General features: G+C 47.8%; 4 protein-coding genes across 8 annotated transcripts in view; 1 reads left to right on the forward strand and 3 right to left on the reverse strand.

Moving 5' to 3' along the window:
- STAC2 (SH3 and cysteine rich domain 2) overlaps positions 1-13,229 on the reverse strand; it is a 25,685-nt gene extending 12,456 nt beyond the window's left edge. The window contains exon 1 of the mRNA XM_074940493.1: positions 12,953-13,229. Coding sequence (XP_074796594.1) covers positions 12,953-13,042 — 90 coding nt within the window. The 5' untranslated portion in view covers positions 13,043-13,229. The remainder of the gene's footprint in view (positions 1-12,952) is intronic.
- A 14,884-nt stretch (positions 13,230-28,113) lies between these two features.
- LOC141978646 (transcription factor CP2-like protein 1) lies at positions 28,114-39,007 on the forward strand. The gene is made up of 15 exons (XM_074940927.1): positions 28,114-28,521; positions 29,843-29,994; positions 30,153-30,226; positions 30,401-30,506; positions 31,610-31,716; positions 31,817-31,969; positions 32,912-33,022; positions 33,473-33,570; positions 33,694-33,748; positions 34,700-34,793; positions 35,447-35,537; positions 36,703-36,785; positions 37,403-37,548; positions 38,096-38,147; positions 38,547-39,007. The coding sequence occupies exons 1-15, from the start codon at positions 28,439-28,441 to the stop codon at positions 38,582-38,584; spliced, it is 1,443 nt and encodes a 480-aa protein (XP_074797028.1). The 5' UTR covers positions 28,114-28,438; the 3' UTR covers positions 38,585-39,007.
- Positions 39,008-45,554: 6,547 nt separating this feature from the next.
- Positions 45,555-108,454, reverse strand: FBXL20 (F-box and leucine rich repeat protein 20). 2 transcript variants are annotated; one of them, XM_074940928.1, is made up of 15 exons: positions 108,401-108,454; positions 89,889-89,950; positions 77,267-77,321; positions 71,054-71,128; positions 68,083-68,177; positions 67,447-67,515; positions 64,547-64,642; positions 63,041-63,167; positions 57,709-57,783; positions 55,945-56,075; positions 54,574-54,634; positions 53,909-53,953; positions 51,943-51,999; positions 48,749-48,961; positions 45,555-47,658 (listed from the first exon to the last, which is right to left on the reverse strand). In XM_074940928.1, the coding sequence occupies exons 1-15, from the start codon at positions 108,440-108,442 to the stop codon at positions 47,551-47,553; spliced, it is 1,311 nt and encodes a 436-aa protein (XP_074797029.1). In that variant the 5' UTR covers positions 108,443-108,454; the 3' UTR covers positions 45,555-47,550. The 2 variants fall into 2 exon arrangements, with proteins under 2 accessions (XP_074797029.1, XP_074797030.1); XM_074940929.1 differs by lacking the exon at positions 108,401-108,454 and adding an exon at positions 93,408-93,451.
- Positions 108,455-113,599: 5,145 nt separating this feature from the next.
- MED1 (mediator complex subunit 1) lies at positions 113,600-133,734 on the reverse strand. Of its 4 annotated transcripts, none has more exons than XM_074940497.1 (18): positions 133,676-133,734; positions 130,359-130,465; positions 129,040-129,118; positions 128,435-128,489; positions 128,177-128,309; positions 127,356-127,384; positions 126,817-126,888; positions 125,776-125,850; positions 125,044-125,117; positions 124,525-124,614; positions 123,078-123,189; positions 122,478-122,602; positions 122,169-122,287; positions 120,381-120,582; positions 120,048-120,143; positions 119,818-119,923; positions 117,928-118,068; positions 113,600-114,351 (listed from the first exon to the last, which is right to left on the reverse strand). In XM_074940497.1, the coding sequence occupies exons 1-18, from the start codon at positions 133,701-133,703 to the stop codon at positions 114,276-114,278; spliced, it is 1,719 nt and encodes a 572-aa protein (XP_074796598.1). In that variant the 5' UTR covers positions 133,704-133,734; the 3' UTR covers positions 113,600-114,275. The 4 variants fall into 4 exon arrangements, with proteins under 4 accessions (XP_074796598.1, XP_074796596.1, XP_074796595.1 ...); XM_074940495.1 differs by having other exon boundaries at positions 113,600-117,750; XM_074940494.1 differs by having other exon boundaries at positions 113,600-118,068.
- Between the last annotated feature and the right edge of the window lie 6,526 nt (positions 133,735-140,260).

Below are 140,260 nucleotides of genomic sequence, written 5' to 3' on the forward strand. Positions count from 1 at the left end.
CAGCTCCCTCTCTCTGCGACCCCCTCCCGGGCTGCATCCTGCCAGGATCCCCCAGGAACGGGCCCCAAGGGCATCACTGCCCAGTTGGGAAATCCAGCCTTCAAGCGTTCATGGGGGGGGGGGGTGAATGGCCTGGAGCAATTTGTGGGGGAAGGCCAGGGGGGGGATGGAAATGAGCCACGGAGCCTCTCACCATGCAGGCCTCAGCCCATCTGACAGCAGGGGGCACCCCCAGCACCACAGCTGGTGCCAGCTGCCCCCCTTGTTGCCTGGGGACCAAATGAGCCATGGAGGCCAAGCTCCCTTCTCATCCTGGGGGGGGTCCTTGCACTGAGGCACATAGGCGGGCGGCAGGGGGTGTGTGAGATGTGCCAGCCCCAGGCACCAGGCCATGGAGCCCGCCAGGGCTACGCAGAGTGTCCCCCTCCGCCCCCCCCGACCTCTTTGAGCTACTGATCCAGTAACCCCGGGGCGGGGAGACCCACCACCAGCCATGGCTCTGAATCCTGCTCTCCGGGCCGGAATCCCCCCCGCCAGCCTCCGCCGGCAAAAGCTGTAATCTGGGTTTGAAGACGGTTTTGTTTAATCTGTTAATCCCCCACCCCGCAAAGCCAGCGTGAGGGCAGGGGGAGGGGGGCTGGGGGGCAAAATAAACCCCACGTGGCGACGTTGGGGAGGCGCCAGCCCTCCCTCTGCTGCAAAGGCCTCTCCCTTCCCCCCTCCACAGAGGAATGGATTAGCAGGTCCCTTGCACCCCCTGGTTGCCCCCCTCAGTCGCTTGCACTCCCTGCTTGCACCCCACACCCCCCACACCCCATCCCTGTCCCCCTCAGCCCCTGCTTGCGAGGTACAGCCTGATCTACGTCAGAAATTAAAGGAGCTGCAGGGACTCCCCCGCCCCCCCCAGCATGTGCTCACGGGCCAGCCGGGATCTTAGCGCTCGCAGCACCCCAGAGCAGGCCAGGGACTCAGCCCCACGCATTTTCCACCCCGGATTGGGCTGGGGCTGGGGCTCTCACCTCTCTGGTAGCTGAGGCAGGTGCAGAGCCAGGATCCAGCTCTGAACCTTTAGGAGACCAGCTGTACCTGCCAGGGACAAGGCAATCCCACCGACAGCCCCACCCCCACCCATGGCTCCACCCCCACATCCCATAGCCACACCCCCATCGCTTCCACTGGCTCCTCCCTTTTTCATCTCAACCAAAGGTTAAAACCCTTTGGGACAAGGCTGGGCCCATAGCTCCACCTCCACCCCTTAGCCACACCCACTTCCCATGGCCACACCTCCACCCCTTAGCCACACCCACATTCATGGCCCCTCCCTTTTCCATATGCCTTTCTCCAGCCCTATTATGACAGCCTCACTCCCCCCACATCCCTTGGGGTGCAGGCTCTCCCCAGCCCAGTGACTGCCCTTCCCTGCTTCCCACAGGCCCCGAGTCTCCTGTCTCCCCCCAGCACATCGGCCCCGGTGCAGGGAGATGGAACATGGTGGGTTCAGCACTGCTGCACGCGGGTCCCCAACTCCCCCAGCCGCCCGGCTGGGATAATAAACCAGGAGAGACACCAAGCACAAGGCGATTAGCCATGGGCCGGACCTGACACACACACAGAGCCCGGGGCTGCCGGCAGCCGGCCGAGGCCCCAGCTCCGGAGCTAATTGCCAGGAATCCAGCTGTTCTAGTTCTGGCTGAGGCCTCGCTCCCCGAGGCCCTGTCTGAATGGGGAGCGAGGGACCGGGCGTGGAGATCACCCGCTCGCCCGCAGCGTCACGGGATCTGGGGTGCAAGCAGCCAGCGAGGGGGGAGGCGCAGGCCTGGGAGTCAGGATTCCTGGGTTCCAACCTCAGCTGTGCTGGCGCCCAAGGAACTGCCAGCGCGAAGAGCGAAGCTGTGTCTGTTCAGTGCTTTGAACCCCCAGCCGCACACCAAGGCAGGGGCCACGTGGGGCATCACGTCTCTGTCAGCACAGATCCGGGCCTTGCTGCTGGCTGTGCCAGGGGAGACCTTTCCATGAGCCGAGCCCTGCGCCACTTGAGCTAAGGGGGAATCCCCATGAGCTGCTGCCAGTACAGGGCTCGTGACACACAGCTGAGCAGTGCTGATCCTGTCGGGCGGGGGGTTACTGCAGGCACAGACACAACTGCCACAGGATAACAAGCCACAGCGGCTGACGCGAGGGTAGCATGAAATAATCACATGCTGGGGCTGAGGTTTCAGACCAGCTCCGAATGAGCCTGGCACCCAGATCCATCCCTCCACCGGCTCGGAGCGGTATCTCGCCCTTCATTTATTCAAGGTCTGGCACAGTCCCCAGCATGGGCTTGGCAGCCCTGCTGCAACAGCCCCCGTGGACGCCAGAGCCCACGTCTGCCTCGGCCGCACCCGTTCCCACCTCTGTTCCACCCAGGGACCCCGGGGCTGCTGCAGAGGAGGGGTGGGAGCTCCAAGGCTGTGTGCGTAGGTGCCGCGGGCAGGGACCTTTGGGCCAGGGGGTCCCAGCGCCCGTCACAGGCAGGCCCAGGGCTGTTCTCTGCCCGCCATGGCCAGCATGGGGCTGCGTGGCAGGGTGCTCTGCTCAGTGGGGGAATCGCACTGGGAACAAGGGGGAGGCCGGTGACCACCACTGCAAAGGAGCTGCGGGGCCAGGTTTGGGGACAGGAAAGCGCGAGGATCGCAGGATGCCCAGGGGGACGGGGAACCACCAGGCTAACTTGGCATAGCCCACGACTTCTGGCCTATTCCAGAGTCCCCTGCCCGGCTCACCCAATCTCAGCTGTGCTGGGAGCATCTGAGGGAGGGTCCCCTCTCACCTCCCACGACCACCAGAGCCACCTAAGGGGCTGTCTCACCTGGTCAAAGCAAGACAAAGGGCAGCAGGACTCCTGGGTTCACTTCCCAACTCCATGGCTTCCCCCACTCAGTGCCTCAGTTTCCCCATCCATGAGATGAGAGTGAGGAGCCTTGCAAAGCACCCTCGAGACCTGACGAGAGTTACAGCCAATGTGCCCCATACCTCATACCCCCACCCTGGCACAGCCCTCTGGGGGGCAGTGCGGGGAGGCCCAGAACCCAGCACGCAGATGGGAACAATTGACTGAGTTTGCAGGGCCACGCACTCAGCTTGATGGCGTTTCTCCGTCTGCCACACAATAGTTCTTGACGGCTGCATCTGGTCAATTGCAAAACGGCAGGCAATGCTTTAGGCTCCTGTGCCCAGACCCCTATTGGTTTGGGGGGGGAGGGGGGGCAGAAGAAAACCAAAAGGGGGACCGTGGGGGACACATGGAGCTCCTGCCGCCTGATGAGCAAAGCCGCAAGCACCTCTGCGTTTCTGTAGCTCAAAGGACTGGTTGATGATGCTGTTAAAGGCTAATAACCCACCTCAGCTCTGCTTATCCTCCCAAGAGTCTAGCAAGAGTTGACACGCCGAATGATTTACCCCTCCCCCAAATCATAATGGGGGACATGGGGGGAGGGATTGGGGGCATGCACAAGGGGCCCCTGCCATGGGGGGGGGGAAGATTGGGGGATCCTGGTATGGAAGAGGGGGGCAGACAGAGCCCCTGGCATGGGTGGGAAGGGGGAAATGGAAGGCGTGGAGGGTACATAGAGACCCCCAGCCTAGGCCTGAGCCCCCTCCGCCATCAAGCGATACAGAGACCTGGAAGCCATGCCCCCGCCCTGTCACCCAGCACTCCCAGACCCCCTCACAACTCCCTCAGCCCTGGGGTGCATCCTGGAGGGGCTCACACGCTGACAGATTACAGGATGCTGGGGGGAGGGGGGAGGACAGGGGCACCCCTCCCCCCAGGGCAATATGCTTTGGAGTCAGATCAGGAGCTCAGCAAGGGCATAAGGTAAGGGGCAGCTCTTGGCTTACATGTGGGGGGTGTCTCTCTTTCTGTTGCAGTGACCCCCCCCACTCTCCCCATCCCCCTCCCTCTCTGCTAGCTGGAGCTCTGTGCTCCATGCTACCCGCCCCCCTCCCCCTTGGGCAAAGCAGCTGCGGGGTGGGCAGGCAGCCTGTGTGCCAGCTGACTCAGAGGGCACTGCCAGCCCCCGGGAGGCGGGTGGGCAGGCCCGAAGGTCTGCTCCGTCACTGTCTGCAGACGGACCCGGTCCCAACTCGGGGGGGCGTTGGCAGCAGCGGGCAGGGTGCCCGGGAGGATGCTCTCAGGCAGAATAATGGCATGTCGCTTGGCTGGCATCCCAGTCCCTCCTCGGGGAACGAAAGGTGATTAACCAAGCACGGGGACTCGTCAAGAGATCTTAATTAGACTGGAGCGGGGGGAGATGCCAGCCTGGGAAGGGGAGGGGTGAAAGCCTCCTTCCCCCCTCAACCCTGGGCTCAACCCCTATCCCCCTGCTAGCAGAGCCTTGGGCTCCCCCCAGAGCTCAGTGACTCCCCCCTAAATCCCAACCTGCCACTCCCCCCCCACCAGCTCTGCCGCTCAGATCCCAGCCCGCAGCTCGGGCCCCACAGACAGGACACACACGGCCCCAAACTGGAACGTAGCACGGGCGGGGGGTGGGGGGTGATTTGACTAAAATGGGACCTGGATCCATCCAAGGAGATGGTGAGGCCATATTCCCCCACACACACTTTATCCCCTCTAGACTCAGGGACCCCTCGGGCACCCCCCCTTCCTGCTCCCCTTAGGGGCCTGCCCGTTTGATGGGACCATGGACTGGATCCTCAGCTGGTGTGAACAGACCCTGCTGGAGTCCGGCTCATTCCCACCCGCCCAGCAGCCGGTCACGGGCACCCAAGCAGGATTCCACCCCCTGCTCACGGCCCCTACTCCACGCCCCCCTCCCTCCATCAGAGGGCATCCATCCCAGCCTGGATCCCCACACACAGCCCAGATCCTCGATCCCCCCACCCATCGGGCCACCCTGTGCCCCCTCTTAGAGCACCCCCAGAAGCTGCAGGGCTGCGTCTCTAAGGAGCCGGCGCTGCATCAAGGCAAGGCTGAAGCAGCTTTGCTAGTCATTTCCCATCCGCCTCGCTCACACCCCGCTTTGAGAAATCTCGCGTTAAGATTAGGGTTAGCTTGTCTCTTGCTCTGCCTCCGAACCGACCTACGCGGCGGCGCACAAATCCTCTTTTCCCTTTCACACTTCCACAATCCCCCCTTCTGTGCTTCTAGCACAGCCATCCTCCTTAACCCTCCACTTTCATCAGACCTTGTATTCCTGATTCCACGTCAAGTGGATCAGCCTCAGAAGCTTTGGCTGGATGCAGTGTCAACGAGCGGGTAACGTGGCCACGAAAGGGATTTTTGTCATTATGTTTCTTACAGCAACAATAACATAGTCCTAAGCTAAACAAAAGCAATGCAAATGCCAACACCCCCAACGCTGGGGTTGTTTCAGAGCCTTCGTTACGTAACACAGCACATCAGAATGAGTGCAGATGGTGGGCACTCTACAGGGGCATGGGAAACTGCTTTTCAATTTGATATATATATTTTGAAGCTCATGAATTTGATTTCGCAATTCGGAGATTTCCTGAACCTCTGGCAGGAGGGAGAGTAGGTTTTGGAATCGGTCGGGTATTAAGATAGTCCAATTAAAGGGGGCTTGAAACCTAAGGGCCAACTCTAGGATCCTGTCTGCAAGCCAATAAATAATATAATTTCTCGCAGCAGTGGTAAGATTAAAATGTGTATCTTGCAAGGTGGTGGCCTTAACATTTACACAGCTATCATTTGCTTGGAAGAGCAGGTGTCCCATCAGGGTGGTTCCTTGCCCCATACCTTCCCAGCAGACGTTGTCATAAACAGTGACAACTTCCCCTGGCTTCAGCTTTCGTACACAATTTCCACCTAGATGGAAGGGGAACAGCAGCTCACCAGTCAGGATCTGCCCCCCCTTTCCAAAGCCACCCCCCCAACAACCCTTCCTCTGCAGGTTGGGATTTGGGGGCCATCAGCAGAGCTTGCTGGGGTAGGGCTGGGATATCGGGGGCTGCAAGTCAGGATTGAAGAGCTGCAGGGGGACAGGGTAGAGAGAGCTGGGATATGTGGGGTGGGGGGGTTAGCCAATCACTCCCCTACATGATGCTCAGGTAACTGGCCAATTTAACTCCTTCACTAGCACTAAATTGATCCTCCGTCATCGTCATCCCCCACCCCCCCGCAGCCCGGTTAAAACCCTAATCCCCAGAGTCTTTCTTTAATCGCCTAACATCTGCGTGGGCATGTGGGCGTCTACAGCTGGCTGGTTGTGAGGCTGGGACTGTCTGTGGGTCCCCCCAGCTTCTCCCCGGAGCTGCGCCTCGGGCCGGTGAAATCTCCCTGCGTCCGTTCCAATCCCAGGGGCCCCACCCTGAGCGCTGGGGTGTTGGCGCCAGGTCGCCCCCAGAGCTGGGCTGTGCTCTGGGGGTTGGGTTTAAGTCTCAGGCGATCCCTAGGGCAGCAGGCGGTGGTTTGTTACGGTGGGGGGGGTGCAGTGTGGCAGGGCGGTTTGTGATTGTAGGGGGTGCTGGGGAGAGCTGGGCACAGTTCCCTGCTTTGTTTATTGTAGGGTTGCTCCTGAGTGCTGGGCTGCTTCGTGTCGGGCTGCTCTCATGGGTGCCATGCTGGGAAGGTGGGTGTCTCAGCAGGACGGTAAATGACAGCGAGGACGCAGACCCCCCCACCCCGCCCCAGAGATGATTCCTCCCTCGCCCCTTTAATTGGGTGCTCACAAAAAGAGCTGGCCAAGCCAGAATCAAAGCTGCCAGCCGAGGATGCGAGAGACATTCACGAGGCCGTGGCGAGAGGGCCGGGAGCCATCCACAGCTCTCGCTGTTATCCCTCAGCCGCTCCCCTGAGCCTGCCCGCGCCGCAGCTGCTATAAAGCCCGATATTCTTTGACACCCGGCCCTACCCTGAGGTCTATTTTTAACCTGCCCTAGATGCCGCTGCACAGAGCGGCTGAAACGGCAGCAGGTGCCACAGCTCAGAGACGGGATGAGTCCAGAGCTCCCTCAAATGCCTTCCCAAAACCTCCCCCCCCCCCCAGAAATGTAACTGCCCCCCACACCTGGCAGGCGCCCCTTGCAGGGGCTGCCCCAAGCCCTTGGTGCACGAAGCGTCCCTGCGGGAGCTGGAGGGAGGAGCAGACACGCAAACCTGCCACTAGAGGGGGCCAATGAGCCCTGGCCCATCAGTACCGGCATGCAAGGCGCTCCGGGATGGGGTCGATGCTCCCCCAAAGGGCTGGTGGGGGTGCCAGGGGGGAACGCCCCACCTCTGAGAGACCTGGCGTCACCCAACCCATCCCATGGTTCTTTCAGAGAGCCGGGTGCCAGCGGGACTCGAACCAGCAGCCCCTTGAGCTGGAAGAGGAACCCATGGTCTGGGAGGAAGTAGGAGTTCGCTGTAGTTTCTGGGGCAGCCAGCAGAGGGGGAGAGGGAGCTGCCCCAAGCCAGCCAGTGATGCACAATGTCAAGATATTAACCGGATTCTTGGCTAGCTGGGGTTGGGGAGGAGGCAGGGGAATAGCCGTTAACCCTGAAAATCCTTAACAGCAGCCTTCAGTGGCCGATTGTCTCCAGGTGGCTTGGCTCATTTCTGGGGCATTGGATGCGCTGTGGGGAGCAAGACCCAACCCTGGGCGGGCCGCTCCGCCCTGGCCCAGACGAGGCCGGGATCAGACCCCCTGCCATGGATCCAAACTTTGGGATGTTCTAGATCCAAACTCCACTGCCGGGCGCCCAACCCCAGAATGGACTAATACCCCCGGATCCAAACGTCGGGAGACGTTCAAAACCCAGCTCCTGCTCCCAGCTTTGCGGATTGGGTCCCCTCTTGATCACTGAGACTGACGTGACTTGCTGAATCGTGGCATCCTGTCATCCACCCCCCGCAACCACGGAGCCCCAGTTCCTCCAGAGAAGCACAAACCAGGGCAGCCCTCCTTGCATGCTACCTCCGCTCAGGGGAGGGGGTGGATGCCCCTCTGTGACTCCCCATGTGCCAGGGCACCTGATTTTGCATCATGACATTTACCACCTGGATCAGAGAGGGCTAATCAGTCCCTCCCGGGGCAGATTCGCCCACTGCAGGGCAGGGGCAGCTGGCAGCGGTGGGGAGGGAGAGGGCAGCACCGGATGCCGGAAGGATCAGGCCCCTGAATTTTAAAGGGGGAGAAAGAGGGAGTGTAGCACCTCCAGCCGCTGAGCTTTGCTGCCTAGTTTGATCTGGGTCAGAACCAGCACCAGGAACGTTTCCTTTCCCAGAGAAAGCCCCAGGGGATCCTGGGGCCGAGACACCAGCCGGCCCCAAGAGGCTGATCCTGGCCCTGCCCATCCCTAGTGTCAGTGGCCTCCTCCTCCCCACCCCATCCTGCCAGGATCCCAGGACCCTAATGCCACTGCACCGCCCCATCCCATGACGGGGCTCTGGCAATATTGCCTTCCCTCTAGCCCCCGCATTGGGTGCTCGCTCCCTCTCCCATTTCCCCCCCCCCAGGCACAGAGCCTGCCCCCCACCCTGCAGAGAACTGCTCCACGGGCTGCTGGGGGAATTTGCAGGCATTACCCTCCAGGGATCCTGGAACGCGCTGTGGCGCCGGGACCCTCAGGCCACAGACCCACCACGCCAAGGGGGCTGTAACTACGAGGGGAGATGGTCACACGCATTGAGCTGCCAACCCCGCTCCCAGGAGGGGGGAACGTGGGCAGGGATTTTGCCAAGGGGCCCCCATCGTTCTGCAGCGCACGGGGCCAGTCAGAGCCGCCCGGCTGGCAGAGGGCACCAGGTTGGGGCTCAGCGTGAGCCTGCCCGGCTAAGAGCTCCTGAGTTCGGAGGGCACAAGCGAAGGTTCTGATTGAAATCCCCCATCGTCACTGGGCCTTCCTGATTTCAGGGCCCAATTCCCCACTGCCCTGAGCCTGACTCCCCACCTGGACCCGGGGGCCTGCAGTGGGATGAGCTACAGAAATCTCCCCCGCCCACCCCGCAGGGGTCAGCAGGTTCAAGGCTGGGGCAGGCTGGTTATTCGGACTCCTTGCCACACCCTGCTTTCATCTGCCCCTTCTGCAGCAGCTGCGGAAGCCCCCCACCCCCCTGTCTGGGTCCCTGGGGAGATAAAGATTTTTAAAGGGAGAGACAATCAGGGCAGAGATCCCAGGACTGATCAGCTATTGTGTGAGCTGATTAGCAGCCTGGAGGAGTCAGGGGGCTCCTGGCCTGGAGTGGGAGCGGCTGGGCCCTAGGGCTTCAGCAGACCTGGGAGAGACCCAAGAGGGTGAACCGGGGTGGATGCCCAGCTGGCAAGATCCTGGGGACAAGGGCCGGGAATTTCAGGGCCCATTGAACCCAGTTCAGAGTCCCGTGGAGGCACCCGGCCCTTTGCGGGAGCGGGAGCCCAGCAGCCCCCAAGGAACATGCCAGGGGTCTCTGCTGGGGCCAGCTTCTGGGACAGGTTCCCACCAATTTGGTGTCTCTAAGCAACCCCATCAGGCCCCCTCCCACAGACCCATCCCCTGACTGGCCTCCAGATCCCTGGATCCTCTTCCCAGTTGCCCTCCTTTGGTGAAACTCTGCTCCCAGTAACATCGGGGTCCAATGGGGGGGGGGTTACTCTGGATTTACACTGGGGACCCACTTCCTGCCAGCCCCCCATCCCAATGGGTCCCTTGGCCTTCCTCCCCTCCCCCATCTCCTTGGGGGAAAGGCCCGGGCAGAATCAATGGGACTGTGGGGTCGGCTTCCTGGAGTTCCCACCACTGCACGGAGCCAGGCTCCCCCAGATCCGGCCTTAGCATCGTGTGTCCCCCACCCCATTCCCTGCCCTATGCACAATGTAGCATGGGACATCAGCGCTGCAGCCCCTCACCCGGCAGGCCACCCCAAACCGATCCCCCAGGGCAGGTCCCCCATGCTGTTCACCATTTTATGCCAGGCTGAAGTTGGGGGGGGTGGGAATTTATTCAGCACTGATCCAGCATTTATTTGGGGGTCCCCTGCTGGGCAGTGGGGCAACCTCACCCCCACCCCACAGAGCATTGTGGCAATAACTAGATGTGCTGGGATTCTTCACCCAAGCCCCCTTCCCTGCCCCCCACCCCCATGGTTTTGGGGAGTGCCAGGCGCTGTGTGGCTCCGGGCCCCATGCTCCCTGTTCCCAGGAGGGAGTCTGAAAGGCTTTAGCTAGGGAATTAGCGCTGATTGGAGGCACGAGGGGGCTGAGACGGATCCCAGCCCCCTCCAGCACAATGCCAGCCCGCCGTGGCAAAGACACTGAGGGGGCAGAGGGTGGGGTCTGCTGTCCAACCGGTGGGATGGCAAGGAGGGGACAGGTTTCAGAGTAGCAGCCATGTTAGTCTGTATCCGCAAAAAGAAAAGGAGGACTTGTGGCACCTTAGAGACTAACCAATTTATTTGAGCATGAGCTTTCGTGAGCTGTAGGGGATAATAACTGGAGGGGGGAACCAGCTGATCCCCCACACACACCCAGAACAAGGAACGGCAGGAGGGTCCCTGCTGATGGGCAGGTGGGGGAGGCAGAGCTGGGTACTCAGGACAGGGGCAGCTGGATGCCTGGAGAGGGCAGAACGAAAGCACCTCTCCCAGTTCATTTCATCCTCCCCCGGCTTGTGCCCCACGCCACGGGAATGGTCAGCCCTCAGGGGTCTGTCCCTGCCCTGGGCTGGGAGAAATCCCCCCACCTGCCCTCCAAGGCCTAGGCATAGGGATGGTGAGCGTGGTGGCCTTGGGTCAGATACCACGGTGACGGACGTGGTATAAATGCTTAGGCCAGCGAGTTCTCAGCCTCGGACCTTCCCAGGTATTTAAATGGGGCTGTCCCTGGCTCGAGGAAATGTGGGGGGCAGGCGGAGCAGATGGAAACACGGGCCAAGGCAGGGAGGGCAGGAACAGCGCCCTGGTGTGGGAATCGCCCCTCCAGAGCCCTCTGCGGATGCCAGCAGGTGGATTCACAGAAAGCCCCCGAAGAGCCACCTTCTCCCTCTGTTCATTACACACCAGAGGCACTTTACTGCCCCCAGACGCCCCAGTTCAGTCCCTGCTGGGATGAGAAACATGCCCAGAGCCAGCTGCAGCTGCCGCCTGCCCCCAGACAGGGGCATGCGTGGCGCGGGGAACACTCCGGCTGCCCCAGGGCCCACCCAGCCCCGGAGTGGAGAGACAGTCCCTGCCCCAAAGAGCTCCCACATACGCTTGCCAGGATCATTGCGTCAAGTCTGGCTTCCAAACACGGTTCCTCTGGGGAGTTTTAACACTCTGCTAGGGAGACCCCCAGGCTAGTGCTCCAGAATCCACCTGCCCCTTGCAAACAATGTGCCCATCTCTGTGGCATCTAATCTCTTCACTATTCTTATTTTGCTGTGTTGAGAGATGCAAATTATGCTCTAGAGTCCGTCTCTCCCCTGCCACAAAATCCACTGCCTCTGGCTTGCATGCCCAGCCCCCCTCCCAAATCCCCTGTCTCTAGGCTGTGTGCCCAGCCTCCCTTACAAGTCACAGACCCACGCGATCCATTTTACTCTGACCGGATTCCAGAGCCGAGCGTAACCTGCAGCGTGGAGCAGCTCCACGGATCGCGCGACACGCCAAAGCCGCTGACAGACCCCTTTGCAAAAGGGAAACGAGGCCGGATTCTGTTCGCATTTACACTGCTGTAAAACCAGCATCACTCCACTGGCATCAGCGACGCTATTCCTGATTTATACCAGTGCGAGAGCAAAATAAACAAATCCCACCCCAAACTTTTCCCCGTTACGATCCTCTGCTCGGGCCAGGGCGGCACTGGGGCTCCCCTAGCCAAGGGCCATTGTAAAATCTGCACCCCCCTTTTCCCCTGCAGCTCAGATGTAAGCCCGAGGGGTCAACTGACCAATACTCCACTCCAGTGTTACGCCCGGGGAACTCCACTGGACTCCAGGGAGTTTTGTCGGGTAAAACTGGGGTAGTAGAAAGGGGGTCAGCTTGGGAATCCGGAGGCCCGGTTTGTGCTCCGGGTCTTGCCCTGTGGCTGTATTTGCTTGAATTGATTTGATTTGAAGCTGTGTGAACCCCAACCCCCCACATTTCAATCCCCCAGTGAATTCATCGTCATCTCCCCCCCCCCCAACGGCTTCTGCTCCCAAGGGAAGGAAGGGGCTCCCCCCGTGCAGAGATGATGCCAACAAAGCCTGCAATTAAGCTGGTGGGAGAATAAGTGACATTGCTCCAGATACACACCCAGCTCCACGGCCTCTCCCCAGCCCTCCCCACGCAAACCCGCACCAACCCTTTGGAACCCCGCCCCCAGCCCCAAATGTGTGACGCGAGACCCCCCCCCCCCCCCATGCACCCACCCGCCCACGTAGGATGCAGGGGGAAGCAGAGAACCACAAACATCAGAGCTGGTTTCTTTTTAAATCCTATCAGCCTTTTAAATCGCTGAGGTCAGGAGGGAAGCCAGGCTCCAGCCCGGATGCACGGGCAGTTTTTACAACCCAGTTGTATTTCAAGCAAAACACCCTCCCACACACCTCTCCAGGCGAAGAGTTTAAGCCATCAAATTATGCAGTAAGAGCATGGGGGGGGGGGGGGGAATCAACCAGCCCTCCTTGGCTTTGATCTGATTTCCTTGGACCTTGGGTTGCACAACACGGGTTTAGCCCCATTCCAAGGCTGCGCTCACGTCTGGCCAGGGAAAGCCCAGAGAAGGGGGGCTCGTCCCCACAACCGGCTCGGGGCGGCTGACCCCAGCAACCCAAACCGGGCAGCCAGCGACTTGTCTGGGGCGGGGTGACACCGGGGAGGCATCAGATCCATCATTTGGAAATCGAGCTGGGGGGGGGCGCATTGAATCCCCCCCCTCCACCTTCTTCAAGACGCGTCTAGCGATGACACGTTGTGGGTGTGTGTGTGGGGGGGAGACTTTTAAGTTAATGTTTTAAAAGGAGGGGGGGGGAGATACGTGCCCCCGGGGCTATGGGTCGGGGAGTTACCTTCGTTTCGTGGAGGCTGGAGATGGTGCCCGGGGACCGCTGGGCGTCTGGGTTTTGGGGGTCATTCTCCTTTTCGCTTAGCTCCGTCATGATGCTGGTACAAATAGGTCAAGATGGGGGGGGGGAGAAAGATCCCCCCCCACCTCTCTGGTTTTCAAGAAAAGAGTGAAAGCCCGCCTGGGTGCTCCCGGGGAGGGGGAACAGCCCCGGCTCCCCCGTCCACACTTGGAAATAAAACTTCTTGCTCGCCCCTTGTATTAACTCGCCTACAATAACCTCCGCCGTCCCCCCCGCAAGACGCGTAGCAAACCCCAGCCCCTGGCTGGTCCCGGGTACCCCCCGATCCCGTCCCCCGGTGCCCCCAGGACGCGCCCCGCTCCGGGACCCGGCTGGCTGCGAAGTGCCCGGGCTGGGGCTACACGTTTGATTTCGGAGGCTGCCCGGCTCCGCCCCCTTCGCTTCCCCAGAAGTTCATTACCCGCGCTGGTGCTTTGGCTATGCTAATGAGGGGGGGCCGATTGCCGCCCGCCCATTGGCTCCCCGGCAGGGGGCGGGGCTGCCCCTCAGCCCCCCAGCCCCGCTCTGAAGTTACTTGGGCAGCGGGGCTGCTGCGGGATCTGGGGCGGAGGTGCGGGACTCTAAGGGGGGGGCTGCCCCGCTGCCGCAGCCCCCGGCTTGAAGTGGTCCCCATCCTATCCAGGGGTCACAGTTTGGGCTTCAATGGCTCTCAGCCCCCCCCCCCCGCATACAAATTGTTCCAGCGCCCCTGCCCCCGGGGGGTGCCAGTATCTTCTGTGGGATCAGGTGGTTTTTCGGGGGTTTCCCCAATTCTATCCTGCGCCCCCCCCCACCGCCATCTCCCCTCAGCCAGGATGCTCCTGGGTCCTCCTGCAGCCTCGCACGGTTGGACTCTCCCGGCCTTGCACGGCGGAATAGTGCAAAGGCGGCAAACCGGGATCCTTCATGTTGGATGGATTTGGGGGGCGGGGGGGGTATGTGGAAGCATTTTCCCTTCTTTAAGGAGGAGTTTTCCTCCCTGCCTGCTGTCAGCGAGATCTACAATCCCCCTGGGGGTGGGTGGTTTTCCTTCAGCCCCCCTGAGTATAAGACCCATTCCCCGCTGCCTTCACCTTTACCCCCCTGCGCCCCACTCCCCGGTCCCCCTTGGCACGCTGCCACGCCTCAGCCCCCCCAGCCTGCCTCCTGCTAGGCCCAGCTCCCCGACGCCTGCTCACACATGCGAACCACGAGCTCACTGCCAGGTTCTCAGCTGCCGTGTGCGACTGCGGCCGCTGGATTGATGGGGGGGCCGGCGGGGCGCAGGGCCCTGTGCGGGGCAGAGCCCAAGGCTGCTCAGCGAGAGCAGCTTTCCCTGGCTCCTTCCCCGTGTTCACTCTCCACCCACCTCCACCCTGCCCGGCCACATGCTTCTCTCGCTCAAGCTGGTGGCATCAGGCCGCTGATGATTTCACCCCAGCTATTCTTGGGCCTTCTCGGCTACCCACCATCTTTACTCATGCGTGAGCCGCAGAGCATGGCTCAGGGTATTAACCGGGCCAGATGCTGGCTGGCTGGAGACATCCCCGCTTGCTTTTTGCTGGTTTGCCTTTCAGGCCAGCATCACAGAGAGCTTCCTTCCCTGATCCTGGCGCTCGCCTCCCTCAGCATCCCCATATTACCATCGAGGGTGACTGAGGGGCGACGGGGGTGGAAGGGAGCTTTCCCAAGGACAGCAGCAAGTCCTCTCTGCCCCACCCCCCAGCACTTTGTGACTCAGCGATAGAGCCAGAACGAGAGCCCCCCGGCTCCTAGCGCCCTGCCCGAGTTGCCATCCGAGTGGGCAGAATTCACGAGGCCCCAGGCTGAAATGTTGGAACTGGGCTTTGAAGACAAGAGGGAGGTCTGGCTCATTTTGGGATCAGCACGGATGGAGAGCGGGGAAGGAGGGGATTTCCCCCAGACACTTTTTCACAGCACTGTACAATGGGCCAGGGGGAGAGCGGGGTTCACCTTCTCCTGCAGCATCGGTTAGGGCAGGAGGCAATTACCATCACTTGGGGAAGCCGGGGTCTGCTCAGTACAAACTGGGTCTGGGTTGTTCTCCACGTGAATGCAAGGAAAACGTGTGTTAAACCAATGGGCTCTTTTCTCCTTCTCTTACCGTTCCCTTCCACCGAACACAAACCCGAGCCTGCCTCTAGCTCCTCTGTGCTCTGATCAGCATGCCCGTCCCTGCACGGCTGGGCTCCCTGCGCAGGAGGTAGGAGTGCGGGGCGGCAGGCCCAGCTCCCAAGGGTGTGTCAGCACCTAACTCCCATTGACTTTCATGGGGAGGGGCGTGAGCTGGTGCAAATTTTACCTCTGCTCCTCCTCCCAGCCCTGCAGGCTTGTCTATACTCCGGGCACTACGGCGCCGAACCTGTGCCACTGTAATGCCAGAGTGTAGCCACTTCCAACAGCGCCGGAAGGCGTTTTTCCACTTCCCCGAGTGAAGCCAGACAGGTCGATGGAAGAATGCCTCGGTGCCCATCAGCTGATGCCTGAGATCTGATCACCCCCATCTCAGCCTTTACTGTCTCTAGCTGTGGCTGCCCTGGGGGGCTCAGGGGGGTGAATTTTTCCCACACGCCCCGAGCGGCAGAGCTACGTTGATCTAAACTGGAAGTGTAGACCAGGCCTCTGGAACCCTCTCAAAAGTGGAGTCACTCCCAATTCACCAATGCCCAGCTTGGCTGAGGTCTGGTATCTATTCGAACAGTTGCCCCCGTAGCATTTGGTGTTACTCGGCGGAGACAGGCACGCGGCCACATCTGGGTTCTTCCCCAACCAAAATCGCCTGCAGCTTTTGCTCTAGAGGCTCCCGCCTGTTCAGAGCCCTGTCAGCGGCGGGCTGGCACGCAGGCCTGGTGGCACCAGAAAATGCAGTCCTCCCACTGCGTCCCCCATCACACCGCTCCCTCCAGCAGCCACCTGTCTGGCAGCCTTTTGAAGCTCCACTTCCCAACAAGAGGCCAAAGGGCAAAGGGCGGGGAGCATCGATGCCACGCACTAATTGCCAGGCGGGGGCAATTCCGAGGGCTGGCATAGCTGGCTGGGGGTGAACCCCACGGCCAACTGAGATCAGGGTCTAGATGCAGGGCCGGTGGATTCAGCCAGGGCTGGTTTGATGCAGCTCCGGGATGAGGACGTGTTTTACAAGCGTCACTGCCCCCAGTGCAAAGCAAAGGGCTGATTTATGATAATGATGAGCTGTTTAGACCCATCCTTCAAAGCCCAGGGAATTAAAATGCACCAGAGCCCCTTGTCTTGATTCAATCATCACAGACACAAGAGGTTTTTAACAAGACGTTCCTGGCAAGCATTTGTGAAATTCTCAGCCTCCGGCTGCTCCCCCTCTTCTCTGGGGTGTGGGGATTCTCCATCCTGAGCTTTGACCAGCCAGTCCTGGGGTGTCACAGCGAAAGCTGCAGGATCTGGACAACCAGGGAGATGCTGGGCACTGGAAATCTGACCCCCTGGGCCCCAATCTGCTCCCCTTTACCTGTGTTGAGTAGCAACCTACTCCAGCAGCTGGACCAGGGGAATGTACAGAGAGGAGCTCCCGCTGTGTGCCTGCACGTAGATTTCAGGGATATAAACAAGTGATCTCCTTAGCCCACAATAAACCACTGAGAACATTCTTCTGGCTGAGCTAGAGCCCAGCTTTCAGAGAGCCATCCGGTCTGGCGTGAGCCACTCTGCCATGTCCTTGAGGGGGAGTTCCCCTGGCTGCCAAGAATTTGCCGCTTATCTGATGCCTGCATTTGTCAGCTGGATTCGGGGGCAGAGGGGAGCTAGCACCTCCTGCAGTGGAAATACTGGGGGCTGAACAGTGTTCCCACATGCATGTCACATGCTGCCCTTTAACCCCGAGCATCACCCCTGGCTCCAGCCACCTCTGAGCCCCGGCTGGGGAACAGGCCAGGCCAGGGCCCAGGAGCGAGAGACACCCCTCTCTGCCCCACCCTGCTGTGCCCCGTCCAGGAGCTGATACCTGGGCTCCAAAACACAGGGCCCTCTCCTAGAGGGAAACGGCCAACCAAGGGGTTAATAGCCACGGTAGTTTAGAGCCCATTTGTTCCCTCAGATAGTTTTTCTTCTCTCGCTCTCTCTGCCCCTTACTAGCTCGTTCATTCTGCCTGCGAGCGTCAGCATCAGCCCAGTGATTGTCAGAGCGCAAGCTTTGAGTACAGCTAGTCATTCTCTTCCCGCTGCCCCCGACGTCATCTCTTCCTGGTTTGCATCCCACAGCCTGGGCGTCAACGATGACATCCCCAGGGCCCTCACTTTGGAAGGCGCTTTGATGCTTCATGGCATGGATGCTCTTGCCTTTTGCACAGAGTGATGCTCCCAGAGCAAAGGCAGCAGCTGCATCTGGATTTGGATCCAAGAGTTGTTTTTTCTGTGCTCCCTTCAGCAATGGAGGAGGCCGGGAGGGAGGGGGGTGCGGGGGGGGGCGGCGCGGAATTTTGCAAACAGGACATTTCCCCATGGACACGTTATGCCATAACTGTCCACTAGGGAAAAAGAAAAGGAGGACTTGTGGCACCTTAGAGACTAACCAATTTATTTGAGCATGAGCTTTCGTGAGCTACAGCTCACTTCATCACCACTAGGGGCGGTTCTTGCACCTTCCTCTGAACCAGCTGGTGCTGGGTGCTGATACAGGAATAGGGTTGCCACCCATGCAAGTTTTCCCAGGATTGGCCCTTTTTTTAGGCAGCTGTGCTGGGAAATCTGGAAGTCTGCCCAGGCCCTTAAAAGCCCCGGGTTCTTGTCAGTCACACCCCTGCTGGCTCCCCCAGCCCCCACTGGTGGTAGCCGGTAGGGTGGCAGTGCTGTGCAGAGGGACCTCTGGCTCCAGGGTGTCTGGGAGCCATGGGGATGGGTCAGTAGCAAACAGGACAGGGGGAGCTGAGAGTGGGTAGCACTCAGTCACCACCATGCAGGTTCTAGCTGGGTGGTTGCTGCCAGGGTGGATTTAGCCGGTACTGTGTCCTGCTTGGCGAGGTCGGTGCCAGGGGCAGCTCTGGCAGCAGGAGCTTTCAGGGCTGGTGCCCTCTCCTGGAGGTGGGATGGGGAGACAGGGCCCTGGGTGGGGGATAAGTGGTACCCAGGGATGTATGTGTTGGAGGGCAGGCAGACGTCTGAGTCTTTTGAGCCTTAGAGGTGGCAACCGTGTGACAGGACTAGCTGGGTCTCTGGGCTGATCCCAGCTGGCAGGCACGCTGTTCCCGTTCACACTGGCTGTGCTCACACGTTAATGCACTCGTGTCCCACGAGGATTTGTGTGTCAACAGCAGGCATTCCCTGCTTTAAAATTTGTGCCAAAACTCAAAGATCAATTCAATCAGGCAGGTCATGCACGCTCAGCCAGTCAGGGAACAGAAATGGTGCCGTGTAACACTTACAGGCCCAATTGAGGCTAAGCAATGCGCCTGGCCAATATCCACAGACAACTGACCGTTCGCGATCAGCCCGCCCCCGCAAAATAGTGTCCTATCATTGTTATGGATAAAGGACAGATTCCTGGGAGTGGCCCAGGAACCGTGCCCCTAAATGCACTCTGCTCACTCCTCCGCTGGCATCACACAAGCCAAGGCAGCGACCCTCATTCGCACCAGCTCAGGGGCCGGCCCATCAGCTGCTCGTGATCCCAAGACAGGGCCTTTGCTCGGACCTGCCTCCTGGAGGCCCAGATATTATTCGCGGGCATGAGTACTTGTGTAAAAAGAAAAGGAGTGGATTTTCCACTGAATGCATCCGATGAAGTGAGCTGTAGCTCACGAAGGCTTATGCTCAGATAAATTGGTTAGTCTCTAAGGTGCCACAAGTCCTCCTTTTCTTTTTGCGGACACAGACTAACACGGCTGCTGCTCTGACGACTTGTGTAGTGTAATGTTACTTGTGTGTTACCCTCCAGTTCCACATCCAGCCAGCAGGGGGCTCTGTGATCCCCCTGGAACCGGCAAGGGAGGAGCCTCCCCAGGCTGTGGGGGGCAGCCGCAGGCTGGGTGCTGGCCAGGCAGGGGGTGTCAGCAGGTGCAGGAGGAGGAGGAGGGGGCAGACGGGGTCACCGTAACAATACCCACATAGCGCTTTTCATCGGTAGGGCTCCATGAACGTCACAAGGGAGGTCAGGCTCCTTAGCCCCATGGTACAGATGGAGAAACTGAGGCACTGAGTGGGGCCGTGACTTGCCCAAGGTCCCCTAATGGCAGAGCTGGGAATCGAACCTACTTGTCCCAAGTCCCAGTCCAGGCTCGTCCGGCCAGTGGCCCGCGCTGCCTCCCAGCGAGCCTGCTCCCTTTACAGCCCTGCCCCTAGGGGCTGTGGCAGGAACGGCTGGGTTTACCCGTAGCATGAAAGCAAACGTGTGGGATTGGGAATGGCAGGCCACCGAGGGCAAGGGCCTGGGAAGTTCAGTGCTTGGAGCAGGTACCGGACTGGCCGCTGCGTGCCCAGTACACCCATCACGCTGCCCACCCCCTCGGGGAGAGGTGCACCCCAGCACTCAGTCACCCCCCCACCCCCACGTGTTTGGGGGACAATAGCAGGAGCCTTCCCGCAACGGATCATCAGTGCGGCTCGAACCCACGTCCCAAAAAAACCAGCAGGCGCTGCCCCGTGAGTGACTCCCTTAGCTGGTGGCAGTAGTAGACTTTTGCCCCCGCTGGGGGACACTGGGCCAGTGTGTTGCGTATCTCAAGCCAGCCCCTGCCCTGCAGTCTCTATTCCTGTGGCAAGAGGAGACAAAACGAACCGGCGGCTCAGTGCCAGCTTTCAGCCCTGGCCCGCTCACATAAGGCTGTGATGGCACGGGCGGCTGGCTGGCCGGGGCAGCACCCGTGGGAGGAGGGCTTTGGCCGAGGCAGGCGCTGAGGTAGCGAGAGGGATGGGTACCCAGCGATCACTCTGCTAGGGGCACCCCGAAAAGCTAGCCACCTCCAAGGGCACTAGAGGTGGCATTAAAGGGGGCAGGTGGGTTTCTATCTGGGTCGAGGGCAAACAGCAACTGGACGCCATGAGGCCTGGAAGGGGAGGTTTTAGGAGCATGAGCCCCCCCTTGACACCCCACATGCCTCACTGTTCTGCTGCTGCCCCCTGCTGGCCGTGCGCAGAACCGCACGGCCTGGCAGCCAGTGGAGGAAAAGTTTCCATCCAAATGTTTTTCGGCAAAAGATGCAGCTTTGGTGACCAGGAAAGGCTCAGCGGAGGCATGATGCACTCAAGGAAGGGTGCTGGTGTTTTACCCAGGCGCTGGCTGCTGGGCCCACCTGGCATGGTGCCCACCCTTTTGCGGGGGGCCAGGCCGGGTGGGGATTCCGGCCCTGCCTTGTCACTCATAATAATCGGAGATGGGACCAGCCTGGCCGGATGCTGGTTCAGCCCCACCGTGGGAGGAATCAGAGCCAGGCTGGAGGCAGAGGCTGTGAGCCAGCCACGTGGCGAGCGCCCACCAGGGCACAGGGATCTGGCACAGGACAGGGCCTATGGGTTACGGATTGGGGCAATGAAGGGGCCGTGGGAGGGCCCCTGCCCCAACTCCGGTCCAGGTGCTCCCTCCGGGTGCCCTGGAGTCCCATGTGCTGTCAGGACAGAGCACTGGGCAACGAGGCCAGTGACAGGCCAGGGTGGGGGGCTCCAGAGGCCCCTTTCTTCCCCTGCAGGGACTGAAGCAATGTGAGTCACGAGAGCCATGGGCCAGGGCAGGGAGTGTGGGTGTGTGTGTTTGTGGGGGGCGGAATCAGACCTCGGGAGCCCAGGACAAGTTACAGTGAAATGGGATGGGGGTGGAAGGGAAGATGGGGAGCACCTCCCAGGTCACAGTGCCCCCCAAACTCAGCCAGCCAGACAATAGCACTGGGGGCATTTCCCCCTCCCCTCTGTGACAACTGGGCCGGTAGGAGCCATGCTGGGCCAGTCCCAGCAAGGAGCCCCCTCCCCCGAATGGGCCGGTTAGGTAGGAGCCATATGGGCCGTTACCAGCTGGATCTCGTGAGGGCTAATTTGGTTTCTCCCAAACGGTGCCCATTTTCACCCAGCCCTACTACGGTGCCATAAATTCCTCGGGGGGGGGAGGATCACAGCCCCCCCTCCCCACAGTGGGCATCATCTCCCAGCTCCAGCAGGAGCCTCTGAAACAGAGCCCACCTCCCAGCCCTGCCCTGCCCTTCACCTCCTCTGGGCAGGGAGCGTGGGGGTTATTTTCTCCCCCTGGAACAACCCCGGCGAGGCTGGAAGTGGGTCACAAGCTCTGCGTTTGCTGCCTCAGCACCCCGGTTGCCGTCACAGGCCCCGGAAGTCGGCCCCCCTCCACCCGCACTCCCCAGGCCAGGCAGGTGTGTGTCAGTCGAAAACGGTTCCAGCGCCAGCTATATTTAGCCACTGTTTGTCATGCACGGATTTATAACCCACTGCTTGGAAACTGCAATGCAGCCTCCCGGAGACAGCGGCCGAGCAGGGAGGGGAGGGGAACCACCGGGGGCGGGGGGTGTGTGTGTCACCTCAACCATTCCACCGGTGCAGAGGGAATCGTCACAAAAAGTCGAGGTTTGGGGGTTCTGTATGCTGGGATCCTGCTGTGGGTATCTCCAGCTCCTTCCAGCCATGGCTCCCCAGGCCCGAGACAAAGGGCAAGGAGTCAGGGCTCACCGCATCTCCTGTAGGATAACAGCTGGGGTGCCCAGCCCCAGCACCCCAGAGAGACCCTACAATCACAAACCAGACCACCCAGCCCCAGCACTCCAGAGAGACCCTACAATCACAAACCAGCCCACCCAGCTCCAGCACCCCTGGGACACCCTACAATCACAAACCAGACCACCCAGCTCCAGCACCCCTGGGACACCCTACAATCACAAACCAGACCACCCAGCTCCAGCACCCCTGAGAGGCCCTACAATCACAAACCAGACCACCCAGCTCCAGCACCCCTGGGAGACCCTACAATCACAAACCAGACCACCCAGCCCCAGCACTCCCGAGAGACCCTACAATCACAAACCAGACCACCCAGCCCCAGCACCCCAGAGAGACCCTACAATCACAGACCAGCCCACCCAGTTCCAGCACTCCCGAGAGACCCTACAATCACAAATCAGACCACCCAGCTCCAGCACTCCTGAGAGACCCTACAATCACAAACCAGCCCACCCAGCTCCAGCACCCCGAGAGACCCTACAATCACAAACCAGACCACGCAGCTTCAGCACCCCAGAGAGACCCTACAATCACAAACCAGACCACCCAGCCCCAGCACCCCTGGGAGACCCTACAATCACAAACCAGACCACCCAGCTCCAGCACCCCTGGGAGACCCTACAATCACAAACCAGACCACCCAGCCCCAGCACTCCCAGCCTGCTCCAGCTCTGCCACAGGGAACGAGCTGGGGTGGGCCGTTCCAGTCACCCCCCAGGTCTGCCTGCACTGGAAACCCTTGGAAAAGGTGACCTGGGCTGGGAGTCGGGGGTGGGCCGTTCCTGCGGCCAGCACGACTCTCCTCCAGGTCAGGAGTTTGAATTCTGCTCAGGCTGGCAGCGGCCAAGCCAAACTCTTGAGATCAGGGCCGGGATGTGTGGGGCACCGCTTAGCGCGAGTGCCTAGGCGCGATTGGGTAAGAGCTGCAAAATGAGCTGCCCTCTATCTGCCCAATTGGCCCCCACCCATCACCAGGTGTCCCTAGTGCCCCAACAATCCCCGCTCCGGTTTCTCTCTGCCCATAGCTAGTCCTAGCACTGTAAGCACCTCCCCGTCTCTCTGCCCTAAGCCCCCGCCCAGCTTAGCGGTTTTCCATCTTCAGAGCCCACCCCAGACGGCAGCTCCGGGCTCAGCAGCAGAGGAGCCCAAGGCTGGATTGGCCACGGAGACTGACTCCCAGCCCGAGGAGGGCCCCCGGAGTCACGGGTGGTGCCCATGGGTGGGGGAGCTTACCCAGCGTGGTGGGAAATAGAGACCTCGGGGGTGTCGCTCTGGTACTTGCCACTAGGGGGCGCCAGTGTGTTCTGGGGCCTGGCCCCCATCCGTCGAACTGGGGGTCAAACAGGCTGGCACAATACGCCCACCGAGACCTGCGCCCTTGTCCGGCGGGGCTCGGCCAGCCTCAGCCACTGCCCCTCTCTGCTGTACTGCCCCCAGCAAAGCCCCGCTCCCAGCCCTGGACGTGCCCTTTAGGGGAGGCCTCGGGCTCCCCGCCCCGTGGCGGGGCCGAGGCGCCTAGAGCCAGGCACGCTTGTGCCTCCCGGCTGCCGATGAAGCTCAGAGGTCAGCCCCACTCGGCCACTCCTGACCGCGCAGCTGGGGCCAGCCCGGCCTGAGGACAAAGCCAAGGCGAGCCAGGGCCCGGGGACAGCCCAGAGCTGCGCCCCGGGGTGGGGGTGGGGGTGGGCACGGCTCCCGCCGAGGAGCCCGGGGGTGGGCGGCAGAGGGAAAAAGACGAGCAACATCCCAGCGGGGCCCAATCATCCCTTCTAGCCCAGTCGCCGCAGCCAGTCCAGGAGGGGTCCCATGGCGCATTCTCCAGCTTGGGGGGTGCACGGCTCAGGGCGCCTCCCTTCTGATCGCCCTGTGATGGATGACGGAGGATGCAAGAAGTTTGGCCCAAGGATTTTCCTGTTTGTTTCCCCCCCCCACGCCAGCCCCCGAGATCAGGACGATCAAGTCTCTGTCCCTGGCTGTTGCGTCCTGGGGTGGCAAGACGCTTTCCTATGGGAGGGTGGGGAGGGTGTGAGCGAGCAAACAGCGCTGCCCCCTGCTGGAGGGAATTGGCTGTGTGTGTGTGTGTGTGTGTGTGTGTGTGTAGGGTGCACTGCCCCCTGCTGGCAGGAATCAGGGCCCTGTGTGTGTGTGTGTGTGTGTGTGTGTGTGTAGTGCTGCCCCCTGCTGGTGGGAATCGGGACCCTGCGTGTGTTTGTGTAAAATGGTTGGCCGCAAAACCCAGAGAGTCTCCACCGGTCTCAGGGAAACCCCGTCCCCGCCACCCAGGCTGCGTTGTTTGTGCTCCAGTTCCACCTACCAGCCCCAGGCGAGAGCGAGGGGGGCGCCTGAGGCGATTCCCTGCCCCCCAGGGGCTGTGGTCTAAACATGCAGGAGAGCGATGAGCAGACTTGCCCTGGGTCAGAGGTTGGGCTGGGAACAGAGCCCAGTGCCCTGCCCACTGGGCCATGCTGCCTAGTACCCTACCGCTGCCAGCTCCCCGGTCACGCACGGAGTCCTCCGGGGGCCACAGGCCCAGCGTTTCTCATGTAGACACCAAGCCCCCCATCTCTTGGGATGGTCAGACAGGGCTCCTTGGAGCTGGTCCTCCTCTCCCCACCTCCCCATGCTTAATTATTCCCACGTCCTCGAGGGAACTGCAGGCAGCAGGAGGCACTGAGAAGCGAAGGGAAGTCCGCCACGGTTTCAGGTTAATTATTTTTCCCATTAAAAACAGCAGCTCCCCCCCCGCCCCCCCAGGGGCTCAGCAAGAGAGAGGGAAAGCCCAGTCGTGGGGCTCTGCTCCCAGCCCCAGGCTCTGGAATCCCAGAGGGGGCTGGATGGAGCAGATCGGCCGCGGGGATCAAAATGTGGGTGAATGACTAATGGCCAGGGGCAGAGAGACCACAAGCCGGCTGGAATTGACCGCCCCCCCCCGCCCCTGCCCCGGTCTCTGTCATGCACACACCATGGGGGGGGTCAGTCAAACTGGGCTCGGTGCTGGTCACTGGGCGAGCGGCTCTGGCCTGTGTCCGGCCGGCTCAGGCTAGAATCTCGAACCCCCTCCCCGGCCCTGAACTCTGCGTCACTCAGACGTCAGCCCCCCCCCCCCCCCCCCCCGCGCAGCTCGGGGTGCCTGGGGAGGGCTGGGGTTGACCCCCGCAAAAGGCCCCCGGCCTCGGGCTGCTCCTAGGAGGGCTGCTGGAGTGGCCTTGGGGGGGGGCGAGAAGCATGGGTCAGCGAGTGGGGGGTGGGGCAGGGCCTGGCCCTGGAGAGCAATAGCTGGCAGGGAGAGTGCCCCTGGGACAGGCCCCACTCTCGTCAGGGCCCCCTCTCTCCTGCAGGGGACGCTCTACACCCAAAGAAATTGCCTGGCTCTCCTCCATAGCTACACCCAGCTGTGATCTGGGGGGGACGCTCACGGGTGGGGGTGCTCTGTACTTTCAGTTCGGCTGCATTGGGGGAGATGAGTGTGCAGGCCTCAGCCGAAGTCCCTCTCTTTCTGGGGGGTGGGGGGCGGGATCTGAGCTTTGCAGATCTCCCCTAAAGGATGCAGGGCACCTGGGGCGTGTCCCCCCCCCCCATCCCCAGCGGCTCCTGGATCATTGCAAGGGCTGGTGTTTACTGGAAACGGGGCCTGTGTACAGCAAACACTGCGGGCGGGCCCAGTTTCCACCCAGGGCCTGTGATCCCTGCTGCCCTGCTGAGCCCTGGCCTGGAAAGGGGGGTCCAGGGATAGAGAGGTGGGACTGTGGGGGAGGGGAGATGCCCCCACCCACGTTTGGTCTGAACGGCTCTGCTCCAGCTCGGCTTGGGGGGGAGGGGGGGGTCTGAGCCCTCCAGCAGGCAAGCGGGGCTGCTTGGCCCCTGCCCCCGGGAAATTTGGGAGGAGGCCTGGGTTGTACTGAGCCCCTCTCCCCCTCCATGTGTAGCTCATGTCAGGGGTCTCAGAGGGGTGAGCTGCAGCCCCGGCTGCCCTGCTCCCCCCCAGGTCACACCATGACCTGCCCCCACTGCAGGGCTTAGTCTCTCGTCCTCGGGGCCCCGGGGACCAGGGGAGGTGCTGCCCCCTCCAGCCCCCCAGCCGCTCTGCGGTGGAGCAGTATGGGGCCAACTAGCCAGGCATCCCTCCCCCCAGCTTCCCGGGCCCCTGGATCAGACCAACGGATTGAAGTCCCCCAAAGTCCCTCTGACCCCTGGACACCCCCGAAGTGCTGTCCCCGTCCCCCTACCAGTGAGCTCCGTCTATTTTGACACCAAACACACACGTCTCTCCGGGTTTCTAGGAGCGCGTTTTACGGCGCGGGCTGTGTGCAGTGTAAACACGGGCGCGGGGTGGGGGGGAGAGGACTCCATGCACCCAGCAAGCCAGCAGCACGCCCCCGTGTTTGTGCATAAACACCCCATGGGCGTGTCGGGGGGACGGGGTCGAGGGACGGGGGGTGGGGGGGGCACTGCCAGAGCGGGCAGGAAGCTGATCTGAAGCCAGCCCAGGCCCAACGGGACAGACCCGATCACCGGGATGCAATGGACGAAGACCAAGCGTAAGGCGGAGGGGGGCAGGGGAGGTTCATCACTGCCCTGTTGCCATTAGTGGGTGCCAACGGGCTACACGGCGCAAAAACCCTGGCCCGGGCGGCATCCTCCACAGGCACAGATTCGGCTCCCCTGACTCTGGGCTCCCCCCACGTCGGAGGCAGAGTGCGCCCCCACCCCAGCGCTTAGCTCATGGGGGTCATTGCAGCAGGCGGACGGGGCAGCACCCGCGGCTGAAACAGCCTCCAGCAGCCCCGGGTTGGGGGATGCAGGGCCTCTGTCCTGGCTCGGGGCTCTGCACAGAGGCAGGGGTGAACTCGGGCCACGGGGCTCCCCGGTCTCAGCCCCCCGGTGCCTCCCGTCCCCGGAGCCCTGCCCTTTCAGCAAGCGATGCAGAGTTTAGGCCACACAGGAAGGAGCAGCAGCCACCCTTTATTTTCCTAGCGATCCCCCCAACCCCCTGCCTCGGCCACCTGCACTCTCCCCTGCTTTCCCCCCAGGCCACAGGCTCCCCTGTCCCAGCCCCACGGCTGCCCCAAACCCTGAGCCAGCGACACCTCCCAGCCCCCGCGACAGTAAAGAGGGAAGACCAGAATTTCCCCAGCTCAGCAAAACAAAGGGCCCTTGGCTCTGCCTGTTTTCACAACAAACCCCAGCAAAGTGTTTGCTGTAAACCCGGCTCCAACCGCCCCGCCACACCCTTCGCTGCTTGGGGGGGGAGCTCTTCCCAGCCCCCCTCCCCGGGGCAGTCCTGGGCTCTCGCTCACCGCACCCCACCCCCTCCACTCAGCCGTGTAACCCTTTCCTGGAAGCCCCGGAAAGCTCCAGGCAGCTGGGAAGAGACCCAGGCCCACCCAGGCACTCGCTCCGGGTGGGAAGAGGTGTGATCCTTGAGCCACCCAGGTGATGGCAGGGCAGAGCTCGGAACTGGGGAGACCTGGAGCCAATGAAATCACAGCGCCAGCCGCGTGCACACCAGGTGGGCGTTGCTGGGCTAGCACGTGTGCACGGGTGGAAAGGCCCGTTGCCATCATCTAGTCTGACACCCTGGATAGCCCACTGCTTCCCAGGATTGAGGCCCCCATCCTGGAAGCACGACCTCCAGTCTCCCTTCCCGACGTACACAGGCACAGGGAGCCATATTAACCCAGGCTGGCAGCCGTCGTGCCAGACCCTTCTCGCAGAGCCCAGCTTTCTGAGCACCCGGCGCCAGAGCGGAGCAAAGCTAGGAGTTTTTGGTTCAGTGCCGGGGTTCCTGCTCAACCCGCGGGCTCTGCAGACAGACAGGCCTTCCGCCTCTGGGCCCTGCCCGCGTCTGGCCTGGCTTCGCTGCTCCTCACCGTTTGCCTCCCCGCGAAAGCCAAGTCTCCCTCCGTTTCAGCCGCAGGCCATCTGGGCAACATTCGTGCCTCACTCTGCAATATGCTCCCCGCTCGGAGATGCCCCCTGGGAAAAGCCTTTTACACAGGCGTGCGACAGGAGAGACAAGGCAGGACACTGGCCACCCTCTGTCCCAGCTTGCCCAGGCCTGTGCAGCAGAAGCCGGAGTGCACAACACGACACGCGGTGAGCTGCAGCGTCCAGGAGGCAAGAGGCCTGGGGGACGATGGCATGTCTGGGGTGCTCCTGCACCAGTGCAGCCTGTGGCTGGCAAATCCCCCAGCAAGAGAGCCCCGTCCCAGCTCAGGGCTTAGCTCTGCGGTCTCCTGTCTCCTGCGCCTCCAAAGCGTGCACCTGGGGGGAGGGGGTTACCCAGGCAATGCCCGCTGCAAGGTGAAGCCCTTCTGGCCCAGCCCCCCGGGGACGGCTGGACGTGGCTATGGTTTTCTGAGCTTGTTTGGGCCACATCCCACCGGGTCCTTGCTGCCTCCTACCGCAGCTCTCGGTTAAGCAGGAGGGGCAGGAACCCCGCTCTGGCTCGCGGCGCTTTGCCCGCTCGTGCCCCAGCGATGACCGCCCACCTCCTGTAACACAGACCAGGGCAGCCGCCGTGAAACGGCCCCAGCTCCCGTCCTCCCCCCCCAGGGTGTGGCCAGCTGCTCAGAGCCATCTGGAAGCTGGCCAATCCTTCAGCACCTCTCCCGGCACACACCCACCTGGGGAGCCTGGGAGCATAAAGGCAGGTGCCAGGAGCTGCCTCGCCAGACAACAGCCACCTGACAGCGCCCCTCACTCAGATCTGGGGACTTTTCCGTCCAGCCTCACGCCCTCACCATGCTGTTCTGGCACAGCCAGCCCGAACACTACTGGCCAGGGCCAGGGGAGATGTACCCCTGCTCCGGCGGCAATCTGCTCAGGTAAGTGGCTTTTTCGCATCCCCCAAATTGCTCCCCCACCGTCACTGCCTCAGTTTCCCCCTGCTGTAAAACAGGAATATCAATTTTTGCTTGGGCTTGGAGATCCTGGCCTGTTATTACAGCAGCTGCGCTAGCTGAAGGGGTACGTGTGTGTGTGTGAAATGGACGCCCGGGAGAGGCGGCAGGGGCTCTCCTGCAAACTGGAGAAATGCAAGCGAGCGAGGAGCAGGGGACTGTCCCATTTCAGTGCCCTCTGTATGTGAGAGACGCCCTTCAGTGGGTGTTTGGAAAAGACACAGGCGATTCACTTCCTGTGCCTGACAAAGCAGTTCGCAGGCTCCAAGCACTGGCCCGGAGAAAGGCATTTGGTTTTGGTCCGTCCCCCCACCCTCTGTCAAAAATGAGGATTTTTATTTTTGTTAAAACCCCAAGCATGAAGGACATTTCTGGCTGGCTCGTGATGGTGCTGGATTGCCAAGAGCTGTCCAAACTGCGTCACATGTGATCAACACACCCCATGGGGAGACACGGCTGGTCTGGTCGGCAGAGAGGCTGAGCGTCCACACGTGGCTGGCCACGGAGTATGGAGCTCCCCCACACTGGCAGGCCTTTGGCAGGGCCTGAAGGAGGGGCCCCTGGAGCTCACAGCACATGCTTCTGCTGCTGGAGCTAAAAGGCCAGGCTGGCGGCACCCTCCCCAATAAACCTCTGCACTAGCAAAGAGCCCCCTGGGGTTAACACTGGTGCCTTCCCAAGCGCTTGCAACCAGCCCCGGGAGGCAGCAGCTGGAGCCAGAACAGCCCCACTGGGCTCCAGCCACCTCCCTGGCGTCAGGGCAGGATTCTTCCCTCTCGTGTTTCCTCCTGTGAGGGCCGATCTAGATGTCCCAAGGGCCAACGAGCTTCCACCCCCCGTGAGACAATTCCAGGGTTGGGGGCATTTTCTTGCCCCTCGGCAGAAATATTCCCTCCCCTTCCTCCTAACCCTAAATAATCGCTGGGGGCCCACCCCCCTTCAGAGCTAAGCACTAGCAGACGGGTCAGGGTAATGCTTCAGAGGGGAAACAGACTCAGGAGAGGGGGAGTGATGTGCCAGGTCCCAGTGGTAGGAGCTGGGATGAGACTCTGGCTCCCAGGTCTGTGCTCAGGGCACTAGGGGCTGGGAGGATGTGTGTGTGGGGGGGGAAGGGTGACAGGAGAATTATACTCCCCTTCCCATCCCCCAGCCCTGCATCTACAGATCCCCCCTTCCAACAGGCTGGGGGGAGGGGGAGCTCACAGGGGAAGCTGCCCCCACTGCCGTGTGCTCTGCCCTGCCGCAGGGAGTCCCTGGCTCTGCCCTTCCTGAAGCAGGAGGAGCAGAACATCTCCACGTCAGCCGAGCTGCAGTGCCCGGCCTTCCAGTACGTGCTCTGCGCCCCCACCTCGCCCGCCGTCAAGCAGCACGAGGAGACCCTCACCTACCTGAACCAAGGTGAGCCGGGTGGGCTGTGCCCTGGGTGGGGGGCAGGGGTAAGCCCCGGGGTTAGCAGCGGGCTGGCTGCCCACAGCGGGGCACAGAGAACTCCTCCCCCGGAGCCTCTGCCCACAGTCGCCCGGATCTCACCCCCAGGGCCCTGCCGTCTCTTTCAGGCCAGTCCTACGAGATCCGGATGCTGTGCAACCCCAAGCTGGGCGACTCTTCCGAGTGCCGGAAGCTGCTGAAGGTGAGCGGGGGGTGGGGGCAGAGAATAGGGGCTGAGCTGTTGGAGCCTAGGCTACCCCTGCTGCATGCCGTGACCTCTCCCGCCCTGGCTGGCGTGGCTCCATCGCCCGTCTGCTCCCGGCCACGGAGCCCAGCTGAGGCACGGCCCAGGGCCTGACTCCCCTCTCTCCCGCAGAGCGTGGCCAGGGTGGTGTTTCACGACCGGCGTCTGCAGTACACGGAGCACCAGCAGCTGGAGGGATGGCGGTGGAACCGCCCTGGCGACCGCATCCTGGACATCGGTGAGTCTGGCTGCCCCCCGGGGGCGGCCCGGCTGTGCTCCAGGGATGGGGAATGAGAGGGGTTGGGTGAGTACCAGGTCCACACCCCTAATATCTATCACACACACGGAGCATGGTGCCCCTCGCTCCTGGCATCTGCAGCCCAGCCTGGTCGTAGCTAGAATCCAATCCCTGTGGGCAAGGAAGCCCCCAAGAGCAGCCCAGCCCTGGATGTGGGTGAAGCGGGGAGGGGAGGGGTCCCTGGGTCAGAGCCAGGAGGAACCAGAACCGGACTGTAGGCCCTGCACGGAGAGGACTCGGGGGGGGGGCATGAGGAATCTGTGCTGGGCCGCTGTGCCAAGCCAGGCTGGGCAAGATCCTATTCCTGGTGCCCTCCCACGTCCATCGCGGTACATGTGACAGCGCCACCTACTGGTCCTGGCACCCCAGAAATGCCACCCCAGCCCTGGCACTCAGCTAAGAGGTCTGGGGGAACCCCAGGCTCCCCCTTGCTGGGTCTTGGCCAGCTCCAACAGCCCCTGCGGAGGCGGTGGGGGAAGGAAGCAGAGGATGAGAACCGAGGGCTAGGAACCAGGCTAAAGGAACAGGGGGCACTGGGGAGCCAACTCAATTCAGTCCAGCCTACGGCGGCGCGGCTCCTGCAGACAGCGGGAGCTGGGCCACTTGAGAAGATTTGGGCCCATAAAGTGCTTAGAGCACAGGACTGGGAGCCCAGCCGCCAGGGTCCTGTTCTCACCTCTGGGAGGAAGCCTGGGCTAGTGGTCAGAGCCCCAGCTTGAGGACCTTGGACAGGTCATTCTCTTGGCCTCACTTTCCCTAGAGGGAGAACAGCTCCCTGCCACTGGGGCTGGGAATTGAATTTGCTGTGGCGTAGGAGGGCTTTGTGATCCAGTTTCATGGGAGGGTGAGAGCACCGAGAACGTAACTGGCAGGATGCCCATGTGGCTGGGCAGAGGCTCATGGGCAGCGGATCCTTCAGCCCCCTTCTGTTCCACATGGGCTCCTCCGTCGTGCCCATCCCTGGGGTGTCTGGGCACCTGCTGTCCCGCATACGTGTCTCCCTGGCTCCAGTCCTGCCTGATCCCTCTGTGCCCTGCTTGCAGACGTCCCCCTGTCCGTCGGGGTGCTGGAGCCGCACATCCACCCCACCCTGCTGAACACGGTGGAGTTCCTCTGGGACCCCACCAAGAGGACGTCTGTCTTCATGCAGGTCAGAGCATGGGCGGAGCATGGGGAGGGTGGAGAGGCAGAGCGCGGGTGGGGGGCGGGGGAAGCCAGGGGGCCACGCTCACCCCTCCCCCTCCCGGCAGGTTCACTGCATCAGCACCGAGTTCACGCTGCGCAAGAACGGGGGCGAGAAGGGTGTCCCCTTCCGCATCCAGCTCGACACCTACAAGGCCAACGAGAAGGGCGAGCATGTGGATCACCTGCACTCGGCCAGCTGCCTTGTCAAAGTGTTCAAGGTGCCCGCGCCGCCCTGCCCCTGTCCCGGGCATGGACTGGGCCCTCTGTGGCTTCCCCTAACATCCCTGGCTGCCTGGGCCAGGGGGAGGCCGGGAAGAAGCAGCATTAAAACAGAGACGGTCGTGGTAACAGTCCTCCAGGGCAGGGGCCTGGCACCCTGGGATCAAGTCGGGGGCATGGAACCCAGGAGGCTGACGCGCCAGCCTTCGCTACAGCCACTGGATGGCCCAGCCCTCCCCTGCACCCACGGCCTCGCAGTCAAGAAGAGAACCCAGGAGTCCTGCCCCGCTGTCCCCTGTTTTAGCCCCTAAATGTTGCTCCCTCCTTTCCACCACTGGCGCGCAGGGTGCTGCTCCGGCTCTGCCCCCACCGGCAGCAGCCTCCCACTGCCAGGCCTGAGCTTCCACCAGACGGGGAGCAACACGGGGCTCAGCTCTCCCGCGCTCCCCCGGACTCTTGTCTTCGGGGTCAACTCTGTCTCGCCGTCAGCTTGGCAGGCTGGTGCAAGCAACAGACAGGGTATCTGTCAGGGGGCCCAGCAGGGAATCCAGGGTGGGGGTGGGGGGCGCTCCAAGGGCTAGCAGAGACCAGAGGAGTTCAGTGATTTATATTTTGCCATCACCACCACCTGGGAGGCAGTGCGGTCCAGGGGTTAAGACACCGGAGTCGGTCTCAGCACGTTGGGGTTCTATTCCCAGCTTTGACCCTGACCTGCTGGGTGACTTCCCCACTCTGTGCCTCCGTTTCCCCATCACCAAAATGGGGATAGCAGTACTAAGATCCTTTGTGAAGATCGAGGGCTGCAAAGAGGTAGAGGGTGCTGGGGACTTTCAGAGGCCCCTAGCCTGCCAGCCCAGCCGGGGGAGAAGGGTCCCTTGACAGACACGATGGGGTCTGCACTTACTGGGTCCAGCTGGAAACTGGGGAATTTGTTTTTTCAGCCCAAGGGAGCAGACAGGAAACAAAAAACTGACCGGGAGAAAATCGAGAAACAATCGCCACAGGAGCGAGAAAAATACCAGCCTTCCTACGAGAGCACGGTGCTGGCGGAGGTGGGTTTGGGTCAGGTATGGGGCAACCCCACAGCACCAGGGGCAGCTGAGAGAGGCACCAGCCTTCTGGCATTACATTTCTAGGTGTACCTTGTGCCCCCCCACAGCAGCCCAGCTGTGGGGTTAGCAGTGCAGCGTTCCCAGGTAGGCCAGGGCTGGGCAGGTCCTGACCTGTCAAGGGGGCAGGATCGGTGCCACCATCTTAATGGGGCAGCAAGATAACCAGGACTCCATCCTATTAATAAACCCCAGAGGTGTGTCCCCTGGCTGGGAAGTGCGCAATCGTCTAACCCCAGAACACAGGGAGGGAGGGCGGGAGCTGCGTGTGGTGAGGGGGTGGCTAGGTCCCACCCCAGAGGTAGCTGCATTAAGGGGGCAGAGCTGTGTGCAAAGCACAGCGCTGCTAGAGAAGTGGAAACTACCCTCCTAACACCCTCCCTCTGCTTCCAGTGCACCCCCTGGCCAGAAGCCTCCAGCAGCCCCCACAGCCCCCCAGCCACCCCCGGGCTCCCCTCTCCTCACGCCTTCAAACTGCTGACCCCAGAAAGGTAAGCTGGAGAGACCCCCTGCTCTGATCAACCCCCCTCCCCTGCAGCACTTGTAGCCCCCCGCTTCCCCCCTGCGCTGCCTGCTGCAGGATAACCGTCAACCGTCTCCCTTCTCCCTGGCAGGGGCTGTTCCTCGCCCAGCTGCCCCTCCGACAGCCCAGCAGAGAGCACGGCCGAGGTAAGAGCCTGCCTGGCGCTCCCCTTGCCTCACTCTGCCACCCGCACCCCGTGCCATGGCCAGCTGCCGCAGGAGGGGACCTTGGCATTGCATGTAGCAGAGGAACCATCATTGCTTTCCCGGCAGCCGGAGGAACTCCAAGCACCTGCCAATCAAGCGAGTCTCCGCACGCTGCAGGGTGGATGTTACTGCACCCATCTTGCCCGTCAGCAAACTGAGGCAGAGCGACTAAGTGATTTGAGCTGATGCCCCACCGCAAGGCAGGGGTAGAGGCCAGCGCAGAACCCAGGAGTCCTGACTCCCTGCTCCTGCTCTAACCCCCTGATCATACGTCCCCTCCCAGAGCCTGGCGCAGAACCCAGAGTCCTGACTCCCTGTTCCCGCTCTGACACCCTGATCGTGCTCCCCCACTGCCTGGGAATGGGGCTCACAGCCCTTCGCTCCTGTTCTAAACCCTGCACCACACAGGGAACACCCCAGCCCCGCTACTGGAATAAGCCACGGAGGTAACCAAGCTTCAGCCATCCGTGGATTCACTGGGGTTGTTACTGAACCTGCCCTGCTCCTGGCTGAGCCCTTGTTGAGAGAGGGGCTGGCAAGAGATTGCCGGGCACAACGATCTGGCATGAGGGTGGGTTCCCTGCAGGGTGAGATGCAGAGGTTAGATCCCATGCCTGGGTTGGGACACTGGACAAGGCCTGGGTGTGGGGGCCCAGCTGGGACAAACACTGAAGGCGTTCAGGTTCCGGGGGGCTACCAGCATCACTCTGCACCTGGAGCTACGCCTGGCGGCTGTCTCCCCACAGGCTAGTCCTCACGGTCACTCCACCAGGTCCAGGGGACCTGGGTGAGTGCTGGGCTGAGGTTTGCTGAGTACGTACAAAACTTGTGATTGGGGTCTCAAGCCCACCTGTCACTCCAAACGCTCCCCTCTCCACCTGTCTGTCCCAGGCTCTCAGTCCCTGTGCCTCCATCTTGGAAACCCAGCAGTGGCTGCACAAGAATCGCTTCGCCGCTTACTGCAGGATGTTGGCTAATTTCACAGGTGAGGCCGTCTCACTTCCTGAGCCAATGAAACTAGGGAGAAGGGCTGGTGGAGCCAACCCGCCCCAGAGCTGGGGGGCAGCGCTCACCCTTCCGTGGCTCTGTCCCTGTCCTAAGGGGATCTCACAAGACAAATACACCTCTGTGCTTTGGAGGTGCTGAGACGCATGGATAAACTCCGGGTGGCTTGGATGATGGAGAGGTTAGTGGTGGGTAGGAGGGGCAGTCTGTCCGTGCCCCTGGGGACTGGCAAGTGTGAGCCCTCCACTTACAAAGGGACGTAGGCCACGTGAGCGGTACCAGCTCTGCAGGCTGGGCTCTGGCCTTGTCCGAAGAACCCAGCTGATCCAGGAGGTGGAGGAGCAGCCTGCTCTCAACAGGTCCACGCTGCTGGATTCATTGGTCTGGCACGGAGATGGCTGCCTTCATCCCCTGCTCACCTAACCCTCCTCTGGGGGGAGTCAGGGGATGGTTTGAAACAGACAGGAGTCCTGCTCAGCCCAGTCCCACCCCGGGGGACGCTTTCCTTCCCCAGGCAGGGACCTGTAACATGGCAGGTCCAGCCCCTGCCTGTGAACCACTCTGCACTGGGATTTAGTGCCGCACTGGATGATCATGCCAGCCACGCCTGCCTGCCTCTCTCTCTCTCTCCAGGAGCCGACCTGCTGAAGCTTTCCCGCAGCGACCTCATCCAGATCTGTGGAGCAGCTGACGGGATCCGGCTCTCCCATGCGCTTAAAGCCAGGTGCGGGGGGGAAAAGAGACCTTGACACTGCATCCAGGGCTGGTGGGTGGGGGAACACGGGGTCCCCTTCTGCAGTGCTCAGGTAGACCCAGAACCCATCGATTTGCACAGGCGTAGCGGCCCCAGTCACAGCCCAGGCTCCCACTATGCCAGGGGCTGTACAAACAGAACGAAAGGACTGTCTCTGCCTGAACGACTTTATAATCTAAGCAATTGCTTTACTGCACCAAGTCACTGCTCTACCTCATCTAGCAGTAGCATAGAGGGAGGCTCCCTGTCTCCTTTGCACCTAGCTGGCGCATGTCATGAGCTGGTAAGTTCTCAGTGTGGTCACAGGGGGTGGGATGTGGTGGATATAGACAGCCCAGGAACTAGTGATCGTGGGAGCCCAATTCTCAGAGGGCAGGTGCTCAGCCCTTGGAAGGAATCTGAACTTGGACCCCCCAGAATCACTAATCACCTTTGGAAATCTTGGCCTTAGTGTCCAGGAGGAGGTGCAGTGGGTGGCTGGCCCTTCCCGGCTCCCCGCAAGCCTGCCCGGGCAGAGCCGAGGACACAGGATCGCAGAATGGGCTAGTCTTGTGGCGCTTACCCCTACGATTGCAGCAGCCATGGAGCGAAGGGGTCCCTGTGCAGGGGGACAGTGGTGACCTCGTCACAAGCACTGAGGTCTGATGTGCATGTCCCACTTATGCAACCACAGTGCCTAGCAGGAGGTAAATACTTCTCTCTCCAGCACCCCCACAGCTGAGGCAGATCAAGACAAGTCTAAATGGTTCATTACAAGCTTCTCTTCAGCCGCAGGGGTAGGGTATCCCTGAATTCCAATAGGCAGAGGAAGGTGGTGTGTCCGTTGGAAGCCCTGTACTGGGGACTCAGGCGATCTGGCTTCAGTTCCCAGCTCTGCTAGATTCCCTACGCAGCCTCCAGTGAATCACAAGCCCTGTGCCTCAGTTTCCCCACCTGTAAAACTGGCATTGAGGTCGGGGGGGGGGGCAGGGGGGTGGACACGTGCACACATGCAGGCAGCACTCAATCTCTCCTGGGGTCCCTGGGCACTAAGTGCAATAGACGTTACACGAGCATGGCTTCTGCGGCCCTTCTGCTTAGAGACACTGGGAGCTACAGCTCGATAGGCCAGTCAACACGCTCTCTTCTCCTGCAGGTGCGTCCGCCCTCGGCTCACCCTGTACATATCCAGGGAGCCCCAAGCCAATGGCAGAGACACCCCCGAGGACTCGCACCCAGGTAAAACAAGCAGCTGCTCTTTACTGTGAATGCTCCTGAGGGCCAAGTTCAGGGAGCTAGGCCAGGTCTCCTTTGACCAGGGGGCTGGGCACAGCAAGTCTTGGGCTCGGGAGAGATTCTGCACTGGCCTCCAGCTGTGCATTTCTGGTGCACCCATCCATGCAAAGCTGAACCTGGCTGGGCATCTGACTCAGGGCTGGGGCCAAAGTCCATTGAAGACAATAGGATTATTATGCTGGCTGAAATCCCCTAGGGCCTATCCTATCAACTGTATGGGGAAGGGGCTCAGACACCCACATGCTGGGCAACTGCATAACACCTTTAGCCAGACAGCCCTCCCTAAGCACTGGATCAAGCCCTTGGCTTGCAATCAAGCCATGGCTATTTCACAGGGGCTGCCGTCTCAGCTCAGCAGGAGCTTTCAGGGATTGGGGGCCGTTACAGAGGCTACATCTGAATCCAAACTTCCTCATACTGCAGGAAGGGCCGGAGCTGGGCTGGTCTCCACGGTAGCTGCAGGTGACCCTGGAGGTCTTTTTGTCGCCCGACAAAGCTCTTGGGAAGGGGAGGGAAATCCCGGCACTGGCTCACTTGCTTTTTGGGGTTTTCTTTGAAAGCCACGTACCAAGAGGTCTATCTGGAAGAACTCACTGCCACGGAACTGACCAATAAACTGGCAGAGCTGCTCAGCCTCCCAGCCAACCAGATCCAGCAGGTTTCCAAGCAGGGACCGACCGGGATTCACATCCTCATCAGTGACCTGGTAAGGGGCTTCCAAGTTGGGAAAACTGCTCTTCCCTTCACCCATTCTATCCCCTCCCCTCGCTCGGCAGAGCCCGCTTTTGTGCTGGACTTTCCCATAAAAGATCACCCGCTGTTGGTGAAGGGGTAGGACATCACTGGGGTGGGGTGGGGGGAGTCCCCCTTGCACTGGCCAATACGTGCACGTGCTGATGGAGCATTGGCCTGGGACTCAGGAAAACTGGGTTCTAACCACAGCTCTGCCACAGGTCAGCTGGATGACCTTGGGCAACTCACTTCTGCTCTCTGTGTCCCACTTTCCTGTAAAATGGGGATAATGATGAAGATAGTGCTTTGAGATCTACCACTGAAAAGTGCTATGTAAGAGCTGGGTATTATACAATCCTGCCTGCATGTAGCAGGATGACCAAACAACTGGTACCCACCCCAGCAATTCGCACCCCGCCTCTTAAAATCCTGCTGGAGCACCGCTGAAGAATGAGCAGCTGACTCACTCTGCAGCCTGCCCACGTTCTAACCTTGTCTCTTTCCTCTCTGGGGCACCGCAGATGGTCAGGAACCTGCCAGATGAATCCTGTTTCGTAGCAGCTGTTACCAAAGGTATACGGCTTCCCTGGGAAAAGGAAAGGGCGGGGAAATGAGGAGCAGCCAAAAAAAAAAAAAAAAAAAGCCTGTGAGGGGAAACTCCAGTCCGCAGTTGTGATGGCCCTGGCTCATGACAGAATGGGAAAATGACTCATATGAACATCAGTCATAAAAGAACAGGGAAGAGGGAGAAAAAATAAAGACAGACGAAGAGGGCCTGTGCAGGTCTAATTGGGGGTGGGGGAGGCTCCTTCATTCTCACAGGATGACAGGATTTTGTGATGTCCCAAAGCACTGTCTTAAATCGTCTCAAATGCACTGAGAAGCCCCCCCTCAAGCTGAATAAGAGAAACATTAGGACTGCATTTCCCAATCGAGGAAAGTGACTGGTGCGTGTGCCTTTGTCTCTCTCAGTGCAGGCTCCAGAAGGCTACCACTTAATTTTAAGATAAGCGCACAGCAACCTAGGACAGTTCAACGCAGAGAAGTGCAATGAGAGAAGCAATGCCAAATCACTGTCTGGAACCAAGGGAGATTTCCCCACACAGAAGCTGGTGAAGAGGCCAACAGGAGCATTTCCCAGCAAGGCAGTCCCATCCCAGTGCTGGAAAGAATCTAGGCCAAGACGGCCGCAGTGTCCAGCATTTGTGAAACGCCCATGTGCCACCTGTTTGAAGACATGCTCTGCTTTGTGTAGCCTTAGACTGTGGCACAGTTTACACTGATGCTCCATGGTGGCACGGTCATACACACAGCTAGTGGCCTCTTGCACTCAGGGGCTTGGCAATAAGGAGTTCACTTCTAGGCTGTTGGTTGAAATCCAGCTTAAGTCAGTAATGATATTCAGTCATCTGGAGGCCTCTACGTCATGAGGTTAGTGGGGGGTGGGGGGGGGGGGGAAATCTGTGGACAGAGGACTTCTGGGCAGAATTTCCAAAAGCACCCAACTCCCAGTGAGCTAGGCACCCAACCACCTTGGGAAGCTTTGCAAACCCCTGCCTGCCAGGGAACCCCTCATGCCCCTTTAAATTCTTCCCTTCACAGACCTGACCTGTAAGCAAAACCAAACCTCAGGCTGAGGAAAGCAGGCTCCTCTAAATATTGTATCATCTGCCTTAGTATTAACTCTGAAAACCAACTGCCGTTTTTAGAGTTCTATTTTTATTTGGCTGTTGTATTGTCTAATCCTTTTTATATTAAAAATATCAGAGCTGAAGCTTCAGTCTATTACTGCAATCTGCTTCAGTTTGGGTGGGGGGGTGGCACATTAATGGGATTTCAAATCCCTCTCTGTGTCACAGTAGGGGGGCACCTCTGAGTGATTAAACTAACCGCTAGCAAGTAGTTTGAGAGGGCAGAGCCTGTGTGTGTGGGGACCAGGAGTCCGGCCTGCTCAGACACAGGATGGGGCTGTTGCGCACACATTTTTCACCGTGTGGACCCAGTGGAGTACGAAAGCAAAGCTAAGCCCTGGCCCTGCATTTGGATCCACACAGACAGAGCCTTGCACAGGCATGGAGCCCCAGTGGGGATTGCCCCCATCAACACAACTGAAGCAGCAGGGATTAAGAGTAACCTCCCCCTCTACCCCAAACACACACACACAATCCCTTGGGTGCAAAGGCCTGACTGGTTCAAACTCCTCCCCAAAACCATGTGCTCTGTCACTTGTACCCTGAGAAAGGGAGCAGGTGACTCACACCTAACGCACTGTTGACTTGCTTTGGGAGCTAGGACTGCAATGCTTAGCAACCCTCTGGTTAAACAGGAGGAAAAACCATTTTAAAAGGAACGTGCATTCACTTCCAGGGACAGCCCTGCCCCTTCACACTGGCACATCTCAGTCATTCTGGCACACGAAGGGTAGGACGAGTGGGGAGGTGGTGCAGCTTTCCCCAAGCCCACCTGGTGGCCCCCTAGGTTTAGATTTATGAAAAACATCTGGCCCTTATAGTGCTGATGAAAACCTGCGGAAGATGATGCAATGCTGTCCCCAGCAAGAAGCATCTTTCAGAAAGGTGAGAACTACCCACCCACAGAGCCTCAATACACTGAGGACTCTGAACGCTAACTATGACATCTCACATTCAAAGAGCCCCTCTCATCCAGCTGGGGAATGAAAATATACCAAGGGAACCCAGATTTCTTTAACTAGATACCTGCTTGCGTCCCCTTATCTGCCTTCCACAGTCAAGTGAGAGAGCAGCAGTGTGGTGTGATGAAACATTAACGGACCAGACATATTTCACTTGCCATAGTTAAGGCTGGAATTTTCAGAAACATCAATAAAGGATGGGACACAACTCCCACTGCATTTGGAAATTAGGAACTTAACTCCTACATGCCTGTGTAAAGAAGCCCTTATCAATCCTAAATACCAGGGACACTCAGCACTAGAATCTCATCTTAAATAGGTTGGTTTTTCTCCCCTTTCTGAACCATCTTTTGTCATTGTTTAGCCACAGACAAATCCAAACCTGACTACATACAGCTATGGACTCCGGAGAAAAGCTGGCAGGGAATGAAATATTAATGAAGCTATTTTTGTGGTCGCTTTCACTCCATTTCTTGTGATGACTACTCACTTGGGGTTTGCATGTTCTCTTCTTTTATGGTCTTTAACTAGAGGGGTTCCAAAGTCCTGTAAATTACAATTTTAGGGTGCTTTGAGTAGGCAACACACACACTTATCAACAAGGATTTTGGGGGGGGGTTCCCCACCCCCAAGGTTTGGTACTATGAAAGGAGGATAAACCATGGAAGAAGGGAAGATCCTTCTTGGCTTCATCACAATGGGAGAACGGTGTCGTTGAGGCTAACATGTTAGTGACATGCAGCTGTTGCCAAATATATTAACACTTGGTCCTTTAGTAATGAGTCTTCCACTCAAGGATCTCAAAGCACTTTACATCGTTAAGCCTCAACATCCCAGATTAGGTCAGTATCATCCCCATTTTACGGATGGGGAAAACAGAGCAGTGACTTGTCCAAAGTCACACTGTGCATCAGTGGCCGAGCCAGGAGTAGAACAAACTCCCAGATTCCAAGTGCCACACACTGGAAAAAAGAAAGTGAGCCCTTTACTTGAAAAATGATGAGATTCAACAAACGCATTAGCCAAGCAGCAATACCAAGGACTGAGGATCAGTCAGGACAAGTAATCGTTCCCCAAAACAATTAAGATCCTCTTTAGGTTGCGGTAATGGTGGGATTTCAAAAGTGCTCAGTGGTGGCCTAACTCTGCTCCTGTAATGACAGGTTTCAGAGTAACAGCCGTGTTAGTCTGTATTTGCAAAAAGAAAAGGAGGACTTGTGGCACTTTAGAGACTAATCAATTTACTTGAGCATAAGCTTTCGTGAGCTGTAGCGAAATTAGATAAATAAAAAGCTTATGCTCAAATAAATTGGTTAGTCTCTAAGGTGCCACAAGTACTCCTTTTCTTTCTGCTCCTGTAGAAGTCAATGTTGAAAACCCCAACCTAAGTGTATAAGAAACAGAACAGATTAAAGAGCCTTTGTCAGATGATCCGTAGCTATTTGCTGTGTGACCTCAAAAGGCAGTATTTGTGGGCACTCCTTTGCACTACCATCACCACAACGCAACCTCGGTGTTAGTCAGGACTACGGCATATCACACAGACGAAAAAAAGGACAATTTAGCTACATATATATATATATATATATTTTACTTTTAGTTAATTGGCAATATTATATCCACACTTAGTGTCCAGGAGAGGGAAAGCACAGATTACAATATCATTAAAATAATATTTTACAGCTCTCTCTCTAATATATATAATTAAGGGAGTGTATGACAAGGTTCTGTCTTGTGTGTCCAATAAGTTATTCTAATGGACATGATGCATCCAACAAAGTTTAAAAATACTTAAAGAAACCTCTCCAACACACACAACTTTAAGAGAATAGTACACTCAACCAATCCAAAACTGCAGCTATTCGGACTGGATCAAGATAAGAGGCGGTTGTGGGGGAGAAAGAGAAAGGAACTATAAGACTAGATCATCAGCCCAATCCTGAATGCTAAAAAGCAAACAAACAATAAAACAAAATGTCTTCTCAACACAATTAAAACTATTTCTTTAAGTTAAGTTCAATTAAAATTACGAGCCTCACAGCCAAAAATAAAAAAAAGATACTGAACCACCCTCCGGAAGAACTGAAAGCCAGGTCAGGGCTACACTACAAAGTTATGCCAGCGTAGCTATGTTGGGAGGAGCGTGCAAAAATTTACACCCCTTAGCTGGCACAGCTATGCCGGCAAAGTCCCCAGCGTAAATGCAACTATGCTGACAGAAGAGTGCTTCCGTCAGCATAGCTCATGTCGTTTGGGGAAGTGGTGTTACTATGCGGGTGGAACTCCTCCTTCTGTTGGCATATGTGGTGTTTAGACTATACTAATGGGCTATGCCAGCATAGGCTCTGTAGTGTAGACATGGCCTTAGTTCAGGAATTTGGTCAGCTGCAGGAATCCACAAAGGTTAAAGATTTTAGTGCGGCAGGAACGGCCTCAATGGGAAAGGAGGATTGTAGGAGGTGATGGTGCAAGAGGGATTGTCATGGTGAAAGCTAAGTAGTCTCCAAGACCCCATCTGTCCTGGCCTTACAGCCAATCTAAGCATCATGCCTCAATGCATGGGTAGCCAAGCTGACAACATCTGGACAGACTGGATGGGGCCAAAACCGATCAACAGCTGCCACATACTAGTCTTGCTAGGCAATGGAGCAGATGGGGCCTAGGAGAGGAACGGCCTCCATGTGGCTGGGGAGGGATATACATCTGAGGGGACATGAGGGAGATTGTCTCAGTGGGGGCAGTAAACGGAGGGGTGAAGGAGCAGCAGAGGCGGGTTGGTGAAGCCAGAAATTTCAGGTACCTTGACTGTTTCTTTAAAAAAATCACTGTCCAAGTAAAAACAAAACCAGAAGGTAAATGTGGTGTGGAAACACATTCGGTGGCCGCAAGGACATGGCAACATGTGCTAACCTTTTCCTCCCCTGCCTGCTGGGAGGCGGGGAAGAAGCAAGAGGAGAATAATGCCCTGTCACAATGACAGTCCCTCCACTGTGGAATCCAGAGGTACAAGGCCATGTTCCCTGCAGCTGTAAACAAGAAGGGAGCAGAACTTATCTGAGGGGGAGTGTAAACGAGACGAGAAGCATTTAAAAAACCCAGCAGACTTCCCTGGAGATGTGGCATTGTGCTGAGGAATCCACTCTGTACCCGGGCTACTCCAATTGCCAGCAACTGTGCAATTGCCTGCAATTGTGTGGGTTTTGGCACGTAACCCAGGGAAAGGTTATCCTCAAAGATGGAAACGAAGGGCTAAGAATGCAAGATACCAGATTTTTGAACATGGATTGTGAAAATTTTGGCCTGAAGCTTTGAAAGATAAAAGTATGTTTTTGGTACCTGCCTGGAAAGCCCTTAAGAGGGTAGGGCATGGGGTTGAGAAGCCCAGCGCTAAGGAGTAGGATTGTGACTCCCGGTGCCCGTGAGTTTTCTGGTTAACTCTGCAGTATCGTTGGTAAAGCAGCAAAAAGAGAAAGATCTGCAGTTTGGTCAAGTTGGGTGGATGCCCCTCAAAAAAAAAAAAAAAAAAAAAAAAAACAAACACTAAGCCACACACTGTGTGGACAAAGGATCACAGGTCAGTTCAACCCTCAGCTCTGCCCACCCCCACTAATAGGACACTGTAATGAAGAACCTTGTCATACTGGTCTCCCCTGCACCCCCCCCCCAAAAAACAAACAAACAAAAAAAAAAAAACAAAAAAAACCCAAAACACAACACCATGGGCCAGCCATGAACAACACATTCGATTAAAATAAAAAAAAGGAAAAGGAAGAATACAGTGATGTTTAGAAAATAGGAATTTTGTTTAGGTATTTTAAATATTCATTGTGACAGCATGCTACGCCTTTCCCTCCCACCCCTTTCAGGAGCAGCTCTACAATCATGATTGAAAGTACTGCTGTCTTTTTTTTTTTTTTTTTAATTAAAAAAAGCCTCTTATTTTTGGTTGTGTTCGAGCTCCTCACAGCACCTCTACTGGAGGACCTCAAATTCCATTAGTCCAGAGGTTCTCTCTCGGTCTTCATTTACTTTACCTTCTTGTCTGTTCTGAAGGTCGCCCCCACTCCCCCTCCCAAAAGGGCATGGACTGGGGCAGTTTGAGAACCACTGCACCAGCCCATGGACAACTCACGGCTGCTGCGTATTGAAAAGACAGATACAGGTTACACAGAGGAATTAATACATGGTTCAACCTACACCACTATCATTGTGGATCACGTGGATTTCCATGGAATCACCCCAGCAATTTAGGCTGCGTGTGGGGATTTTTGGTGGGTGGGTAAAGAGGGAGCCAATAAGTAAATGCAACAGTCAATGGCCTGATACATCTTTAAGACCAGCACTGACAGTCGCTGGAGACGACACTAAGTGAAAGAAGTCTAGTGTCCTTCCATTTAGCTCACATATTTGGCACAAGTAGAAGTCTTCAAATCAGATTAGATATTCAGCACGGGTTTGTTCCTTGCTGAACCTCTAAAGTTCCACTACTTCCCACCACTTCCCCCTCAAAAACCTCCACATCCCTAAAGGATGATCCCTTCATCTCAAGACGTGATACCTCCTTTATTCATCAGGTCAAACAATGGTGCTCAAGTCTATTACCACCTCCGCATCAGCAGCACTTAGGCTGAGACATAACCCTGCCGCCGGTGCCTAGCAATCCCATATATCTGATTGATGGCTAACCAAGACAAAGCAGGAATGCACCTGGGACCTATTCTAGAATTCCAAAAGCCAGAGCTTGTCCAAAACACTAAACTGTTGAAGTTCTTGCCCTACAAAGGCATTCTTCTGATATGACAAAACTTGGAAAGTGGTTGTTTATTGGTATTTATAAATACAAAACATAAGGAAGAGACCATTTAAAAGAGAGATTCTTGACATAAATGGACTCTGTCAAGTAGTTTGGGATGCCACACAAACTGTTACCCTGTTTAAGAAAACACTTTGGATTCTAAATTCTTAAATTCCACCCCCAGCCCAACAATCCATTGCCAAGAAATTAAACAGCCCCTCTGTAGTTTGACTTACAAACCCACTGTTTTTTTTTCCCTCTTGCCCCACCAGAAATTAACTAAAAGATTACTCCCAGAGCTGTGCTAACACTGACCACTTCTGGTGCCCAAATTGACATACATCTGACTTGCTCAGGAGGTCAATAAGTTGCAACATTGTAAACCCGTAGCCAGACTCCTTCGGACACAATCAAGGGAAAGTAGCAAGTTTGGCAAATGGAATTTGAGCTCTGCTGTTGAGGGGAAAGATTATCTCAGCTTCTAAAGAGGGCTTAATGAATATAACAGATATAAAAATTAAAATCTGTGGGGGAAACAACTGTCAGTATCCTTTTAAACAGTGCATACTGGGTTTCTTCTACATGCCTTTCCAGCAGATTCACAACATCTTGCAGATTCACAAAAACATACTGATGGATTGGTGAAATGAATTGTAGATGAAGGAATATAGCTTATACAGTGCTAAAAAATGACCCTTTTAACTGCCTGAATTACTCAGGTGGTGATGAGATCCCTGGGAAGGTAACACACTGCCCTCCACATAAATGTGCAGGGAAAAAAACAAACCCTCAGAGCTCTGAAATCTATTACTAGTACTTTAGAAAACCATCTCTTCTTCCCTGTCTCCTGTAATTCTTCTCCATAAAGGTGGAGTGCCGTTTCCTCAGTCTCGGACAATTAGGATGATTAAGCATGCTCATTCCTCTGTGTCTCAGTCAGTCGGGAACAATTTACATAACGTGCTCTCTCTTCTATCCCAGAGTGCTGACAGCAGGAAAAGAGCAACTCCTTACACATGATCACTCCTTCCAGGAACCTGCTATAGTCTGACCAAGTTCAGCCCCATTAAGCCCGCAATGCCAGCGTGTCTGTTAGCATCTTTCGTGCTGGCCAATCTGGACTCCTGGTATCAAGGAATCAAATGATTACATGTAGGCTAGCTCAGGTTCTCTACATTCCCTTGAAGCAGCAGGGTTAAGCTTGCCTGAATCACTCAAAACACAGCTGCTACATAGATCAACCATGTCAGTGTGCTAGAACATATCCTTTTTGAAAGTTGGGAGGAACTGGAAGCATGGTATATCCTTGTGGCATAGAAGAAGCTCCCATTTCACTCAAATGGATGCTTCTCCAGGACAAGACACTTACCTGTGGAAAATGCAAACGTCAAAGTTGCTGAGAGTTCACAAACTCAATACACGACAATGTGGCCATAATCAGTGATAGATTTTCAGGTCTTCTGTCCCTTCTGCTTCAAACAATGAATCATTCCTTGATGAGGGCAACAAGCAGCGATTCAATTCTGATTTTTGGGGGGGGAGGGGGGGTGAGACTGTAGAATGTAGCTGTGTCCCCTATATTGTGAGCTATGTTCTCTTTGCTGGGGTAAAACTTGAAATGCAAAAGAGTTGAGACCCAAATATTGGTAAAAACGGGCAAATAAGCCCAGGAGATCCTAGCCTGCGCTCCACTCTCTCTTTTATTTAAGATCTTTCCATCAGACAGGCAGTTTCAGACGCAGCCTTCTAATGGTAAAAAGTGTCTTATTTTTATTGATAAATAACTTATGTTCAATAATCTCAAAAATTACTAAATTAGAAATCTGTAAAAAAATGAGCAATTGGGTGGGGTAAAAACCTGAGCCCGACATTACAGATTTCAAGCTATATCACCACAACAATCTAGGAAGCCTCTGAGCTGAATGCCATGAAACACAGAAGAAACTGATGAACCTTCAGTGTGAGCATGCTCAGTGCGTTAGCATGGAAACAAGGAAGTACCGAAGCACAGTAAATCATGTCTCACAATGGCTGCTGTTTTCATTCCCTTACTGAAGAACGGAAAACAAAACCTCTTTTTTGTTTTGGACAGTGGGTGCAAGAATAAAGCATGTTCATTTCTCTCCCTCCCCCAGCTTTGAAGGATTTTGGTGCCATTCCAACACTTAAAAAAAAAAAAAAAAAAAAAAGACAAAAACCAGCAGCAGCCGTTTTGGGTTTGCACAACCCCCTCCCCAATAGTTTCTTCTGAGCATGCCCAGTAGGAATGGTTCAGAATTATATCAATCCACCTACAGCAAAAGACAACACAGATCCAGCTCCCATGTCACAGAGTTCATCAGTTGCTGGAACAGGTGGTGCGTGTGTACACGCGTGTGTATGGGTGGCTACAGGGGCCCGGTGCCACAGCCCTTTTCACTGGCCCTTGCAAATGACACTGGGATCACTTTCGCTGAAGATACAGGTGTCCACTGTAATTCTAGAAGTGTAATTAAATACTCAGTTTGCAAGGATGACCAATTCCAATGTCATAGGATGATGCAACATCTGCAGAAGCGCTGTCTGCTGCCCCCTACTGATGGAGGTGGAGTCACAGGAGCGAAGTAGGCATGGACTTTAATATTGGGTAAATGGGTCTGAAAAGAAACACAGTATTTAAAGAAAGAACAGCTGTGGTAGTGCAATACGCAGTCATGCACAGGCGAGCAACTGAAAAGAGCATCAGACATTGAAGGGCCTGCTATTTTTCTGAGCTTGGCCACCTAAATAAAAGCATCTTTCCTCTTTCACAAAAATGTCAAGCCTTTTACAGATCTGAGCGGAGGGTTGGAATTTTATCTTCCTGGATCGTTACCAAGTTCTTTTTCTCATCTACAATTTCCCTTTCCTGCCTAGTGAGGGTGGCCTGGAAACCTCTCCTACTCCAGCAGAGTTCATCAAAACCACATGTCCTCACCCAAAAAAATCCTTATTGGATGAGCTATGGCGAGGCAGCGATGGCCTTAAATAATAGTTTTTGGCCCTTCTTTGGTCTAAGATGCTATTCTTTACTTATGCCAAGCTATTAATGTTAAATTATATCATGAAATAAACAGTCAAACTTTGCAAAGTTGCATAGTGACTTGGGGACACATTGTAGATTACCGAATTATTTGAATTAGCCAGTAGGTTAAAAAACAAGTTGTAAAGGGTAAGGCATCAAGAGATGTTGTTTTCGTGTATTCCCCAATTGCAAGAGATTAGATTGAGATATTTACTAGCACATGGGGAAGAATCAATATGAAGTGCTCTGTCATATACTTCATCAGATTACTTAATATGAGCTGTTGATCTAACACCAGCTCAAGTTATTTCTTTGCTGGGAAGTGAGGCGAGACTCTCAGGTTTTGAGGGAGCATCATCAGGTTTGTGAATCTGTGAAGTGAGCATTAGCGAGCTGGCTTCTCCTGTACTCCTTTTTAGTTCTATTCATCTGGAACTGGAACCGGATCCTACACAGAAGGAAGGGAGCATTCCTTCCCCACCAGCTAGTGCTTACTGTCATCAGCCTTCTCTTGAATGAAAAGCTATCATTTTCACAGATGATGGCATTACCCTTGTAGCACTCTCAGGCATCTTAAGGACTTGGTATAGATTATAGTGAGTCTGGATCCTCACAACCACCCTCTCCCCATCCAGCCATTTAATAACGTGTAAGTAAAAGTCTTAGGTTTTTGGGTTTTTTACCCTGAGTCTCTTGATTCCTGCCCGTGTGATCTGTTGACAGTCATAAAGTTCTATCCTTTCCAGGCTATGGCAACTCTTCAGGTGTTCCAAGGAGGCATCTGTGATCAAAGGGCAGTTGTCCAGCTCGATCACTTCCAGTCGGTCATGTGCACAGGCGCCATTCCCCAAGTGACGAATCCCATCATCTGTGATCAACTCGCAGTGTGACAAACTCTGCAGCCAAACAGAGATGGTTAGTGGTCTCTGAAATCACTACTGTACAACCATCAAGAACACCAGGCTAGGACGCTTTCTGGAAAGATGACAGGATGAACGGAGATAAAGTCCTAGAAGAACAAAACACACCCCAGCAAATCTGCCATGTCAAAGTTCTGGGCAAGTCTGCAGTTGTCCCTTGACACTGGAGGGGGTTGTGAGCTGTGAACTCTGGTTATCAGAGTCCCTGTGCCTCTCTCTAATTAGCCAAGACATCTGTAGACAACAGGGGAAGTTCATATAATGTAGAAGTGAGCCAGTCAAGTTACAGAATCATAGAAATGCTGGGATGGAAGGGACCTCAGCCCCCTTCACTGAGACAGGACCAAGAATACCTAGACCATCCCTGACATGCGTTTTTCCAGCCTATTCTTAAAAGCTTCTCATGACTGAGATTACACAACTTCCTTTGGTAACTTATTCCAGTGTTTAACTGTCCTTGGAGTTAGAAAGTTATTCCTAGTATCTAACCTAAATCTCCTTTGCTGCAGGTTAAGCCCATTACTTCTTGTCCTTCCTTCAGCGGACATGGAGAACAACTGATTCCTGTCCTCTTTACAACAGCCCTTAACGTATTTGAAAACTGTTATCAGGTGTGTCTCCCCTCTTCCCCCCCTCCCCCATCTCTAAAGATGCCAAGGGGTTGCTGTTTTTTTTAAGCCTTTCTTCATAGGTCAGCTCTTCTAAACTTCGGATCATTTTGTTGTCCTCCTCTGGACTCTCCAATTTGTCCACATCTTTCTCAAAGTTTGGTGCCCAAAACTGGACACAGCTGAGCCCTCACCAGGGCAGAGCAGGGTGGAAAAAATTACCTCCCTTGTCTTACATACGACACGCCTGTTAATACATTCCAGAATGAAATCATGGGAGATGGAAGAGTCTCAAATAGATGGAAGAGCAGCCATGTAATGTCAAAAAAAGACAACTATAAAGTTTACCTGCTCTTAAATACTACAGTATTATACAGTACCCCAGTCACAGTGGTAATACTCTTTTGAGCTGTAGGTACTGGAACTATAAGGAGGACAGACTTTCCCATCATTTGTGGGCTGCCCCTATTTTTAAATATTCTTGTATGTGAAACTAAACTGTGCAGGGAGCTGGGAGACTTCACCATTCCACCATTGTGAGTGATGTCAGTCCATCACCAGAGCATCTGCATAGTTCATGTATCATTTAGTTTGCAGAGGAACTAGGAACAAGAGCTGGTGCACGGATCGCTGTGGAGGAGAATGCACTGAGTGAGTGCTCCAGAGACAGAAACTGTGCAGCTAAAACAATGAAGCACTGTGGAGACAGAAAAACCCGAAGTTACAGGAGTTTCCTGCCCAAAGGGTGCAAGGAAGCACAGCAGGCATGCCTGAACACTTCAGATCTAAAATGCCATCAGTGATAGAACTGCCATTTTAAGGCACAGGGCAGGTGGAGTGGAAGCTGTTTTAGTGAGAGCTCCCTTCCCTAGTGGCCTCTGCTGTCCCTCCCCTCACACAGAAGGAACATGCTGTTTAGAAGTGAGAAAATTTGCTTTGTAGTCCCCTCACTTCAGGTTGAAGCAGACACTCCCACTGAATATGAAGTCTAACTTGCAAGGGACTACTCCAGGACATGGAGGCTTGTCAAAGCTGGATTCAATAGGTTACAGGCCAGAAGCATGCTCCAAATGAGTGAAGAGAACTCATTTGAACTCCTCCATCCCTACCCCAGTTCTTTTTATTTAGGGCCATCACTTATGCCCTTTATTCTATGAATACATCCTTGTAGGACTGTAGCCAAGGCTGTTAAATGCTAACCCACAAGTCAAAACTTCCTGTATGAAAGCAATAATGCACATTTCACACATGGAGTAAGATTCAGATTCAGAGGTGATGAGTGCTATTAAACTGTCTTTCAGCAACAACGGCTTCTGAAGTATAGTGTGAAGAAAGGAAACGAGCGTGGTTGCAGCTTTTCATCTCAAGTACTTATCTGGCCCCCATCACTGCAGTATTTGAACTGCCTCAAAATCTTAATATATTGCTCTTCACAGCACCTGCATGAGGCAGGGTAGTGCTGCTACCCCCATTGTACAGATGGAGAATGGAGGCACAGAGAGGATAAGTGACTTGCTCAAGGTCACACAGCAAGTCTGTGGTGGAGCAGGGACTTTAACTGAGCTCTTCCAAACCTCGGGCTCATCTCTGTTCTCCCTCCCAGGACAGACTGATAGCCCAGCCACTGAATGAATTATATAGACTTCTACGATCTAGGGTTGTAACTAAAGCAATTAAACCATGTGCCAGGATAATTACTTTCCAAATAATATAAAGTCTGAACAGATTAACGCACTCATAGATCAAAAGTATTGCTTTAAAAATAAATAAAAATTCAAACGCATATATATTATTATTGTTAATATTTCTGTGGGGAAGTTGGTAAAACTTCTCAATTTAATCCCGGACCACGCCCTATTGCTTTCGGACCACGCCCTATTGCTTTCGGACCACAACATGTGAAATCACTGAAACAGCCTTCAAAACAGCAGACAACTGCAATGCAGTAATGAGACGGGGACGAATTTCTTTTTGGATCATACGATGTGTGATCAGAGCTGTGGAACCAGGATGGAGCTGTAAACTCACAGAATGGAAGAGAGGATAAAATGCCACTGGAAAAGGAAAGGTATCTGAAAGGTTTTGGCAGGGAAACAAAACATGAAAGCTAATTACAACACTGCACTTTAATATCCATATGACTGACTCAGCTGGGACTGCATTCTAGTCTCCACAGGTCACAGTTCCATATTCAAGACAAAAAGGGGCTGCAGACTACTCCATGTTATACAAACTAGATACAACCATCACATGCCTGGCAGATTGCAGAGGCAATCCTCAATCGGGCAAAATCTGGAGGCTCCCATTTTATAAAGTGAGAACACAAAAAACTGTTGCCCAAACACTTACCAAAACCTGAAGCCGCGGACAGTGTATGGAAAGCTGTATTAACGTACTGTCTGTTATCTGGAAGAGACACAAAGCCCTTTAAGACTGAAATCTTTGTACAGCAATTTCTTCCCAACCAAAACTTGACCCCAAGTTAGTATCTTAAATATTCACCATTTTTCTCCCCCACTGGAAACAGCAATCACTATCTCGAACATTTCCAGAACTGGTCTGTATCTGGACCACATTTCAGCCAAAGGTTCCTATTCATTCTTTAGAAGGTGATCGGAAAGGATTTTTAAGAAGTTGGGTCTGTGTTTTTTGTTTCCTTATGATCCGTAGTTTAAAAGCGTTTTTAAAAGTTTTTCTTCTTTTCTTGTTCTTCCCATTTGAAACATAAGGAATGTCTGGTCTTCCCAGGTTTTGCTGGAGTGAGCAGAACACTTACAGATACAGTTCTCCAAAATGTTCATTTATCACTGAAGTTAAACAGGCATTAACAGCCTGCTAAAAAACCCCTTCTGCTCTAAACTGCTCAGATTTCAGTCTCCGGCTCCTGAAGTGTCCTCACTTCACTCTTTGCAGTCCTCAGAGTATGTCTACACTGCAATAAAAGACCTGTAAGCACAGCCTCAGCTGGCCTGGGTCAACTGACTGGGTCTTGCAGGGCTAAAAATTATAGTGTGGATGTTCGGGCTTGGGCTGGACTCCGGGCTCTGAACGTTTCCTCCTCAGGAGGTCTCAGAGCTTTGGGGCCAGCCCAAGCCTGAGCGTCTACATTGCAATTTTTAGCCCCGTAAGACTGAGTCAATTGACCCAAGTCTCAGTGCCCCAGGTTTTTTACTGCAATGTAGACGTATCCTTCTAGGCTAAACAAGACATGAAGTTCTAATCTAAGAAACATGCAACCCCGACTCCCCTTGTCCTTTCAAAAAAAAACAAAAAACACAACACAACTTTTCAGGTTGTCTTTGTACAAAGTAGCAAGACTGGACACAGCTTTAAATCACTTCCTGTGTGGACTACTTTAATTTCCTTTTCTGTGGCCTTCCTAAATCCCTAGTGCAGAATGTCGGGGCCAGTCTGTTTTCTCACTGCAGGAGGTGAAACCCTATTACCTTCATGGTCTTCCTATCCACTTCTAATGGAAAACTGCTCTGCCCTTATGGTATTCAGTCTCTTCAAGGGCTTCCTTATTTCATACCCACTTAACACAATATTTCACTTTATCTTTAAATCTTACCTTAATCTTTTCACTCTTATGACATATTTGCTAAAGGACAGTGTTCAGTCACATATGAAGGGCATTCTAAAAAAAACCCATTGAATGAGTCTGTGGCACCGAGTTATTAGGAAAGTCAGATAACAGACTCAAAGGCTGGTGAAGAATTATAGCCCACTGACTTCTTGGGAGATTTTTGGTTGGAGGGCACCTCATCTTTATTTCTAGTTATTTCCCTCCACCTTCATATACAAGGTCACAGTTGTTAAACACTTCAGCTGCAGTAACATTTAATATTTGGAGATTACCTTTACTGATCTCTATCAGTTTATGTACCAGAGAGCTTTCAATTTAATGGCAGCAAAGATCTCACCCTGGAGCTTGTAGTTCTTGCAGTTGCCAGGTTTTTCAAAGGTGCCTAGATTTGCAGAACTATACATGGTCTTTAGTAGACAAGCACTCAGTCTAGATTTGATGGGATCTTTAGATTTTAAGATTTTCAATATTCTTTCAATACAATTCTCTGTTGAAAATGGAATAGAGGTGATCAAACATATACAAGTAATTCATCTTGTCCAAACTTATCTCCTTTTCTTGATCAGGATTCTGGAACAAGTTGTTTTCATTTTAAAAAATGAATTTGGGATTCTGTGCTCTGATCATTTAGGTGTTATTAAAACCTAGACACATTTGTCACAGACCATGTTTCCGCACTGCTGTGACTTCCTACATGAAACCACCATAGTCAGAAGGCTGGGCTCTTACCTGAACACACTCTTCCAGGTCCATTTTTTCAAGCTCATGACAGTTCTACATAGTGCAGGCAGGAAATAAAAGCACACAAGCAAATTAGACACACCCAGTCAGTACTTGTAAAATTATTGGATCCTTCCTTTCTCAACACAAATGAAGTGTGTTTGAAAAGAAAGTCTTCTTTCCGAAGCTGGTCATGACTACAGATAGTTTGTTGCTCCCTGGAGGACAATGCTACTAAAAACAAGCATAATACTGAATATCTATAAAGCCTGCCCATTTAAAGACATTTATAAAATATCTACTAATTTGTTTATCTTTTTTTTAAATGTACAGAAAGGGAAAGGGGGTTAACTCAGTGTTACTCATAAGGAGTACAGGTTGAGCTGTCTGATGCATGAAATTGTACAGGGATTTGTATCCCACTAACTGTTGTTAATTTCATTGACTTTAGATGCATATTACATTCAATTGGAAGTTGGGTGGCTAAATACAATGTTGAAAATTTAAGGAACAACGAACAATGTAGAGATCTACTTAGCCTTCTCATTTCCACGCAACTTTTAAACCAAAAAGAGATGTTTTAGAAAATATAATTTCATGGGAAACGGCTACTGTTACTCTGAGCTCCCAGGAAACAGAGATGCACCATGTACAAAGTGGAATGCAGCACTTACCTTAGCCAGAGTGGTAAAACCCACATCCGTTAGCTGTGAACACCTTGCAACTTCTAATATTCTATACAGAAAGAATTAAGAACGTATTAACCATGCGGTAATCATTTTGCTTTACAGAGCCCTGTTTTATTGGGAGCAGGGCAGGGCGAGACTAAGTCAAGGCAGTACTCTGAGAGGATTATTTCCATGGAGTATTATACTCGAGCACATTTGATTGGAGGTCCCCCTCCACTCCATTTGATAATCTCACCACGAGTTAATGTATTACATGGCATAGTATTTCATGATGATGCTCAGGTCATGTAAGAATAAGTACTTAATGCCATAACATACTGATTTAAAGTTTTCTAGATAGCAAATTGCTCATTCCCAGTTGAGATGACTGCCGAAAATTCTTTGCTTCGGCTACTGCAGTTTCATGGTGCCTCCCCCTTTTCCCTCAAGTTTTATAATGTTTTACTCCTCAATGCTATAATGCTGCAGGGGAGAGCATTATTTCCATTTCTAAAAATTTAAGATCAGGACTTCCCTTAAATGGGAGAGACAGTTTGGTTTATTTCAGAGTAACATGGCATTTTATGCAGTTGATCTGCAGGCAGAGTTGAACATAAATATGGGATCCAATTGGAATCACAGCATCTTTATCTTCCTCTTTCAAAGTTAGAACCGCATATCTATGAAAACTGAAACACATAGCCATAATCTTTTACTTTGAGTTTATTGTAGAAATTCCATTTCTATTCTGGATGCCACTTATTTTAGCAGGGCACACAGCTGTAACAGATGCCAGATAATACTACTATTTTCTTTTCTCTACCATGTCATTTTCCTAATTATGCTGTAAAATCTTTAAAGAGATGGCACCTTAAGCCCATTCTCTGTCTGAAATAGTGAAAATTCACAAAAACCCCCACTATCTTTTGCTTCACCTTCTCCAAAACTATCCTCAACACGCATTAATAACTAGGTATTGAGGCAGGGAATAACGCAGTTTAAACCTCGTTTCCAGTTCTTAACACAAAAAAGCTGTGGACCAATTTCAGTTGTTTTAACCAAAAATAAGGTAATACACTGACTGAAAAAGGAAATGGTCACTAATTCTATATAAGCTCATCAGAGTGGCACAGAACACTGCTGCACCAAGATATCCTGTAGAATTATATTCTGTGGAATCAGAAGTTAGGACATAACTAACTCATTGTCATCTTCTTCTCTCTGGACAGCTGGAAATAACTTCAGCGGTAAACAGGTGGACTTCCAGATTGGACTAGAAGTCCTGATCTTTAGAATAAAAAATTCAAGGAGTTCCATTACCAGGTCACCCACATCTTTACTCAATCTGCACTGTGTGAGTCCAGACTGAAAACTCACCTAAGCCGTGGGCAGTTTTGTCCCAGGGCATTCAAGATGGCATCTGTAATGTTAGAGCAGCCTGAGGCACACAAGGATTGCAATTTATGGCATCCTCTGCATATTGTTATGAGACCATCATCTGTGATTTGCTACAAGAAAAAACAAAACATCAGAACCATTAGTAGCGATGACTGAGATCCAATGCATTGCCCAATTCTACGTTTTGAGACAAGGTATTCAGCTTAGAGTGATGAAGGAAAAGTTATGCTTATCAGCCAAGAAATGTGTTCAAATATTTTTACGTGATAGCTGAAACAGCACAAGGCACTCTGATATGGCTTATAAATAGTCTGCAGCTGATTCCACAGGCATGCAAATATTTTAGGGGATGGCACTACAGAATCTGCTGCCTAACACCACAGTACTCTCAACTTCCTCAGCAATGCCGACAAAGTAATTCTGGCTGAAAGATTAATTAGGAAAGTCTGTTAGAGGTCACAAGATCACCACAATTTAGTTTTACAAACAACTTTTTAAAACTCAATCTACTGCCTTGGTGCCCAAGAGATAAATGCCAAGAAACAGGTCTGAATCCTTGTCAAATTCAGCACTTGTGTAACTTCATTGAGTTCAATGGAGCTGCATCCCTTTTGGCCAGGGATACATTTGGACCTCGGTCTAAATCCAGGAACCAGTTTGGGATGGCAACATTTGAGGCAGAATCTGTCAGGAGAGTGACATGCTGGTCGACAGTAGCAACATTAACAAAGTTCTGGAGCTCAGTTTAGCCCTGCCAGCTAGAGGACAGAGTATGATGGCAAGACCAAGGTATACAGTGGGAGGAGATAAAGAAAGGAGGAGATGAGATGAGTCAGTATAAAGACACAGGAACAACCTGGGCCTCACTGGATTTTGTGACCTGGTTAGAGTCGATTTCCCATGTGGAAAGCACCAGCTTGGCGACTGGCAGTAGCTCTCTTTCAGCTCCAACTGCTGAAGTGAGAAAAAAAGGTGTGTGGGGGGGAACCCCTCTACAAAAGGGTTAAATTAAAGGTGAGTGAGAACCTTACTTAGTTTTCCTTTCACCTCCTTCTAAAAGTTGCATCTTCCAGATCCCAGGTACCCAATGTCAACAGTGAAAAGTTATTGACGACACCATCCTCATGCCAATCATGTATACATCTCCCTTCAGAGTGTAACCACTACTCCTTAAAACACACTATTGAGTGAGGCACAGATCTACAAATCTCCAAGCCCCTTCCAACTCTGGGGACAGCCTTAATGCTGCCATGTCAGAAGAGCTGGATGATATACACAAAACCCCTCCCAGTTCCTTTTTTGGCTTAAAAGTACATTTTTGGCACTGTTAATAGTTGGTTCAGTGTCTTTTTTTTTAGAGGGCAAATATGCTGCTTGATTCAGTTTTAAAGGCTACTGTAAAAGTTTGGATGCAAACAAACTTACATTCCAGCCCAAAGGAAAGAATTTTTCCAGCTAGCCCTGCAAACGTGCTTAGAAGCCCCACGGGAAGGGCAAAGAGACACAAACGGAAGCTAACAAGGCTATTTTGGAGGCGTGTATGACTCTACCAAATGCTACCACAAGAAAAAAAAGCCAAAAATATCTTTATACATTTATTTTTAGAACTTGCCAAAGTACAATTTTCCAGTCTGGGAAAATGACGATGTTCAAGGATGGAGTAAGTCTTATTCAATCCTGTTTAGTGATGCCCTTTATAGCTACATTGCATGTAATATAGGAATCACAGGAAAGATTACTTACTAAGCAGGTTTGCAGGTTTAAAGTCACTAGTTCAGGACAGTGTGCTCCAATGTATTTGAGAGCTTCATCCTCAAGCTGGAAAGAAAAATGTACAGACTGAAACAATGTGTTACATTCAAAGTGGTCTCTACATGAAAATATGAGTTATCACTCTCTGAATTGTCACTGAGGGGGGAAAAGCCACTCAGTTCTCAAAATGAAAAGGAGTACTTGTGGCACCTTAAAGACTAACCAATTTATTTGAGCATGAGCTTTCGTGAGCTACAGCTCACTTCATCGGATGCATACTGTGGAAATTGCAGAAGACATTATATACACAGACACCATGAAACAATACCTCCTCCCACCCCACTCTCCTGCTGGTAATAGCTTATCTAAAGTGATCATCAAGTTGGGCCATTTCCAGCACAAATCCAGGTTCTCTCACCCTCCGCCCCCCCCCACACAAACTCACTCTCCTGCTGGTAATAGCCCATCCAAAGTGACCACTCTCCTTACAACCTGCATGAAAATCAAGGTGGGCCATTTCCAGCACAAATACAGGTTCTCACCCCCCCCCCCCCAAAAAAAAAAAACAAAAAACACACACACACAAACTCACTCTCCTGCTGGTAATAGCTTATCCAAAGTGACCACACTCCCTACAATGTGCATGATAATCAAGGTGGGCCATTTCCAGCACAAATCCAGGTTCTCTCACCCCCCCCCCCCCACACACAAACTCACTCTCCTGCTGGCAATAGCTCATCCAAACTGACCACTCTCCCCACAATGTGCATGACAATCAAGGTGGGCCACTTCCAGCATAAATCCAAGTTTAACCAGAACGTTGGGGGGGGGGGTGTAGGAAAAAACAAGGGGAAATAGGCTACTTTGCATAATGACTTAGCCACTAACACGGCTGTTACTCTGAATTTCTCAAAATGTGTATAATGGCAATAAGCAAGCATTATACAGTCTATCTTCCGCTGTCTCTGAGATTGAGAGTCTACAGATTTGCAAGGTTAGTTTATTGTAGGGCTGTCAAATGATAAAAAAAATGAATTGTGATTAATTGCGTGATTAATCACGCTGTTCAACAATAATAGAATACCATTTAAATATTTTTGGATGTTTTCTACATTTTCAAATATATTGATTTCAGTTACAACGCAGAATACAAAGTGTACAGGGCTCACTTGATATTTAGTTTTGATTGCAAATAGTTGCACTGTAAAAAACAAAAGAAATAGTATTTCAGTTCTCTATCATGAAAGTGCAACTTACAAATGTAGACTTTTGTTGTTGTTACATAACTGCACTCAAAAACAGAACAATGTAAAACTTTAGAGCCTGCAAGTCCACTCAGTCCTACGTCTTGTTAAGCCAATAGCTCAGACAAACAAGGCTGTTTACAAATGCAGGAGATAATGCTGCTGGCTTTTTGTTTACAATGTCACCTGAAAGTGAGAACAGGCGTTTGCATGGCACTGTTATAGCCGGCTTTGCAAGATATTTACGTGCCAGATGCGCTAAAGAGTCTCATGTCCCTTCATGCTTCAACCATCATTCCAGAGAACATGCATCCAAGCTGATGACGGGTTCTCCTCGATAACAATCCAAAGCAGTGCGGACGGACACATGTTCATTTTCATCATCTGAGAGAGATGCCACGAGCAGAAGGTTGATTTTCCTTTTTGATGGTTTGGGTTTTGTAGTTTCTGCAAGGGAGTGTTGCTCTGAAAGCATGCTCCACACCTCATCCCTCTCAGATTTTAGAAGACACTTCAGATTCTTAAATCTTGGGTTGAGTGCTGTAGCTATCTTTAGAAATCTCACATTGGTATCTTCTTTGCATTTTCTCAAAAAAATAAAAAAATCTGCATTGAAAGGGTTCTTAAAATGAGCAAGGTGTTCTGGGTCATCATCCGAGATGCCTATAACATGAAATATACGGCAGAATGCCGGTAAAACAGAACAGGAGACATACAGTTCTCCCCCATGGAGCTCAATCACAAATTTAATCAACACATTTTTTTAACGAGCATCATCAGCATGGAAGCACGTCCTCTGGAACGGTGGGCAAAGCATAAAGGGGCATACAAATGTTTAGCATATCTGGCATGTAAATACCTTCCAATGCCAGCTACAAAAGTGCCATGTGAACGCTTGTTCTCACTTTCAGGTGACACTGTAAACAAGAAGTGGGCAGCACTATCTCCTGTAAATGTAAACAAACTTGTCTGAGAAATTGGCTGAAAAAGAAGTAGGACTGAGTGGACTTGGAGCTGAAGTTTTACACTGTTCCGTTTTTGAGTGCAGTTATGTAACAAAAAAAATCTACATTTGTAAGTTGCACTTTCATGATAAAGAGAATGCACTACAGTACTTAGGTGAATACTATTTCTTTTATCATTTTTACAGTGCAACTATTTGTAATCAAAAATAAATATCAAATGAACACTGTACACTTTGCATTCTGTATTGTAATTGAAATGTTTTGAAAAACATTCAAAAATATTTAATAAATTTCAATTGGTATTCTATTGTTTGGCAGTGCGATTAATACTGCGATTAATCGAAAGCCCTAATTTACTGATTTCAATAAATTATGCTCAGGTCAAAAATACATGATTAACAGACAGAACAGGAACTGAAATTACTATCTTTTAATTTTGATAAATTTTGTTTCTAATAAATTAATGCTTCATAGGCCTCCTCTATATCACCATTTTCCTTCCTCTATACCACTTTGGCTGCTGACAGAAAGCCATTGCCAGCCTTACATCCCTGAGAACAGATGGCAAATAATTGATAACAAGGATGTATTCCCATCAATATTTCACTAAAGTCCATAAATAACCAGAAGTTCGAGCTGTTTTTCAGTGATCTAAATTCTGAAAATAGGCTTAGATTGTTAAACCTCTTACCAGTCATGTATATGTCTCCCAGGCTATTAAAAACCACAGTAACATATGCTTAGGAAACTACTGGCAATGGTCCTAATATTTGGGCTTGTTTTGCAGAGTGATATATGTACTATTGCTTTGCTTAACATACTAAAAATTTATCGCTTTCTACACCCATGTACAGTGGGACTAATCTTTTGGAAAGTAAATGTTATTGAAGTTTACATGTCAACAGCAGGTAAAATACTAATTCCGTTTCAGAGAAACAAAGAACTAAAACCAAAACCCCAAACCTCCCACATCACAATTTCAAGATTTGGGCAAAAGCAAACCAAGTACATCCAAGAAGATGGCTCACAAATTTAATCCTTAGGTTTTAATTATGTAGATTTCCTGGAACCACAGGTTGGAAATACAGCAGGGACAACTCAGCACTTCACGTTCCCAAGACAGAAACGCTGAGTTCTATGTAGTTTACTGCATGTTGCTCTTTCAGTCTTTCCTGCCTGATCTGCATGTGCATTGAAGATCCCATGGCTACTTATTTAAAAAAAAAAATAATAAGGAGTAAGGGGATTTGTTCTCATGTTCTTGGGCAAAATTTCTCTTGCCTTCACTGTTCTTCAGCAAGCGGGGTGCCAGTTTTCTGCCAAACTACAATTCTCTCAGCCCAGAATTGGTAGCTGAAGTAATTCCTATACTTATGAACACTTTGGGATTCTTATGTTCTTGGGATGAAATATTGTATCAGATTCTACAGTGTCATTCTGATTTAGCCAGGAGCACGTCTGTCTGCACAACAAATCATACTTTCCAGTCCTACATCAGAACTTGGTTCATATCCAACGCTACAACCAAGAGTACTAGAGAAGGCACTACACTGTCTGAAGCATGGTCATCTTTTGGAGGACATTAAAATGGGGTCCCTGGGCTTGTTTCTGGCTAGCAAGCGTTAGGACCTGTAACCTGGGTACGAACCCCTCTCTCACTAAAAGAGATTTTAATACTCAAGGTAGGTATCAGCTATTGCAACTGTAAAATCTGCCTAAATAAAGTCGCAGTACTATCCACATATTAAGTTCTTAAATACCTAGAATATGAAAAGAGTTATGCAAATTTCATTCCAGTTTGAAGCATGGGTACTTTCATGGCCCAGCATGTAAAAGAGGAAGGTTAAAGAAAATTAACTCCAAACAACAAAGGGTAATGGAAATTTCAGCCTTAAAAGCTAATGCACAATTTTTATTCTAAAGTGTCAGGGTTGAAGATCCATCCATGTAGTATCTTCAGAACCTATTACATCTTGGTCTAGACACAGTCCAAAGAGCAACATGGCCAGTAGTACAAGTGGAATCCTTTTCTTCCTGGTACCGGGGGGGGGGGGGGGGCCCGCACATGACCTTCCATGTGACTTCGCCTCGCCCCCAGCCCGGGGCCCCCACGCTCTCCCTGTCCCCTCCCCATGATCTACCCCCCCACACCTGGGGAGGAGGGAGCTCTGTCCTCCCCCCGCTGCGCCTTCAGAAACAAGCACCCAGGACCTGTACCACCCCAGCCCTTCCACGCAGGGTCTCCATCTGTACAGCAGCCAGCCCCGCCGAATGACGGGGCTGGGGTGGGGGGGAAAGGGTGTTTGGGGGCAGTACCACAGCCACCTGGTTGCCCCACATTTTGCTCCTTTCCCCTCTGCAGCTCCTGGGAGAGCCCTGAACTGCAGGTCTCTCCTGGGAACTGCAGCGGCAAAAGGAGCAGAATGCTGGCAGGTCCTTCGTCCAAGGGCTGGGGGCGGTACAGCTGCATGTGTGGGAGCGGCCGAGTGGCCCCCCCGTTCTGCTGCTCCTCTTTCCGGTACGCTGTACCGGCTATAAATATCTTGCTGGTACAGCGTACTGGACCGTACCACTGCTGAACGTGGCACATCTCTGAAAGGATGGTACTAAGTGTTTAATTTGCTGTAGGAAAACCTTTGAAACAAAACAATTACAGTCCAATTCTACATCAACCAGCTGGAAGATTCCACTCAGTCAGGAACTTTTATCATGTGATTCCAGATGTGACTATAGCCGGGCTTTCTACTACTGTCTGACCCTTTTAAAAAGGATTAAAATAAGTCTATGGACATAGCCAGGATATTTTATATCTTATTAAAAATAAATGTTAATGTGAGTGTCATTTTGCTTACTACATCCTCTGAAAGGAGATTCCACTACTAGATAGTTTTCATTATTCAGTGTTCAGGTCCTCATGCTGGGCTCAAAGCTAGTAAAGAGAGTTTCAATAAAGCACTTAATGTCTAGTTGGTAGATCTTGAATAGTTATTTCAATAAGGTAACGTTTGGAAATACAAGCCCTACAATACTTCACACTCATTGCTGTAACTGGTGTTGAATGCATAAAGGCACTCGTTGTAGTTAGTGTAATGCGCATGGTCTCCATAGCCATACCTGGGTGCAGCCCTTCAGAAACAGGGCTTTGAGTCCTCCACAGCCTCTCACCAGAGCCTGGATGCCGTCCTTAGTCACTTGGTCGCACCAGGAGATATTCAGCTGTTCCAGCAGTGGGCATCCCTCACTTGGGAGGTAAAAGGAAAAGTGGGTGGAAACATAAGAAATCAAGCTTCAAGCCAGATTACAGGAAATTCCAATTTCTGGACTTCAACTGAGCACAGGAAGCAACATGCACACCCCACACCCACATGGAACATTCATTTATTAAACAAAGATCCCCAGAGGAGAACCGCTCTCCAGTGGTAGGCTCGGAAACCAGTAATTCAATAATTGTGGCACTCTGAAAAAAGAGGGTTGATCTACTGCATCCAGAGTCGGCCATAGGGCTGCGTCCCACTCCCTTGTCCAGAGACTGGGCTTATTCACAGTGTTATTGGTTAAGAGGCCTAGATACAGCCAAACCAACATTAAATCAGAATCAAAAGGGCTTCATTTCTGAAACATGGCCTCTGATTTTCCAGACACAAAGTTGTGCTTGAAAATAGCTGCTTGCCCAAACAGAATGTACACATTTGATTTGCAGTCAGCATTTACATGTCTGTCTGTCTACCTATCAACTGTGATTGCAAATAATTGCAGGTACAAAACTGATCCTATAAAATTGGAGGCCAGATTGAAGCCCCTTCTTAAAAATAAAAAAATTTAAAAAACCAGGCTCCAATTTCTGAAAGCTAGCTACAAAACCAAACCCCTCCCCGTTCCTATACTCTGATTCCTTTGATATCTCAATGCAGCCTCTTCGCTATTTTGTTTTCCTTCAGATTAGCCTTTCTATAGTTTTATCCTTTTTAGATATATGAATTTGTCATTATTTAAAACCCACTTTACTCAAGTTTTTTTTTGTTTTTTTAATAATTTAGGCTTCACTCCCAACCTTCATCTTCAGGGCTCTCTTTTGCCTCCTTTTTTGTGTCCCAATCTCTTGTCACCATTGCCTGTCATTCCCTTCCATTTCTAGATTACTCGGCAATTACATTTAGTAGGGTTAAGTAGTTACCATGTCACCTAATCAGTTTAAGACAAGTAATCATGTGCCAGTCTTTATTTTGCAACTACAGGACACTTGCTGTCTATGCAATGGGAGTTGTGTAATTCAAAAGTCAACTATTAACAAAAAGGTATTTACAAGGCATGTTAATTAAAAACTAAAAACACTCTGCCCCCTGCTCAAAAAATAAACATTGAAACCTCAGTGCAATCCAATTATGCTACTGCTGCTAATCATTATCAGGACAAGGCATCTTCTAGTTAGTTCCTGTTTGCAGACCAGGAGGCATTACCCAGCAGAGCTCAGCATTCACGTATTAGGTTTGGACTGCAATCCTAGTAACCTATTCACTCATTTCAAACTCTAGGAGGGGAGTTCAGAGAATAGGGGACATGGTGGAGCAAGCTATTTTGAATTAAACTGGTGCACAGGATCTCAATGCTGTCAGTTCCTACCTCAGTGCTTTTAGAGACAGGTTGGTTATGGAAGTGCAGGAAGCCAAATCAAGGTGCCTGAGTTTAGAGCAGAACTTACTAAGGCTGGTACATGTCCTGAAAGAGAATATATATATATAAAAAAATACTTCAGACAGACAATACATTTATCCATCAAAGACATGCACAGAAATGATAATGTATATTTTTCCATCACACGCTATGTGCACAAGTATATTCACATAAGCCCAGACTTAAAAAATAAAAGGATGGAGAATACAACATGGAGCAGGTATTGGAGGTGGACTGGTGGGAGAGAGGATAGAGGAAATGCTCTAAGCAGTCTATACGTATGTGAAGAAGACAGCGATTTTCTTCAAATTTTGAATCATTCAGCTTTCGTTCAGGGATTAATTTGCTCAAAACCCAATGCTGAAGACCGTTCTATAGGATATTTCTAACATCTGCTATCAAAGGGGCCAAAATAACTCTTAGAACTGTACCCCCTACCCTATTTTCCCAGCTTGCTGCTCAAGGCTGTTTTGATAGTACTGAGAAACCTCTGAAAATGAACAAGGAAAAGTACCAAGCATCACACGACTAAGGGCACATACTGCACACTAGAAACAGGAGCTGAGTGCTGGTAGCAGTCTAGAGTAGATGGAACACATCCGAGGGGCTTGCTGTTTGGCTGGGACTTCAAACTCCCCGACACCAATGGCAGTGATTTCGCCTGCCTAAGGATTCGTTTGAGGGAATAGCAACAAACTATGATTTTGTGCAGCAAGTGCCAACTGTAGGCAACTATGTTTGGGGAAACCAGCGGCTTTTTATCAAAGCCTTCAAAATGATTATTCAACTAGTACAGTGTAGAAAGACCCACAAGTGCCTGAAATATACTGCGAGTGACAGCCAGCGATACCCCTTAAAAAAATAATCGTTGTAGTGAGGCCAGTCTGGAGGCCAGCTGAGAAACCCAGATGCCATCGCCAACCCAGCTATCTAGCTCCAATGGGCTGGCAGAAGTGCAGAGGTAGAGAGTCTGATCCCGCAAGGCGCGGAGCATTCTGGCCTGGAAAATAAAGATGAGCTATGGTTTTGACTCACAGGACTATATGAAGGTTATAAAATAAAATGACTAGCTATACGAAAAGAAGTACTTCCACCAGCTAATTAATAACTCATCCCTACACATCTTTGCTGGCTATTGTTAATTTTTGCAGGATGTGTTATCTCCAGTGGAAGGCCACATGAGATATGAACAATGACTAGGCTGCATTGTCTGCCCCCAGAAATATGAGTTGTTTTTAAAAGCTATTGTAACACTGATGCTTAGACGTTAACAGACAACAAAAATTCAACAACATGAATTGAGGCTATTTCTTAACAATAGTTGCTACCTGTATCAGAAAAAAACGTAAAAAAGCTTCTTTTTAAGGGTTCCTTCAGTTGGCAGATCTTATTTGTACAAGGACGCAAACTGATTTAGTGGATTTCACCACTATTCGTCTAAGAAGAGTATTTTAGGCCATCACACTTTCATTCTGAGACTGATCTATACTTTTAGATGCAGAATCTATAGGTAATCAATGCAGAAAGAGCACACATGTAACATGGTTCTTTCTGATCTCATTCCCTCATGTACTGCTACTGTAGGAAACAAGAATCTTACAATTTTGTAAGTGATGTTATTTTAAGGAGTTACAAAAAGCACTTAAGCAGGAAGACAGCAAAGTGGCAGAGAAACTAGATAAAACTTTGATACACTCCTATTTCAAGGCAATCTAAAGCATAGATGACCAGCTGTCCATGGGAAAAATCTCAAATCTATGTGGAGTGGATGGAAAAGCAGAAGAACTCCCCTAGCTCTTAACAGTCTGTGCTCGGCAATGTGGAAGTACGGCTTGACGTGCGTCACCACAACTGAGACACACTTTACTGATGACGACATCTGCGGTCCCTGGATATTAACCAAATTACGTCCATCCATACTCATAGCATTTATTAAAGAAAGTTAGCGTTTAAGTACAGGAGGGTTAACTCTTGCCAACTCTTTTAGGAAGGTTCCTCTGCAAAGACATACACCCCCCATAACTTCTCCCTGGTCAGGGCTAGCATAGGTAAGGATATGTGGGGAACTTCCTTTCCCCCCCCCTCGTCTGGAGCTCTCCCTCTCAGCAAAAGCTTCAAAGAGAGAGATCCCTTTCCACCAAGACAGACAGTTCTCTTCATACTCAGGTTCCCTCTGAGAGCTTCTCCTTTCATCACAGAAATGAGAAGACCAAAGCCTCAGAGTGAAGCTACCCCCTACCATCAGCATGAAAAAGGGGGAAAAAAACTGTACACATTGTAATTTAACAGACAGAATCACTCAAAGGAGAATCAGAACTCGAAGTATACAAGAGGTGGCAGATGAGCACAAGAACCATAAACTAATCAACTGCAGCCGCTCAATGTGCAGAGAAATTGCAGTCTCCATAAATTCTGACCTGGGAGAACAAGGCTCTTTTGTTCCATTACAGAGTGAGCCTTACTGTTCTGAAGTGGACACTTTAGCAGCCTTTTCTGCATCTGAAAACATGAGTCATACCTGCCTAAAAAGAATTATTTCCTCAGCTATATTTTCCCCTTAATGTCAACAACCTGATATGATCATCTGCCTTGAAATAACAAGTGAGCCACTCGATGTAAGAGGTTTCCTGATGTCTTCAAATTTTTATCAGACCATAACAAGTCATTCATCTGGAAGTAGACCACTTACTCATACCACATTTAGAAAACAAACGGTACTGATAATTGGGTGGGACAACAGAGGGGAATTTGGAACCACTGCCTTCCATTCAGTTGAGACAGAATTCGTGTATGTTAATAATTACAAAGGTTAATATTCCAACATTCCCCCTAATAAACATGTTACTTACGTATCTGTGATCTTGGTGCAGCCATTTAGGTTCAATACTTCAATATTTCTGCAATTCTGTGCAAATGTCCTTCGTTGGAAAAAAAGATAAAACGCACTACTTTTCAGACAATGTGTTTCCAGATGCTTTACCCTCAATACTACAAAAATAATTAAACAAAAAAACAGGTACTGTTTATCTTGGGCTAACTGTTGATCCTCCCCACCAGCCTTTTACATGTGAGCATCTCTCAAGGAGATCGAATCAAACAGGCTACTGAATGCTGGGCTTAGAGGGCAACGCAGAGCAACGATGAGCTGTTACCCATATCTTGTCTTTGGAGTTCTCTCAGCCCAAGAGCAAGGGACAGAGGTTCAGGTTTCCAGTGCCAATTCCCCCAATATTGCAATACCATCATTTGACTCTATGCTGCTATTTTTTAAGAAGGGCTAGGGAGAAAGGCTCATATTTCAAACACGCAAAGAATGATACGCATATTGTTCATCATTTACTTAAGCAATTATTTTTGGATGCATATTGTTATTGGCCTCACTCTAGCATGTTCAGGAGTGAATGCACCATTCCAGCCCTCTATGGGTGGGGAAGGAGAACTATTCTTCGCTTCACAGTTAAGAGTAGAAGAAGCCATACCACTACCTTAATGCGTTGTCTCCCACGCCTAGACACCCACGCAGGCTTAGCTTTCGCAAGAAACCCCCACATCTTTTAGAAATATTCTCCACTACTCGCCCCTGTAAAAAGACAGGAAAAGAATTCCACTGATATCACTTCTTAGTTGCCACAGTCTCTTCTTTAAAGTTAAATTTAAAACTTTGTAGATTAAAAACAGTCTGTATATTATTCCAGGCATAAGGGCACTGAGCAAACACAAATTACCATCAAGGTACCAATATAAAACTGAAGGAGACCGATTCAACTTCTAAAAATGGACAAGGAACAATTACCCAAAACCAAAGGAAGAAAGCCGAGGCTAAGCAGCAGAAAAATCCTCAACAGCCAGAGCTACTAGGCAGTGCAAGAGAGATGGCTGAAGTATCATTACTGAAGAAATACAACAAATCACAGAAACAACATGTGACAAGGATTTCCAACAGGCATGTGTGGTCATGAAAGATGTCAAGATTTTTGTTTTGGGGGACAGAGTGGAGATGAATAGTGTAGGGGAGTTCTCTTCTCTCATGGAGGAAGCATTTCAATTTTCCTCTCAAAGACATCTGGAGAAATGCAGTTTAATGTCATATTTTACATATGTGTGAGAGAGAGAGAAAAGAAAAAAAAATATATATCTCCCCAGAGACCCCAGGACAAATTTGAATTTTCCACAACTTTAGATGATGAAATGGTAAAGAGACCGAGGAGAGGAGAGAAAGACTATACAACTCTATCAGCACAAAAGTTTCAGTGTCCAGTAATATTTTATTCTCCTCCTCTGATCATTGGAGAATGGAAACGTCAATCACGTTCAAGTGTTAGCTACTAAGAGTTTGTATTAAGAAATTTTTAATCCCTCCCTCCCAAACCAAAAATTTATGTGAGCAGTAGGGTAGCTGCAAAGTATTAGCAAGCTCTAAAAGGGCTATCAATCTGCTGAAACCCCCTCATTTACCTTCCTTAAAACCTACTCTCTGAAATACTACTACTCTTGGAATGCCAACTGCAGCTAGGATGTGCTGCCAAAGTGTTGCAATGGCTGAAAGGGATAAAGGAAGGTAAATCCCATGCTGCATTATAGGCCTGGTCTACATTGGGGGGAGGGGAGAGAGAATCTAAGTTATGCAACTTCAACCACTTGAATAACGTAGCTGAAGTCGATGTACTTAGATTGACTTACAGTGGTGTCTTCACCGCAGTGAGTGGACTGCTGCTGCTCCCCCGTCAACTCCGCCTGCGCCTCTCGCAGCGGTGGAGTACAGGAGTCGACGGGAGAGCGCTTGGGGGTCAATTTATTGCGTCTAGTCTATACGCAATAAATCGACCTCCGCTGGATTGATTGCTGCCCGCCGATCCGGTGGGTAGTGTAGACATACCCTTAGAAAAGGAAGGTTACAGAATTTTAAACCATGCATATGTTTGTATATGCCCTCAGTGGCCTCACCATAGCTGTGAATATGTTTGGGATTGCAGAGGATTCAAATATATTTTTAAGAAAACGTAAAAGCTGCAAGTTTATCTTTCTTAAAGCATACAACATTTAGGACTTAGCTTGAGAATGTCTTTTTAGGTTAAGGAACAGCAGCATTTTGGAGCATCTTGTATTAAAGCATAAGCCAATGCTAGTGCACAAATACATAATTAGTACACAGATGAGTAAGAGAATGGGGAGACTTTAAAGCCATGTAAAACTGCTCAAGAAGGGAAAAGCCTAGTTTAAATTCACAGCATTACTCTCTCCTTACACCGTCTAGATAAAGCACCATGGCTGAAAAGTTCTTTCCTTATTTTCTGCTCCTACCTTGGATCAGGGAACTCCAATGATCTCCCTGCACCTGTGTTAAAGTGAAGTCTTATCCCAGCAGAGAACTTTAGGAATGCTCTTACTAGTTTTACTTTCTCCCTTAATCAACAGATACATGTCTCAAGAAAGACTTGCTGTAGAGAGCAGAACCACATTTGCTTCCCTCCTTCAAACATTCAGGGCACTTGCCAAACACCATAAGCCTTTAGACCAGATTTTTCGGGTACACAATTTGCCATATCAGAGGCCAGTTCCTTTACGTCTATATGAGATGCTTAGACATGTCTGGCAGAGAGAGTACTTTAACGCTTCTGTCCACAAAGGCTGCGTAACTTGCAGCTTCCACCAGGACATCAAACAAGCCATTCTTATGTTTTTCAGTTTGTGTTGATCTACAATGCTGCTCTCCTCTCCCCATCTCCAAAAAATAATTTTTAAAATGAGAATGTAACAATCTGATAAGGGTTTTAGTTTAGTTTGTTTTTGAAAATTCAGCCAGGAAGCATATAGGGACTTTAGTTTCCAGAACCGTATGACAACGTGAGGCACAAAGTTATCATTTCCTACATGGACTCCATAGTTCACTTCTAACAGATTTATCCAAAGTTACAAGAAGGCCTTCCCACAGAGGTACATCTTTTAGAACTAACTCAGAACTGGAAATCTCTGGCATCTTCCAGGTTTGTGTTTCCATTTCCAACAAAGGAAAACAGACACTAGAGACAGAGAGAAAATTTAGTTTCTTAATGATATAAGTCCAAGTATACTAGATAAAAGCCATACTTGATTATATTGAGTTGGAGAGAAAAATCTAGACCAATACCCATCAGCAATATCTTTCAGCAAAAGCACATATTTACTCTAGTTATTTCTACTCTCTCAGTAAACAAAAAACTGCTTCTTTCAAATAAGTGTACATGTACACACACAAATACCATTCACTCCTGGTACAGTTAAATAGTTCTGTCCATTTTCAAAAGCTGAATGAATTGCCAAGACTATAAAGGCTCCCTGAAGCTAAGAAGAACTGAAATTAATTATTTCTATCTCCAGGGAAGGTGGAAAGGGTTATGCTGGGGGGTCTTAATCTATTCCACACTGTAATTACGTTTTTAAACAAGAAAAATGGGTTTGTATGTCACTTAATTATACCTCAATATCCCTCTGGAAATCAAACAGGTCAATTCGCTGCCAGTTACTGCCATCCAGGGCCAGAACATTCCATGCCTTTATTGGGGAAAAAAATGTCAGTGCATGATTAATATGAAAAAAATGCCAGTGGGAATCTAGTTACAATTTGTTCCTTTTAGAAACAACACTGTATCTCAAGTAAAAAAGCACCAAATAAATTACTGCAACAGATGAAAATCCCTTAGGTCAGCAATATCCTCAGTTCAGATAAGACTTACCACACCTACACAGTGCACTCTTAATTTCTCATATATCACTGAACACTTAGGTAGGCAAGTCCAAGGTATCACTGAGATTATCCGCACACAAACGGATGGGCCACACACTGGACTTTTTATTTTGTATTTTAGAAAAGAGCTTTCCAATTGGAGAACATATACAGGGGTAACATATGGATCTCAAAGCATTTTACAAACATTAAACCTCTTAATATCCGTGCAAGGCAGATGAGTATCATGTTCTACATTTCACAGAGGGGAAAAGAGGCAGAGGCTAGCAGGTTGATTTCAGAGTCGTGGAGCATCCACTGATTCCACTGATAGCAGTGCAAGCTGTAGATACTCCGCACCTCTAAAAAATATCAGGTCACAGGTGACTTGACAAAGGTCACAGTGAGTCAGTGGCATAGCCAGGAACAGGCCTGGACCGCCTGACGGCTAGTCCCTCTGCCTTAAACAATAGACCACTCACTCACTATATCTTTTTCTGGAACTTTTGCTTCCTCAGTGAAGCTGTGTTCAATCGCCAGCTCTCCAAGTTCCCTGATTTCCCATCCTTTCCTTCTACTCAATTCTTCAGTCACTTCACAATGCTGGATTTGTGACAGCTGAATCCCGAGAAACTGACCAAGGGTCATACACACTGGATGACATCACTGCAGCATCAAGCAGAAGGTGAAGTGGGGGATGTGAAAAAGGAAACAAACACCAGTCTCCACATACTAGCAACAGCAGCAAAGAAGAATGCTGAAGAGTCACAAGCAAAGATAGTTTGCTCATGTGAGCTCCAGCATGAAAGTTACAAGTCACTAAGAGTCTCACATATGTATATCTGAGTTCTGAAGTGACCTGGAGCATGGATATAAGCAAATCCAATCAGTGTACAATGGACGGTGTTTAGAATTTTTGCTTGGCACCAATTTTGTGCTATTTAACCACATAAAAAAGCTAAAAGGGATTATTATAGAGCCAGCTTAAAATGTGAAAAACAAGAACACTCAGAATGAAGGGAGAGAGTCTGTCCCTAATTCACATAGGTAGTAAATAGGCCCCAGAACAGATCATATACATCATACATGCTACAATGCCCAATAACAAAGAGGTAGGTCAAAGATGGAACCTTAACTTAGCCTTTCCTCACCTCTGTACATTTAAAATCAGATGCTTCTTTTTTTGAGGTTCTGGCTTATTTTTAGATCAGGAATCAAACTTTAGCAACTGAGACTATTTGTAGAGCGTACATTGTTTTCAGCCAGCTAAGTTACTTACCTGTAACCAGAGTATTTCAAGATGAGCCTCAGCATATTCACATTTGTGGGATCAAGGCATCTGCACTGCAAACTTCCAGAACCTTTTGGAAAGCAGCCTCCATTGGGGCCACTCATCTTTCTCCCCCCCCCAGGGTTTTAAGGATTTGAAAGGGGGAGTGGCCCTAACCTCCTGCCCCTCCACCACCACCACTCCTTCCACTAATTCAGGAATTAGTAACCTGAGACTCGAAGGTGGGCAGGTAGTGTGACTATGTAGAGGCTCATCTTGAAGATCTCTGGTTACAGATAAGCAACCTTCATTTCTTCTTCAAGTGGCCTCTGCATAGTCCCACTTGTGGGAGTTTAGCAAGCAGTACAACCCCCAGGAAGGGAGGCTGCGGGAGTTGTAGGTAAACAAGGAATGCAGAACTGCCAAACAAGCATCAGCTCTGGATGCCAGGGCAGGAGAAGCAACCAATCTTGCTCCCCCAAAGCAAGTCTAAATGAGGGAACATTTTTGCTAAAACGCATGTATAGCTCCAGTATCAGTAATGCAACATGATGCCATGAAGACACAGCGACGGCATGCCAAGGACACTCCTTTTGTCCAGGATGAGGAGTGATAATTCCAGGAAGATGAAGCCCTGTGAAGTCATAATTGTGAAACAGATGAGCAACCTTTGGACTATGACAGACTGGCTCCTAGAGTGTCAGTTCCTTTTCTCCAAGGGACTGGGAAACATGTAGATAAGCTGTGGCCTGATACAATAACAAGTTCCTCTGAATATGCAGATGTAGGATATATTCAGGGAGGCAGGTAAAGGAGGCCCAGAACAAAGACATTCTAGCAGTCTGAAAGAGGTGGAAATCTCAAGACGACATCTTAGACTGTTGTCTACACACAGACAGATACCCAACCATTCACAGCGAGTAGTCATGACAGCGAGGCATTTAATGGAACACTTTCTGCCAGAGCACGGCCAAATGATAGGGCACATTTTTACTGAGAGAGGTATTCTTTTACTCTAGTCAAAGCTGTGTGTGAAGGGACAGACACAGGACTATGGCACAGACGGGTGCTACTACTAGTGCCCTTCAGAAAACAGGAGAGTTCTGTTTCTGGAACCCAGAGGTGAACACGATGAATCTTAGGGAGTTAGCACAGCCAGACAGCATTTTGCTCCGTGTGACACAGTCCTATTGTCCACATTATACAATAGGTGGCAAGTCTCATTCACATTGTGGCCAGGAAACAAATCTCACACACCACTAAGTGTAGGTGATGGAAGTCTCAACCCTTATGTGCAGCTGTTCCTTCTAAGATGAGAGGAATCAAAGCTATGTTTCCTGAGAATTCCAAAAGTGCTGAGTCAACTGCTTCATTGACTCCAGGTCTATTTCTTCCAAGGAAAGCTTGGTAATGCTAAGGATGGGCACCCCTATGTGTTTCTAGAACCCATACAAGGGGCTAAAAAAAGAGGACACTACCCAATCCTATACACTGCGCACTCCATGGTGGAACCGGAAGCAGACCTGAAAAGTCTCCTTCCTGGCTTAGAACTGAAGGTAGGTAGCCCAGAGCCCAATAATGTTCTAACAGAATTTCCTCCTATAAGAGCTCAGACACATGGATCCAACCAAATATTATGATGTCAGCTTCAAGAAATATCACAATCCCTCACAAAAAGCTCTTAATGTAAAATAGGACCTACAGTGCACTGCATCTTATTTGCTGACCCTTGGCAATGCGCCTTTTAAAACAAGTATCTCTTTTTTTGCCTTCGAATTCAAGGGTTGCAAAGTGACTCAGTCAATAGGCCATCCTTTCTGGAGCCTCAGATGGATCCTGGGACACTGCATCCTGTTCCTCCTATACAGGCTGTGTTGCAAAGAAATCTCTGGATCTGTGAATCTCAGAATCGATAGAACTGTGATGGGTATAGCACCCTCACAACCTAAGGGAGCCTCTGAGCCTGGCATCAGTTCTTAGCCTGTCAGATTCTTGTAAATCTGGTCCTGGAAAGCTGAACTGGCCTTAAGGAATGGGCTGGGAGCCCAAGAGAACCTCAACGGTCCCTACCCAGAACCAAGGGGAACTGACAATTCCACAGCTAAGTAAATTGGCTTATACAACGTCTCATAGTAAAAGAGTTTAAGAACAGACCAATCCTCCTTTTCTCACCTCCAGGGTAAGGGTCTGACAGATGGAGCATTGGGAGGGGAAAACCTTCTCCCAGATAAGCAGAGCATCCAGCAAGTGCATCTGAAGACGACTGAACAGGAAGCACAATGTGAAAATACTATGCTGACATAACAGAGACCCCCCCATTCCAGACCTGATTAGAAGCTTGCAATGCATTTCCCCTTTCTAGTTTGTGAGGGCCTCCAAACTGATCTGCTTGCTTTTGCCACTATGTTGGGCACAGAATCAGTCAGGCAAGCAGTTCTGCAAGGATTGTGGTGGTGTAGCACCAGAGTCCGATGACCTGGGCAGATCTGGGGCCTCAGTGGTACAGAATTCTTAGACAAGTGACTCAGCAGTAACAGATGTCAGCTCCCCATGATGGCTAGATCCCAGGTAATCAGACCCCTTCTCGGCAACTGTGCTCAGCAGTCCTTCATGTGTGACTGCTCCATCTGGATTCAAGTTCTGGCCCTACCTCCATTTGGATCCAAAGCCAAACATGGCTTTTTTTTTCCCCAGGGTGGGTGGGGGTAATTCTAGATCTGTGCTCTGTTTGAATTCAGGTTTTGCAGCTCCCAGATCCATAGTAGGCCACCAGATCTGGATCAAGATTTTACAGCTCTGGATACATGCTAAGCCACCAGATCTTGGTTTTGCAGGCCTGGATCCACACTAGGCTGCTGGACCTGAGCTCTACGGATCTAGATCCATTGGAAATTGAATCCAACAGCCAGAGAGCCAATTTCAGCACATAGCTAGGTATCCAGGTCAACCTGGACAGACGCAGAGACTTTTATAGTGACCAGCCTGAGATGCCTCCCATGTGCATGGGTGCGAAAGACAGCCAAACCCATTCCTGCAAGACAATCATTGAAGCTGACTGCGAACTTATTCAGTGTCAGCTTAGCTGACTGGAGGAACCTCCCCACTGTGAGCAGGCCCAATCTGCTCCTGTGTCCTGACAAAGCCCATGCTCGACAGGCATTTCCTCATGTCTTTTAAAAGAAAAACCTGGCTAAAGGATAACTCAGTACAAACAAAATTTGCCTCAAAAAGGTAGAAAGAGAAAAAAGTAAAACACTGACAGGAAAAGTGTCGAGGACACCGTGTGATCTGAGCTTGCTGCATCTTTGGCATTTAGAAAGGGACTGAGGGGTAGTTGGGGCCACTCCCCCTTTCATACTCCCAGAACTCATTAGGATGGGGGCATGAGACGAGTGGCCTCAATGGATACTGCTTTCTGTGATCAGCGTACAGGCTAGACTGAGCAATATTTTCACATTAAAAGAAGGCTGCATGTCATCTGTGTTTCTGAGCTCCAATGTGTTCACAGGTGCCCAGTGAAAAGGCAAGGGTGTGACAAAATGGGAATAATAGATAAGATGGGTAAATGCCTTTGGAAGCCTATGTGAGCCAGTTAATAGCCAGAGTTGCTCCTTTGAGAAAATGAAGTCATCCTTAGCATAAAAATCTAGTAGGATCCAAACAACACATGATTATGACCATCGTGTCTAGGGGCTGGGTGGTGTCTTCAATTGCAAATAAAAACAATTTATAATATCATTTTTGTATTATTGAAGGCTACCATTAAGAAAAGCAAGTCCATGGACAGCGTATCATCAAGTGGACCCAAAACTATTCAGCTTTCTCCTACAGAGTCAGCGGATACTGGGATCAGCCAATAAGGTAATTCCAATATACTAGTGACTCCACAGACAAAAGGATTTTTATATAAGCATTTAGAACTAGATGATTCATTATGGTAATTTTTCTGTGAACAAGATATGTGTCTTGTTAGATGATAGCAAGATAAAAAGCAGAAATTCTGGACAAGAGTCCATAAAACAAGTCTAGTAGCTCCGGTTGAATTGGTATTCGGGTTAGTGGAAGTTTCACACCCATTTTCCCTCAAGGAGTCTCGAGTTGAACTATGTTTGCTGAGTTGCATGAAGTTACGAACTACTTTACTAGTTAAACACTGAATGAAGTACTCCGGTCTCCTTCCATCTATATTTCCATCAGCTACATTGGAGCAGAAGGATAACTGTTCATTGGGTTCTCTTCGTTGTGTTAAAGTTTAATTCATGAACATGGTACATCTGCATTCAAAGCCCAGATATTAGCACAACTCATTTAAAATCATTTAGCTAACGTGAATTGAACATTTTCCCCTGTTTAAAGCAGCCCTTCTGTACCACATCTAAAAACTGTTCAGAAAACATGGTTTTTAAAGTATTGATGTAGCTGATTTTTCTTCTTCAATAGGTCCTTAGCTGTCACCAAAGGGATATAGCTAGACATTCAAACCCACTCACTGCTGTGGGAAATACCAGAAACTCCTGGCATCACTAGATTAACTATGGAGAAAGAGGAATATGTATAAATAGCTGAGACATTCTTTGAACAGAGTTTGCTGGCATGTTCTTCCCAATCTGAGATAAAGAGGGCAATCTGGAAATGTCAGAGTCAGAAGAAGAGGAATAGTGCTGATAGATTTTAACTGATACATAAAGATTCTTACCCTGGAAACCTGAGCACAACGACACAGAGTGACCACATCCAGAAAAGAGAATATTCTGTAAAGAAAACAAAGAGAAACTTTGTTTATAAAAGGTATTTTGGTTATTTGCATCTAAAAATAAAAAGAAAGTGGAAAGCTTAAAAAAAAAGCTTGAAGATAGAGAACTTCTTTGTAATGCAGATGAAAGCTTGACTGCAAATAAAAGTGCAGTACAAGCAGTTAACAAATGAAAGCAGAGTCCCAGATATTGGACTGCTACGAAATATTTAATCTTGTACCTTGTAGTATTTGCTGACAGAGTAAACTAAACGATTATTTATCAAAACAGACGCTTCCTGCTACCTTGTAGCTCAGCAGTCAGAAATGTTCAATTAGTTAAGGAAATAGCAGGATAAAGAGAACAGTTGTACATAATCTGTTTACCAGTGAAAAATCCCTTTATCCTTAACAGTTGCATAGCTCCGATGGCACTCAGTGGAGTGAATAACAAGTTAAACACCTCAGTAAAATATGAGGATCTGGTCCCACTTCAGGAATTTATATATAATTTCCTGTGATAATTAAGAATTAAATACTACAATATGAGAAATGATTAAAAGCATTGTCGTCCTCATGCCCCAAGGATGAGGTAGAAGGAGTATCTTGCTTTGAAATAGAAGGTAAGTGCAATTTGCATAAAGTCAGCCGAGTTCATCAGTGTGCCTGTGTAATTGTCTAGGTCACGTGTGTTAGGAGTGAGATGGCTGGGTCACTCCTACATGGAATGCCATTCCTTTGCATGAGGGCACTCCTAAGTATTCTGAACAGCTTGGTGCGTAGAAGTCCATCTACTTATTGCCCTATTTATCAGAATCCTAGAAGCAGATTGTTGTACTTTGTTATTTTTCACTGGGCTCAGTTTTTCGACTCTCAAGTCATTTAAACATATACAAATAAAGTACAAAATCCACTTAAACTCTGAAGAAATAAGGTGTTAATAAACACTGTTGAGAACCACTGGTCTAGCAGTAAGAGATGGGAAGACAGGCAGACTAACTGAGGAGAAGGGCGCAAAAGCATGGTTGGAAAACACTTGGAGTTTGGATCAAATAGAGATCAAAAAGACATTAAACAGCAAATGCTCATGATGGCAACTATAAAATTGAATTTATCACTCGGTCAATAGTTTATTGCAAAGATAAGACGTATTTAGTTAAGAGAAAAGACAGTACACATACCCATGTATATATGAAATGTGTGTATTAATATTTAAAATTGAAGAGTTTTTAGAAAGAAGGAAACTTATTAACATTTGCATTATATAAGGGTTAAGGGGATAAGCTATTTTTTTTGTTACTCTGACAGGTAACTATTTACAAGGCATGGTCCGTTTACTTTCATTCAAGGTGCCTTTGTTACTGGAGTAAGTGTTTATATAAGGTTAGAATCATCAGTGACTAATTTAACCCTATTCACCCCCAGATTTTGTCTACTGTATGTGGCTGTAGGAGATTTGTGGGTCAATTGAACTATTAAATCCCAGAATTTTTTGCACACATTTGAGGCATCTATTTTTTCCCTTTTACATAACAGGATTAGTTTTATTGTGGAAATATCTAGGTAATATTTTAAAACTGCTGTGATTATTATGCAGGCTTTGCTAGTGAGGAATATGGTTACACAATGTAGCCGATACACATCAAGGAGTTTCAAGGTGCCACAAAGAAGACTGAGAGCTTCACAAACATAAATGCTCCCAAGCATTAAGCTAACCCAGGAAAGATGGGGCACCTAAAGACTCAATGCACCCCAACACAGCAGGAAGTTGCTGCCATAATTACTTCCAGATTTGAACTAGGAGGGACCTGGGATGAGAGCTGAGGGCACTGTAGAAGTTGGGCAAGGATTTGGAAACCCTCCAGCAAGTTATTCCCCTCCTTCACCCCTAGTTTACTTCAGAAAACTCCTTCTCACTCCCAAGCCTCACCAACTTCTGATCTTTCTCCAGATGGACTAGAGAGGAAGCTAAAACTGAAAAGAAACAGGAGTGAAGAGGCAAAGATTGATAGGAAGGGGGTGGAGTAGTACCTTTATATAAAGTGGATGATTGACAAATCTCTCTGCCTACTGCTTCCAGGTTGGTGGACACAGATACTGCAACAGCTGGGACCATGAGGTGCTCAAATGAACAGTCCTTTAGCATAAGTAGGAGGGGGCTGGCAGCACGGTGTTCTTGGTAAGGTGTCCATTGTTCTAGGCTTCACTTACTTCCTTTGTTTGGGAGAGCCTGGATACAGTGACCTTCAAGGAGATCCTGCAAGACTCAGTTCATCCATCCCCAAGAGGGTCTACGACAGTGGTTCTCAACCATATGCGTCCCACAATGTGTTATGTGGACCTCATCCAATATTATCTGTATGGCCCCGAGGATGTCACACGGGCCGCAGCTGTGTGCTGATTGGGCAGCAAGCAGCCCAGGTCCGCAGGTTGAGAACCTCTGGTCTTGGTGTAAGAGGTGGAAAGACAGGCTGGTTAACTCAGGAGAAGGGGGCAAAAGCAAGGTTTGGGAAACACTCGGAGTTTGGAAAATATTGTGGGTAGTTTGTTTTTCTTTGCATGATTTATAAGCCTGGCAAGATCCCTGGGCTAATGTGTTACAGAAACTGTTTTATATTAATTGTGAAATGCATCCACAGCCTGGGATTGTGCAGTTTATTCTCTGCATCTAAGTCGGCGGTAAAGCTGGGGGGAAAAGGCACTTAAAATAATGAACAAACATGTACTGCTAACAAATTCCACTTTACATCATGTAAGAATTAGGAGGGGTTATCAAGGCTGCTGCTGCCAACAAACCAGCAGGACAAAGCAGTTTATGAACATTAATGTCCATACTTTGTATTCAACGATAGTACAATTATTTTCACAAGGTAATCTGTAAGTAGCAAAGCCATGGGTTTGAAATTTTTCAGAAGTGGAGACTGGCAGCGCGGAATGACATGATATGCTACAGCAAATAGCATTATCAAAAGAGAGTGAAAAACTTTGACATCATTATCAGTGGAAGCATGTCTGCTGACTACCTTGAAAGGAAATAAGCTATTTATCACATCCACTTTTCATAAAGACAGACAAAAATTAATTCACAGACGTGTGCCTCACTGGAGGTCTCATTTGTCAACATGCTGAAGGTCACCCTCATTAGCCATTTTGTTTAGCTTTGCTGTAGGAAATAGGATTGCAAGCCCTTGTTTTCATTAACCTTGTGACCTCTGGTGCTCAGCAACTCTGCACAGGCTCTTAAGTAGCTCTTTCCTGGACAGACGAGAGAGGGGAGCGCAGCATGGGTGTGACAGAACAACAAGAAGCCTACAGCAGAGCATTGAGTGTTTTATAAGCAAAGCAGTTAAGGCCTTGTCTACTAGGGAAAGGTTTTTCAGTGTATTTTCCCCTGTTATAACTACAGCAAAAGAGTGCTTCTACACAGCTTTATTTATGCTGTCTTAAGCTACTTCCCTTGTGAATCATTGCATGCACAAAGCTCTGAGTTTTTTGTGTTTTTTTTTAAAATACCCACACAGCATTCTGGGCACATATCCCATGGTGCAGTGTTCTGCCACTGGATTCTACATATTCTATGATTTTTCTCGATGCAGTGTGAAATGCCAACCAGAAGTCTGTGGCTTGGGTCAAACTAAAACTCCCATAATTCATCTGTTTTCTGCAAGCCAGCATCATTTCTACACAGCATGGAGGAAGCCCTACTGAGCGCAGTGATCTGGATAGTCATTTACATAAACAGGCTCTTCCACATGTATGGACAGTTGTGTAGCCAGATAGCTTTGAATGAGTAGGGAGACAGCCACTGTCATGCCTCAATGATGCTTACGCTTAACAATCCAACCCACCTTGTAGCTTGTACACTGGTTACTTTTAGACCTGAGGAAGAGCTCTGTGAAGCTCAAAAGCTTGTCTCTTTCACCAAGAGAAGTTGGTCCAATAAAAGATACTACCTCATCTACTTTGTCTCTCCTATCCTGAGACCAACACTACAGCCAGTCCACAGCAGGGTGGGAAAAGAGCACTTACTTATTCTACAGTAACTGTAACACTTCAAGACATCAGAGTCCGAGTGGATTTCGCTATAGGAGCACACGGGCCTCCTGTGCACAAGAGGATTCTTTCTTTTTGGCCGAGCGGATCTGTTGGGGTAGTGCATCACCCTGGGCTGCCTCATGCTCCCATCCAAGGCCATAAAAGATGGAGCACAGGCAACCTTCCTCCAGTTTCTTTGCAATAAAAAAGGCCAGTATAACTGAGGATTTCTAAGAGTGGGAAGGGAGAGAAGGCAGTGGGATCCACATTGACTATATCATCTCGAAGGACCACAGTAACTGCAGGGTAAGTAATAATCCTTTCAGTGTTAGTGTTGACCCCATTGTGGGAGACTGGCAAGCAACAACTCCTGAGGACAGTGGGAATGAGGAGTTCAAGCTGAATCAGTTGAACAGCGATTGAAGTACTGCTCACCTGGCAGCCAAGTCCAAGGCATGGTGTTTAACAAAGGTCAGTGAGTTGCCACCTTACAGATTTGATACCGGCACATTCTTGAAGCAGATGGAGGACACTGCTTGTGTCCTGGTGGAGTGAGAGGCTCACCAGCCAGCTAACACAGCGAGATACGCTGTTATCCATTTCAATGTTCTCTGTGAAGAAATGGCTTGACTTTTAAAATGTCTGGCTATGGCTATAAACAGACAGGGAGACAGTTTGAATTGTTTGGTCCTTTCAATATAGATTCATAGATTCCAAGGCCAGAAGGGACCACTGTTATCATCTATTCTGACCTCCTGTGTAACAGGCTAGAGAACTTCACCAAAATAATTCCTATCTTTTAGGGTGTGCAATTTCTCATCTCCCAGCACAGAGCACTCTTTTTCCCAAAACTAAGGTAGGTTGGCTGACTGGTCTAGATGAAAATTTTAGACCACTTTCTGCACTGTTTTAGGAAGGTCCAAATTAAAGTAGTAACCAAAAATAAGGGGGGTGCAGGAGGACTGGTTATGACAGTACTTGTCTAGAAGAGGAGTTTGAAGCTCAAAAGAAAAGTAGCAGATAGGAGACTTACCAAGTTCTATCTCACTGCCACAGGTAGTCAGAAGGAGCTGAGGAAGGGTTGCAATCACTTTATCCTTTATGCCCTTACACAGAAGCATGAAGGACAAACAAACTCTGCTAATCAGAAAATTTCAATCTCATATGCACAAGGCACATGCACACCTGCTGTAGGGTCCACACCGACATACTGGAAGTATGACCGCTTTTTTCAACCTCATTTTCTGGTCCTAACATGCATTTCATTATTACACCCAGCTCTGGCTCCAGTACTGGGTGTTCAGAAAGGAATCCAATACCTTGTTTGAAATCTTTTAATAAATCCTCAGCATACAAATGTCATACATTGGCTGATATCTTCCCTCAAATTAAGTATCAGCCCTCATGTGAGGACTACGGGCATGTTGGAAGCGAGGAAAATACTTTTATTGTCTCTCTGGATTCTTGTTACATGAAGCACATCTATAGAACACAACCGCAGCTAAATCATAAGGCAAGCTCACTTTCCACAAATAATAATTCTTCTTCCTCCATAGAAATTCCAAGCCATTAATAAATATTCCAGTAACAGGACAGCTGGGGAGGGGAAGGAGAGGGACGGAGTAGTGAGTTTGACAGCTACCCAAGGTATAAAGGATGCTAACATGGCTGACAATTGCCCCTTTCGCCCTTGAGGATACACCTCTGAGGTTAGAGTAAACAAAAGCACATGAAAAGTTTCCCTGATCCTAAAAGTCCATCTCTATATGGTCCAATATACGTAGATTACAGGGTTCTTAATCTTACTTTTCATTTCTCTTGCCACACCTCCCTCAATAGCCTCCCTGCATTCTTCTTGTAGGGTTTTTGACTGCCCAAGCTAGACTGGTTGCTTGGGAGCGGTTGCCTGACAATGACTAGGTTCATGGAAGACAAACAAATTTAAAATCATGCTCTTAAATAGCTAATAAGATTACTCTTTAAAAAAAAAAAAAGGCAAAAAAAGACACTTCTAAATGCTGTCTGCACTACTTTTCTCCTAGTCTTTTCTCACTGATACCAAAGAACGACTCAGCAGAATGAGACTATGAAAGAATACTGTTTCAGCAAGTCACTGCTCTGCTGTGCACATTGGCTGCTTCACAACTTGGCTCAAGCTTGTAGCACCTCACAGTTGCTGGAGAGAACACAGGAGCACACTGAATGCCCTGAAGTTCGTTTTCCAATGTAACTCCAAGGACAGGCTTTTCTCCTCAGAGAAACTGCTAGAGGGGAAAAACAGGTTGCCCTGCATGGCTAGGCAATGATGAAACAGGGTTCCTCCTCCAATACACACACAGTATGGGTCATAATTAAATACTGGACTTCTCCTCACCCTGATCTGAATTATGCAGTCTGCACAGTAGAAACAGAACATAAAAACCTAAGCATAGATAATCCAACCCTACTTAAAACAAACATTTTTTGTTAATATCCCATGACTGGTTTAAAATGAGACTGTACAACAGGGAAGCATTCTGTGCTTTCAGAAGTTTGGAAGAGATCTAGCTAGTCCTTTCTAGATCCTACATATAGCAAAGTTCATTTCCTAAAGAGAGGTTTCAGAGTAACAGCCGTGTTAGTCTGTATTCGCAAAAAGAAAAGGAGTACTTGTGGCACCTTAGAGACTAACCAATTTGAGCATAAGCTTTCGTGAGCTACTTATGCTCAAATAAATTGGTTAGTCTCTAAGGTGCCACAAGTACTCCTTTTCTTTTTACTAAAGAGAGCCACCTCTTGGAGTTGTTCCAAATTATTTTGGAGGATATGCCTCTGGGCATAAAAATGTTGTACAAAACATCCTTCTAGTTCACTGTACAGCTCTACATTGTTATTTACTAGGCTAATAAAGATAGCTATCACTCGGAATCAAACCTTGAGAAGTTGGTTAAAAAAATTAGCAGGTTATTTAATGGTATATCTGCATGAAGACTCTTCTAGTTTTGACTTACTGGATGAGGAAAATCAGCTATAATTTCAAACAACCATGAAAATACTCACTTTGCTTTTAAGTTCTACACAGCATATTTATTTTGATGAAATACATCTGCTGACATTTGACTGCTATGTTGTCGTACTTGGCCTTTTCCCTCCTCACAGAGGAGTGGCAGCAAGAATATAATCCATGCCGTTTAACTTCTGTTCAGCCATTGGAGGGGGAGAGGCAGACACTTATCTAAATATTATCAGCATTAACCCAAGTCAAATCTGTTTCCTATGAGAGAGATTAAGTAATTCCATTGGAAAGCAACAAATTATGACCATTCTTCAATAACAGTAGGACCAAGGCGTTCAGAAAAGCTTTGTGAAAGGGCAGGATACTGCCTGCTCCGGCAGTACGAGCACAGTCTACAGCAAGGCAAGTCGCCAAAATATATTCTATGAAGAAATGTCCAGCACATTTCTATCATTCCGACTTCTTCAAATCCAGTCAGGATTTTCTAAGAGATTCTTTACTCTCTCCCATCACCACCACCATTTCCTCTGACAACACTGAGAGTTTTGCCTTTGACATCAAGGTGAGCTGGATAAGGCCTTTAAAGACAGGCAGCTGTCAAAAGGCTACCATCCAATGTATCGCTTTGACCTTCAACCCAGTCTATTCAAGTCATAAGAACAGCCATATTAGGTCAGACCACAGGTCCATCTAGGCCAGTATCCTGTCTTCCGACAGTGGCCAATGCCAGGTAGCCCAGAGGGAATGAACAGAACAGGTAATCATCATGATCCATCCCCTGTCGCCCATTCCCAGCTTCTGGCAAACAGTCAAGCTCTGTTCCCTTCCTATTAAGTTGGTTCCTATGGCCTGACCAAGTAGGCACAGACTACGGTTTGCTGAGCCTCCAATAGGTGAGCCATTCAATTGCGTTCTGTTCTTCACTCATTTGGAGCAGAAATAAAGCTACCGAAGGAGAAATCAATATGGAGGTAGATGCAAAGCCACTGCGCTGTATGCTGAGGCAAGGCAGGAGATTATGGGGCAGCAGAGCGGGGACTGTACAGAAGGCAATCAAACCATGAGGGGGAGGATTTTAAAGCTGCGTGACCTTATTGTGAACCAATTTGGAAAAGGCAAACTCCTTAGGGCCAGGGAGACCAAGCCAGAGAAATGTATATTTGTGGAGTAAAAATCCCTTAGGAAACTAGTAGATACCACCATTTCTCTAGGAAAAAACTCTTTCAGACTTCCCAATGGAGTTTGGCCTACATTCAAAAGTCAATTGGCAGCTTGCCTTAACGTATGAATGCCCTTTCTCAATGGACTATCGATGCCATCATGTTAGATAGTACAGAAACTATTGGCACGCAGCTATTTTGGCAAAACAGATGTCTAAATTAACCACAACTAGTGCCAAAAATGAAACATGAATTCACCTTTCAGAGTCAATAAGCCAGCTGTTGGCCTGTCTCAGGGAGGGAGCATCTAAATTCATTGCTATACGAACCAAGCAGCTCGACATTGTCCAAATAGAAGTTGGCAGCTCTGCTGGAATGAGAAGGCGATAAACTGAATTCCACCTTTTGATGGTTTGGCTCTTTTAGAAATGTACATTTTTTAAAAAGGTGTAAGCCCCTAGAAACTCATCTGGTGGCAACAGAGAGAAACAGCTGAAGCAGGTACAGAATATCATTGGGGGGGGGGGAGAGAAGGGAGGAGCAGAGACCCAGCCTGAGTACCTCAACCCTAATGCTCCCTGGACTCAGATCTGTGAAGAGACTTCTGGTGCAGCAGGGTACATGCCATTCCACCCCTCACTCCAGCCACAGAAACGTGGCAGCAAATACTGCTGGGAGTAGCCAGCCAGAGACTCAGATGGGCAGAAGCAGAGATAAGTGGCTGAAGCAGAGACATGCAGACTCTGAGATCATGGGGGGGGGGGGGGGGGGGAGAAGAGAGGTGTTGTACTATTTAAAATAGCTTTTGTTGTGGACATTCTTCCCTTTTTACTGATTGACTGTTCAATCCAGTCTTCCCTGCCCCTTCCCTTACAGTTTCTTTACTCCAGCCTCACATCCAGTCTTCCATGTACCCCTGATTTCCTACCCCCCTTTAATGTGACCTCTACCTTCCTTGTCTCTTGAAATAATCCTCTCCCAACAAAGCTCCACCCTGCAAAATTAAAAAAACAAAATCATGGCACTAACATGACTTTTGTGAAACTTCATAGTGTTCACCTGCTTATATGTTACATCACTCCCTCGAACCCTTTGTCTGTCTTGTCTATTTCGATTGTAAACTCTTCAGGACCGTGCTCTTATTCTATATTTGCACACTGAGATCCCTAGGCATTACCATAATACAAAAATATTTGGTGCAAATCCTGGAATTTGAATGGAGATTTTGACAGCAAGATCATACAGACTGATAATTATGCTGTACAACGGGCTTCTCATAAGAAGGATACACTCACAGAACGCAAGAGTCAAGTCACTATTTCCAACAATATTGTGGGCCATGTAGCCACAGCAGAACTGCTTAGTCACTGGTTTAAAATCTCCTGCTCAGGATTCAAAAGAGAAACATTTAGCAGATTTGCTCTCATATAAGTTCACATTAAGCATAGCTTTTTGGATTCAGCAGGGGGATGGAAATCACAGACTCTAAACCCGTAAGAGACCATTGTGATTATCTAGTCTGACCTCCTATATAACAGGCCCCAGAACGTCCTCAAAATAGTTCTTAGAGCATGTCTTTCAGAAAAACATCCAATCTTGATTTAAAAATTGACCTTGGTAAATTGTTTTAATAGTTAATTACTCACTGTCAAAAATTATGCCTTATTTCCAGCCTGGAACACTTAAATTACTATTAATCTGTGCCTCCATTTCCTTATCTGTAGAAAGGGCAATGAATCCATGTATTCACAAAAGTGTTTAGATAAAGACCATTTGAAGATGTAAAGTGTTGTAGGTCTTCACCAAAAACCTCAGCAGCTAGGCAGGATGAGAGAATGATAATAAAGTCACACAGATTTCTACATTGTGTGGGTGATAAGGTCTACTGTCTGCCCATTTTGCACCCTCCCACAACTGAATGGGCGCAAGTACAGTTTTTCACTTCACAACCACATACATGAGACATCAATACCATCCTCAGAATGGCCAAACTGTGGAACAAGAAATTATCCAGCAGCACTGCTGACACACACAAGTCTTTGTCTTGTAGACACTGACATTCATTTATAGGAGATCCCCTTAGATAAATGCATCCAAGTCTCTTTCAAAGGCTGCACTGTCAATCTGCACTAATTAATTTTCACAGAATGCAAATGATGGATTCCAGCACGCCAAACCCTTACTTATGAACTTTAAATTTTATAAACTCATGCTCCTTATTCCTTTTAAAAACAAAGTTTAGCATAATCCTAAACACCCAACACAATTCATCAGCATGTACCAAGGAAAAGTGACATCAAGGGATGAACTACTAGTACTGTTCCCATACTAAACACACATCCAGCCCTGGGATCTGTGTCTGCACTATTGCTTCCATTGACTAACGCAAGTGGGAATTTTCTGAGAGAGCAAAATACCTTAGTAGACATGACCACAGAGAGAAAAAGCTCTTCCTCCTAACATCTTGCAACAACTTCCCTAGATTCTGAAAGGGCCTACTGACCCCTCTGAGACCTTTCCATTCTGACTACAGCGCCAGAAATCTCATCCAAGCTCTGATCATCTATTCCCTTCTTGCCTTGATGCCTGCAACCTTTCCCCCCCCCCTCAAGTCCATTCAAATGCTGCTACTAACATCTTTCTAGCTTGTCACCAGCTGTGTCGTCCCTTCTAACTTCCTCCACTGGAACCTTTTCTTCCACTGCATCAGACACAAAATTCTTGCCTTATCAAAACCCTTTGCAATCTGGACCCAAACCTACCTATACATCCAGTTATCTTATTGTGAGGGTAGACTCCTGCCTCCGCTATACCAGTGGTGCCACTCGATCACCCATTCTTCCACACTCACTCCCGTGCCGCACTTACACGTGGTAATTGGCTCAGAACTGTACACACAGCTAGTCTGTGCTAAGACATCCTATATTTGTTACCCCAGCCTCCTCATCTTCCAGCTTATCTCATCCACCTATTGTGGCTTGTCTTTTAGACCATAAGTTCTTTGGGACAGGGACTGTCATTTGCTAAGTGCCTACACTGCAAAGTCAAAAACAACTATCCACAACAGCAAGGAGAATATACGGTGTCAGTTGTGAACTAAAAATTTTATAGAATAATCAGTTATTTCAGTTCAAGATTTACTTCCGTATTAGGAAGGTTTGAGATGCCTGTGGAGACGGTTCTGGAAAAAGTGATTCTCAATACACTTGATGAAAACTCAAACGACCAGAGCAAGATTCAAGGTAGCAGAGTTGGTGCTTTGAGTGGTGGGAGCACCCCAACCTGTGGCCAGTAAACAACCAGACATTACCCTTCAAGGAAGATTAGTGAATTACATGTTCAGGTGCTACAGGGACAAGTAAATTTTTCCAGGGCAACTATGTGACTTCAAAGCCCAAGTCCCAAGGATTTTCATTAAAATCACGTAGGTGTTTTTGAAAGCTTTTCTCAACATCTATGGCTCTAACTAATGGGGTATTGTGAGAAGTAACAAACATTACAGAATATCAGATAATCATTATTCATTTTATTTTAAACAGACTAGTGCTTTTTTCAGAGGCCAGGGCTCACCTCCAAAGACTTTACTACCATTAAATCTTGAACATCACTGAGCAATACTTACACGCATTTCAAGAAGTTTGCTCATTTTAATAATTCAGATCCTCAGCACAGACTGCCAGCTACTATTCTGTACAAGCTATGCTCTAGTCTGAGCAAAACAAGAGATGAAAAAAGGGAGAATTTTGTTTCCAAATTTGAAAAATAGCTGCCCAAACTTATGTTGCTCCAAACTTTCACTTCAGTAGCAAACATGAAGGTAATACTCACAGCATAAGAAATAGATTGAGATACTAACACAAGCTAGATTCCACAATACCATGACAGGAGTCCCATCCCGTGAGATGCTGAGCACTCAGCTACTATTTACAGCAGCTGCGACTAAATGTGCTCAAGTGGGAACTTGGCCATCCTCCAACAGTTTCTCACATTTTAAGTCTTTGGGAGAAAGGGGCTGTGTGGGTTTTTTTCGGATGAAACATTTCACATTAACAAAAAGAATATAGGCAGAGAGTGTCCTATTTTAGACTGTATAGGTATTAGCCTATACCTAGCACTTATTTTTATTAAAGGCCTTTTAGACCTATAACTTTTTTATCTATGAAAACAGTTGACCAGCAAATTCATTTAACACTTCACAAAGACATAAAAAGCAACAACAAAATATTTAGCATAAACTGTGGCTAATGCAGGCCTTTGATCAGCATAGTGTTTGTTTATGGCTTTATAATTGAAGCAATCCAAGCTCATAACTTGTGAATGAAACAGCTAAATTAGCTATTGCTTGTAAACAGATATATAGAAATTCTCCAGTTTCACAAATTGGAAGGCAACTTACCGAAGCAGCAGTTCTTTCGGAAGTTTCTTGTTGATCACAGCTTCGTCATTGTTTGAGAACATCTGCAAACAAAAACAAACAGTTTAAACCATTTAGCCACCCTGTATTTTCATTATAAATCATTACTTCTAGGAGCAAAACTGCTGGTTAACAAGACAATTTCAACTGCATCGACAGGGCCAACTTTGTGCTTAAATTCTCAAGTTCTCAGACTGGGCACCAGTGTGCGACTGGCATTTGATGCCTGATGTAGTTTTGCTCAATTGGGCCAAAAATGCTTCATGGGTTGATAGAGAGGGATTAATTATAAATGGTTCTGGGAGAACAGGGGCTCTTGGGTGTTACAGGCCGAAACCTACTGTATGAAGGAGCATCTGATCGTGTATGGTGCTAACAAGGGACTTTCAATCCTTGTCACAGTGCTGTGAACATGCATCAAAGCACAGGCCTTTCCAAGGAAAGAGAAAAATGGCACATTACACCAAACAACCTTGTGCCACTAGTGCCAGGGGGCAGGGAACAAGAAGAATTGGAAAGAAAGGCAACAATGGGGCACTCAGGGAGCCACAATGTACAGGCAATGGCGACTCAGGAAGGGTGTGTGCTGGCTCCTGTTTCTCTGACAGAAAGTGAAGAAAGGAGCAAGGAGAGCAGACGAGGAGGAGGTGCTGATTGCAACTCAGGAGCCTAACTATCAGGGTACCACCACTGCCTGCACAATTGCAGTGAAAGGACAAAGGAACAGCTTTTGTGAGCTTTGAAGAAAATCACCAGCAGCGCTTGCTCCTCCACAGGATCGTGACCACAAAGCATGACCTGAAGAGTAGCATGATCTGCATAGCTCTGCAATGGGAAGAGAGGACTCAGGGAGAATACTATATTCCTCTCCACTGGCAAGTAAGCAAGAGTTTGTTTTCTCTCTCTCTCATACAGAGACACACACACATTCTCACCCCCCGCCCCACACCCCTAAAGATTATTCAACGACATAGCAGTCCACTAATTTACAAAAGGGCTCGCTGATCAGCTAATCAATTCTAAAACCACCTCACTAGCTGTATCAAAAACAGACTAGCCAAGCCCCAGTTTTCTAGTTACCAACAAGTCTTATAAGGAAGGCAGAATCTCATGTGCTTCCATGGATGATCTGCATGTATTTAAAGGCTTAGTACTTCCTCACATTGAAAAATGCACTTAAACCTGGGGGAGGGGCAATTAGAGAATACCTATGAATACCTAGATCACTGATGTGTGCAGCCTTGTTGCTCTGTATTCTTGGGTCAAGCATTCAAGTTTCCCATACCTATCATACAGTAGTGCTGAAGCACATTTCCAACTGACAGTGAAAGTGTTATATCAAACCTGGCAAACAAACAAATCTAAAAATAACGAGTTTCATTCATTAACAAGGTTTCTAACCTTTCTCCTAAAACACACGCAAGAACTGTTGTGTATGGATAAGTTATACCCCACAAATGCAAAGCCTAACAAGACTGATGAGCAGTGAAGTTACATTCTGAAAAGGTTGATTCTTATCAGCTGATTAAGTGGAGTTCACTAAACCAGTCTGGCTGTATAGATGCAAAGCAAATAAACCCAGCATTAACACACCACCAGGTAGGTCACTCTTCTGTTGACAGAGGATCAGATTAAAAGAGTTAAAAAAGGACAGCAGAAATCTCCCATGTCTTAAATAGGCTACATCTATTTTCCTGAAATACAAAAGGCAAAGTAAGGAAAGACATCTGAATGTTGAAAGTCCTACAGTAGACCAGAAAAACTCCAAACTGTCCTTACACATATCATACTTTAACACGATAAACCACCATGCTGCATATATGTAGGCTCCTAGGTAGGTATCACCTGCAGACAGAGGTAATGAAGCAGGTGGTCTGTAAATGCAAGTCCACAGAATATGGGTTTCTTTTCATATATAAAAAGTAACACACGTACCGCCATCCCAAGCAGATATCAGAACTGCTCTTTAGAAATAAGGGTAAAATTTTCAATAGCAGTTAGTGAATTATAAACCCAAGTTCTATTTTCCAACCATTTATATTACCTGATGCTTTGCAGGTAACAATAGTGCAAATCACAAGTTTGTTGTGCTGGACTTGGGGCTGACTATGACCAGAGAACCAAAGCAGCATTGTCAACATTCTGGGAGCTGTGAGTTGCCTACAACAAAACCTACTTGCTCAGTAAGGAAAGGAGATTCTGGATTAAGTCCTATTGGCAGAGTAATACAGAGGTGTACCTGACCTCTCTCCCCATAACGGTCTGTGCCAGTATAGTATGTTTGAACCAACATTCCACACTCTGTGGGGAGCGGAGAGAGACAAGCCAGATAACGGTAGGATAGAGGTTAGAAAGGTTCATGTTAGAAGAGATTATCCAAGGCACATAAAGTCCTGAAATAGAGATGACACCTAGAAGTGGACAACTGAACTTCTCCTTCATCCCCACCCCGCAAACCCATCTAAACTTGGCTATTAAGTTACAACTGTTTCTTTTGGATTCTGACTACCACAGTGACCCATGCATTACATTAATTACCTCCCATCACTAGTGAGGCTATACTTCAAGGCTACTTGGAAACCAGTTACTATAGAATGCAGCTGCCTGCTTTGAGTTTTCCACAGGCAGCGCATGACACCTGACCACTTGCTTCAGTCCATTCCAGGTGCAATTCAAGGTGTTGACCTAAATCTATAAAGCCCTTCCCATTGTTTAGTTTCTGACTACTACAGGAACTGTCCTTCACCTTGTGCAATACTGAGGAAGTTGCAAATTGTTGATGGTAACACCCCGTAGATTTAAGGTGAGGGGATTAGAGGCAGGACATTCTCAGAGAAGGGCCCTCATTCTGCTCTGAAAGAATCCGAGTTTGGTGACATTCAGGCTACAGTGAAAGTCCCACCTATTTTCACAAGCCTTGTCGGAAAGCATGGTACTCAAGTGATGGGGGGATAGACTGACTAGGATTGCTAATGTGGCCAGTTGGATCTCTGATTTTTACATGCACTTCAAGTTCTAGAAATGCATTGTAAAAATCAAAATAAGATTATACAGACAAGAATTATTTATACAGCATTATTTCCTCCCTATGCACTAAGCAGGTATGCATGAGGGGGGAACAAGCTTGGTAAGAACTAACCTTTAATTATTTGGCAGTGTATCAATAATAAACCAAACAGAAGAACTGACACAAATTCCTCAGAGAAAGAGGTCCTTACCTATTCTCTCCATGTACAATTGAAATGGAAAGGGAGAAAAAGAGTAAAGACAGAAACCATTTGATGTACAGTGTAAATCTGCAGTCTTCCATGTTTACCAATCTGCTTTCCAAATAAGGATTGTGCTTACCTGCACAACTTTTGAAAAGGGTGACTAGTTTTACTGTGGTGTGGGGGCTCACGAGCAAGTCAGCACCAAGAATACACCTAACTTCTGAAATGTTAGAAGTTAACCAGGACTTCAAATCTTTTGACTTTATTTCCAGAAATAATTTTTATTGACCTTGGTTTTGCTTTTCTTAACATCCCTCCAACACCAGATGTTTTTCTGTTGAATGGGTTTTCTTGCCAGAAACTATAAGAAAACAAATGCATTTATTGTGTGTTAATTTTGCTGCCCATATAAAAATGTAAAACCTACCCCAAACCTCTGCCCCCACAAAGAATGAAATCCACCCCTCATGTAAAGCCCAGGATGATTGTGCAAGGAACTGCACAAGAACAAAGGGGTAGAAGGGGAGTATAGAATTTACACACACACCTCCAACATGAAGAAAAGCCACGGCACAGTAACGCAGCCCCTCCCCAGCCACTATTCCAGTTTATCTGTTGAAACCGTTCCCGCCCCTCCAGTTGTCTCTCTACCACCACAAAAATATCCCCTTTCAGAGGCAGTATATAGCCCTCCTGATGTGCACAAGACCCTCTAGAGTATCTCAGTTCCCATACCTCCCCACTGGATAGCTACAGCAATGCTTCAGTGGTTTTGGGCTATGCAGAGGTCTTCCACACTTGGATGACTATAACTCAAAGAACACAGCTTCACTGCAGTCAGCGTTTCATACCTCAAACTAAGGTGCAGAAATATCTCAAGACAGGAGGTAACACACCACAATGGAAATGGAGTGGAATTCAAAACGGGGAGTAGCACATTGTACAGACTGCCATAACCTGCTACATGGCTAGGGAAAATTTGTGGTATTTTGACAAGTAGAATAACCAGAAAAAGGGAGAGAAAGACAAGAGTAAGACTGTCCTGTTTAAATACTGCTATTCTCCTACAGGCCTTTGAAGGCAATGTCTGCTTATATTTTGAAATGACTCCTTTGTTACCATGGCCAAGAGGTGGACAACATGCCAACGTCACAATACCTAAAGGAGTTGGTCGTTAGTAGGTTAGGATGGCTTGTGTTTCCCATAAATATATTCCAGCTCATGTGCCAAAGCTGGAAAATTGGCAGAACCTGTGGAATTTTCCAGGGCATATGTCAGCTAGAAGTTTTACATTTCACACACAGGCATTTCACTGCTCTGGAAATATTTCCCGAGCTATTGTGCCTATGCAGTTCTGCAGTATTTTTACATGGAAATACCTCCCCTATTAGAAGGGACAGGAAGGAAAAGGGAGAACACACAGGATTCATTTAATTGCAACTATGTGTTAGGCAGTATGACTTTGCAACTCTGAAGAAATTATAAAGCTGTTGGATTTTATCCTAAAATCCACTCTTAACAATGTATTAATTGGGCTACAAGCTACATTTATTGCCGAAGAAGAAAAATTCTAACCCTATTAGACTCATGGCTAGAATTATCTTTTTTTCCCAGCATTCTGATGAGTGTGTGCATACAAATACAGGGAATGCATTTTGTTAAGAACTTTGTTAGACTAATGCCATAGGTGACAGCTATAAGGAAAGGATCTTTCAGGCTCAGTCACCTGACATAACTTGCTGGATGCCCTTTAATTTATGCAAAGTCTTCCATGTAGACTTGCATAGCTAATGACAAAGAATCCCAAACAGAACGATTTTGCATTGGTTACTAGACCGATGCCTCTACAGAGATTTCTGTCATTAAGTACCCATTTAAGAACACTATAGTACTTCTCTCCAGAATGTAAAACCACCACAGTGATCCAAACCGAACAGAAATTTAACTGAATGGACTCTGTATGCCCATGGGCAAAAGTATCTGAAAGACTCAAGTAAGTACAAATCTTATAGCCTAGGAAAGTATACAGCCTGAAAGGGCGGGGAAGAGACTGTCTAGTTTGTTGTGTCACTTTTTCCTTTGTCCTCCAGCGCATACTATGCCATGACCATCCCCTCTAGTTCTTCAGGATACTAGTTATTGCAAAACTGACAATATATTTTGTCTGACACTATTGTAACTTTTAAGAAGTCATACGAGTGTAAGCAAATTCATCTACAGTTAATCACCTTATATAGTAAGGATGCTGAAGTTGCTACTCATGCATTTGCTACACCAACCATTCATTAGAGGGTGCAGTGATTACAATGGGGTAATATTTTAGGCTATCAATGGAGGATTGGGCAATGGTATCTGCATAAGGTGGCAAAATGCGTTGTCAGCATTGTAGCTCAGGTAAACCTATTTGTGTGTAAGTGAACCAGAGTATCTTTTTATAGTTATGAATATTTTCGCATGTGCAACAGTGGTGTATAACATACTATATACATGCACAAAAAGAGTATTTGAATATAATAAATGTAAAGTTGTACAAATGAAACAATTTTGTGTACATGTCCTAGATAAATAAGTTACAATATACGCTAGTACTACATCATCATACTATTGCAGCAGTTGTTTCAGAGCTTTTCCAACAGTGCTTACATGATCAGAGCCTCAAAAAGTGTGGGTGCAATGAGACTGTGGGTTCTGCAACTTCAGTCTGACAGACCAAAGCGTGGGTGAGCATATTTAGTTTGGTGCCAGGCTGTGCCTCCCACCAAGCCTTAGTGAAGCATATAATATTTTGCCTATAAATGAGATTTCCATTTGCTGAACATACTGAAAGTTTGCTTTTAAAATACAAAATGTACAACTGGAGAAAACACAAACATCTCTATTCATCTCTCAGGGACCCACATGCTGATTTACCCATGTTGCACGAGGGAGTAGAAAACTTTCTTTAGTGAGAAGGGTGCTTAGAATTTAGTTAATGCTGAATTTAAGAAAACAGTTAAGCTTCTAGTCCTCACAGTTCCAAATAAAACTTTATGAATATAAACCAGTGCAGTGTTGTCTTCCTGAAAACAGCCTAAAACATGGAATATGAACTACTTAGGACCCCAATTCTAACCAGGCTGTGTGCTGCGAAGGTCTTCCAGGGCTGGTGAAATCTTAAGAAATTTCTGTAAATGTCACCTCTGGCAGAGTGGAGGAGTGTGTGTACGTACAGGAGGAAGTTGAACCTAAGAAGAAAAACTAAACATCTGTTTTTCAAGTTCTCTTTTCAATTGGATTTACTCTTACTTTTATTAAAACATCTTAAAGATGAGTCGTCATTAAGACATACTCTGTTTACAAAAACTGTTTGGGAACATTAATCTATAGAACAAACTCCACATAAATATTACTTTACTTTATCACCTTAAAAACTTAAAGCAATTTTCTGAGTATTGGCTTCACCTTCTAGTCTCTGACACACCACTATTACAACATACTCAAATCTTCCCTTTAAAAATAAAGTCTGCCCCTTCCTTCTTCCAAAAAACAGATAGTTCATGCACAGTAAACCCTGGACAGCACAGCAATCAGATTCTCTTCTCTCCTACATGCAAGACAATGACAGCAGCATCTAAACTGCCAAATTCAGGATGTTATCAGACGGAGGAACTGAGATCGTGTGTGTTATCTCTGCTTTATCAACAAGTGCAATTTATATCCAAGCAATTTCCAGGTTAAATTCACATTCCCTCTCATTGGAAGGATGGCTAAGATGTATATTTGCATGCTAACATTTTATTCATTGTTCATTTCCATCTAACAAACGGTTTACTTTTGTGGGTACATCACCTGAGAGGTGTGACATCCTCTATGCTCTCTTTTAAAGAGACATATAGCAAATACCACCACATACAAGGAAGAAAGGTGAGGCGGTATCCCTAGCATGTACCAACCTCAAGGGGCGGAAATGCCTTTTGACAGACATCAGTTAATGGCTACATGCTTAGTGGTCAAGAACCATATTTTACCCCAATTAAGATGGGCATTAAAATACTAGTTACAATGGTAGCTCTTCATGGGGTTTAAACATCAAGTAGTCAGAAGTATAAGACAGCTGATTGTGTGTATTAGCAAGGTCAGGAGTGTTTACTATGCTGCTGACAAAGTCAGCTGGTTCTCAGCTGAGATTGCATCTGACTTTAGCATCAGTGAGGGGCTGTTCTTTTTAAATCAAATCACACAGGACTTTATTGGGTTTGGCACTGTTTCTCTTAATCTAACACAAAGTGTTAGCCTAGATGTGGACCTTGAACCTGAACACTGTTCTTCTAAAGCATGAAATTCAAAGCACCGCAGAAAAAAGGATGCAGTTTATCTGGAGCTTTCCAAGCTAATAGCTGACAGACACAAGTTCCTCCTCTACCCTATGTTGTCACATTGGGACCTACGGTTATTCATCTTAATGTTCATCCAACTGAGAGACAATACGGTGGATGCCTGCCAAATCCTAGTCCTCTGACAATCGCTCCAGTGCGTATGCATGCGTGTGAGAGAGAAACTAAAACAGCCCAACAGAAACTAGACTGAAATGCAATGCTATTCCTATTGCAAATATTCAAGTGTTCAGCCAAGTGTGGGCTGGCATCTACAGAGAAATAGGGAGTCGGAGAGAATGAGAAAGGAGATTTTAGTTTTCAGGATTTAACAATAAGTGCAAAGCTGTGGGAGAATGGAAGAGTAAGAGCAGCATCCACACAGATGGCCTGACATGATAAGATGACTTCAGATATTTCCGGAAATATGTAGAGTTGTCCATTTTTGGCACTAGTTTCCCAGTTATCATAAAACTGGTCTAGACAGCTAAAATGTAAGATCCCGTGATTTATTAACAAGACAGAAGATCTATGAAACACTGGTATAAATTCTCAGTTCAATATAATTTAAAAATATTGTAGCTCACTTAAATTCATTGTCTGATAATGCAGTTAAATAGGACACCAGTATTCTTTTAAAGCCATGTGACCATCTAGAAGAAAAAAAACCCACCTTTTTCATGGATTATTTTGACACTTTTGTATGTGAGGTTTAAAAAAAAAATCTCGCAAGTCATTAAATCTAGAATGAACTAAAATCTGGAAGTACTGAAACTATAGTTGATAAGTATTTGTAGGTGCCAATTCACATCCCCACCTGAAATACTCTAGTCTCTGTTTGAACATTATAGGCTAACAACAGAATCTTAAAATATAGATAAATAGACTGTTTACAAGAACTATGGTCTGGTAGGTCAAATGTGAATGATGTTTTTTTCCCAGGCTACAAAAATATAGGAATGTTGTGATTTTTTTCCACTTATGAGCAGCTCCTTGGCTTTACAGCAGCTGGCTCATGTCCAAAATCTAGCATTAAATGGGATCAATGAATTCAAGAACATTACCTTTAACCTTAGGGCCCTTATGGAATAAATGAAGTCGTCTCCTACAGGTTGTGAGAGAGTGAATGAAATATAGCTCACATGGAATACAACCAAGTCCAAAAGGGGAAGAATAGTTTAGAATGCCTAATGGCAGTATTTTTTCCCCCCAGCAAAATATAAGTTGAGACTTTTTGCTAACACTCTCTCAAAGTGCACCCACACCTCCTGTCTGGCTTTGGTTAGGGAATATACCACAAGTTTCCTGTAAAATAAACTCAACATTATTGTTCATGAAGTGACATATATACAGCAACCAATTTAGCAATATCTTTATTCAGAAGTTCTTTCTTCACAGCACACACTGTAACTGGCATTTCTATTTAACAAGCATATGAGCAAAACTGTGCTGTCCTGTTTGAGGTGCTGAAAAAGTAATTCTGGGAAGGGAAGCCACACAATTATAAGTGATATTTAAATGTAAGGCTTTTCGGGACTCTGAGCATTACGTTGTTGTGAATGCTAATTTATAAATACAAGCAGTTCAAATGGGGTGAGCTTTTCTTGTAAATTTTCCAGTTACCCAGGGACTTCTTTTTTCTACCCAGCTTAATCTGTATAAAATCTCCTAGGGAAAAGATTGTCTACTGAATAAAGTTCTATCATTAGCAGTCTCACTGCTTTGGCATCCTCTCTAAGCATGTGTGTCAGCAGGACCAGGGAATAGGTATCTACTGACTGTCGATTACATAGACAACTGCCCTCATTCCATGCTCCCCATGTTCACAGGCTCTTTAGATGCAGGGTACGTCCACAATGCAGCTGAGCAGTGCAATTCACAGCATGGTTAGACAGATTTATGCTAGCTCTGCTTGAGCTAGCGTGCAAAAAAAAATAGCAGTGTGGACGCTGCGGCATGGGGAGCAGCTTGGGCTAGGCACCCAGGCGGCTAGCCCTAGCTGCCATCCATGCTGCAACATCCCCACTGCTATTTTTAGTGCACTAGCTTGAGCAGCTGGGAATTGCACCTCCCAGCTGCTGTGTAGACATACCTCCAGAGAGAAGCCTGGCTTAACACCAGAAGTAGGCCATAAAATGCCAAACCCAAAGTTGTGACTAAGTGGTATGAAACAGAACCTAGCCCTTGAGGCTTCTTGTAAGCTTATTATTCCTAGAAATAGTTTAATATGCAATTTACTCCACATGCAAGTGACAGCTGATGAGGAAAAGTGATTTGACAGTCCATTACGAAAGACTGAGTTCCCTATGAAGATCACTTTTAATCACCAGTATCAGAGAAAGATGTTTCTTCGCTTCCTGTATAGCCAGCCTGTAATCACTGATTACCGAGTAAATTGCAAAAAGCCTTCTTGGCCAGATTTATAAGGGCTTCTCTACACTTCAGATTATGTTGGTATAATTTATGTTGCTCAGGGGTGGAATAGGCTACCCCCAAGAGTGACATAAGTTACTCCAACCTAAGCGCTGGTGTGGTGGTTTTATAATGACGACCGAAAAGCTCTCTCCTGTCAGCAGAGAGCATCTTCACCAGATGTGCTGCAGCTGCACCACTGTAGCATTTCTAGTGTAGACTAACCCTAAGAGTTAACAACAGTGCTAAAAGCATTTGACTCCTCAGTGTAACAATAGAAAATCAAGCCCCTGAAAGGGGATTAACCCCATTGTAAAGAATTAGATGGCTTACTGCACATCTTGCTTCAACTTACGTGTGTGTGTGTGGGGGGGGGGGGTGCTGGTGCTGCTAGGGTTAAGAGTTTTTACACACAGACTGAAATAGCCATAAAGACAGTATTCACAGCAGATTTCCTTTTTATTCTCTCCCTTACAGTTGATCAGACTGATTTCACAGGGACATGGCTTTCTCCATGAAGTATGCTATGGGTCATCCACTACCATAGTGTTTGAGCTAAGATATATATATTCCTTTCACCATTTGTTTTTTAAAACAATTACAAGAAAATTCTCGTGGTTTTCCATTAAAAATTTTATAGTCAGATATTAAAACATATCTAAGAGAAATGGTCCAGCATTATCAGGGGCCAAATTTCACTTGTCAAAGTTATTTGACTTTGGTAGGTCTACAAATTGTAAATACTACATTATACATACAATTCAAACAATGATCCCCTTTGAGAAAGACAAAACCATACACAATCCGTTTCTGTAAGGCCTAGTGTTTTATACTCTGCTAACAGAGAACCAGTAGAGGGATCACAAATTCTCGAAAACCCCATTACCTGAGATATGCTGATGTTGCTATTACTTCCTAGCAAATGCACAAGTAAAAGTCGTCAAGCTATACGGTCCCCATAATTAACATGGGGTGCTGGGAAGGGGACAGGGCAAGTTTGCCAGACGTAAGAGAATCAGCTATTTGAAAGCGTACTTCCAATTGAAAGATCAACAGGTTAAGGTAAAACATGCACAGGTGATCCATCCACACGCAGATTTATGACCCAGTATATTACTACAGTTAAGTGCACCATACCATATTCATATGGCAAAAACACACATCAAGATCACTTACATAATGGGGCTAAATTAGTTTGAACAAATTAAGTAGCAAGGTAATCCAGCAGGGGAAAGGAAAACAAATTACCTGATATGTCTTAGGCCTCAAGTGAATATGCACAGTCTGAAACAAAATGAGCCTAGCATACAAGGGATGCCTGTTTCAGTAATAAGCAAGAAAAGTGACCATTTACACACGTGTCAAAGGGCCTAGCCATGAGAAGTAATATGCAATCAACAGGGAGATATCATTGCTGAATCTAAAGAGGAGATGTTCGGTCAATGATCATGTAACATGTGACACTTGCAGTACACGCCTGTACTTCTCTTTACCTTTATCCAGTCAAAGCCCTTAATTTCAAGCATATGGTTCCTTTCTCCCCATTTCCCCCTACCTCCCAAAAAAAATTAAAATAAAAAGTGCTCTAACTTTTCCAGAGTAGAAAATCTATTCTGGAATAATAAGAACAACATCAACTATTTTAAAAAAATCATGAAACATCTGTGCTGCAATGCGCAACAATTCTGGGAAACCGTGCACATAGTCCTATGTGCTACTGCTCCCCAAAAAGGTCATTAGCTAGTGTCTGCACTTTAGCTGTCAGCAGTCTGCTAGTACCTTTCTTTGGTAGCAAAAGATGTTTGAGACATCCGAACATGGACTCTGGGGCCAGAGGGCTGAGGTCAATCAAGCCTTTTTTCTTGGTACAACTCTCAGCTCCCCACCACCTTTAAAGCCATTGTATACTCTGTATCTGGAAGGACGAGCAATAGTCTACCACACTTCAGGAGGGAGATATGAAGCATTGCATGTCGCCACTGTCCCCACTATAACAGCAACATAATGACAAAGCTGACAGAACGCACGTTTTTAACCTATGGCAAACTCAAACCTGAGGCAATTTCAGTTAATCTCTCGAGCAAGATTCAAACATATTTTGGGTGTGCGGAAACTTTACTAAAAATCCTGTGTTTACATGCAAAATATGCAAGATTCTCAGGCTCTTGGCAAGTTGCCTATATGGCATCCAGAGTTGCAAAACATGGGCAATACTGCACACGGGAGATGAACAGGGGGTGATTCATGTTACCATCTCTTGCCCCATTTCCTCCAACAAAATGCTAAGTCTTCCTGTTTAATCCTTCCTAGTCCTCCCACAGCTCAACTAAACTGACTTTTGCTTCTGAATCTGGTCAAATTCCACTCAGCCCTTTGGTAGAGTATGCAGTGTGGTCACTGTACCTCTACAGTGACAGAACCACATGTGAGTTATGCATAAACTCAACTCAAAAAAAGATACACTGGCATTAGAAAAGGTTCAAAAAAAGAGCAACTAAAATGATTAGGGGTTTGAAACAGGTCCCACATGAGGAGAGATTAAAGAGGCTAGGACTTTTCAGCTTGGAAAAGAGGAGACAAAGGGGGGATATGATAGAGGTATATAAAATCATGAGTGGTGTGGAGAAAGTGAATGAGGAAAAGTTATTTACTTGTTCCCATAATATAAGAACTAGGGGCCATCAAATGAAATTAATGGGTAGCAGGTTTAAAAACAAATAAAAGGAAGTTCCTCACTCAGCACACAGTCAACCTGTGGAACTCCTTGCCTGAGGAGGTTGTGAAATCTAGGACTATAAAACAGAACCGGATAAATTCATGGAGGTTAAGTCCATTAATGGCTATTAGCCAGGATGGGTAAGGAATGGTGTCCCTAGCCTCTGTTTGTCAGAGGGTGGAGATGGATGGCAGGAGAGAGATCGCTGATCATTACCTGTTAGGTTCACTCCCTCTGGGGCACCTGGCATTGGCCACTGTCGGTAGACAGGGTACTGGGCTGGATGGACCTTCGGTCTGACCCAGTATGGCCATTCTTACGTTCTAGGTTAAACAATCTGCTAAGCTTCAGGCAGACATTTCACCCACCTCTAAAAGGATTTTAATACGAGTCAGCCAACAAACTGAGTCCCTGGGTCCTTGTTTGTTTGTTTGGGGTTTGTTTGTTTTATTTTGGGGGGGTATATGCACATCAAAAAGTCTATTTTCGCATTCTCAGGATAAACTTAAGAACAGAAGTATATGGGACCTTTAAGGAAAAAACCTTATTCAGGAAAGTTTAAATTTATGTTTTTGCTATTTACTCACCATTTCTTATCACTATTTAATAAGTGTTATGTTATTAGCAGAGATCTGACAAAAGCAAATGCTGTTATGTGACTCAGGAACACCACCTAATGACTCCTAACTTCTGCTCTATGGTTTAGCTTTCTGTCAATGGCATGTGAACGGTAGTTTCTCTTCTTTTTCTGTTATGCAATACAACATACAATAGTAAGTACACCACTGGCTACCCATTCATTTATATTTTCTGGGTAGAGGAGCAAGAGGGGCACACAGTGAAATCCAAATATTTATTGGCATTCCTTGTTCAATTTGTCCAGAATTTAGTTTGTTTCACTGCATTTCAGTAGATTGAATTACTCAGGGTCTAAAGATATCCCTGAGGTGTCCAAGACCTATCTGAGATTATAGAAATATTCAGTTCAGTTATTTTTTCACTAGTTACATCTCATCTGGAGGGAGGAGACTTATAAAACAGGCCTGAAAATGACAAAAAGGCTGAATAAGAGCCACGCAATGGTGACCAAAGCAACTACAGAAAGAGTTAGTTCTGGATTTTAGGAGGCCAACCAGAGCTCAGATTTGGAAACACCACTGGAAGACCAAAGAATGATCTTAAGCAAGGAATACTGAGGAGAGAGTGGCCCCAAAAGAACTGAGATGACGACAGAATGTAAATTAAATGTAGATGATTTTGCTTAGAGAAATTTCGAGACACAGTTGCAAACTATTTCATTCTGTATTTTAAAACAGCTGAAATATTTAGTTTTGATTTCCATTTGCATCGTTTCATAGCAGGTTTGACTCCAGACAAGGCCTAACAGACGTGTGGGCCATTAAAACTCTTGGATATTTTGAATCTGAAATACTGATAGGCAACGGATGCTAAGAAAAGAATAAAGTTGATGTACTTGTCCTGCTTTAGTATGAAGGGTTATTATGGATAACACATTTATTGGCGCAGATATCCAAGTTGTTTAGAATCTCTCTCATAAAGAATGACTTTATGGCCAGAAACAACTCCCACTAATTGGAGGGTGTGGAGTCTCCTTGAGGAAGCTGGAAAGGTTGGCCATTACTTTTGAGGATATACTGGAGACTAAGTTTATTACCATAGCATTTTTTCAGGCTATAATTATTTAAGTGCCAACAATGTGGCTCACTACTGTACAAAACTCAGAAGACGACACAGTCCCTGCTCGGGAGCAGCTTAAACTGTTGTTTGTGCTGAGAATTTTCAGGAGTCGAGCACCAATGCAGCTCAACTCATACTAGCAATGGTAGATGTACTAGTGTAGACCAGGTGCAGGTGTTTTTAACCACGCTATCATCTAGATCTGCTCTATGATAATGCTTCCGTCATTGCTTGCATTAAAGGAGCTGCATCAGTGATAGACAAACAGTGGAAGTATTGATAAAAATTCTCTGTGTAGTGCAACCTAAACAAAAATATCACAAAACATACCAGGAGACCAAGAGGAATGCTCTATCTCAGAGCACTACCTTCTCATTTCATGTTTTGTGATAGGTTAGTGACAGTATTTTTGCTGACTTGGGTTTCATGGAAGGAGCAAGTTGAGAGATTTAAGAGGAGAGCAAGGTGCCTGGGGCACAGAGTACAGGGGCGGTGTTCCAGGCCATCGGGACAGAACAGGCAAAGGATACTAAAGGAGCGATGAGAACTAGGACCTTTCTTAAGGTTAACAGAATTTCATGCTGTAGGGTACAAACTGATCTCCACAAGCATCAGGAAAGACTCACCCCCTCCTCTTCCCCAGTACATTGTTACATAGGTGCATTTTGCCTCTTTAGCATTGATATTTGCTATTGCTGGAGGCAGGTTACCACATATAGGCCAGTGTTCTGATGCACTACGACATGTCCTATATAAAAGCACAGCCAAAGGAATTAAGAGTCAGTCTGGGTAATGTTTTCCTTTTTTCAATTGCTTTGCTACAGTAAGTTATTTTCTTTGTGGTGGCCACACCTCCCATAAGGAGTATATTTAGAATACGCTCTTCTTCAGCTAGTCATGCCAAAGAGTTCATTCTTTCATTTAAAATAAAGAGTTTAGCTGCTTATGTGTTGATATGAGAAATCCATCTGAAATCCATGTTTAGGAAATACAGCCAATATCTTATCACTGTACTTTATTACCAAAGTAAGAGACCATTCCCAAATGTAGCCTGGATTGTATTTTAAAACTCACAACAAAAAATTCAAGAAACTGTTTGTACAGCTTAACAAAAGATGTATATTAAGTCTGAATAACTGGGCAGACAAACTCAACAATTTACTTTTTATTTAAAGACGTTCATCATTATTTTTCATAGTTCTAACACACACTACCTTTCAGAACAGGGCATCAGCCTCTTAAGGTCCTATTAACTTCAGAGTTCTAAGGCCACGTCTACACTAGCGAGCTTACTGTGGCACAGTTGTATCGATGCAGCTGAGCCGCTGTAAGATGGCATCAAGCGGCTACACGAACAGACGAGATGGGAGAGAGCTCTCCCACTGACATAATAAAACCACCTCAACAAGCAGTGGTAGCTCTCTCGCCAACATAGTGCTGTGCACACTACCATTTATGCCAGCAAAACTTATATCACTCAGGAGTGTGGTTTTTTCACACCCCTTAGCAACATAAGTTTTGCCAACCTAAGTGGAGGTGCAGACATGGCTTAGACGTACTCAGCAGAGCTATGTAGCAGTAATCAGTACTATCTTTGTTTATCTTTCAATATTCCATAACTGAACAGAAAACAGCAGTTTCCAGCCTACATACTGTTTTGCATGACTGCCCATTTCACACACACACACACACACACCCCCATACCATTGTTATAGCCACGTCAATCCCAGGATATTAGAGAGACGAGGTAGGTGAGGTAATATCTTTTATTGGCCCAACTTCTGTTGATGAGAGAGACAAGCTTCTGAGCTTACACAAGTTCTTCCTGAGGTCTGCTTTTATATATGAACTATTACGTTAAAAACATTTTTTTGTTAACAAATAGAACTTATGCTTCTTTGAAGAAGTAAGTAAATTCACTGCTTTAGAATACTTTTATGATAGTACTGCTAATCTCTAACCCCCACTAGCAAAACCACATCACTGCATCCATGCCCTCAAATTACTAACAATTACTTAAAACCAGTGAAAATACACTCAAGAAACATGACAATGTTTCAAGACACTCCTTTCAGTTCTGAAACTAATTAAAATTTTGGATAACATTTGGATTCTTTCCCGTCATCCTATTTGTTACTAAACATTTTAGAGTTCTCACCTGTATATGGAAATACATGAATTTAGGTCTCAAATAGTCCTTCAGCACTTAGCTTAATTTTAGCTTTTCCATTTCTTCCCTGCCTGCTTCCAGTTTTGTGAATGTACACATTTTCAGAAAAAACATTACTTTTGCAATGATTCACATTAATCTTGTTTTGGTACATCCTTATTGGCAGCTAACCTGAAAACTAAAATTCATAAGAATACCCAATGGCAGGACAGACAAGTATGAAAGGTCCCTGCAACATCAAATAAATATTCCCCACAGAAGGCTGCTACTAGTGTGTGCTTACTTTTCAAACTACTATGCAACCAAGAATGGATCAGAATGGTACAAGCAATAACCACAGTCCTGAGACTTTTTGCATTTGGCCTTTTCTTTGTGAATGCCTATCAGCCTCAAGGCTTCACACAGAGGCTAATCATACACATCAGGCTCCATACAGAAGTTAAATCATACACAGGTTAAGGATATCTGACTTTTACTATGATATAATCTGAAATCACTGTAAACAAGGATGCTTTCTGTTCACTATGGTCTCTGCATCAAACCAACATCAGCTGTTGAAAAAAAATTGAAACTTTTTTTTACATAATTATATTCGATTTCTATACCTGTCTCAATCCACTGGTCAGTTTCTTGATGAACATGCTGTTCTTCTTCATTGCAGTTATCAGACACTCCTCAAGTTGTCAGTAAAAGATTTTTGCTTGATGGTGTTTACCTTCCCCCTCAGCACTGAGAACGAGCCATACCCAACATTGTTTCAGTCCCTTTCTAGGTTGCTCTTCTCCCTCCATTCAAGCTTTTCTCAAGAGCAAAAGGAGCAACAAGCCCCACAGTTGAAAATTTGAATTGGTAGATATTTTCCCCTTGCATACAATCTCCATAAAATGTGAAGTAAACCTTGTGGTTGCCCTCATTTCTGTCACCAACATCCCCTCCTCCCCCCTTCAGAAAAAGACAGCTGTTACAACAATGAAGTGCTGGAAACAACCCTGACTAGATGGGGTGCTTTGTGTTATCCCAGATCAGACTGATTATATGCATATTCTTTGAATAGATCTTATTGTTTACCCTCTGCTCCTTGTGCTCCTTCCGCCCTCTCCATCCCCCACCCCGAGTAATCAAATTCTGCCTGCAACTGCCCGTATATCATGTCGACAGCACAAAGCAATGCAAATGTTGCACCTCCTTCCTCTTTGCAAGCTTCCTCCTCCCCCTCAAATCTCTCTCAGGCCATCTACAGCTGGTCTGTTTCTAAGAAGGTATTTTCACATCTCTCGCTCCATCACCAACTCCGCAAGAAACACAGGCACATACAATAGGTCAGCAACACATCAGCGACTCTCCCCTCACCGCAGTCCCTAAAAGGAAGTTCACATCTAATAACTCAACGAGCAGCAAACAAACACGCCCCCCTCCCCCCCCACACACAATATTACACACCAAGGGGAGAAAAGGAAGTTCCACAGTATTAGTCTCCTTACAAATTACAAGACCAACCCGCCGCCCCGCCAGACCCCATACCCCACCCCCATCCCGGAGACGCTTACACGCTGCCCCCCCACCCCCTGCGATGGCAGGGCCTCCGAAGCCCGGGACCCCACATCCCAGCCTACCCCCCCCTTTACCAAAACAGGATTCCCCTTTCTGCCTTGCACAACGAGAAGCGCCCCCCTCCCCCCGCCGCACTTTATCGCCATCAGTCACAGGAAAAGCCGCCCCCCGCCGCCCCATCGGCTCCGCGCTCCCCGGAGCGGGGTGGGGCGGCCCCCTCCCCTTCAGCTGCGCCTCTGGGTGCTGGGCGGCCATTGCCAACCCCTCCCCCCCACACACACGGAGGCGAGGCCGGGTCCCCTCCGCGGGGGGCCCGGTCCCCGCCCGCCCGAGGAGCCCGGAGCCCCCCTCCCCAGCGGGGCCCCCCCGGGGCCGGGCCTCACCTCAAACCTGCTCTTGGTGACCCCGTTCATCTCCCTCCTCATGGCGGGGCCGGTGGCTCCGGGCGGCTCCCCCCGGGTCTCTCCTCGCGCCGGGGCAGGTGGTGGTGGGGCCGGGGCGCGGGGGGAGGGGGGTGCGCGGCCTCCGCCCGCCGCCGCCGCGTCTCCTCCGGCCTCAACTTCAACCCAAAACAAAAACACTCCGCACCTGCCAGCAACAGCGCCGCTCATTGGCCAGCGCCGGGCGCGGACGGGGGGGGGGGGGAGCCAGCCCCGGCGCGAGCCCGGCCGGCGGGGAGCACGCGCGCGCGCGCGGACCCGCCGGAGGGGGGAGGGGGCTGCAGCGGGGCAGGGCCAACGGTCGCACCCCAGAGGAAATGCGCCCTGGCCCCTGCCTCCCCACAAGCGGAGTGTAACCCCCCCTAACGGTGGCCCTGCACCTCCCCCCCGCCCCACCTACCCTGGGGGGCCCCGCACCTCCCCCCCCGCCACTACCGTAGGGCAGACCCCCCCCCAGAGACTGCACCCCTCCCCAAGCCCCTGCATCCCCCCCCCTTACAGGAGACTGCACCCCTCCCCAAGCTCCTGCACCCCCCCAAAGAGACTGCACCCCTCCCCAAGCCCCTGCATCCCCCCCTTACAGGAGACTGCACCCCTCCCCAAGCCCCTGCATCCCCCCCTTACAGGAGACTGCACCCCTCCCCAAGCTCCTACACCCCCCCCAAAGAGACTGCACCCCTTCCCCAGCTCCTGCATCCCCCCACCCTAGGGGAGACTGCACCCCTTCCCAGGGCCATCTGATCCGCAACGCGAGGCTGCACCCTTCCCCATTCAACACAGGGCACACAGCAGCACCCTCTCCCCCGACAGACACACACACACACCCCTAAAATCCAGGGGAGATTGCAATTCCTCGGGTTTAACCCCACTTCTACCTCTCTTAGTGGAGCTCCCCCAGGGGACTGACCACAGAATCTGCATCCCCTTCACCTTATCCCGAGGGCCCTGCAAGGGGGAGATCGCCGCCGGTCCTCCAGGAGCCTAACGCCCCCCACCCCGGGCAGAGGGCTGCGTCTACCCCCTGGGAAACTTCACCCATCACCCCTCATCGACCCAAGGAGATCACACGCCCCAAACCTGCCCAGTAGGAGATTGCAGCCCCCTTCCCCCTGGAGCTTTGCACCCCTCCTGCACCCGGGGGGCTGCCCCTCTGGCAGTGATGGTTTATCCCCAGCTGGGGCTGCTTGCGCTCCCCTTCAGCGCTCCCCCCAGCGGTGCCAGAGGAGACTGCACCAATTTCCGGTAGGAACAGCCGTGCCCCGGCTGCGGCCAATCACCTCCCCGCTGGGCGGGGCTTCGGAATGACGGAACGACGGCGGGAGAATCAAGCGTGGCAGGGGGGATTTAAATAGGGCGAGCCGCGAGAGGTGCGGTGGCTCTGGGGAAGGTAGCAGGGATGGACTCAGTTGAACGTGAGCTGCAGCCAGAAGCCCAGACGGGCTGAGGAATTCAGACCAAAAACCCGTCTGAAAGGAGGACTCTCCGCCTTAGGGAAAGACAGCGTCCCTCAGCTGAGGAAAACAGATTCAACAGGAGCAGCACCCTAGAATCTACTACAAAACTCCAGAGTAAAAGGAAAAGCACTACCTTGACACTAGATCAGAGATCCCTGGTGGTAAATTATGGCTGTTGAAGCCTTTTCTACACTACACTACACCCTGTGGGCAAACACCCGTTTAATACACGTTGTACTTCTACAGTGCCCTCCTTCAGAGAATCTCAAAGGACCTTAGAAACATCACTTAACTTTCCCAAGAGCATTGTGAGAGAGGTCCACATCATTTACAGATAGGAGAAACTGAGGCACAAAGAGGAACAGGACCTTGCTCAAGATCACATAGTTAGGCAGTGGTATAGCTAGAATTAGAACCCAGATCCCGACTCCCAGTCTTGTGCTTCTGCTTAAAACCATCTTTCTCCTCACATCAGACCTCAGTTGGGCCAGTGAGTGCTCTCTGTATCCTGTTCAACTGTGCACATTTTAACCTATGGGGGATGTTAGGCAGCAACAAATCAGTCTTGAACTTGTACTAGGGTGAGGAGCCATCTAAGTTCCACAGTGGTTTATAGGAGACAACTGAATGGAAGACAGCTGAAGCACATCAATTGTGAACATAAGCTATAATTAAGGGACTTTAAAGGACCACTAGGGATACAGAACTACTGCTCTGTAGCTGTCTTATCCATAAACACATGGCAAACATTTATATTCGACAAGCCAGTGAAACTTGGTGACCATTGGACTACACTGAATTTTTGTGTAACAGAACAGATTAATCCAATAGATTAGCTTCCTGTGTGGAAGCATGTCTCCACAAAACATTTTTCTAAAACTAAACTAGTTGCTAGCTAACACTAGTTCTCCCTTCACTAATGTCAAATTAGTTACAAGAATTCCTGGTCCTGTCCAGTGATTTTAGCAATTCTGAACAAGGACTGTGTATATGCATATACGGTGCCCAGTATGTTGTGGGTACTAACAGAGCTAAATGACAAAAACCTTGTAAACTGAATATATTATTTGATCATCAGTTCTCACTTAAGAAGGCTAGCCATGAAAGGCACAAATCATTAGGGAATACAAATTTTCCTCCCCATTTTATTTGTTCCTCTTTACCATTAAATCAGATGAAGGCTGTAATTCTAAACCAGAGCACTAAAAAACTACACGTTAAGATTCAGTGCTCTGACCCCCAAGACATGCAGCACGGAAGGCACAGCTGGTGGACAAGGGGGGCAAAGATGGCTGCACCCCTGGGATTCTAGTCTGCTGCAGCCCACAGAATAAATTAGGCTGCCAATAGGCTGTGTCACAGCCCAAAATCTACATTGGGCCATGCACTGTGGAGATGGTTTTAGCATACCCCTTGCACCAAGGCATACAAAGGAGGTGGCCTTATGGTGTACCTGTACCTGGGGCATTCTCCCCTAGCCTCTTGCAGCACAAGTTCTGGCTCCTGCATGCCACCAGAGCAGTGGACAGAATGCGTCCCGTACTGTCAGAACCAATGTTTCACTGACAGGCGATAGCAATCTTTGATTTCTAAATGATTTTTTGTAAGAGTGTTGACTTTACATACCTTGAAGTTAAGACAGTTCTTGGGAAGCAGAATGCTTTTAAATAAAGACGAGACAATATTCTTACCAAAGAAATGTATTTGCATGTAAATAAACATGTTTTGTTTTTTTTCCAGTATTTCCAAAAAAGTTGAAAGTACACTCTACATTGAAAAAGAATGAAAAATTAGCAGGAAGTATTTACACAGTTGCCCACAAAAAGCAGATTTGAAGACACTTATTTACATAATGACCATTTAGGAAAGAACCATTTTCTTTTAATCTCAACATCCATTTCTTAACCTGAGATTAAAAGGTTTGGCTTTTTAAAAATTTTTTAGTTTGTTTACACATTTATCTTTCCAATACTGAAAGATGTAAAATATCATAGAGAATAACAAAAATATTTTAAAAATAAAACATTTGTAAGAGATCAAACATTTACATGTAAAATGTCTGTGTAATATTGACAAGTGTACCTCATCTCTGATCAGTGCAATAGGAGCATCATGCAACTGTTGCCTGACTTTTAATGGCTGTCTTTCTCCCTTACTTAGTGTAAAACAAATAAGTGTATAAAGGGGAAAGGTTACAGTGCATTATAAGTGGACTGAAAAGCTATTTACCTGCTATGACTACTGTTCAGGATTCAGTTTCTCTTGCAGCACTCAAAGTCACAGATGCTTAAAGAGGATGCGACTTTGTTCCCTGTATTTCTTTAGGTGTTAGCAATGACACCCACCTCTTGCAGGAGAAATTTAGAACCCTGAACTTGAGTCTTAGGTAGGTAGTGAAGGAAACACATTCAGCTGTTTCATTTAAAATATATTTATAATTTAAATCTTAATAATTTGCAAAGCTGAACAATTTTTTAAAAAGCCTTTTACTGAATCTTTTATACTGTTAAAACACCAGTCCATTTTATTGAGGAAATTATTCCTTGAAAACCCAAACCTTGCTTTGCTTTTGTAACAGTGCTGTTAGCTTCAGCTAAGCCGTCACACAATCCAAAGACGTTTAAAGGGTTATTTTAAATAAAGCAACTTAAAATGAGACGGACAGAACTAAAACAGATGACAACCTGTTGCCATCTGAACAAGTATTATTTCCAAGATGCAGCCACTCTAGCAGGGTCTCAAGATGGGTGTTGTATTTCTTACATCCTCTTCATTGACACCACACAGTCATACAATTCTGATAGTGCATCAAATAATGTCATTTGCTGCAGGTTTGGACTTTATTTACTATTTTCTATGGGAGTATTGGTGAGAGGGAAGCCATGGAATGCAGAGCATAGGAGCAAGGGATGGAGGTTGGAAAATAAAAGGGAGAGCTATTGTGTGTGAGAGAGAAATTCCCGCCTGCTTTCCATGTGACAACAGCAATTTCAGTATACAGCCCCAAATAGAGCTGAAGACAGGAAGAATGGAAATGCCTATAGATAGCTGCATAGAAGCCAACCCACCGAAAAGATACGACCATTCCAGTTTTTTAGGGGCTCTACATGAGCCAGAAAAGAAAAGCTGTTTGGCCTGAAAATTATCAGGAGGCTGGACTGTGTGCAAGACAGGAAATATCTACAGTTTAAAGGAAACCTAAACCTTGAAGTCTTTTCAAACTGCAAACCCAAAATAAAGGGTATTCTCAAGCCCACAGGTGAAATCCTGGCCCCATTGAAGTCAGTGGCAAAACTCAGTGGGGCCAGGATTTCACTCAGTGCATTTCCCTGTAAGACCTAAAAGGAGACGGGTTCACAGTAGTCGTTAGATACACTGTGTTCCCTTGTCTGCAGGCTCTTCCAGGTCTCCTCCTCTATCAAAACAATCCTAAGTGCTTTTGTTTATAAAATAGACTTCTCGCTCCTATCCTCTCAAGGACAGAGACTAGCAGGTCTTGCCTGCCTCTTCCTTTAAAGTCCTGGTGAGAGAAGGAAATCCGCCATTCAGGGAAATTATTGCTTCTATTGCAGCCAATCAGTTTTCACAGAGCCAAGACATTTCAGCATGGTTTTCATCAATGTAAGTTCTAACACCGGCACAGGAATGATTCACACCTATTGGTGAGCTAACAACCTCTCGGGGGGGGGGGGGGGCATGGGGAATGCTTGTGTGTGTGTTACCAGCAGTGCTGCTGTGGAAAAATGTGCTGCACACACACAAAAATTAAAAACTCCCCTTAGGCACTTTTGCAACAGAAAGATTAAAAAAATAAGGCCTGATTCCACAAACCGTTTGCGCACACGAGTAACAATAGTTGCACTGACTTCAAATGGGATTTTTTACAATGAATAAAGTTAAGCCTATTCTTAAGTATTTGCAGGATTGGGCCCTAAATGTATCTCTGTAAAGGTTGTGAATTTTCACAGCACTGGGATTCTGGGGAATTTCGTTTCCTTTAAACCTAGCAAACAGCGCTCAGATCAGGGCAAAGCATGCTGCGATTTTACCACCTTTCCCAAAGCTACAGTGGCTGCACATTTTCCAAGCTTTCCTAACCCACAGCTAACCAAGCTCCCACTCTCCCAGAGTCCCTTCAAACCCTGCATCACACCATTTAAATATAGAGACTGCATGAAAACCAAACAGCATGAGGCATTCAAATAGGGACATAAATAAATAGCTAAAATGCAAGGTCAATCAAACATCGACATAAATATCCTTCATCGCTTTGACCTGGAATAAAACGCTGATGTCCATCAAAACACAGTGCCTGATTTTGCAGAGCTGCTGCTGTCAATGGAAGATGAAGATCCTCAGCACCTCTAAGAATCAGACACTAAATGATGAAGAAACTCCATAAAAGAAACCTGCAAAGCATTTCTCTTTTCTCCAGCCACCCTTCAAAAAAAGAGAAAACCACAAGCCCCAAACATTAAAATATGCCCTAAAGTTATTAGCTCAAAACTTTCTAAAAACTTCTCATGAAAAGGAGAGGGAGGGGGGAAAAATCTGATTCTCCCACAATAATTTATGTTTCTGCACCAATTTAGGGTCTGTTCCTCCAAACACTTACCCACATGCTTAACTCTACGCCCACTGACTTTACAGGACTATTAATACGTGTAAAATTCAGCATGTGTGTAAATGGGCTGCATACTTGGGGCCACAGTCAGAAGACTGGTTTGCCATTCCCAGTCAGAAAGATCAGCACTCGCAGGTATTCTGTGCAGGTTTTTGAGATCCTCAGGAATACTGTTTTCATTTTAAACCATGTCCCTCAAGGTAAGTGTAGTACTCTAAAATGAACGATTCTTCGCCTGCTATCTCTAGAACCCGCTAGGGGGTTCTAGAGATCTTTTAAAATTTTTTTTTTTTAATTAATTGCCAATCAGAGCAACATCCATGAGGTCATCATCTTCCTCCCCAATCAAAAAATCAGGGCTTGGCCGAGATGGCCTGTCAGCTGATAGGATAGCACTACTTGTCATGGACAGAGTCTGGTCAGAAGAAATAGGTGATTTAGACCAACTTTCTGGTTTAATGCTGTGTGACTTCTTCTTGTCTCTGTCTTTGTCACGATCCCTATCTCTGTCACGGTCTTTGTCTTTCACTTTCTTCTTCTCTTTTTTGTGCTTCTTATGTTTTTCTGAACTATATTCCGGCAGTGGCCTAATGCCATCATCAGAGCTGGGACTGTTCTGATAGGATTTCTCTGCTATAGAGGAGCCAGACTCGCTCTCACTGTCTATGTTTTGAGGAGTGTATGCTGGTGACTTACTGTGGCTGGGTGAGCAACGTTCATGCTTTGGAGTAGACCCACTGATCAGAGGGGATCCATAGCTTTTGGAAGAAGCCATCTGAGGCCTTAAGCTATCCCCACCTCCTTCCCCAGGTTTCTGCAAGGTTACTTTGGCTTTTATGCTAGGGGAACCACCATCGTGTTTGCTGATGATAATCTTGGCCACTCCAGTACTACCAATGTTTTTGGAATCCGAAGTCTTCTTGGAAGAGTCAACAGATCCTCCAGAAACAGAGACTTTGGATTTGTCTTTGTCACTTTTCTCCCGCTTCCCCTGAAATTCACCTCCAGACATGTTGTGTTTGGAGGACAAAGAATGGCTTGAGGAATTGGAACTTGGCCCCATCTGTCCATCCATTGGGTCTTCACCTCCAGGCCCACTAGTAACAACCCCATGTTTAAGTTTGTCTATGACTGCAATCAAGGATGGCTTCTTGTTTCTGCTTGGAGATTTGCCCTTGGAGCTTCCATGCTGGTTCTGAGATGAAGACATGGAAGAACCACTAGATGAAAAGGAAGATGAAGATGTTGTAGAAGAGTTTGATGAAGGAGGTGGTTTCTGGGACATGGACCCAGAGGATCCCATTCCTGAAGAGGACTTCATATTTGACCCTGATCCAGTCCCAGACATATGTGAGCCCCCAGAACCTGAAGTGATAGGCGATTTTGCTTTAGATGACGGGGGAGTACCTGGAACAGGTTTCATTGGAGAGGCAAGCTTGTCAGAACCCCCTGATGGTCTAGAATGTGAAGGAGAAATGTTTGGTTTACTCATGGAAGGGTTCATCAGTGATGAAGGCTTCCCTTGAGGCTTCATCTTGGTACCTCCGGAACTGCTGCTGAGGCCATGTTTGGTGATAGGGGAGGATCCAGGCTTTCCCACAGACTGAGCTGAGCTTTTTGACTGACCTGAACCTGAGCCACCTTGGCTCAGGTAGAGGCTGCTGCTCATCTTTGAGCCAGAAGACCCTTCTGATTTGCTGCTTTTTACTTTGCCCGAGGCAGAAGAGGAGGAGGAAGAGGAGGACGAATGGCTGTGATGGCTTTTACTGCTCGAGGAGACAGAGCCACTACTTGTATACTGGCCGTGTGATGGTTTGCCAACAGTCACTGTCCCTTTGGGGATCTGAATTGTGATTTTTGGAATAGGAGGAGTGGCTACACCAGGAGGAGTCTGAGATCTGCCTGAACTTCCAGGAGATTTTGACCCGCCGGAGCTTGCTGGTGGGGTGAAAGGTCTGTTTGATGAACTATGAGAGGGAGATTTCCCTTCTATGTCTGCTTTCTTCCGCTTTGGAAGCTTTTCTTTACTTTTACCATCACTGGACGGGGTCCGGCTGCGTTTTCCTGGCTTACCATCTAGCCCAGGACCCGATAAACTACTCCCAGAGCCATTGCCTTCTTTTACCCGTTTCTGAGACTTTTCCTTTCCCAAATCCCCTGTACTTAGTAAAGGGCTCTGGCTTCCACTGTGATGCTCCATAATGTCAGAGGACCCCAGGGTTTTGCTCGCAGCTGCAATAATACTAAAGTCAACCATGTCTGCCTGATTGCTTCCTTTAAATTTATTTTCTCCCCCGTCACCCCCCAACACTTGCACTCCCAAACTACTTAGGGCCTGGGATGCAAAGCCCTTGAAATCGTCAGCATCTCCACTCTGACTGCTCTCATCGAAGTACTCCTCCCCAAAGCCACTCTGACTCTGACTGTTCAGTAAGTCAGGGTTGAAATCTACTCCTTCAGGGAAAAAATGGTTTGAAGAGTCACTGTTTGGGCTCACAGTCGCATCTGCTATAAGGTCGGCTGGATCAGTGTACGGGGTCTCACTGCTATTTGTCTGAAAGACATCTGGGTCAAATAGGGCACTTTGTGAATGTCCTGAACTAGAAGAGTCCCTTACAGGCGTTCCAATGGGTGGACAGTCCTCGCTAGTGCTGGGGAGCTTGGCAGCCTCCTCTGCTATATCAGAAAGGATATCAGTAACATCAGCTCCAATGCTGTCTGAACTGGAAAGTCGAACCATCCTCTGAATACTGGGCTGAGAGTGAGGTATAGGCTGGGGGTACGTAGTAGGAGGAGTGCTGCACTGACTGGGCGCTGGAGTAATATGAGGGGTATCCAGAGTATCGGCGGTCATGTTGACATCAAAAATCGGGTTCTGGGAATCAACGTCCATTGAAAACAGCTCTCTCTGAAAATCATCCTCAGTTTGATGCTTGGGCTTGTCTGCTGGTGTGCGAGATTTTTTTTTCTTTTGCTTGTTCCCCCCAGGGCCCATTTCCATTCTGGGGGAGCCAGAAGAAGAGTTCTGCCTTTCAAGAGGGCTGCTCCCATACAGAGTGGAGAAGTCCTGAGGAGGATTGTCTTTAAGGAGGTTCATGAGCATCGGGTGGTTCTTGGTGTTGCTTGCTGGTGAGGACACTGGTGGTGGCGTGTGATGGGGAGGGGTTGGACTTGAGCCTATGGTAGACCCCACATTCCCTGTGATCTGCAACAAACTAGTGAGAATAGGGTTCTGAGACACTTTGCTGTAGTCCTCCCCATGGCCCACCGAGTCATGCCTCTCTTTCATGCTCATGCTCATGTTAAACAGGGTAGTGATGGGCCCCCCCGGAAAAGTGTTTGTTGGTGTAGTGGTACCACTCATGGGGTTGCTGCCTGTGGTCATGCCGTACCCTGGGCTGCTGGCGGGGGGCAGGTTTTTCTTCACCATGTCTTCTACTGTCTCTGCAATAAGGGACAGGGCTGGTGTATCTGCCTGAATGGTTTCTGCCTTTCTACGAATGGCTCTCATCGTCACAGGAATGGACATACATCTGCAAGACAGAACGCGTGAAGGATTTAGTATGCAATTTGCTCATGTATAGAAACTGTCAACTAAAGAGTTTTAAAAACATTACAGGATTCACTGCAGCTCTGAGAGTTAGGAATTATCTCCCTTTTGCAGGAGGGTAAACTAATGCAAATCGCAAGAGACTTGCCTCAGGTCACATGGCAAGACAGCAACTGAGCCAGGAATTGCCAGAATTTAGACTCTTTTGTTCCCTGCTGTATCTATTCATAGCTACTCTATCATACTCCTCTAACCACTGAACAACCAGTGCCTCTCTACATTGCCTTCATTAATATTATCTGCTACATTTTTAATTACAATCAAACTTTAATAATTAGTAACTAAGTAATACTTAAGAGAAGAAGGATGATCTTGCAGCTAAAGAGATTGGGAGTTAGGAGGGATAGGTTCTGTTCCCAGCTCTGCCACAAGCTCTGTGTGTGACCTTGGGCAAGTCAACTTAATCTGTGCCTCAGTTTCCCCATCTATAAAATAGGAATAATCATACTGACCTGGAAGGTAGGTAATTCATCAACATTGATAAAGAAGTCTGTAGGGTCTCTGTATGTGCAGAGCATTATTAACAGCTCGTAGTTTTCTAAATGCTTCCAATGTTGCCTGGGGCTGAGTAATTTTGATAAATGTAAAGTCTGGGGGGTGGCAGGGCTATCAAATGTTGGAACTGTGAGTGAGTCACCCTCTAATTCAAAGAGAGGCAGAGACTTTGAAGGCAAATGCAAGCTCATCATGAAGCATGAAAACACATACAACTAAGACAGGCATCCAGGAAACAAATATTTAATAAGGTCAGCTGTTGCTGCTCCACAGTTACAGTTGGAACCGAGATTCCAATACAGCCCTGGTTTTGCCTCCCTTTCTCCCAACCATCATTTGCCTGAAATCCACAGACAAAGGATGAATGGCTTCAAATCTGGTAGGTTTTGTCCAAGGCTGGCGTAGAAAACTCTCAACAACAGTTGAAGTGCAATAGAAATGGAGTTCTGGAATGATGCCACCCAGACAGAGGTGTTCATCAGAATTCAGAAGTCTTTTAATGATATTTTGTCTCTTTTGTAGCTAAGAAATAGAAAGGATAATGGAAGCAGTATGTACCAGTAGACAGGGCATTAGACAGAGGCTCAAGTGACTTGGCTTATATTCCCATCTCTGCCACTTGCCTGCTCGGTGACCTTGGGCATATGACTGTAAACCTCCGTGCCTCAGTTTCCCCATCCGTATAATGGGAATAATGCTACTTAAGTCATTTGTAAAGTGCTTTGAGATTTATGGATGAAAATTGCTACAAAAGATCTAGGCATTATTATTTATTTGTATTATTGTAACACTATTACTATTATACAGAGATTTGAGGAGGCTAGAAATCTATGTTGCATGCTTAAAACAATGATTGTTAAGCAAGAGTTACTGATTTATTAACTTGGTTTCATTAGACACCTTCTATTCAAAATTGGAAGACTACAAATGTTCAGCTATTCAAGCCCTCTCTTTGGCTGAATAAACTGTAGTGCTTTATAAATAGCTATGGAGGATAGTCTGAGCGAGGTAGCAGGTGATACACAACGGGATCTTTCTGCAGAAAAATGAACTGTAGAACCACTGTCCCCTAGATATTTGTGAAGTGCCCACCAGTATCTGGGTGCTAATGTTCTGGGGATTTATAAAAGATGCTCTGAGTAGCATCTTATTGCAACACAGAGAAGGCCTGGTTTACCTCTGAACAACTTTGGCAATGAAGTCATCCGTGCAGATGAGAGCATCAGAGAGCCCTTTATATAGTTTACAGTTCACATGTGTGGAGTCCTGCACATCCATGACCACTGAAAGACAGAGAGGAGGCATTTGGGAGAAATTAAACTTCCAACTGTAGTGGCAAAAAACAACACCCCTATCTTCACCTGAAATCCATTTATAAATACATGCTTTTCACTGAACCCTACTCACCACACACCAGGGAGTCATTCACAGGATGCTGAAAGGATACACTGAAGCAGGAATCTGAGAGGGGACAAACTTCAAATTGCAGGATCCCAGGAGAATCTGAAAGACACAGGAGCTGGTAAATGCAGCATCTTCACAGCACAAGAGACAAAGACAGACATGAGCTCAAATATAGCCATTGAAAAGAAAGAAAAATAAAATGGTGAAGCAAAGCAGCCTGGGCCTCTAATTTCCTATTCCCCAAACCCGCCGTCTGATTCTAATATGCTACAGAAAACAATCCAGGATCATCTCCAGTCACAGAATTTTATTTATGTTAGTCAATGTGTCACCCACCTTCTTTTAAAACAGTTCGCTTGACACAACTGCCAATCAGTGTGTTGTAGGCCACTTGATGCCTGATCAAGTTGAGGATGAGAGGAACCCGGCCAGGGTGCTGGAAGGTGATTTTACTAATGAGAGTTCCTTGCAGGCTCCTTCCATCTGGAAGAGGAGCATCCTTGTTCAGGAAATAGCAGTGCTGCTGTCCTGGAAGAGCCTAGGAAACAACCTGTGCTTTACCCCAATGGTACTGGATACAAGGAAGTAAAGACAGCTACCAAAGCAAGTGCAGCTCCAAAATCTGTGTCATGCTAAGTTACCTTTGTGGTTGGAATTGACAAACATTGGAGAGACACTTTCTAAGAATCAAACCCTTTTATAAACTGATTTACAACCTGAACCAACAAAATACCAGTCTAGAAATACCACTGCCAAGAATGATAATATCACTCTGTACCTCTATACTGCCCCATCAGAGGTTCTCAAAGCACTTTTATACACAGTAAACTTCACTGTCCTTTTGTGAGGTGGTTAAGTATTGATCCATTTTACAGTTGGGGAAACGGAGGCACAGAAGGTGAAATCTTGGCCTCACTGAATTCAATGTGAGTTTTATATTGACTTCAGTGAGTTCAGGGTTTCACACAAACTGTTTAAGTGACTTACCCAAAGGTCACACAATGTAGTCAGTGGAACAGCCACATACAGAACCCAAGAATGCTATCTCCCAGATCTCTGCCCTAACCACCACGGTGACATTCCACCTCTCATGATGCTTGGGTTTTATAATTACACAGTCAAAGTCAATTCCCACTCATTGTACCTGCAAATGCAAAAACATCTATAAACCCACAAAAAGTCCATTCAAATTACATTAAGAATCTAAGATACCTATAGAAGCCAGATAAATCCATGTTAATGTAAACAATCAGTCACTTGCTGTGTACAGATATTGGAATGTTCAATGGAAACTGCATCCCTCAACACAGTAGCCAACCCAGAAAGTACCTTTCTCTTCCCTCTTCACATCAGCTACAAGTTTTCCAGCTCATGGCAGTCACTCAGAGAAGCAGTGGTTTAACAGTACAGATGATTTCAATACCTTCCCATAAATCCAGGCTCCGGCATACCATAATTTTGGCTACCTTCATAGTTCTCATCTGTGCAACTAACCCAATCAAAAGAGCAAGTCTGTCCTTAGGAGGATCAGATCATTAGCACAGGCACATATTTAAAAGAGGTCATTTGTCAAATGTTATTAGACCAAATTGCTGATCTCCTCTGGTCACCTTACATTCTCCACTTGTGTTCTGGTATGTGATTCTCAGTTAAATAGAAACATTAAACAAGACAACCCATGCAGACAAACTCATTGGTTGCACATGCATCGGTTTATTTACCAACAGTCTGATACAACAGTACATAGTGGTTTTGGGTTACCTTTTGTAATGGCGGTAGATCAGTTGCAAAAAGAAACTCTTGCAGTCCAGAGGATGACAAATCCACAGTTAAGACAGGACAATTAACCTACTGTGGTTGTGTCTTTTCCAGCATTCTGGCTTGGATAACAGGTTGTGTCTACGCACAAAAGCTGTAGCTCTTTAAGTATAACTGCATCCACTCTAAGGGCTGTACTGGAATAACTATTGATAAAAACATGCCCCTAATTGACAGTTATACTGGTACAAGAGAAGGCTGGAGTTGTATTTAATAGATTCCAGTTCAGGGTTTCTAACTCTTTTCAAGAGTCTTCAACCTGCCTCTTCTGTGTGCTTAGTTCCCCAGTTCTAGTGACATACTTACTGCATAGAAGCGCATGTTGTGGTTTAAAGGTACAGAATCGGTCTCCTTGGATAACTCAAACTGTGTGATCAGCTCATACAGGGGGACAAACGTTGGCGGGGTGTCAAACAATGGGATTCCTGAGGGGAAACAGCAGATCATAATGACATCACAGAGCTAAAAGGAGCTGCACAATAATATGGACCTAGTCAATCCTCAAAAGCACATATAAAAGAGAGTATAAGAGTTTGGGTTAAACTCACTTGGTGTGCTTAAAACAATCTACTAGTAAAAGCTCGTGAATACTTGTCCGATAGAGTTACAGCCCACCTGTGCAGCTCTGCAGTTTCTGAATGAAAACCCGGGATACTGGAATAGGTCGTGGGAACTTCAAGAAGAAGCAAGCTGGCAAGTCAACACTGTTGGCACTGGTGACTGATGAGAAGGATGGAGTCCTAAAACATTGAAGTTACTTGTTATTTTTTATTACATGCATATTTATATTTATGTAGGTACATTATGCTCCTATCCCCCGAAAACAATGCCTGAGTACCATACAAACATTAATGAATTTATCCTCACAACACACTTGTAAGGTAGAAAAGTATTATGGTGTATGCACAGAAACATTTTTTAAAGTGTATATATATTTTAAGTGTAAGATACACATTTTATCCTCTGCCCAAACATAAGTATCGTGTCTGTTACTTCTGAAAAATTACGACACTTGATTAACACCTGAAAACTAGGCTTCACTCATGTCTCAAGTGCAGGGTATTTCACAGATCAGGGCAACATCAAATCCCATGACTGATGATATGACATTGTGTTATTGACATGCCTCGGAAAGATGACTCAAAAGAGTGACATGCCAGCAGCATCTGAATGAGGCCACTGTGAGAGGCCCCAGCAGAAGTGCCCTTTCCTTACCCTTTGTTGTCAACAGGATGAGATCCCATAATTAATGGTGCAATTGGGAGTTTGTACATAGCCAAGGTTCCTTCGATTGTTATCGACGCGTTCATGCCCAAAGACCGAGGGACTGGAAGGGGAGGCAAGAGAAAGGAGACCATATCAAAACCTGCTGGAAAACCCATTCATGTGTTGTAGGAGTTAAAAATACTGCTCACACAGAGATGTGTTATTTGTCTATGTAGCACCACTTTTAAGGTTTGATATAGCCTAGTTTGAGTGTGCAGCCTTTTGTTTATGCTATTTGAAGTTCTATTTCTGGAGTGGGCTTGTTACCGGTCAGCAATAACTTTCAGGTGACTTTACAAGCTTGCAGTACACGTCTATGTGCAAAATTATTTATGATTTTGGAGCATTTCAGCCCCAGTGTCTTATTTTTCCAAGTTGTCTCGCTTTTGCTAGATACGGAGCTTGGTGTTACTGTATAAAATGCTACCTAAGAGCAAACCCCTACGAACAGGTGTGGAAGTTTACTATTCTCGTCCTACAAAAAGCCACACTCATAATCACAGCTGGAACCGGGGAAAGAATTTTTTTTAGTTTTTTTTTTAAAATTAATCAATATAAAATAAACCTAGAGTTAGCCATCCTGGATGAAATTCACCCCAGTGCAGAGGGCCAGCATATTTCGAGGGCTTAAGCAGGATTTAAGTAATGCACTGGCTTTGTGCAGGCCTGCACAGAAGTGGATTTCACCTCCAGAGGTCAACTGTACCCAGAAAATGGGAGAAGTGTCCCAGGGTTTGCATGTGCTTATCAAACCTATGTCCGTCACTCTGCCCTTGATTCTCTCATATTGGAGAGCAGTGGTTGCAGACAGCCAAATGGTCATGACTCCCTGATCCTGGCTGTCCAGCCCCAGTGGAAGCTGGAGTAGCAGGGGATCTAGTTTAACTTCTGCCACTGGTGTAAGGTCCTGAATGGACCATTGGCTTTATGTTAGTGGATGACCAAGAGCACTGGAGCTCTGCTTCGCCCTGCTCCTCTCGCCCTTGGAACACATCTGCCATGACCTCTCCTTTCTGTTATGCCAGGGGCAAGGGGGCTGGCTAGCGTAGAAAGCAGAAGAGCCACCTCTGCCAGCTATCTGCTGGTGAAGACTTCCCCTATGCAGTGTGAATTCTCCATCAGTCAGCTCCAGATAGGAAGGCCATTTTGTGCCGCTTATGAAGGAGAAGCCAGCCATCAATCTTCAGAATTCTACACTTTCCTCAAAAATCTAAACTCTACCACCAGTGAGTCAGTCACTCACGCTATAAAGAAGCGGCCTTCTTCTACAATATTCTTGCCTCTGACTTCATAGAAAAGTTTAAACAAAACTAGGAACAAGTTTTAGACAGACTGAAAATCTTATGTGCCTAAAGTACAATCAAAGTGACCAGAAGCAGCCTTTTAGGTGACGTACCGTTGTTCTCATGCAAAATAATGGGGGCTCCGGTGCCTTCTTCAAATAAATCATAGGGTGAAACATAATACTTGAGATTCATCAGATGACCTGTGGGAAACAGGCTTGTTAATGAGGGCCTTGATGGATGAGTTACTCTGATCCTTCATAAAAGTCACTAGCAACCAGACCATACTCACTTTGCAATACTGCACAGCACATGAAGTGCAAGGCTGTTCAAACAGTCACTCTTTTTAACAGAGGCCAAGATGTCTGACAGAGAGAAACTGTGCATTCTAAATCCAGTATACTGAGTGATTTTGTAAAAGTAAAACTACCCTACTGGATCATGAGATACTTAGAAATATGTAGATGACCATCACTCTTACACTGGCAACTCTTATCCACTATTAGTATCTGCTAATATGAAGCTCAGCTACCATCCGTAAAGGTTTAAGTCACCTGAATAAAATCAGACAACTAAGAAGGGTCTGTTCAATCCCCTTTTCTCTCTTTTGGTTACACAAAAGACACAGATACCTCCACTTCTTGGGGTGAGATACCCAACACTGCCATGAAGAATCTTGTCGAGGGGACTTGCGTTGGTGGCTTGCCTACAACAGAGAGAATAGTACATTTAGGATGTGCTGGAGCATAGCCCGAATCCCAAACATCTAAGCACTGGTGGCTCCTTTAAGATCTTACAATACACACTTCACAGTCAGATAAAAATAAATATCTTAAGCTCCACACTGTAACTGGAAAATGTCGCAAAGTATTGGCAAAAGGAGTCATCAGTTTCCCCACTAGCTAAGTGGGTTTTAGTCCACTAAACCTACAACAGTAAAAGCTAACGTAAGTGGTTCCCAACCTGTTTTGTTGGAACAACCCCTGTGATCAGTGGCTGATCAACCCCATCCCAGGATCTCCTCCTGCTAGATACTAAAAAAGCTGCTGTATCTATTTTTTTTTTTTTTGGTCAGTCTCTCGTCCACGCTGTCTCTGCTCTTTTTCTATCTCTCTTTTTCATCCTCAGCCTGTTTTTTCCTCACCTTCTATTTCAATTGCTCATTCTGCAGTTAAACACAGACTTTAGAAAAGCCGAAAAAATTATGAACAGTTTCTATAATGCTTTGTATCAACCTCCAGTTGCATGGGGTTGCTCTAATGTAAGCATCAGTTTTTAAAAAGAAGTCAGAAAGTACCGGTCTCATCATGCCGCCAATTCATGCCCAGGTATTGAGAAAATCAAAGGTGTATAAATGGTCTTACCAGTACATCACTGCCATCTTTGAGAGATCCAGCTCCAAAGATTGAAGAGCCAAGTACATTTTAGTTTTAAGTTTGCTTGAAAAAAAGCAATATGGAAAAAAAAAAAAAAAGAATTCAAGAAACTGTACAGAACCTAAAGTTACCTCAGAACTTCAGATTAAATTCTTTACTAAAAGTATTACCCTAATCATGGTATTAAATCACTAAAGACAGTCATTTTTTCCTATTATGGTTTCAATGTAAACTGATAAGACATATAAACAGTGAATGATACAATGTCTCACATCTTAGATTGTATATTATATTTTCTCTTCTTTTCTCAATTTGTACAGAGCAAATCATGTACATAAGTATTCCTAATTTGGTATCTGTGTACTTCATGATTATAATAAAATATAAAATTAAGGGATTTACACGTACATCTGTGTTTTTTAAATAAAAAATGCACAGAACCACAGAGGAGAAAATGAAAAGAATAAGAATTTTTATGCTTCATAGTCTTAACTTAGGCCCTGATCCTGCAAACATGTATGCACCTGAATAACCCAATGTAAGCCCTTCGGGGCAGGGACTGTCTTTTTGTTCTGTGCTTTTACAACGCCTAGCACAATGGGATCCTGGTCCACAACTGGGACTCTTAGGCACAATGGTAATTCAAATAAATACACAGAGGATCAGGGCATTGGTAAGGAAATTTGTTAATATAGTTTATCTTGACAGTGACCTTTAAATGCAGTGCTTTTTTATGTATAAAGACAGATGGTTATCAAGATAAAAAAGTTTTTCAAGTCTCTTAATGTAAGAAAATTGACAAATGGATTCCCAAGCAAATGACATAATGTGTTAGAGATTTGCAACTTGGGCTCCAATATTATAAACACTTATACACAGTCTTAACTTTAAGCACACAAGCAGGCGCACAGAAGCCAACAGGACTAGTCACCTGTGTAAAATTAACATGGGTTAAGTGCTTGCAGAATTGGGGCCTAAACTGGATATATAACCATGGGGGCGGGAGGAGAATACACTACATACACTTACTTGTCTCCAGGAAGTTTATAAAGGTTCACAAGCCCCTTTAGATGCTTAGAGAATTCATCAAAGTTTTTCTCTCTAGGAGGAGGAAAAAATTGTCATTGTTAAGCAATTTAGATAAATCGTTCATAGTAGATCATTTTATTTTTAAGACTTATTATCTTTATAATACAATTCTTAAATCACTTAGGAATTTACTTTTGCAACATGAAAACTGCGAAAATATGTTTCTTTAATCACTGCCTTTAATATTCGCAGTTGATTTAGTTTTAGCTTTTTGTTTTTTAAATGTCTTTGCAAAACACCCTGGTCAAGAGACAATTGTGTGGCCTCGTACAGAGGCTTCAGAGGTACCATGCATGATGAAAAGAGTCAGGAAGCCCTAGCCAAACGAAGCCAGAAAAACTCTTGTGAAAGTGCAAAGACTTTGTGAAGAAGGAACAGTTACCAACTGCTGTACAATTCCTCCCATAAAATAGTACTGCTGATCAATATCAGGGAAAAGAATCTTTTTCAGGATGCAATGAACAGCTGTTTTTGCTCACCTCAGCTGTTGCACCAGTTCTGGACAGCTCTGAAATGGAAAGAACATACACTACATTCATTTCAAATTCATCTGTGACTTTTGAACATTTCTATGACTATAAAATACAGGGACAGAATGAGGTTTCTGACCATTATCTTCTGGTCGGAAACAGTTTTACACTCACTGCTCTACACCAGCATGGTTCTGATGCCCTGTTTGTCAATCACTTGCAGCACAAATTCATTTAATACCATCTCCTGTTAAACAACTATACCAGTTTTCAAACTTGGGGGCTTTAAGTTGAATACCTAAATCCATATGTAGGTATCTACTAAAAGTGGCATGGTTTTCAGACGTGCAATTAAATCAATGGGAATTGCAGATGCTACTGCCTCTGAAAAATCAGGCCACTTTTTTATGATTCCTAACTTTAGGCCTCCAAGTTGAAACATTTTGACCCAAGTTTCCATCTTCCATCTACAGAACTGTAAGTTTTATCAATGATAAAGAAATATGCTGAAGGAAACCAATAAAAAGCTGCAGATAACTGTAATTCTGCTTTGTCAATTGATTATACTTGACTCAAAGAAAAATATGGACCATTATCTAAGAGGTTCTTGTTCACATGCACAGAACTGAACCAATCACCAAATTTAGGAGTGAGAAGGAATCTGCCCATGGAGGTTTTCACCTCCCACTGAAGCCATGAGTAGAGATTTTCTATGAGAACTAGATGGACATATTTTACACAATTGATTCCCTGTGTTTGTGCAGAGGGGAGGCAAACCAACACGGCTTGCCTTTGGCGTTACCCATCTCCTCTTTCTAGGTTATACGTACCACAGGATTTTCTCCATGGTGCGCCACCTTCACATCACACAGCAGCCCTGTAGGATCTAACTGGACTTCCACATAGAACATGTCTGAAGTGATGTAACATTCAGTGCCATTTGCACTAAGGTGAGATCCAAGGCTTACATACAAAACAAAACAAAAATTGCTATGAGATGCACACAAAAAACAATCAAACCAGCAGTGAGATTATGATGATTCTGTACAGATACACAGGAAATGTTTCTGCCACAAAAGAAGACTTACCCATTTTGTCTAGCTATAGACTCCAAGCGATCGGTCATGGCAGGCAGAGATGATACTAAACAGGAAAGACACAAGGCAAGTTTAGATCGAATGACTCTTACTTTTCCCATAGGAGTGTATTCCTTTGGCACTAAGTGCAGTCTCAACTACCCTTCCTCACACACACACAAGCCAACATTACACACTTGTACAGTTACACTTCTGGGTGTGCGCACATATGAATTATCCACATGCAAAATATAGCAGGAGCAATTTTTAAAAAGAAAAATACAGCCCACCATCGCAGTCACAACTGCAAAGAAATGAACTGATATTCTTCCATGTTCCCATACCTAATCACTTTTGGGTTGAGGCCAGGCAAATGGTTTAGAATAAAATACTACTGGCAACCTAAACTATGACATTCTACTGTGGCATAAGTGGTAAATATGTGCGTGTGAAAGTGTGCGCGCATATATGTCAATGCACATACCATAAACACAAAATGAAACATTTGCTATTTCTGTTTGTTTTTACAATTTAATATTTCTATCATATTTCATTCTGAACACCGTGGAAAGCGTAAGTACATTTTTTGTTGTTACATTTCCAAAGAGTTTACCAACCTTTTAATGCTTTCTGCAAAGTCTCCAAACAGCTCACCAGATGTTGATGGCCCCCAGAGTTCATCGCAACCCGTTTTTCCTAAGTGAAAAGGGAGAAAACAACCCCCATTTGTATGCAATGTTCATCAAGAGTGAGTCATTATAACTATTATTCAGGGCCAAATGTTGTTTATTCAAACAATTTAAAGTAAATTAAATCCCATCCCAGAATTACTCTTCCATTTAGGTCCCTAAAATGAGAACAGGAGCAAGATAACAAAGATATCCACTGCACACACACCTCTTTTTTTTTCTTAAGCAGCTGATTGAATTGGAGGAACTGACTCTAGTAGCTTTTTATATATGCATAATCCTAAACAAACAGAATAATAAAGGAAGAAATGGGGGGAGGGGGAGGGAATAGCCAGGCATGCAAATTTCACACATCACAGAACAATATTTGCAGAAAACTTTTCGTTACCTTTCCCTAGCATGACCAGACGTCCTGATTTTATAGGGACAGTCCTGATATTTGGGGCTTTTTCTTATATAGGCTCCTATTACCCCCCACCCCCATCCCGATTTTTCACACTTACTATCTGGTCGCCCTATCTTTCCCTTCCCCATTGCTGCCTTTTCAACAAACACACCAGCCGGGCAGTGGTGCTAAAACTGAAAGCAACATGCCTAGTATTAGGAACACTTCTACAATAACTTGGTGCAGTGTCTCACAAATTAACTGTACTTCTACCAGAAAAGAAGAATGAATGAGACTGTGCTGCATAACTGCACTAACAGCTAGTTGCCAAAGGGGACTGGTACCTTAGTTCTAAGTAGACACTGCAGTCCAGTGGTTAAGGGCAGCAGGATCATGGGCTCTATTCCTGACTCTGCCAATGTTCCATGGGTGTTAGCCCTTGGGTAAGCTACATCTTCTCCTTGTGTCTGTTCCGATGAAGTGAGCTGTAGCTCACGAAAGCTTACGCTCAAATAAATTTGTTAGTCTCTAAGGTGCCACAAGCACTCCTTTTCTTGTTTCTCCTTAGTCTGTCTTGTCTATTTAAATTATAAACTTTCTCAGGCAGGAACTATTTCTCCCTGTTTTACAAAAAGATAGAGTTTTACCAGTTGCACCTAGAGGGACCCTGATCTTGGCTATGCCCTCTAGGTGCAACTGGTAAAACTCTATCTTCTATGAGCGATTGTAAGGATTAATATTTTGCAAATCACCTTGAGATAGCTGGCTGAGAAGTGCTAAAGAAGTATTACTACTAATCCAGACTACATAACTACACCATTCTCCCACTAAACAATCTCATCCAGACTCCTCCAATTCTCACCATGACTTGACGGACAAGCTTCACCGTTTCAGTCCAAGGTCTGTTTTGGTTAAACTTTGCATGAAGTCTTTCCAAGAGAGAACTCATCTTATTCAGCTTCTCCGTTTCTACAGGACAAATGATATGGGACAACTCAGTCAGGGGGCCTGCCACTGTTTAATCTCCGTACTGACAATAAAATTCAAACTTTTACAAATAAAAACTCCTGCGAGTTCCAAATAAAAGATGTGTCCTTTGCCCTTAACAGCAACATAAAACAATTCAGAGAAATTTTACTTATTGCCACTTTACTCTTCTCTCTCTCTCTCACACACACACAGTTAAATAATGCAAAGATTGTACCAAAGATCATCAAACCCAGGAGACTATAAGACTTCAAATAACTCCTGGGGAAATCAGTAGTACTATATGTGTGAGTAAGATGTGAGAGTGGGATTTGGTCCATCTTGTTTAGTCTTGGTACTGCATTATAACTGACGGGGTACCCCTTGCAGACACAAGAGGATGGTTTAAAGACCTGCTGAAACCTCAAGGAAAACAGAAGATAAGAAGTATAGCAGTTCTTTAAAGAGGGGAGTTTCTACTTTTAATCTCCTGTCTCTTATTGCACTGTATACACATAGTTCCTCTCCAACTCTTTTGTTCTACTAACCTCATTGTATGGCAAAGATCCTCCGCACAGACCACCTTCTCTCCCAACCTCCCACTACATATTCCTCAACCATTTGTATTCTGTGAATCTCCAGGAAGGAAGCCACAGATCACAGTTTGAGATCCACTGTAATCACATTCATGTATTCAATTATTTTCTTTTTTTAAAAACACCTTCACAGCACTGAATGGAAGTCAACATAACACACTATAAAGACTGCAACTGGAGCCCATTTACAGTGAAGGACCTGACCGAGGCAGCGACAGTTGGAATGCCATACAGGGAGGGACTCGTGCCCCGACCCAATTGCCAGCACCTCAGAGGGCTCAAAATTCTATGATTTAGAGGTATTCTGACCTGCCTAGTGGGATGGAGCCAATACCGAAGGGTTGGTATCCTGTGGGCATGGTATCATTAGGTTGCAGAGATGTCCTAGAACAGGGATTGCTATTTGCACACTGCAAGGGAGTGACACAATTCGGGATTTCACAGTAAATGGGGTTTCAAGGGACACCATCACTTGAAATCTAGTCATTTTAAAAAAATGAGTGTCATGTCTCAGCCTCCTCCCTAGCACCACAACCCTTACTCATATCCCACCCTGGTGCGAAGGCGAGGTCATGGGGGGAGGAAGGAGGGCGGAGCACAGCACCTGATGCACAGGATTGCAGTGGCACTCAGGTTTGGCCCAGCCACACCTCAATTGTGACAGGAGCCACTGCCGCGGGGTGAGTGCAGGGCAGGCTCATTTACCAACTCCCCCGCCCTCCCCTCTGCACCAGGCCAGGACAAATGAATGTTTGCCTGTTTTTGCACCTGTGGTTTCATTATTTCTGTGGGTCCAACTGAACCCATGCTAATGCCACACCTGCTTTCATTAGAAAAGAAACAGGTTCCTCTATAGTTAGACTCTTTGAAATGTACAGCAATCATCACAGTTTATTTTAGCAACCTCATCTGAGTTGTCAGATCCAAGAAAAACAGAGGGAAACAGCACCTGATGATGTAAGTTACTGCTCATGTAAACACACATCTAGGGACTTTTCAAACTCAGGTTGGTGATGGAACAGATCAGAGGTTCCTAAACTGTGGAGAACACCTCTAGGGCAAGGGAAGCACAACGTTATTAGGGGAATGTGAGGACCTGACTGTGCTGTGCTGAAGAGTCTGAGCCAAGAGGGGCCCAGTCGGGTAAGAGAAGCGGATGGGGGGCTGTGTGGGCAGTCTCAGATGTTAGGACCAGGTTCCCTGTTCATCTCACTCCCCCACTGCCACTGCTGCCAACTGGCCGTTACCATGCTCTGCTGGGGAAGCCAGAAGGGACTCTGCAAGAAAGAAGCTGTAGGCTGTCCCCCTTACTTTTGATACCCCTGCAGCACAGAGCACCTTCCTGTCCCCAGCCCTTCAGTACAGCCCCAGGGAACCAAGCCCCAGCTGCCTCCCCTGCTGGACAGAGCCTGAGTAGAGGAAGCAGACAGAGCTTAGTGCCCCAGGGCCAGGCTAAGGGGCCAAAGTCAGGAGAGGGCCCCTACTCATAGGGTGCAGCATTCTGCTGCTCTCCTGATCCAAGCAGGGCTCCATTTGCTTCCCTGCACAGGGAGGAGTGTGATAGGCAGGGAGCCAGGTTCCATCAGCCAAGACCACCCCAACCCCTGTAGGTAGTGGAAACTGCCACATGGGACACACCCACTCTGCTCCCCATAGGTGGCAGGCATCCCTCCCTCAACGTGGGTACCGGACACTCACCCCGTGCGTACCAGGCACCCCACACAAGGGCGTGTGTGCTCAGGACATGAATCTCCAAAGGAGGGCTCAGCAAAAAAAAAGTTTTTTGGGGGAACTTCTGGACTAAACTGTATCATTCACTGACAGTGTAATAGCAACTGAAGGGGCATGTTTGATGAAGGTGAAGGTGTCTGCAATCTGATCTATTTTATGCTACACCCATCCCCAAAAGATCTCAAACTCCACTATATAATGCTTATCTTGATCAAAGGGCAAGCTATTTTGATCAACATAAAGCTTTGCACAGTAGGACCTACTGTAACCTCTCCTGGGCCATATATGATCATGCTGGATCAACATGGCTTAGGTAGCCGTACGTTCCGTATACCAGGAGACCACGCAGCCCAAGATGAAACATCCCACCCTAGACAGCTGTGCTGTCCTCAGGCTGCTCCCACGAAGATGCAGCAGCCTGGGCTAGGAACCCGTAAGCTCCAGCAACCATTCACATCCCACTGGGGCGACAGGCAGCGAAGAACCCCAGCGTGCATGGGCTGTATTGCTGTGACGGATGTGGGTGGCCGTGGGCCCCCCTATGTCGGTCCCCTTCCATGCAGGGTAGCAGAGCAACATGGTAGCAACGGGGGGGGGGGGGCAACGTGTATGTAGGGAGGAAATAACTCCCCATTAGCCCAGCAAGGAGCAGGGAGCAACCTAAATCCCTTGGAACTGACGGGGGGGGGAGCTGAACGCAGGGAAGGGGGCGGGGGCAGCAGAATCTCAGAGGGAAGTTGGGGAGCAGATCGCCCCCTTCCCTAGAAGCCAGGGCTCCCCCTACAGCGTCTGGGGCTCCCCCTTCAACTCCCCCCCCCGAGCCCCGCCTCTCCCAGGGCCAGGGCCAGGGCCAGGGCCAGGGCCAAGCCTCCCCCCCCCGACTCACCCTCGGCGCCCCCCTGTGCCGCCTTCATCCCGTGGGCCGGTGCGGGCCTGGGAGCGGGGCGGGAGGGAGGAGGGCCCCGGGGCAGGCCGCAGGCGCCGGCCTGGCGTAGAGCAGGTACCCGCGGCCGGGCCCCTCCCGCTCGGGCCTCAGTCCGCGGCGGCCACCGCCGCCAGCCCAACGGCCATGGCTACGCTCCAAACCGCGCGACACTTCCGCCTTCTCGCAGTCACCGAGACGCCTCGCGAGAGCGGAAAGGCTAGACCCGGGATGGGGGCGGGGGGTGGTGTCATCTCGCGAGACTTGCGGGGCTCGGTCTTTCCCTCCGGCCCTCCCCTTCCTCGGGCAGCGGGGCTGGGTCGTGAGAGGTCACAGGCGAGGGGCACGTGTGCGCCCATGCGGTGCCCAGGAGGGTCACAGGGTAGGCAGTGGTTTTCTGCAAGGCGAGAAGGAAAAGGGGGGGGGGGGGGTGTTTTACGTCCGCAGGTGGAAAAAAACTGCCACTGAAGCCAAAATGTTACAAAAATATTTAATTGCCGGGGGGGGAAAAAAAAACCTAAAAAGTTTGAAACAGAAAAGTTTCATCCCCTCCCCCCCACTTTGTAAAATAGCTGAAGCAGCAAATTGTGGTTACTGCTGGGGGAAGGGTAGCACACATCTCAAAACCTACCATCCCAACAGCTAAGAGACTTAACATAAGTAATGCAAAAGCAGGGCAAATTATTTTAGACAAGACAGGATTCTTTTCTTGGGCCGAAACAACATTGCTGTAACTTCAGCTTCATAATTCCCTGTTTCAGCTAGCACTTTACCATTATGAAAACAAGATACCCCATGTCAATATGAGGCAGAAAATTTCATGTCAAAAATGGGACAGTTAACAGACTTATTTATAAAGTAAGTTTAATATCACAGGTGATGTGCAGGGGTTATGAAGGAAGCTGCAAAAGCAGCCTCCACTGACTAAAGTCAGACCCCATAAAACTTATAGTAATCCAGCCTGAACCAACTATTGGGTTATAAAATGGGGTAAGAAGAGACTTGAGGAATTAGTGGTTTCATTGGGTATGGCAATTACATTAATATGTATGTACCTAATTCACAGTGTTGTAGCCACATATGTCCCAAGATGGATGAGGTAATAGCTTTTATTGGTCCAACTTTTGCTGGTGAAAGAGACAAGATTAATACTGTGCCCCAATACACTTTTCAAGATCCATGGGTCCTATACATGCCTATCACATCATTCAATGTATTTCATCCAGTGCACTAAATGCTCCAGTAACAACCATGTAGGTGAAATGAGAAATCAGTATGTTCTCCAATAAGTTCACTCAGAAAAATGATGAGACAAGAACACTATATCAGCTGTAAGTAAATACTTTTCACAAAATGATCGCTCCCTATCTGACCTCTTAGTCCTCATCGGAAACCTGCACATCACCTTCAAAATACAAACCTGGGTAGTGGGTCACTTTACCTTGAATGGTTTCTTGCAACAGGCATTAAATCCTTATACCAATTTGTTCCACCTTGTATTTTGCTAGGACACTCTTGAGTATGTGCCCCACACCTAAGAAGAGTTGTGTACATTCAAAAAAAAACTTATCTTTTACTGGATCAGCTTCTGTTGGTGAAAGACATTACTTCACCCACTATGTATCTAATGTGTAATTTATCTGATCTGCAACTTCCTACTAAGGTGCCACAAGTACTCCTGTTCTTCTTCCTGCTACAGGAACCGGTAGACAAAAAAGTTTAGGCCCTACATTAACAGTTACAGTTACAGTTCTAAACACATCTAAAGTGAGCTTTTAAACTTATTATAGGTTTTACACCTTTCTCCCCAAAGAAGGTTTTTAAGAGGCTATGTTAGGCACCTTTACAATTAGAAAAATCTATGTAAAATAACAAGTCCTCAAAATATATTAACTATTTTTACATTATTTTTATCCAGTGGCTATTGTTGCTCCCTTTCATTGAGTCAGGTCTTCTGCAGCTGAACGTTGCTTGGCTTTTACAACAGATGGCTTTCATCAGAAGGCCTCAAAGAACTTTACAGGCATGAAAGCTCACAACACCCAAAAATAAGGGGTCACTAGTCCCCTAAAGGGGAAACAATACAAGAGCATGGGGAAGAAAATATCCCAAGCGCGTAGCATTCTTCTTGGAGCAGGATATAATCTGTCAGGCATCTAGTTTTTTGTAGGCAGCCACACTCCCCATCAGGCCCAAATGCATAGTTCTAGCTCCTTGTAGAGTAAACAGAAAGATGCCCTTTTGTAGAATCCAAGAAGTATACCTGCTTCACTCCTACAGTATGGCAAACAAAGATCTCTTCTTAGGAGAGTTTGCCTAAGCAGTTGATTTTAACCACCTCCAGACAGAGAGATAGGCAGGCACTCTTCTCTCCCCCTGGGGAAATCCAGCCTACTTTCATACCTTCCCTCTTTATGGCACTGACTTCCTGTTAATAAGCCACACCTGAAGACCCTCTTCTCCAAGAGTGGCAGCTCAGGCAATCTTTGTGAATGGAATAGGATTCTCTCTTTCCCCAAGGAAAGAGATTTATCCCCACTCAATGGCCTATCGTGCAGGGTACATATGACTTATCACGTACCCATGTGAGGTAGTGAATACAAATAAATTAATATTTAACAAAAAAGTAATGGAAAACTGTCCCGATAAAACTAGTAGATTTGCCAATGCAATACAAATGGGGGAAAATGCTACCTAGGACTATAATGGTTGTCACTTTTTTTTACAGAATAATCACTCTGAAATTCATGACATGTGGAGGTAGAATTCATATCCTTCTGCTCCAGAAAGCACTGCATTCTACCAAGTAAACTAAAGGAGAATCTCCTTCAGCTGTTAGCAGTATAGGGCCTCTGATGCACAGGTCTGATTCCATCCAGTAGAGAACTGTGTTGAACACTTATACAGGCCAGCTCATTACAATCTTGTAATAAATCACAGTGCTCTCTGTGGAACCAAACACACGTTATAGCGGATCAAATTGAAGAATAAAATCAGGGTGCAAGGAGGTCATCTGTCTACCAGGATATTAGTGAGGCCCTGATCCTGTAATGAGCTCCATGTAGTAGGCGTCCCAAAAAGGAAGTTAGAAAGTAACTTGATTGTGGTTTTGAAGTACCTATATGTGAAGATTTCTGATAGATTAAATAAACCTTTACTACCAGACAAAAGCATAACAAGATCCAATGGCTGGAAATGTAAGCTAGACAAATTCAAACCGGAAATTAGGTACAGATTTGCTAACAACAATATGTGGGGTGGGACACAATTAACCATTGGAACAGCTTGCTGAAAGGAGTGGTGGATTCTCCATTTCTTGAAGTCTTTACATCAAGATTGGATGTCTTTAAGCTGTTACGAGCAGGACAGTGGGGTGGGAGGAAGTTTTGTTTCATGGTCTCTGTGTGTATATAATGTCTTCTGCAGTTTCCACAATATGCTATGCATCCGATGAAGTGAGCTGTAGCTCACGAAAGCTCAATATGCTCAAATAAACTGGTTTCAGAGTAACAGCCGTGTTAGTCTGTATTCGTAAAAAGAAAAAAGAAAAGGAGTACTTGTGGCACCTTAGAGACTAACCAGTTTATTTGAGCATGAGCTTTCGTGAGCTACAGCTCACTTCATCGGATGCATAGCATATCGTGGAAACTGCAGAAGACATTATATACACACAGAGACCATGAAACAAAACTTCCTCCCACCCCACTGTCCTGCTGCTAACAGCTTATCTAAAGTGATCATCAAGGAAGGCCATTTCCAGCACAAATCCAGGTTTTCTCACCCTCCCCCCCCCCCACAGACACACATACAAACTCACTCTCCTGCTGGATGTGCCAGCAATGCCCCTCTGCCATGTACATTGGTCAAACTGGACAGTCTCTACGTAAAAGAATAAATGGACACAAATCAGATGTTAAGAATTATAACATTCATAAACCAGTCGGAGAACACTTCAATCTCTCTGGTCACGCAATCACAGACATGAGGGTCGCTATCTTAAAGCAAAAAAACTTCAAATCCAGACTCCAGCGAGAAACTGCTGAATTGGAATTCATTTGCAAATTGGATACTATTAATTTGGGCTTGAATAGAGACTGGGAGTGGCTAAGTCATTATGCAAGGTAGCCTATCTCCCCTTGTTTTTTTCCTACAAACCCCCCCCCCAAGACGTTCTGGTTAAACTTGGATTATTGCTGTGCACATTGTAAGATGAGCTATTGCCAGCAGGAGAGTGAGTTTGTGTGTGTGGTTTTTAGAGGGGGGTGTGGGGGGGGGGGTGAGAAAACCTGGATTAGTGCTGGAAATGACCCACCTTGATTATCATGCGCATTATAAAGAGAGGTTTCAAAGAGGGATGGGCTATTACCAGCAGGAGAGTGAGTTTGTATGTGTGTCTGGGGGGGGGGGGGGGAAGGGTGAGAAAACCTGGATTTGTGCTGGAAATGGCCTTCCTTGATGATCACTTTAGATAAGCTGTTAGCAGCAGGACAGTGGGGTGGGAGGAAGTTTTGTTTCATGGTCTCTGTGTGTATATAATGTCTTCTGCAGTTTCCACGATATGCTATGCATCCGATGAAGTGAGCTGTAGCTCACGAAAGCTCATGCTCAAATAAACTGGTTAGTCTCTAAGGTGCCACAAGTACTCCTTTTCTTTTTTCTTTTTTCAAATAAACTGGTTAGTCTCTAAGGTGCCACAAGTACTCCTTTTCTTTTTTCTTTTTACGAATACAGACTAACACGGCTGTTACTCTGAAACCTTTCTAAAAGATATAGTCTACTTCAGCCAAAAGTTATTGGGCTTGATATTGGAATTATTGGGTGTAATTCTGTGGCCTGTGTTAAAAAGCAGACAAGGAAAGCAGACAAGATGATCACAATAGTCCTTTCTAGCCTTAAAAACTATGAAGTTAGTGGCACTCTATGTGGGCATAAGGGGCTTTCCAAACTGAGCTCATTGCAGAATTGGGGCCTTTAGTAGGGGAGGTGGGGGCAAAAGCAGCCAAAAACCACAAAGTATTTGTATTTCTTTTGCCATCCTTTAACTTAAAAACAAAGCATAGATTTGTTTTTAAAGTCTGTAAAATATGAGCCTAAAGGCAATTTTATGGCCTAGAGAATATAGTCAAGGAGGTCTATAATGAGATACAAACAACTATTATAGGCAGAAGGCTGTGTTCAAAATGCTGACATGACTACATGGAAGCCATATATACATACATGCAAATTGAATAAATGCTAATCAAAATATTTCAGAGCTTTTGAAAAATTGCCTTTAAGTGATATGACCATGATACAAAACTACATCTGCCTTCTACAGTAACAGTCCAAACCTTACAGTTTCCAACAGATTTAATGGTGCATTGCTGTGGCCACTGCTATATCACTCAGTAGCACTGATCCCCAATCCATCATGTGTAGCACTCAAGTCTCAAAATAGTCCTTTTCACTATTGTTTCTCTTTAGAATAAGACAGGGATGGAAACTGCAAGGGGGTATTTTTCATCAGAGGGAAGGGAGGGAGTTTTTACTTGCTTTTTCTATTTGATTTAAAGTTTTAAAACTGGCATTTAAAGGCCCTTACTATACTCCTCACTATCAGCCAAATCTGGAGGCCTTCACCCAGCTTTTGCTCAGTCCTTACTCAGGTAAAATGTCCACTGAAGTGAGTCAAAGTGGGTGAGGTAATATCTTTTAGTACTCTGTTGGTGAGAGAGACAAGCTTCCAGCCAAACAGAGCTCTTCTTGGCTGAAAGCTTGTCTCTCTCACTAACAGAAGTCGATCCAATAAAATATATTATCTCACACACCTTGTCTCTCTAATATTCTGGGACTGACACGGCTACAACTACACCACATACGCTGGAGTGACAAATTGTCTGAGCGATAGGCAAGACAAATGTTCGGATGTCTCCCCACTGATTTTGAGTGCTTCAGTTTCCGGGTAGAAACACGTAGGGCCTGTTTCTCAAAGGGTGCCAAGGACCTGCAGCCTGTGTTGTAAGAACTGCAGGAATTCACTGTCTATGTAAAAAAATTGTCTAGGGGGTGAGAACCATAGGATTGGGAGTCAGAACTCCTGGGTTGTTTCCAGCTTGAAGGGGAGTGTGATCTGGGGTTTAGAGCCACTGCGCGTCAGGACTCCTCAGTTCTGTTTTTGGCTCTGGGAACAGGAGTGGGGTCTAGTGGTTAGAGCAAGGGACTGGGAGTCAGGATGCCTGGGTTCTCTTTCCTTGAAGCTGGGCCTAGACAGGCACTGACACACACATCCCCTCCCTGCCTGGGGGCACTGCTGGGGGTCGTGCCCATTTCATGCCGCCCATTGCAAGGCAGTCAGGCTCCCTCTGGAGCTGGAGAGGGCGTTCCATGGTGCTCCTGATACAGATGCGGACACAGACTAACACGGCTGCTACTCTGAAACCTGAACACAAGTGTGTTTGGGGCAGGGACCTAGCGATTTGTCCACACTCTGCATCTCCATAAAGTTTTGTTTGGGGGGAGGGGGGGAGGGGAGGAGCTGTCCGAACAGCTCGCCTGGCTCCTCAATAAAGT

The sequence above is a fragment of the Natator depressus genome, chromosome 27, assembly GCF_965152275.1.
Source record: "Natator depressus isolate rNatDep1 chromosome 27, rNatDep2.hap1, whole genome shotgun sequence".
NCBI lineage: Eukaryota > Metazoa > Chordata > Testudines > Cheloniidae > Natator > Natator depressus.

Bases quoted from the DNA above. Each gene is read 5' to 3' on its own strand.
- LOC141978646 (XM_074940927.1), top strand. From the start codon at position 28,439: ATGCTGTTCTGGCACAGCCAGCCCGAACACTACTGGCCAGGGCCAGGG. The intron at 29,995-30,152 runs GTGAGCCGGGTG...CGTCTCTTTCAG, and splicing joins CCTCACCTACCTGAACCAAG to GCCAGTCCTACGAGATCCGG. The intron at 38,148-38,546 runs GTATACGGCTTC...TGTCTCTCTCAG, and splicing joins CGTAGCAGCTGTTACCAAAG to TGCAGGCTCCAGAAGGCTAC.
- FBXL20 (XM_074940928.1), bottom strand. From the start codon at position 108,442: ATGAGGAGGGAGATGAACGGGGTCACCAAGAGCAGGTTTGAG. The intron at 68,178-71,053 runs GTATAATTAAGT...GTCTTTTTACAG, and splicing joins ATTTCCAGAGGGATATTGAG to GGGCGAGTAGTGGAGAATAT. The intron at 54,635-55,944 runs GTGAGTTTTCAG...CTTTCTGTATAG, and splicing joins CAAAACTGCCCACGGCTTAG to AATATTAGAAGTTGCAAGGT.
- MED1 (XM_074940494.1), bottom strand. From the start codon at position 133,703: ATGAAGGCGGCACAGGGGGGCGCCGAGG. The intron at 129,119-130,358 runs GTGAGAATTGGA...CTTTTCACTTAG, and splicing joins AGCTTGTCCGTCAAGTCATG to GAAAAACGGGTTGCGATGAA. The intron at 127,385-128,176 runs GTACGTATAACC...TTTCCATTTCAG, and splicing joins ACCATGGAGAAAATCCTGTG to AGCTGTCCAGAACTGGTGCA.